The following is a 117115-nucleotide window of genomic DNA, read 5'->3' as shown; positions in this document are numbered from 1 at the left end:
AGCCATCTTGGCATTGATTGTTTTTGATCCAGAACGCAGGCTGACCCCTGTCCCCAAATAAGCACAGGATCGGGGCCGTGCCAGCCACTAGTGAGGGGGTCTCGCCACATCACCATAGGTGGGGCCATTTCAGGGGAAGGATGTCAGTGGCGATCTGCGGCTGAATGACTATTATTATCCAAGGTTAAGAAATTTAGTACAAAGAGCGCATGATTCAATCAGTCGCGGGGAGAGACAAAGGATAAGGAAGCGGCTTCAAGCTGAGTGAGCCAGGTTTTCAGCATTTGATGGGCTCTTGCGATAATCCCCTGACCCTGTGGATTGTAGGGGATTCCTGTAATGTGATTAATATGGAGCACCTCACAAAATTGTTTAAACTTAGCGCTGACATAAGCAGGACCATTATCTGTCAATCTTAACAGGTTTTCCCAGTACAGAAAGAGCCGTGATAAGGTGCGAGATAGCATCCTTAGCAGCTTCCCCTGTATGGGGGGAGGCAAAGACAAAGCCACTGTAGGTGTCTATGGAGACATGAAGATACTTTAGCTTGCCAAATTTTGGGAAGTGTGTGACATCCATTTGTCACAGTTGATTAGGGAGAAGACCACGCATATTTTCTCCCAAATGTGGTACAGGTTGGCTTGTAACGCATGAGGGGCATTCTTTGACTATTTCACGAGCCTGTTCTCGTGAAATTTTACAAAACAAATGGAGATATTGAACATTTAAGTGATGCAACCTATGTAAGTTTCGAGCTTCCTGCACTGATCCCACAATTATGGGGAAGGTGAGCCTTGTAGCAGCATCTACCTGGGCATTGCCTTCTGAGTTTTGAGCTCCTGCACTGATCCCACAGTTGTGGGGAAGGTAAGCCTTGTAGCAGCATCTGCCTGGACATTACCTTCTGAGAGTGATCCTGGTAGGCTTGTGTGCGCCCTAATATGTCCCAAATAGAAGGGCTGTTGTCTTTCTCATATTAGCTTTTGAATTTGTATAAACAAGGGCATAACATTGGAAGTTGTTTTAAGAAAAGGAGAAGTTTCAAGCAACGGAATGGAGTGAGCTACATATGCACTATCAGTATAAATATTTACAGCCTGACTGGAAAACTGTGTAAAGACTTGAAGTATGGCATACAGCTCAACCAACTGGGCCGACTGATAAGATGTTTTAAAAACATGGGAACGGTTGTTTGCCACGAAGGCAGCCATTCCATTGGAGGACCCATCCGTAAACACTGTAACAGCCTTTGGAATGGGGCTATTTTTTGTTTTTTGGAAAAATAAAGGAATAGGATTGGGCAAACTGTAACACGGGGTCATCAGGGAGGTGATTGTCAATGGTTCCCATAAATCCTGACATGCCTATTCCCCAGTCATCAGAAGTTTGAAGAAGGAACTGGGTCTGTTCTTGGGTATATGGCACTACTACAACATCGGGGTCTTTTCCGAAATATTGGTGGGAAAGGAAGCGAGCCTTGATGATTATTGAAGCAACCTGAGACAAATATACTGTAATTACTTTAGATGAGGAAATGGGGAGATGGACCCAGAAAAGAGGTTGACCTTTTTTATTGGGCATGAGGGATTTTTGCCAGAAAACTCCAGTGGGCGTATGTGGTGTGGCTAAAACTACAAAAGTAGGGGGAGAGTGTAAGAAATTTGTGAAACAAACTGTTGGCTAATTACTTGCATTACTTGGTTTAATGCATCTCCCACGGCAGGGGTGAGCTCATGGTGGGAAGAGGGATCTGAGTCTCCTCACAGAATGTCATTGAGGGGTAATAGGACATTATTAGGTATTTTTAAATAGGGCCTGAGCCATTGAATATCTCCTAGAAGTTTTTGGAAATCATTAAGGGTATGGAGGCAATCCAAGCAGAACTGGATGCGGGGCATAAAAACCAAATCCTGTTGTAATTTTAAACCCAAATAGGTAAAGGGGTCTTGTAACTGGACCTTATCAGGAGCAATTTGTAAACCAAGGGCAAGAAAGGCTTTAGAAAGTGCTGTAAAGCAATTTTGTGGGTTTGACTTGTTTTGAGCCGCCAGTAAAATGTCATCCATATAATGTAGAATATAAATGTGCGGCCAGTGTAAACGAATTGGGTCCACTGCCTGTGCTACAAACTTTTGACAAAGGGTGGGGCTATTGGCCATCCCCTGGGGCAAAACTTTCCAACAAAATCTTTGCACTGGTCCTTGGAAATTAACACGGGGGAGACTGAAGGCAAAATAAAGCCGATCACCCGGGTGCAGAGGAATAGTGAAGAAACAGTCTTTGAGATCTATAATTATTTTGTAATAACCATTTGGGATGGCCATGGGGGTTGGGATGCCAGGTTGGAGGGCTCCCATAGGTGCCATGACCTTATTAATGGTGTGCAAATCCTGTGAAAGGCGCCATTTATCAGATTTTTTCTTTATGACAAAAATGGGCATATTCCAGGGAGAACTGGAAGGCTCTAGGTGTCCAGCCATGAGCTGCTCCTGTACAAGCACTGTAGCAGCATTTAGCTTTTCTTGGGTAAGTGGCCACTGATCCACCCAAACAGGAGTTTGAGTGTTCCATGTGATTTTATCTGCATGGGGTACAAGAAGGCCAGTGGTCATTACTAAAAATCCGAATATCCAAGCCCATGTCTATCTGTTTTAGAGGGGGCTGTAATAGGTTGAGTTATGCCCTGTCTCATTTTTCCAAGTCCTGTGCCAGGCACATAATCCATGCGCAGCATTTGTTGTGTGACCACAGCACTAGGGCTGCACAGGATAACTTCCATTTGGGAGAGAATGTCACGTCCCCACAGGTTAACAGGGAGGCCTGGTAATACAAAAGGAGTCACAGTGCCCTGATTGTCTTCCATATCTTTCCAGCGTAATACCCTTGAGCTGACTTGGGGGTTGTCGGACTGGCCTATACCTCGCAAATCGGTGAGAGATGCGGTCAGCGGCCAATGGGCGGGCCAGTGATCTTGAGATATGACTGTGGCATCAACCCCTGTATTCGAAATGCCCTTGAAATCCTTTGTACAGCTTCAGCAACTTCCAAGGAAAAGCCTATTTGCAAACAGGGCTCGGGATAATGTATCCTTCCATGATGAAGGCACAGTATGGCACACTATGATATATAGAGTATGTGGATTTTTCTTTGGTCTTGGGTTGCTGGCTAAAATTGGAGTTTCCATGCAAGAGTGCACATGACCAAGGCTTGGTCATCAATGCAGAGATGATAGAATGGCCTACTGTATTCAAGGAGGTGTCATTCCATGAGAAGAATTAGAAACAGATGGAAGTGAGAGGATATGAAGTGTGAAATTTTTAAATATGCATTCAATTCTCATTTCACTTGTATGCATAAACTATGATGTTCCTCACACATGTCCTCAGCCAGTGTCTATCAAATGTGCAAGTTTGTATCATCAGCTGAGAGAATTGTAGTAACAAAGCTAATACATAGGGAAAGAAGCAAATTAAGAAGAAAGAAGAACACACACATGCTTGGATGCTACATATATTCCTGAATACATTCTGAAAGGCATAATCATATATGGTGAGAAAATTTACTGTATTCTGATGCACTATGACCACAATTAGATTACACAAAAACGTGTTTAAGGGTAAGTGCAGGGATTCACTACTGCCCTTCTCTGGATATACGTAGTTATTTAAAATTCACAAAGCCTGTTTCTCCTTTAGACTACTACAGGCCTGGGAGAGATATTAGGCACAGCCATGAAGAGGCTTTCTGGGTACATATTGGGTTATCAGTGGTGAATGTGACCATTCACCTTCTAGATGAAGGATCATGTGAACAGGTAAAACTGAGTGTGTCTTTTTTTAATTCCAACAGTAATTATTTCTACAATTGACAAATCCATCAAAACAGTCGACTGACCTAACAACTCTTGGCCCCTGTGCACGCAGGTTTACAGAGCTCTGTCCCAGCAATGCCCTAGGGAGGAATGAGAGTCCAAAGCATGTTTTCCAAAGCTATTTTCCCCCATAATGGAGAGTGGCAGGTGCATAGCCTCAGGGCAGGGTGATGCCAGAAGTTTCTGGATGGGACAGAAATGAAGCAATGAAAATATATAAAAGCCAGAGCTCTTCTGATCTCAGGGACATTAAGGCAAGGTTAAACACTGTGACACCATTTGAAATGTCTTTCTTGTGGTTCTAGCTGTGTCCCTGTGTGACCCAGGATTTAGCACGCACTATCTACAGCTTGAGGGCATACAGAAATCCTGGGGCCAGTTATGTCCTACACAGGTATCTAGTCTCACTGCAGGGGGCTGAGATAGCAGAGATAATACAGACCATTCTCTCCCAATATGAGCAGAGACTTCAACCTTTAACTTTATGTTTGGTTCACTTGACATGTTGTTTTCTGTGATTTTGCTCAACCCACTCCTGAATTTTTCATATAGTTCACAGGACGTATCTCCCTGGAAATGTTATAATTCCATGAGGCCAGAGATGGAGACCTGGTACTGGGTGGGTTTTTCCCCCTTTACTTCCTCGAACCAGAATCAGACATGATCCGGTTATTTTTTTTATCCAGGCCAATGGATAAAATAGAGAGAGACTGGTAAGTCCAACACTGAGTTATGTGTCAACTGTGGTTCAGACTGTGACAGAGTGTGTGCTTATCCCTATGTTTGGTTAATTGCACTTGGGAATTCTTAAAAAAGAACATATAGAAAAGTTGAAGGAATGCAAATCAATGAAGGCTATATTTGCTTCTCTTCTTTTGCCTTTCACAAACATCCCTTTCCATTTTCTGTTTGCTCGCCACTCCTGCAGAGAGTGAGAGATGGACATTTTGTACCCACTCTATTGATATCACCTCCTGATCAGCCTCCAAGAGTCTTGAAATGAATATGCAAGGTCTGAACTTAAGACCTGGCAGCCTTGTGTAATGGAAAAAAGAAGTAAACCTGTCAGCTTGCGGCTGACAAGTGCTGTAAGTAACCCAGCAGTGAATAAAATCCCTGTACAAGGGAATTAATTGCAATTGAGCAAAAATGATTAAAAGCAAGAAACATTTCATTCAATGCTCTTAAGTTTCATTCAAATAAGTAAAACTAAGTATGGAATAGTCTTCAGTAGCATATTTTTTAAATTATTTACTTGAGAGGTAGAGTTACAGACAGTGAGAGGGAGAGGTCTTCTGTCTGCTGGTTCACTCTCCAAATAGCCGCAATGGCCAGAGCTTTGTCGATCCAAAGCCAGGAGCCAGGAGATTCTTCTGGGTCTCCCACACTGGTGCAAGGGACCAAGGACTTGGGCCATCTTCTACTGCTTTTCCTGGCCATAGTAGACAGCTGGATGGGAATAGGAGCAGCTAGGACTAAAACTGGTGCCCATATGGGATGCGGCACCACAGGCAGAGGATTAACCTACTACGACACAGTGCCAGCCCCATCAGTAGCATATTTTTTGATTGGTATACATAGTGTATAACAAATGAACCCTGTTTCTAAAAAAAAACTTTTTGAATCACCTGTTTATAAAAAGTAACAAAATTTGACTATTTTTAGGTAAAAAAAATTCAAATTCTCTATGTAAGAATAATACAGAATTGTGTGAAACTTAAGAAAAATGCACTTATCCTAAAATCAAACACTGAATTTTAGAAAATATATAAGCATATTTCATAAATTTAACACATACTGAAATAACAATCTATTAACCTCAACATTTAAAAAGGGATCAATGCACCCAAACAACATATGACTCCATAAATTGATTTAATCCCACATAATCTATTGACAAGTATGTATTTGCTTGACATTCAAATTACGGATAAAATATAGAAATAAAAAAATTTTGTAAGAAGAGGTGCAAAGGTATCCATTGAGTGAAAACAAAACATTCATACTCTTAGGTAAAATTTGAGAGCCATTACTAAATCCCAAGAACTTATAATTTTGGCTAAGCTAAATAGAAAAATGCAGAAAATATTAAAGAATACAGAGTGAAATGATAAAATAGAATTCAGCGCTTGAGAAAACAGTGAATAAAATAATGTGAACATTGTAAATATTCTGACAATTTGACGTTCTGAATGAAATGCTCTTTTTTAAAGCAAATAGATTTGAACAAAATTACTTCTGTGAGTGTTGGTATATTAAGTGGAAAATTACAGAAAGGGCTCATGAAAACAGCTTTTGTGAATAAATTAGAGATGCTTCCAAATGCTAAAATGACTGACAAGTCAGATGGTGTTCAACTATTTCAAAAGGTACTGAAAACAGAGATGTTTGCCACTTGGGTTCCATCCCTAAGTAGAAGTGAAATCCCATGTTGGGACACATCAAGGCTTTGCTGAAGGGCTTGGGAAGGTGAGTGCGATCATGGACACAGTTTGCTTCAGAGGAGTCCAAGGGCCATTTCATGATTTTCTAGAGCCCTTGGAACCTCACTCACACCTCCTCCATGTGCCAGAGCTGAGGCACCACTTAATGGAAGCCTGAGTTTGACCATTATTGCTTCAGGGCATGGCTGTGGTGTTGCTCTTGATTCCATACACTCTCCTTTCTCCTTGATGCTGCCCTTCTCTTTAGGTGGCTGTGGAAGAACTACCAATATGTGCTGGCCTTCCGCTTTGCCATCCAGGAGATCAACAAGGACCCCCAGCTACTCCCCAACCTGATCCTCAGATTCCAACTCTATAATTCTGTTACCAGTGGTCAGTTCACCCTGAGGAGCACTCTGCAGTGACTGACTGGAAAGCATCATCTCATCCCTAACTACACCTGCCAGACACAAGGCAAGACAGTTGCCATCATTGCTGGAACCACGTCAGCATTTTTGGCTGAAATTGGAACAATATTGGAGCTGTACAAAACCCCACAGGTAAATGGGTTGTGAAATCTGGTGAGAAATACTTCCATCTCCCACCAGATCTGTTACATCTGGGACAAGTTCCTGTGGAAGCCAAGTGACATATTCCACTATTAGTTGAAAAAGATTTTGGGGAATTCCTTAAACTGAGAAAGGGAAGGAGCAGTGGAAGCTGAGAGTCTCCACTAAGATACTCTTCTGGGGCCAATGTATCCATCCCCACCTCTTGGGAATATAGATTGTTGAGTATTCACAGGAAATACCCACAACACAGAGATGGCCCAGGATGACTCCATGTTATACATGGATATATGAAGACCTGGGACAGTACTTTCCTTTGGATTCCACGGAACATAACAGTCCCAACAATCATTAAAGAGTGTTTGGAGCTGTGTTGCATGAGATTTCACACCCTTCCAATCCTGACTTCCTCACATTCAGCAGATTCCTTCACAGCACTCCCAGTTCACTTTCCATGCACAACCAAGAGATTAAAATCTTACTGTGTGTTTCATGAACTGAGAAACAATGAGACACACACAGTGTACACCCCTTCACTAGTTTAGTCAACAAATACCCACTATGGTTCTGGTGCTGACTATCCTTGGGAAACTGAGGGGACTGGCACTCAATCAAATCTCCCAATTAGGTGTCAGGAACCCAATTACATAATCCATTCAAGCGACCTCCAAGGGTCTGCATTCACATTCTCTTAAAGGAAACCCACTTCAAACAGGTGGCAATCTATACACATTACCAGCAAACTCAGAGTAGAGTAGCATAGGAGGATTCTAGTCTGAAAAGCAAGTTTAAGAAAACTCAGATGTGACTATAGACTTGTAGTTCAGGCCACAGAAGATTAGAGATGGGACACGGGCACTCCCTTGACTTGCATCCTCTGGTCTGCTTTAACACAAACCAGGAGGAAAAGAAAGCTCGGCATCAGAAGCAATGGGTGGCAGGCCTATTAATGGCTGATCTGTACAGTGATCTGCCCTCAAGGAGACCCAACAGGCCAGTCCATTGCAGTGGCTTTCAATGTGGTAAGCCTGGGCTTCAGCAGAAGTCAGCTAGTGAAGAGCCCTAGCAGTTCGGCCAAGAGTTGGATCACTGGAAATGGACCTGCCCTGGAGTCGAAGGATGCCCAGGTCAGAGCCACAGATCTTATTGGCTCTAAGCTGAAAAGCCCTTCACTCAGCCCAACTTCCAAAGTGACCACTGCAGCTGAGGGGATGGTCAAGTAGGGTCAGCAACATTGCAGGCAGAACTGTAAATTTCTTGTTAGAGATGCCACCTGCCTTTACCTGGCCAGCTCTCCTCCCAGGCCAGCTAAGTAATGAAAGTCAACAGAGTGCCTTCCCCTAGGAGGTTCACACCTCCCTTAGGATATACCCCATGTGAAGAGATAGATAGGTCTGAGCCTCCTAACTTACAAGGCCTAAAGCCCACCAGATTATTATCAAGCCCCTTCTATCAGGTTCTATTGCCTCTCAATCAGAAAACTTAATTGTAGCTTAGACAGCACCTTTCTTAGTTCCTCTAATAATGACTCTGTCCTTTGTTCTAGACCCTGTCTAGCGCACTTGGGCCTCATTCCTTTGTAACCATAACCTCTACTCTACCACCAATGGCTCTACTCCCAACCTGTGTGTACTGATGGTCTTCTTCCCCACTTAATGCTGTATAATTGTTCAAACCTGGTAAATGCCACTCTTAGGATCATTGGTTACTATCCTCAGCCTGTCTTTTATGACCTTGTCTAAATATGATCAGAGTCGGCGAACTTGGAAGGCTTCCATAGCCTTGGAAACTCATGACGGGAGCCTAGGGTGGTTACTGGTGCCATACACTAGAGTGTCAATTTGTCGGGTCAACAACAGGAGTCACTGTGCACTTGCTCCTGATGTGGGATCTCTGTCCTTAATGTGCTGTACATTTTGATTTAATGCTATAACTAGTACTCAAACAGTATGTTTCACTTTGTGTTTCTATGTGGGTGCAAACTGTTGAAATCTTTATACTAAATTGATCTTCTGTACATAAAGAGAATTGAAAATGAATCTTGATGCAAATGGAAGGAGAGAGGGAGCGGGAGAGGGGAGGGTTGCGGGTGGGAGGGAAGTTATGGGAGGGGGAAGCCATTGTAATCCATAAGCTGTACACTGGAAATTTATATTCATTAAATAAAAGTTAAAAAAAAACTCAGAGATGGTAGGTGAGTGTTTTCTTCAAGGCAATTTAGGTTATGACAGCAAAATTAATGAAATTCAAGCTATCAAGAAATCAACACAGTAAAGGGTTGTTTGGCTCACAGGTAACATTAACACCAGTTTCAATGGGGGCTATCTCCAGATGTGACATGTGGTGAAAAGTGGGAAAAACCAATGTCCTGGTCCAAAATCCATGCACTCTTCTTCCCTCAGATGAATATGAAAATACACAGGTATCCTACACATTTTCTTTTATACTATAAATGAGGATATACATTTCTCCTCATAAAAGCAATAGGCATTGAATGTGGATTTCTCTAAGCTCAGGTGATAGCACTTGGCCTCCTCTATCCACAGAAGTCAGATCATGATGGTTTTCTTTCCATTCAGATCACATACGGCCCTTTTGATCCCATGCTAAGTGAGAGAGACAAGTTTCCGTCGCTCTATCAGATGGCCACCGGTGACAACTCTCTGGCCTGTGGAATACTGTCCTTGCTCCTCCATTTTGGCTGGATTTGGGTGGCGATCTTTGTATCTAATGATCTGAAAGGAGAGCAGTTCCTTCAAGATATTTTAGCCGAGATGGTAAAGAAAGGTGTCTGCTTGGCCTACGCAACAAAGCTCCCTGACACTAAGAAAATGTATGAAAAAATTGAAATCTCTTTCCTAGAGGGGATCCAAATTTCATCAGCAAATGTGCATATTCTATATGGTGATGTGAGGAGTCTGTATACCATGGAATTTCTAAGCAAATACTATTTAATCCTGGGGAAGGTGTGGATCATGGCTGCCAAGTGGGAGATTGTTGTGCATGAGACAGACCACATGCTGCACTCTTTTCATGGAGGCTTCTCATTTTCACACCACAAGGGGGAAATCCCTGGCCTCAACAATTTTGTCAAGACAGTGGACCCTTCCCACTACCCAGAAGATTTCTTCCTCGGTCAACTATGGCTTCATGCTCTTCACTGCTTACCTCCTGGGTCACTTTGTGGAACAATTGGAGTCTGCCCCCCAAATGCTTCCTTTGAGTTTTTCCCAGGACACATTGACATGCTGACCATATCTGACTCCAGCTATTTCATCTACAATGCTGTGTATGCAGTGGCCCATGCCCTCCATAAGATGCTTTCAGAGCAAATAGAAAAGGGATCTCCAGGAGATGCAGCTCAACCTAGGATTCTTCCATGGCAGGTAAACATCTCCCAGAACAGGACATGCACTGAACACCTGTTGGCATCCTCAGGTATTTTTATTGCATTACCATATGACCGTCTTTTCATGTTGAGAATGGCATCATCAGGTATGATGGAAAGTGGGCTTTTTCATACCTCACTGTGCTTAGATACATCTGTAATAGTTATCTGTGTTTGGAGGATTTGTTATCTCCTGTTGAACATTTTGAAAAACAATTTCTGCTGTGGAAAATGTTGAAAATATTTAAAAATAGTATACATACTATGAAATGCAGATAAGTCTACAGATAAATAGTTTTGGACATCTGATCACACTGATAACCAATGTCAAAATATAGAACATAGCATTACTAATACCCCAATAGAGCTCTGTATCCCCTACTCAATTTCTTTTTTTACATGTGATAGAGAAGCATATTGTCAATAACATGGCATGACGCAGGGAAACAGTATTAAGATTACATAACCAGTGATCAGAAAACCACACCATTTTATACTCTATATATTAACTAGTACAAATAAGAGAAAAAAAGATATTTTTGTAGGCCTGGCTTATACAATTTACTGTAATGACCTCCAGTTTTAAATGTCAAGATTTCATTTTTCTCATGGATGAGTAATATTCAATATATATATATGTATATCTGACGGGCACTGGGGGGAGATGAGCTCAGAGCTCGGGCACGGGCTGTCCCACAATGGCCTCCTGAGCCTGAACAGACACGCGAGGGCCCTCTCGTGTTGGTTGCAGGACCAGAGTCTGGGCACTCATGTGTCCCTGGGCCTCTCCTAGGTTTCCCCCACCTCCCTTGGGCCGGGACAAGGCGCAGCCCTAGGAAACCTGTGCCACCTTGCGCGTGGAGGCCCCGCCCACGGGCAGCAAGCTCCCTAGGCCCATGGCCACACCCGACGCTGCAGCCTGCCTGGGGAGCCACAGAGATGGGAGGTCTCACTCATGGCCAAGCCAAGACTTGGCAGTGTGCACTCCCAAAGCCTCCGCTGGCAGTTCCCGGGAGGATGGACCTGGCTGCACCTCGGCTGGCTCCCTCCCTCTGCTCGGGCATTGCAAAACACAGACCCACTTCTGTGCCCTGTGTTCCTGGAGGCCGCAGTGTGCTTGGGAGCGGGCGGGCCCCCCTCGGCTTCTGTATGCCATTTGCCCACCAAGCCTGCCAGAGCCCTGGCTCTAGGAGGCTGCCCAGCTGGCGCTGCCAACTGGCCACAGGTGCTAGCTACAGGCAGTGGCCGGCCTCAGGAGCACACCTGCGGGCGTCTGCGAGCCACACAAACATTCTCTGAGGGAAGCTGGAGCGCCCAGCAGCGTACTACTCTGGCTTGCCAGCTCCCTGCATCGTGCATGCGCTGTCCAGGATTCCCTTCCCTAGGGGCTTGTGGGGCGGGGCCGTCCCAGGGGCTGCTGCTGTGACACACCCACTCCTGAGGGGCACTGGGGTGAGATGAGCCCGGAGCTCAGGCACGGGCTGTCCCACCATGGTCTCCTGAGCCTGAGCGCACACACGTGGGCCGTCTCGTGTTGCCTGCAGGACCGGAGTTTGGGCACTCCTGCATTCCTGGGCGCCTCCTAGGTTCCCCCCACCTCCCTTGGGCCAGGACGAGGCGCAGCCCCAGGAAACCTGTGCCACCTTGTGCGTGGAGGCCCCCCACCATGGGCAGCAAGCTCCAGAGGCCCACGGCCGCGCCCAACCCTGCAGCCTGCCTGGATGGCTGGAGGCACAGGGACCGGAGGTCTCACTTGGCAGTGTGCACTCCCAAAGCCTCCGCTGGCAGCTCCCGGGAGGATGGACCTGGCTGTGCCTCGGCTGGCTCCCTCCCTCTGGTTGGGCATCACAAACCCAGACCCACTTCTGTGCCCTGTGTTCTTGGCCCCAACAGCGTGCTTAGGAGTGGGCGCCCCCCCCCCCGGCTTCCATATGCCATTCACCCGCGGTGCCTGCCGGAACCCTGGCTCTAGGAGGCTGCCCAGCCGGCGCTGCCAACTGGCCCCAGGTGCTAGCTAGAGGCAGCGGCCAGCCTCAGGAGCACACCTGCGGGCGTCCCCAAGCCGCACACACATTCTCTGAGGGAAGCTAGAGCCCCTGGCAGCCAGTGTCCTCCTCTGGCTTGCTGGCTCCCCCCTGGCTCCTACATGCGCCATCCAGGAGTCCCTGCCCTAAGGGCTTGCTTGGAGGGCGGGGCCGTTCCTGGGGGCTGCTGCTGAGGCACACCCACTGCTGATGCTCACTGGGGCGGTCCACACGAGATGTGCTCGGAGCTGGGGTACGGGCTGTCCCACCATGGCCTCCTGAGCCTGAGCGCACATGCGTGGGCCCTCTCATGTCACCTGCAGGACCAGAGTCTGGGCACTCCTGCGTTCCTGGGCCCCTCCTAGGTTTCCCCCACCTCCCTTTGGCTGGGATGGGGTGCAGCCCCAGGAAACCTGTGCTACCTTGCGCGTGGAGGCCCCGTCCATGGGCAGCAAGCTCCAGAGGCCCACGGCCACGCCCAACCCTGCAGCCTGCCTGGACGGCTGGAGGCACAGGGACCGGAGGTCTCACTTGGCAGCGCACGCTCCCAAAGCCTCCGCTGGCAGTTCAAGAAGGATGGACCTGGCTGCACCTCGGCTGGCTCCCTCCCTCTGGTTGGGCATCGCAAACCCAGACCCACTTCTGTGCCGTGTGTTCCTGGCCCCAATAGCACACTTGGGAGCAGGCGGGCCCCCCTCAGCTTCCATATGCCCTCGCCCGTGGAGCCTCCCAGACCCTTGGCTCTAGGAGGCTGCCCAGCTGGCGCTACCAGCTGGCCACAGGTGCTAGACAGAGGCAGTGGCCGGCCTCAGGAGCACACCTGTGGGCGTCCGTGAACCGCACAAACATTCTCTGAGGGAAGCTAGAGCCCCCAGCAGCATCCTCCTCTGGCTTGCCGGCTCGCACACGAGCCGTCCAGGATTCCCTGCCCTAGGGGCTTGTGGGGCGTGGCCAACAGGAAAGCCTGTTCCACCTTGGGCATGGAGGCCCTGCCCACGGGCAGACAGTTCGCTAGGCCCACGGCTGGACAGCCTCCTAGAGCCAGGGGTCGGGCAGGCTCCGCAGGCGAATGGCATACGGAAGCAGAGGGGGGCCCGCCTGCTCGCAAGTGCGCTGCGGCCTCCAGGAACACAGAGGACAGAAGTGGGTCTGTGGTTTGCAATGCCCGACCAGAGGGAAGGAGCCAGCTGAGGCGCAGCCAGGTCCATCCTTCTTGAACTGCCAGCGGAGGCTTTGAGAGTGTGTGTTGTGAAGTCCAGGCTTGGCCATGAGACCTCCCATCTCTGTGGCTCCAGCTGTCCAGGCAGGCTGCAGGGTCATGGGGCTGCACCTCATCCTGTCCCAAGGGAGGTAGGGGGAACCTAGGAGGCACCCAGCAATGCATAAGTGCCAAGACTCCAATCATGCAGGCAACATGAGATGGCCCACGCGTGTCTGCTCTGGCTCAGGAAGCCATGGTGGGACAGCCTGTGCCCGAGCTCCAAGCTCATCTCACGTGGACCGCCCCAGTGCCCGTCAGGAGTGGGTGTGTCACAGCAGCAGTCCCCGGGTCGGCCCCGCCCCACAAGCCCCTAGGGCAGGGAATCCTGGATGGCGCATGCACGAGAACCCGAACCCTAACCCGATCCCGAACCCAAACCCTAACCCTAACCCGAACCTGAAACCTAACCTGAACCCTAACCCAAACCCGAACCCGAACCCTAACCCAAACCCTAACCCGAACTCTAACCCGAACCCTAACCTGAACCCTAACCCGAACCCAAAACCTAACCCAAACCCAAAACCTAAACCTAAACCTAACCCTAACCTGATCCCGAACCCAAACCCAAACCTGAACCCTAACCATAACCCTAACCATAACCCCTAACCATAACCCTAACCCTAACCTCTAGCCATAACCATAACCCCAATCATAACCCTAACCCTAACCATAACCATAACCCTAACCTCTAACCCCTAACCCCTAACTCCTAACACTAACCCTCCATGTGCAGCCTCCCTCCCACCTCCTGGTCTTCAGTAACACAAAAGCTGTTTGAACCCCATCGCTTTGGAATTTATGGCCATTAATGATTGTCTCAGTCCTCTCCACAAAGGTTGGGGCTTGGGTAAAAGGTTGGGGTCGGGGCTAAAACTCTGTACCTGGAACCACGGGGTTGGTTCCCCTGGTAACCAGGCAGCCTGGAGCTGTTCAGGAACTTCCAACTACCAGCCATTAGCACACAAAAGACATCACTTCACACATTCTAAAGTCGAGATAACAGCTGAGTGCCAGGAAACTGAGGCACAGGAGGTCAAATGTGCACCTCTTATTTCACAACCCAAAAAATTGAAGAGAGGGGGGCGGAGCCAAGATGGCGGAGAGTGAGGATGTGCGCCGACAGTTTGGGAAAATAAAGTTTCATAAAAGAGGAATTACTGTAGCCTCAGGAAAAGACTCAAGAAAAAAACTGCAGAGGAAACGCTTCCGGATCTAGTGGATGTGAAACAGAGGACCTACAGGGAGCCCACCGCGTGGAAACCCAACCACGGGAGACGAGCCGCAGAATATCACCAGCGCGGGAACGAATGGGAGGTAAGACAAAAATGTCAGAAACCCGAGACATTGGTGGGGAAAGGCAGAGGCCTCTCTCTTCACTCACCAAGCAAAACAAAGAGAAGGTGCCATTTTACATATGTAAAGCGCCGCCAACGAGTACACAAACTCAGTAACTTTGGAACTTTGGTGAAACTTGAGAACACATTGAGAGCTGCATAAACTCTTTGTGTGGTCCCAGGGGTAGATCAAACGAATACTCACAGAGGTCAGATTTCAACTACCCTCAATTCCACTCACCTGTGCGGAATTACTTCCCAACTGAGTCAAAAAAAAAAAAAAAGAGAGAGAGATCCAGCAAGGAGCAAGGGAGAGACCAATCTGGGTGAGTCACTTTTTGCACAGCCTTAAACCTGAAGAATCAAGCAGAGCTCTCTGGCCACACCCATCACAGCCTCTTAGGATCCATCAAAGCAGACAGCCCACTTAGAGGCATAGTATAACGAGAAAAAAACACCACAGCCAAAAAAAAAAAAAACATAAATTATCTCCAACATGCCAAACAACAAACGCAGAAACCGAGGTAACAAGAGCAAGAAAGACACTATGATGCCCCCAAATGAACAAGACAACCCAATGCAAGATTATGAAAATAAAGAGATAGAGGGAATGCAATAAGCAGATCTCAAAAAATTGATAAGAACATTAAGAAGTTCTCAAAAACAAATTCTTGAACTACAGAAATCCTTAATGGACAAGATAGAAAATCTCTCTCGTGAAAATGAAATATTAAGGAGGAATCAAAATGAAATGAAACAACTAGTAGAACAGGAAACTGAGATAGTGACAAAAAACCACAATGAAATGAAGAACTCAACAGATCAAATGACAAACAATTAGAGAGCCTTAAAAACAGAATGGGCAAAGCAGAAGAGAGAATATCAGACTTAGAAGACAGAGAACAGGAAAGGAAACAGGCAAATCAAAGAAAAGAAGAAGAACTCAGAAAACTAAAAAATACTATCAGGAATCTACAGGATACTATTAAAAAACCCAACATTCGGGTTCTAGGAGTTCCTGAAGGCATGGAGAGGGAGAAAGGATTAGAAGGCCTTTTTAGTGAGATACTAGCAGAAAATTTCCCAGGTTTGGAGAAGGACAGAGACATCCTAGTACAGGAAGCTCATAGAACCCCTAATAAACATGACCAAAAGAGATCCTCACCACGACACGTCGTAATCAAACTCAGCACAGTGAAACACAAAGAAAAGATCCCAAAATGTGCAAGAGAGAAATGCCAGATTACTCTCAGAGGATCTCCAATTAGACTCACAGCTGACTTCTCATCAGAAACCCTACAAGCTAGGAGAGAATGGCAAGATATAGCCCAGGTACTAAGAGAGAAAAACTCCCAGCCCAGAATATTATATCCTGCAAAGCTCTCATTTGTGAATGAAGGTGAAATAAAGACCTTTCACAGCAAACAGAAATTGAAAGAATTTGTTGCCACTCATCCTGCCCTGCAAAAGATGCTTAAAGATGTCTTACATACAGAAACACAGAAACACGGTAACCAATATGAAAGAAGGTAAAGGAAGGAAACCTCCCAGCAAAAGATCACAGGAATCTCAAACCATATATTAGAAAAAATCTTTGGCAAATGACAGGGCAAAGTTACTCCTTCTCAATAGTCACATTGAATGTTAATGGCCTGAACTGTCCCGTTAAAAGACACCGATTGGCTGATTGCGTTAAGGAACAAAACCCATCTTTTTGCTGCTTACAAGAAACTCATTTTTCCAACAATGATGCATACAGACTGAAAGTGAAAGGCTGGAAAAGATATACCATGCCAACAGAAATGAAAAGAGAGCGGGCGTAGCCATCTTAATATCGGACAACATAAACTTTACCACAAAAACTGTTAGGAGAGACAAAGAGGGGCACTATTTAATGATTAAGGGATCCATTCAACAGGAAGATATAACAATTATCAATGTATATGCACCTAATTACAGGGCACCAGCTTATTTAAAAGACTTGTTAAGGAACTTAAAGGGAGACTTAGACCCCAATGCAATAGCACTGGGGGACTTCAATACTCCACTCTCAGAGATAGACAGATCAACAGGACAGAAGATCAACAAGGAGACAGCAGATTTAAATGACACTATAGCCCAAATGGATCTAACAGATATCTAAAGAACATTTCATCCTACATCTAAGGACTTTACATTCTTCTCAGCAGTACATGGAACCTTCTCTAGGATTGACCACATACTAGGCCATAAAGCAAGTCTCAGCAAATTCAAAAGAATTAGGATCATACCATGCAGCTTCTCAGACCACAAGGGAATGAAATTGGAAATTAGCAACTCGGGAATCCCTAGAGCACGTTCAAACACATGGAGATTGAACAACATGCTCCTGAATGAACAATGGGTCATAGAAGAAATTAAAAGAGAAATCAAAAATTTTCTGGAAGTAAATGAGGATAACAGCACATCATACCAAAACCTATGGGATACAGCAAAAGCAGTGTTAAGAGGAAAGTTTATATCAATAGGTGCCTACATCAAGAAACTGGAAAGGCACCAAATAGATTAGCTTCCAAGTCATCTCAAGGATCTAGAAAATCAGCAGCAAACAAGACCCAAAGCTAGTAGGAGAAGAGAAATAATTAAAATCAAAGAAGAAATCAACAGGATTGAATAAAAAAAAAACATTACAAAAAATCATCCAAGCGAGGATCTGATTTTTTGAAAAAATAAACAAAATTGACACCGCATTGGCCCAACTAACTAAAAAAAGAATAGACTCAAATCAATATAATCAGAGATGAAAAAGGAAACGTAACAACATTCTCCACAGAAATAAAAAGAATCATCAGAAATTACTACAAGGACTTGTATGCCAGCAAACAGGGAAATCTATCAGAAATGGATAGATTCCTCGACACATACAACCTACCTAAATTGAACCAGGAAGACACAGAAAACCTAAACAGACCAATAACTGACACAGAAATTGAAACAGTAATAAAGCCCCTCCCAACAAAGAAAAGCCCAGGACCAGATGGATTCACTGCGGAATTCTACCAGACATTTAAAGAATTAACTCCAATTCTCCTCAAACTATTCAGAACAATAGAAAAAGAGGGAATCCTCCCAAAGTCTTTCTATGAAGCCAGCATCACCTTAATTCCTAAGCCAGAAAGAGATGCAACATTGAAAGAGAATTACAGACCAATATCCCTGATGAACATAGATGCAAAAATACTCAATAAAATTCTGGCCAATAGAATGCAACATCACATTAGAAAGATTATCCACCCAGATCACCTGGGATTTATCCCTGGTATTCAGGGATGGTTCAACATTCGCAAAACAATCAACGTGATACACCACATTAACAGACTGCAGAAGAAAAACCATATGATTCTCTCAATAGACGCAGAGAAAGCATTTGATAAAATACAACACCCTTTCATGATGAAAACTCTAAGCAAACTGGGTATAAAAGGAACATTCCGCAATACAATCAAAGCAATTTATGAAAAACCTATGGCCAACATCCTATTGAATGGGGAAAAGTTGGAAGCATTTCCACTGAGATCTGGTACCAGACAGGGATGCCCACTCTCACCACTGCTATTCAATATAGTTCTGCAAGTGTTATCCAGAGCTATTAGGCAAGAAAAAAAGACAGAGTTACAGAGAGAGAAAGAGACAGACAGAGAGAGAGGTCTTCCATCTGCTAGTTCACTCCCCAGATGGCTGCAACAGCCGGAATTACACCAATCCGAAGCCAGGAGCTTCCTTCAGGTCTCCCATGTGGGTGCAGCTGCCCAAGGACTTGGGCCATCTTCTACTGCTTTCCCAGGCCACAGCAGAGAGTTGGATCAGAAGTTGAGCAGTCGGGACTAGAACCGGCGCCCATATGGGATGCCAGCACTTCAGGCCAGGGCTTTATCCCGCTGCGCCATAGCACTGCCCCCAGCCCCTGGACATTTTAAAAAAGGTAACCTCATGAGAAGAAAGCTAACAATGATAAACTGATTCATTGTAGCTAGATCACTTATTCTAATATTTTGTTTCCATTCATATCTCTTATCAGTAATAGGTACTTGAGAAAAAATATTCAAACAAAAGAAGAATGTGAATAGAAGGTGTGACCACAATGACTCAATGTTTCATTATGTTGCTTTCTAAAACAGAAGATTTTTAAATAATAGAATCAATTTCCTCAATGATACTTTTCAGAAAGTGATCAATCAAGGGGGCCAGCGCTGTGGCACAGCAGGTTAATCCTCCGCCTGCAGTGCCAGCATCCCATATGGATGCTGGTTCTAAGTCCCAGCTTCTCCTTTTCTGATCTAGCTCTCTGCTATAGCCTGGAAAAGCAGTAGAAGATTGCCCAAGTGCTTGGGCCCCTGCACTCATATGGGAGACCCAAAGATAGAAGAGCTTTCTGTCTGTCTCCCTCTCACAGTCTGTAACTCTACCTCTCAAACAAATAAATACAAGTTTTTTAAAGTAATCAAAATTAGAGAAACAGAGAGGGCAATAGATACTTTCTGGGAACTACGTTTTATGGGAATTATGTTTTGTGGGAATTGACGTTTAGAGATCATAAAGAATTTTTGGAAGTCCAAGCTGAACCTGTAATTACATGGTCACCATGGTTAATCATGACACTAATGTTAATAAAAGGATCTGCAGGGAAGGCATTGGACCTGGTGGTTAAGATGCCCACATCCCATATCAGAGCCCTTGGGTTCAATATCCGGCTCTGGCTCCTTACTCCAACTTCCTCCTAATGTGCACCCTGGGAGATAACAGTGATGGCTCAACTTACTGGGTTCCTGCAATGTACATGGAAGACCTGGATTGAGTTCCTGCCTCCTGGCTTTGGTCCATCCCAGTTCCAGTTGCTGCAGGCATCTGGGGAATAAAACAGAAGATGGGAAACTTCTCTTGTCTTTCTCTATCAAATAAATGATTTTTTCAAAAATTATCTGTGCTTTATTTTGTGTAATAAAATAGAAAATTAATTATTAATGCTCTTAGAACATGTTAGACTTGAAATGCAAATAAATCAAAATGCTCTTCCTACACTGGATTATGAAGCCCATCATGAGTCGATGTACCATATCATGAAGTGCATTCACATAAACTACACTGTCATAACAACAGAAGCAAGTTTTATTGACTCTCTTGAAAATTAAGAAAAATGAATATAATACCTTAGAAAATTATTAATAAATTAGAAACATGTGATACTGACATAAAACACTCCTGGCCAGGCACATAGCAGGTAGAAGCCATCATGTCTCTTTCTCAAAATGATTGTGTGCACTTTGTTCAGCTCACAATCTCTATATGGCAAAGTTCTGCTTCTATTAATTCAAATATAATAACATTTTAAAACATGGTTAAAGTATACGTACTTATAATGGTTTTAGGCAACAAGCAATATTAATTGTTGGCATTAAAAATACCATCATCCTGCTTCCAGCTTTTAAAACTGATTCAAAGGGGCTGGTGCTTTGGTGTAGCAGGGAAAGCCGCCATCTGTAGAGTTGGCATCCCATATGGGTGCCGGTTTGTGTCCTGGATGCTCCTTTCCCAATCTGGATCTCTGCTGTGGCCTGGGAAAGCGGTAGAAGATGGCCCAAGTCCTTGGGCTCCTGTACCCACATGGGAGACCCAGAAGAAGCTCCTGGCTCCTGGCCTCTGTAAGGCCTAGCTTGTGGCCATTGTGGCCATTTTGGGGAGTGAATCAGCAGATGGAAGACCTTTCTCTCTATCTCTCCCTCTCTCTGACTTTAACTCTACCGTCAAATAAATAAAAACAATATCTTTAAAAAAATGATTCAAGGAACCAGCACTGTAGGTAATAGGTAAAGCCCAAATAGGCACTGAGTCAAGTCCCAGCTGCCTCTGCCTCTCTGTAACTCTGCCTTTCAAATAAATAGATAAATAAATTAAAATGATTCAGAAATTTTTCTTGGAACAATATCATCCAAATTTGGAAAAGGTCCTGCTGTGTATGTCTGTATGTATGTGTGCAAATATATAAGTAGATAATTTCTAATACCATCAATGACAATTGAGTCCTACCAAAGGCATCTTATTAACTAACTCATTTAAAAGTGTCAATTATGACAATTCCCTCAATAAAAACCAAGATAAGCTAAGACATATACTTTTTTTTTTTGACAGGCAGAGTTAGACAGTGAGAGACAGAGAGAAAGGTCTTCCTTTCCATTGGCTCATCCCCCCAAATGGCCACTACGGCCGGCACGCTGTGCCAATCTGAAGCCAGGAGCCAGGTGCTTCCTCCTGGTCACCCATGTGGGTGCAGGGCCCAAGCACATGGGCTATCCTCCACTGCCTTCCTGGGCCACAGCAGGGAGCTGGACTGGAAGAGGAGCAACTGGGACAATACTGGCACCCCAACCAAGACTAGAACCCGGAGTACCAGCGCCGCAGGTGGAGGATTAGCCTAGTGAGTAGCGGCACTGGCCTAAGACACATACTTTTAAGATACTGTTGATGGGGCTGGCGCTGTGGTGTAGCAGGTAAAGCTGCTCCACTTCCAATCCAGCTCCCTACTAATGTGCCTGGGAAAGCAGTGGAAGATGGTCCAAGTCCTTGGGCCCCTCACCACGTGGGAGACCAGGATTCTTCCTGGCTTCTGGCTTCAGTTCAGCCTGGCTCTGACCATTGCAGCCATTTGGGAAGAGAACTAGCAGATGGAAGATCTTTTGCTCTCTCTCCCTCCCTCACTCCCTCCCTCCCTCTGTCTCTGGTTTAACTCTGACTTTCAAATAAATAAATCTCTAAAAAGGATACTGTTGGTGAAAAATTAGTAAAAATAAATAGGATTAATGATTTATTTTAAAATGGAAGAAATTAAACATCAAATGACAGAATCCTACAGCATTAAACTGGAAATCTAGAGAAATACGCAATTTACCAGTCAAAATACACATAATAAGCAAAATGAACTCTTAAAATAGAAAGAGGGGCCATGTGCCTGAGAGGGTTAAGCCGCCCACTGCATTCCATGTGGGTGCTGGTTCGGGGCCCGTGGCTCCACTTCCAACCCATATCCCTGCTAACGCCCTGGGAAAGTGGCAGAGGATGGCCCAAGTGCTGGGGTCCCTGCACCCACGTGGGAGACCTGGGAGAAGTCCTGGATCCTGGCTGCAGCCTGGCACAGCCATGGCCACTGTGGCCATTTGGGAAGTGAACCAGTGATGGAAGATCGCTCTCTCTCTGTAACTCTTTCAAAAATTTTTTCTTTGAAAAAAAAAAAAAGAAGAACTAGCATAGAAAAGTTTGGAGCGATGCTTGGAGCCGCCGGCGGGCAGAGCCCCCAGGGCCACAGGGACTCCTGGGTGGGCCCAGCTCAGTGGCCTTCCACAAACTGAACTTTGCTTTTCAAAAGTCAAGGCACAGAAAACAAAAGGCGGCGACTCTCTGCAGGGGACTTCAGGGCGTACTCCCGAAGGCGGACACAGGGGAGGCCTGTCCCTGGCAGGCTGACCAGGCACGGCCCGGCCGGCGCCAGCAGGAGCCGCTCCAGCCGCGCGGCCACCGTCACAGGACTGGCGAGGCTCGTTCGGGCACAAACGAGTTTTACATAGCGACTTTTCCTCGGGGTTTTGCACCCCTAAGGATTTATTTGTTTATTTGAAAGAAAGAGCAACACAGAGAGAGAGAGAGGGAGGGAGAGAGATCTTCCATCCGCTGCTTCACTCCCCAGATGCCCTCAACGGCCAGCGCAGGCCAGGCCGAAGCCAGAACCAGGAGCTACATCCGGGTCTCCCAGGCCGGGGTCAGGGCCCGGGGCCGCATCCGGGTCTCCCAGGCTGAGGCAAGGGCCCGGGAGCTGCATCCGGGTCTCCCAGGCCAGCGTCAGGGTCCAGGAGCCACATCCGGGTCTCCCAGCCCTAAGCCAGCGCCCAGGAGCTACATCCGGGTCTCCCCAGGTCGAGGCCAGAGCCCAGGAGCCGCATCCGAGTCTCCAAGGCCGGGGTCAGGGCCCGGGAGTCGCATCTGGGTCTCCCAGGCCGAGGCAAGGGCCCGGAAGCCGCATCCGGGATTCCCAGCGCGAAGCCAACGCCCAGGAGCTACATCCGGGTCTCCCCAGGTCGAGGCCAGAGCCCAGGAGCCGCATCCGAGTCTCCAAGGCCGGGGTCAGGGCCCGGGAGCCGCATCCGGGTCTCCCAGACTGGGGCCAGCACCGGGCCTGCGCCGGCGCTCAGCAGGGGCGCCAGGGGAGCATCGCGGCGCCTCAGCCCCTCAGACACCACTCATCAGGGACACCACTCGTCAGGGTCGGGGTGGGCACGACGACTCCGCCTGTGAGGAGACCCCAGGACCGGGCCGGCGCCCCAAGGACAGCACAGACCCGCTGCCGCCTCACCTTTACCTCAGGACGTCCGAAGGCCGCGGCGGAGTCTCCCCACAGCGAGAAGACAAAGTGGCCCTCAGCGTCCCCGACCACGCACAGCAGCGGCCCCGCACGCCCCCTGCCGGCCACAGGCGCCGCACAGCACGCTGGGCGCGGCTCGGTCACGGGAAAGTGCGCCCCCTCCCTGCGAGCCCAGACACTCCGTCTGGTGGGATTAGGACATTCACACTGGAACAGACCCGCCATCGCGAGCCTTGATAGGGATGCCAGGGGCCATGGCTGCAGCCTTTGCCGCCCGGGGTCCCTGTGTTGGAAACGTAGTCCCCAAAGCCGTGTGCAGGTGCACAGAGGGGGCGCCTCCTGAGGGCATCGGGGTGGCTCAGGTCGCGAGGCAGAGACCCTCGCTGGGACCCTGGCCCGGGCTGCCTCAGACGCTGCAGAGTCCCCAGACGTCACCCCTGTACCTTGGGCCTCCCAGCCTCCAGAAGTGTGAAAACTAAGTTTCTCTTCTTTATAAATTACCAGCCTCAAGTATGCAGTTACAGCAACAGATCACAGACCAAAACAGAGGGAGATAGCAAGAAGCAGAGTAGATACCAACAGACAAAAGTCGGTTGATTTCCTATGTATCAGCACCAGAGGAAAGGCTGGAATTTGAAATAAACAACAGCACTTACATCCCAACATTGGGGTCCTTAAGAATAAACCCTAACGCTAACCCTAATCCTAACCCCAACCCTAACGTATTTTTTAAAAGATTTATTAATTCAAACACAGGCAGTGAGAGAGAGAGGTCTTCCATCCGCTGGTTCACTCCCCAAATGGCCACAACAGCCAGAGCTGGGCTGATCTGAAGCCAGGAGCCAGGGGCCAAGCATTTGATTCCAATGCTTTCCCAGGCCAGAGCAGAGAGCTGGATCAGAAGTGGAGAAGCTGGGACTCAAACAGGCCAACCCATTGGGATGCTGGCACTGTAGGTGGCAGCTTTACCTGCTATACCACAGCGCTGGCCCCTAAGCCTGATTAGTTGTATACAACTTTGAAATGGACAAGTATCTGTAACAACATTGTTGGAGAAAATAGGTACTCTTAGATACAAGACTGCAGTTTCCAGAGATTTCAAATGAAGGCCAGTATACTTTACAAAAATACAACATTTTTTGTCTTCTATTCTGTTTGCATGGTAGTGACTTTGCTCTTCCTGACTGGTTAGCTCTTCAGCTAACCAGCTGTTGAGGCCATTCGGGAAGTGCACCAGTGAATGGAAGATTTCTGTCTCTCTCTCCCCTGTCTCTCCCTCTAACTCTCCTTTCAGATAAATAAAATCTTTAAAAAAAAGATAATACCAAGAAAGTGTAAAAAAAAAACCAGAATGGGAGAAAATATTTGCAAATCAAGTATTTCATAAAGAGCTAATACTAGAATATATTTTTAGAACCCAACAATAAAGACAATGCCATTTAAAATGGGGCAGAGGACTTACAGACTGTTCTCCAAAAAAGATACACAAAGATGCTCAAGATCACTAGCTCTTAGGAAAAGATAACCACAGCAAGGGGACGTACCTTCAGCCTGGATGTTAAGATGCCACATGGGACACCCGTAACCCCTACGGGTGTCTGGCTTTGAGTCGCAGCTCTGCTCCCAATTCCACCTTCATACTAATGCACATCCCGGGATGGAACACCACTAATGGAAACATAAGATGGTGCAGTCACTGTGGACAATAGTTTGGGAGTTGTATGAAAAGCTAAACAGAATTGCCACAATCTCACTCTGAAACATAGACAAAAGAACTGAAAACCAGCAGAAACTTGTACACAAATGTTCACATCAGCATAATTCTCAAGAACAGAAAGGTGGAAAGAACACAAATGGCCCTCAACAGACACATGGACAAATGAGTCGTGGTGAATGCGTCCCCTGGAATAACATCCACGCAATGGAAAAATCAGGACTGAGGTGCTGACACGCGATGTAGGGTGCAGGAGACATGGGAGACAAGGTGGCCACAAGAGTCACGCACTGCCCAGATCCATCCACACAAAACACCCAGAAATCCAGAGACAGAAAGCTGACTGGGGAGGGGGTCATAGGGAGAGGAGAATGAGGAGTGACTACTTAAGGGTCGGGGTCTCTTTGGGTGATGAAAATGCTTTTGAACCAAGAAGAAGGCTATACAACATTGTGCATGTACTAAAATATCACTGAGCTAAAAAAAATTTATATTATATGAATTTTACCTAAAAAAATCTATAGTCCCCCAGGTTCACTCATCAGGGTAAGTCCTCCTCCCTCAGCGTTCCCTCAGCCTGGCATTCGCGTCCATGCATACCCAGTCCTGCCCAGGGCTGTCCAGCTTGCTCTGGACTCCTGTGTTCCATCTACACTGCACACTCAGCTCCCAAGCCCAGTGGCCAGTTCTTTTTTCTTTTAATATTTATTCACTTATTTATTTGAAAAGCAGGGGCCCCAGGACTTGGGCCATCCCCCACTGCTTTCCCAGGTGCGTTAGCAGGGAGCTGGATTGGAAGTGGAGCAGACGGGACACAAACCAGCACTCTTATGGGATGCTGGTGTCACAGGTGGCAGCTTAACCCACTGAGCCACAACACCAGCACCCAGTGGCCACTTCATATTTAAGATCAAGGTCAGCATCACTCTGAGGCCCTCACAGATGCCCAGTGACCATGAGGCCTCCTTGCAGTTTATAGGGTCTTTGACTCTAGCCCTGCTGTAACCCAGACACTGGCACAGGGTTTCCAAGGGATGTCCCATCCAGGTGAGGGGAAACCAGCACTTCTGGAGCACTGCCATACCCAGATCTTGTTCAAGTGAACTCACAGCTGCTCTGCCAGGTGTGGCTTAGTCACATGTAGACAGGAAGGTGATGGTGCACATTCAGGCTCCAGCCCAGAGCCACATACCCAGGTGCTCAGGGGAAATGAACATATGTTCAGGCCTCACAGGAGAGGTGTCCAGGCTGTGCAGGTGGCCCGGGTCCTATGTGAAGCCACACAGACAGTTACAAATACACCAGCCTGGGGCTGCCCAGAGGCCGGCCCCAGGAGGTAGATTCACGCTGGTATTTTTATACTTGGTTAGAGCTGAGGATGTCTCCACCTCATTTCTGCCCACAGCCCTCCAACTCTCTGGGGCCTCCCTCATCCCCACTGTCCAGGATCTGGCTCCACTAAGACTCACCACAAAACCTAGGGGCTTTGCAGACATGCAGAGCAGGAGGGATGATGACCTGAGCCAGATGGGGCTCTGGCCTCTGGGGGCAGGGGCTGTAAGCAATCCCCGCTCCAGGCCACAGGGAATATGGGAGCACCCAGGAGGCTCATTGCCTGAAAAGAGAGCAGCCTCCACTTTACCCACCTTCAGAACTTCAGAACAGTCTCATCCCAGCCCTCGCCAGGCAGATGACCCGAGTGCCACCTCCAAGGTCAAAGCCAGGTTCTCATGAACTCTGTCTGGGGCACCCAGGAAGGATCAAGTGCCTGGGGTCATCAGGGAGGTGGAGTCACAGGCAAAGGCAGGGGTGCTGTCCTGCACTGAATGGTGTCCTCAAAATTCATACAGTGAAGTCCTCACCCTCAGTACCTGTGAGGGTGACCTCATTCTCATATGGAAATAGGGTCTTTGCAGATGACCAAGCTAAGATGAGGTCATGAGGGTCAGCCTTAACCCACTGCTATTGTGTCCTTAGAAAAAGAGGGAACCAGGAAGATGCCTTGTGAAGCTGTGTCAGCCATCACAGCCATGAAACAAGCTGGTGACCAGGACAGTGCTTGCCCAGCACCTTCAGAGGGATCCCAGCACTGCCAACAGCTGCCCTCCACACTCCCCTGCTGCACAGCTGTGAGATGACAGCTCCGTGGTCTGAGATCCCAGTTTGTGGTACTCAGCAACGGTAGCACTAGGAAAATAACAAGTGCATGCTCCTCCATCCGCCGCTCTCCCAGACCACTTCCTGGAGTGGCCACCTCCCAGGCCACTGTTACTGCAAGGTGGGGACCTGCAGCTCTGACAGCCCAAGAGCACTGGGACAGGGACAGCAGGAAAACCTTTGGGGTGTTGTGCTCCCTGCTTTCTTTGGGAGGCCTGTCTCAGTGTCGTGAGGGGCCGACTTCCCTGGGGCTGGTCACTGAGCCTCCATCCTGCTGTCCCCAGAGCCCAGGAAATCAGGGCCAGCCCCTCCCAGCCATCGGAGCAGCCACAATGCCCCTTACAGTCTTGGCAGGAAAGGTGCCTCAGGAAGGCAGAGAGAAGCAGCTCCACCTTTCAGGGCATCTCACTGATTTCACAGACTCCAGGCTGGCCCACCCAGGGGTGAGGACAGAACAGGCTGGAAGGGCACACCTGTCTTATCAGAGAGGCCAGGTGCAAGGCCAGAAGGGGGAGGGGGAGGGAGGGCGGTTGTCAAGATGCTGAGGGTGGAGGCCCTCCCCACAGGAGCTGGGCAGAGGGGTGAGATGAAACTCCTGCCTCCATCTAGACAGGGCCTCTGACACGGCACAGGTGCCCTCCTCAGGAGACCCAGTGCTGATCAGGGGTCAGCTCCAGAGACCTAAGCCATTTCCATCAACAAAGACAGGATGCAGCTGGCAGTCCGGACTTCATAACTTTCGGGGCTGACCCACAGCCTCCCGAAGAAAGCAGGGAGCACAATGCCCCAAAGGTGCTCCTGCTGTCCCTGTGCCAGGGTATTACCCCTCATTCTGACCAACTGCCACACAGGTATCTCCTAGCTGGAGATCTGAACCCCAGGGTCACAGGAAAGGCCACGGGCCACAGCTGGAACAGGCTCAGAGCTCTGTGTGTTTCCTGGGAGGGCTGTGGGATAGCAACCCCCAGAGCAGCCCAAAACGCAGTACTTGCTTCTGCCCTCTGGCTCTGGGGCAGCCAGCCCAGCGGGGGCCATGCGGGCCCAGGCCTCCTGTGGCCGATACACAGGTGGCTGTGCCTTCCACTCCACACACCCTGCTGGCAGCACCTCCTCTGAGCCTGGGGCCTCTGGGAGGCCTGTGCCAGTGCCTTCCTTCCTCTGCAGGCCCACATATGAACAGAGTGATGGTCTCCCAGTCATTGGACTCAGAGGCTCCTTGTAGCGTGTGGACACTGACCTGGCTTAGCTGCCAGCCTGGTTTGTGGGCCCCTGTCCAGGTCTGGAGCAGAGCACAGGAGAAGGAAAGAGCTCTGGGACACATTCAACCGGGAGCAGGGGCCTCCTGCTCAGCAGGCCCAGCCTCCCTCCCCCTGCAGGAAGCTCTCCGGACAGCCACACCCATAGGCCAACCAGGGCCTGTGCTGGAACATTCTGTCTTCCCTACGAGACCTGAGTCCTTCCAAGTCCCTTACTGCTCCCCTAGCTAGGACCTGATACTCACAGGATCCACAGGCAGAGTACAAACAGTGGCTGGTGCCAAGGACAGAGCAAACCCTACCAGCACATGCAGACACTAGTCATCCCCACCCCAAACCCTACAGTCAGCACAGACACCTGTCAAAGGACTGGGCTAAGGCCAGCAGCCCTGACACTTCTGAGAGGCTACAGAAGGCCCTGCCCCTGAAAGGAGGCTGGTTGCTCAGCGGGACCAAGAGCCTCCACCAGACGCTCCCGGTACCCCACCCCTCCTCACTGCACTGCTCCTGGGAAAGCCAGTCCACAGATGCTCCTGGTACCCCACCCCTCCTCACTGCACTGCTCCTGGGAAAGCCAGTGCACAGCAGGCCAGCCCTGAAGGTCTGAATGAGCCCTGGCAAGTGCCACAGCTCTGTAGAGAAGCCCAGGTTCCTGCAGCTGAGTGACACAGGCCAGAGGCCACTCACAGTCTCACCCTGCTCAACCTTGGCTCGGCTGCCCTGCACTATGGACCAATCCTCAGCTTTAAGCTCCACGTTGCCTTTGTTGGACAAAGTCTTGAAACCTAGGCTTCCCATTAAGAGAGAAAAGGATTTTCTGGAAATACAGTGGACTGATGACTCTGTGTGGCCTGTGGGAGTCCAACAGGCCCTGCACAGGGGGAAATGCAGAGTCCACTCATGGGCCTTGATGCCAGAGAACTACCTCGGGGGACCAGAAGGGACCAAAGGCATGCAGTGGCCATGACAGCAGGATCCCAGGGGCCAGCCAGAGCCCCAAGGGCAGCACAACCCGGAGGCCCTTCTCATAGATGCACTTGTAGGATGACAGGGAGGAGGTAAGAAGGGACAAGGGTGGGCACTGTGGCGTAGCAGGTAAAGCCACCACCTGCAGGGCCAGCATCCCATTTGGACACTCGTTCAATTCCCAGCTGCTCCACTTCTGATCCAGCTCTCTGCTAAGGCCTGGGAAAGCAGCAAAAGTGCTTGGGTCCCTGAACCCGCGTGGGAGACCTAAAAGACGCTCCTGGCTCCTGGCTTCGGATTGGCGCAGCTCCGGCCGTTGTGGCCAACTGGCGAGTGACCCAGTGGATGGAAGAGCGCTCTCTGTGTCTCTGCCTCTGCCTCTCTGTAACTCTGACTTTCAAATAAATAAATAAACCTTTAAGAAAAAAGGGAGGGAGAGGGGAAGAGGAAGGAGGGACAAGACCATCCCCAGTGTTTGCCCCTTGCAACAAGCACTTCTCTGTAGGGAAAAGCAGAACAGAGAAGAGTCATGAAAATAACAATGGGACTAAAGACAGAAGAACAAGAAAGAAATCAGCAAGGGAAAAATGAAGCTAATTTTCTCTGCCCAGTTGAGACAGTGTATAAAATCTAAAGCCACTATAAATATAAATATGCATACATATATAAACACTCAAAGCTCTGAAAAAAGGCTCCCATGCTTGCCCCTAACCCTCCCCAAAGTGTGCATCCTGGGCAGGCCAGACCTCTGAGCCATACCTGCACCCCACACTTGCAGTGGGTCCCAACATAACTGAAAGTTCCCATTATGCACACTGTAGAGGGGCTGGAAGAACACAGCCAGGGTGGGCATGCCCTGATGGAAGCTTCTCTCTACCCTGAGGCCAGAGGGAGGCAGAACCAATGGGGACCCAAGTAGGGGCTACTCCCAAGGGGAATGCTCCCAGGGTTCTCCTTGGCTCCCAGGCCTGGCCCCACCAAGCACCCCTTCTCCCACACCCTCTCCCTATCTGCCCACTGCCTCTTTTGCTCTGTTATGTTCAACCCTGGCCAGTCTTCTCCAGGACCCACTCAGGACAGGGGCCCTGTGCCCCTGGTCACTTGACACCTGCTCATGAGACTTGCTGGCTTACCCCAGGAGGACTCTTGTCTCATTCTCTGAAGCATCCATTAGGGCTGAGAACAGGGGTCTCTGCACCCTAGAACCCAAAACTGCATTTTCATAGAACGTGTGAACACATGAGCAAGCCGGCCAGTTCCCCAGAGACAGGATACTGAGTCACACTTCAGCTGGGCAGGGCCAATCCAATGCCATCTTTGGGACTTGCCACAGAACCACTTCCCCTCTCTTCCCCAGTGATGTGGGAACCCCTCACCACTGGCCCAGGGTAGAGACTTGAAAACCCCACCTAATCCAAGATCAGCCAGTGAGAGGTGGGGAGGAGTAACCCTTGATGCCCGGCTTACCACACATACACACACATGCACACACACACACGAGCACACATACACACACTACCTACCAATCTGGGTGACAGCTTGAACAGAAGGTAGATGAGGCCACTCAGCAGAATAAAGATGGACATAGTAACAAGGGTGCTATCCAGCTGTCCCCAGGGTGAAATCAGGGAACCTGTGGGAAGAAGGGCTCAGGGCTGTGAGCAGCCTCCTTGCCAGGAGCAGCCTCGTTGACAGGATGTTCTCCCCAAACCCCCACAGCGAAAGAGTCCCTGTTACTGCACTGGGCTACAATGGGAAGTTTGTGGCTTGTCTGCTGGGATACCTGGGGTGAGTCCCCAGGCCTCCCTGCCTTCATCTGCCATTCAGCCAGGGGTAATCACTGCTGTGAGCAAGGATCAGTCCAGCCCCCATCCAGGTGACTGAGGTCATGTCTGGCCTCCAGGCAGCCCTGGAGCACACACCCTCTAAACAAAGGACCTCAGGAAACCAAGGGCATCCCCTTCCTCTGTGCACATCTCTGACTTCCAGGTGAAGGGGTCAGTGGGGAGTGGCTGCCCCAGGGAGGGGGTTGGCAGGGTGCGGGGCTAGGGCCAGCAGAGAGGGGGCCTGGACCAGCCTCTGGAGGACAGCACCCACCCCATCTCTGGGAGGGTGGCAGCACACTGGCTGGCTCCACTCACTCGACTGGCCCTCGTTCTCCCCCTCTGCTTCATCCTCCTGCGTGGCCATCTGCACCACAGCCTGGCCTCATAGGCAGAGCCAGGGTCCAAGTCCATGGCTCCAAGGGTGATCCTGGTCACCCCGACAACGTGGCCCTTGTGCTGGGCCCACTGTAGGTGGGAGGCAGTTAGCAGTTGCTGAGGGTGGGGCTAGGCCCACCAGCCCTGGAGGCCAAACACACATGCACACACAGACACACTCAAATGCATTTGTCCACACCTTCACAGATGGACACACTGCATTCCCAGTCTCTCTCTCTCTCACACACACACACACAGCCACACTCACTACACTCACATACTCACACATATATAAGCACAAGACACACTCATACGTACCCACAGAAGCATTCTGTGTGCGTACACGAGTGTACACGTGCACAACCACACTCAGGTGCACACACAGACACAGCCACCCTCACCAGTCACACACTCACGCATATAAGCATAAGACACACTCACACCTACTCATAGAAGCATTCTGTGTGCACATACAAATGTACACATGCACAATCACACTCACAGATACAGGCAAACTCATACTCGTCTCACATACACACATGTAAGGAGCAGAAATTAAACAGCTTCACCATAATATTAACAAGAAATAAGGCTGGTGCCGCGGCTCAACAGGCTAATCCTCTGCCTTGCGGTGCCGGCACACCAGGTTCTAGTCCCGGTCGGGGCACCGGATTCTGTCCCACTTGCCCCTCTTCCAGGCCAGCTCTCTGCTGTGGCCCGGGAGTGCAGTGGAGGATGGCCCAAGTGCTTGGGCCCTGCACCCAATGGGAGACCAGGAGAAGCACCTGGCTCCTGCCATCGGATCAGCGCAGTGTGCCGGCCGCAGCGCGCCAGCCGCGGTGGCCATTGGAGGGTGAACCAACGGCAAAGGAAGACCTTTCTCTCTGTCTCTCCCTCTCACTGTCCACTCTGCCTGTCAAAAAAAAAAAGAAAGAAAGAAATAAGCAAGAGCTAAGCTGACTGCAGATCTGCATGGACTGGATAAGAACCACCCATGGCCAGCACACACCCTCCTCGGGACCTTATCGGCCCCACACTGACCACTAGAAGCATATACAAACTGCAGACAGAAGGAGCCCAGAGAGACTCTGAGCAGACTCTCCTGAGAGCAGCAGAACCCACCACACTCATACCTTCCCTTAAGAGAGTTCTCTCAGCCAGCCCTGCACCTGCCCGACACTGAGGCCTTGAGCTCACCCAACACCAAGGCCTACTTGCCTGTTGCTGAGGCTCTGAGCTCATCTGACATTGAAGCCCTGCTCATTTGAAACCAATACTCTACTCACTCTTCAAGACTTGTGTTCTTTAGCTTGGGGGCACCACCCATACGGAGGCTGTGAGAATCCGCCTTCCATGGCTAAGACACTTTGTGAGGAGTACCAGAGGTACTTTGGGAACCTTGGGTGGTCAGTTTGCCCAGTGTGTTGTGGGAATTAGAGTGTCTGACTTCCCCACTCCATAACAAAATCTTTATTGGAACCAACACAGCCTCAGTGCCGTTACTATGCTCACAACAACTAATAATGTATTTATGTATAAATTTATCATTGAGGCAAGACTCACACTCCCCAAATTACAAAACATTAGTGATGGAAATGAAATAAATACAAAATAAATATAAGGACATATCATGCTAATGTACTAGAAGACTTAAATCTTTAAAGACTGCAATACTACCCAAAGCAATCTATAGAGTCAATGTGATTCATATCACAATCACATGGACCTTGGGGCATGTATCTTAGAACACCTACTCTAATATTCTTATGGAACTTCAAAGAAACATGAATGGCCAAAGCTGAACTGAAAAACAAACACAAATGTAGCAGATTCGTATTTCTCAATTTAAAATCTTAACAAAAAACAATGGTAATTTTAAAAACCCTAAATATGAGATCAAAGTATAAACTGTAAAATGAAACATTCAGATAAATCTGCATAACTTTAGATTTCACATTTCTTGGCTCTGACACCAAAAGCACAAGCAACCAATAGAAAAACCAGACACATTGGATTTTCTCAAAACTAAAAATATTGTCCATCAGAAAACATTACCAAGAAAACTGATAGACAAGAAAAAAAAATTTTTTTTCCTACTACTATTGACTCAGGGGTCAACATAGAACACCTCGTGATGAGATGGGGGTGATTTAGAGAGTCCTGTAGTCCAGTCCAGTTCCAGTACTATCTGCCTGGAGACAGCATCAGATACACAGATTGACAGCTCAGTGATAAAAGACTGTTCCCATTTCTTTTTTTTTTTTTTTTTTTTTTGACAGGCAGAATGGACAGTGAGAGAGAGAGAGAGACAGAGAGAAAGGTCTTCCTTTGCCGTTGGTTCACCCTCTAATGGCCGCCGCGGTAGCGTGCTGCGGCCGGCGCACCGCGCTGATCCGATGGCAGGAGCCAGGTGCTTCTCCTGGTCTCCCATGGGGTGCAGGACCCAAGCACTTGGGCCATCCTCCACTGCACTCCCTGGCCACAGCAGAGAGCTGGCCTGGAAGAGGGGCAACCGGGACAGGATCGGTGCCCCGACCGGGACTAGAACCCGGTGTGCCGGCGCCACAAGGCGGAGGATTAGCCTGTTGAGCCACGGCGCCGGCCATGTTCCCATTTCTGAAGCAAATTGCAAATTGCTATTAATAGGTTCCCAGCTGTGCACTAACTTTCCCATACAGGACCTCTGTTCTCAGAGAGTTGTATTATGAGAGTTAGCAGTAAAACTTGTTCTCAAAGATTTACTTAAGGTGTATTAAGTGGAGGATATCGGTTTTTTTAAGATTTATTTATTTATTTATTTATTTGAAAGTCAGAGTCACACAGAGAGAGAAGAAATGGCAGAGAGAGAAAGGTCTTCCATCGCTGGTTCACTTCCCAATTGGCCACAATGGCCAGAGCTGTGCCGATTTGAAGCCAGGAGCCAGGAGCTTCCTCTGGAACCTCCATGCGGGTGCAGTGGCCTAAGGACTTGTGTCATCCTCTACAATTTCTCAGGCCACAGAAGACAGCTGGATTGCAAGTGAAGCAGCCGGGACTTGAACTGGCATCCATAAGGGATGCTGGCACTGCAGGCAGCAGCTTTACCCGCTATGCCACAGTGCCAGCCCTGGGAGGATATTCTTATGTCTCCTAAGTTATAGCTATGTCTAAGTACTTGCAAAAAATATACCATTCTTGGGTTCTTATGTAAAGTTTAGTAAGTTTCTCAAAAAAAAGAAGTGAAATCAAGTTCGAGATGTAATGACTCTGAACAGCCCTTATTTCTTCTCTTGAGGAGCAGTTTTTTTCCATACAATTTGTTGAACTCTTTATTAGTATAGAGTTAATCTTCTGTATACAAAGTTAATTGAAAGTAGATCTTAGTAAAAAACACTGGGAATAGGCCAGCGCCGTGGCTCAACAGGCTAATCCTCCACCTAGCGGCACTGGCACACTGGCACACTAGTCCTGGTTGGGGTGCTGGATTCTGTCCCGGTTGCCCCTCTTCCAGGCCAGCTCTCTGCTGTGGCCAGGGAGTGCAGTGGAGGATGGCCCAAGTGCTTGGGCCCTGCACCCCATGGGAGACCAGGAGAAGCACCTGGCTCCTGCCATCGGATCAGCACGGTGCACTGGCCGCAGCACACCGGCCATGGCGGCCATTGGAGGGTGAACCAACGGCAAAGGAAGACCTTCCTCTCTGTCTCTCTCTCTCTCACTGTCCACTCTGCCTGTCAAAAAAAAAAAAATACTCGCATCCCACATGGAGTGCATGAGTTCAGTATTAAAAAAAAAAAAACCACTGGGAATAGGAGAGGGAGAAGGAAGAGGGGTGGGAGGGTGGGTACTGTGGGAAGAATCACTATGTTCCTAAAGTTGCATTATTGAAATGTATGAAGTTTGCATTCCTTAAATAAAAGTTTTCTTTGCAGAGGACAAAAAATAGGTTCCCAGGTTAACACATGACTTCTGTTCAACTTTGATGCCAATCAGAGGTTCCCACAACCACCTTCTCTAGTTTGATCATTTGCTACAGTAGCTTACACAACCCAGGAAAACAGCATACTTGCCATTCTTGATTTATTACAGTGTATACCAGAAAGGCTACAAATGAACAACCAATGATGATGTGCATAGGATAAGGTAGACTATGGAACTTTCATAAATTTTCAAGGTTGCCTCCCTTCCAGCACCTCCACATGTTAATGCAGAAACTCTCTGAACCCCACCCTTTTGGACTCTTACTGGGTTTAATTAAGGAGTCAGCATAATTGGATCACTGGATATTGGTGATCAAAGCAATTTTCAGTGCCCCTCTCCCTTCCCAAGAGGTCAGGTGGGGGCACTGAAAATTACAAACCTCAATTCACAGGGTTAGTTCCTTTGGCAACCAGCCATCTTGGGGCTGTCCAGAAGCCACCATACATCAATTTTCCTGTTAACACACAAAACAACCACCACATAAAATAACAGCAAAGTGCCACAAAACCAGGGAAGAGACCAAATACGTATTTGCTGTTGTATTTCACTACAACTCATGTGATGGAAGAAAAAACTTGCATGTTGTATATATGAAAAGGATGTGTTATCCAGAATATTCCTTAGTAAATTTTACAGCTCAACAACAAAAGACAAACAATTCAAAGTATGGTAAAGAACTTGAACATACATTTCAACAGACACAAAAAGATGCTTAATTACACTACTTCATCATGGACATACTGAAAACCAGTGAGAAATCCCTTCACTTACACTAGATTAACTATAATAAAAAGAAAAACAGTAACAAGGATTGGTACGAAGGTAGAGAAATTGAAATCCTTAAACACTGCTTGTGACAATATAAAGAACATAAAATAGTTTGGTATTTCTGTTACTGGAGAAATTGCTGGGTTCTTGTCTTCGCACAAGAAAGAATTCAGGCATGAGACAGAGTAGTGGGAGGTAAAATAGCAAGGTTTCTTAGGGAAGGGACATCCGTAAGGACGGAAGGGCACCTCTCCAGACAGAGCCTGAGAGACTGGAGGGGGGGAAGGAGCGAGGTTACATGTTGAGTGAAGAGATTACACCTGACCAGGCCAGGTGGGTGGCTCAGCAGAGAGGCAGAGAGCTGAGCGCACAGTCCAGTTGAGGCTGGGGGTTTTAAGGAGATGGGTCTTGCTTCCCCACCTCTGCTCCTCTTGGAACAAAGGGCTTTTTGGATATAAATAGAAAAACTTCTCTTGAAGGTCTGAAACAAAGGACTTTATGGATGCAAATGTTATCAGACAGGAGGAAGGGAGCAGGGTGTTTGAGATGCAGATACTGGGCTGAACCTGGGAGACTGTGGGAGACTGTCAGGCAGAAGGAGTGGGGACCTCCACCTGGCAGGTTATCAGGTAGAAGGGGGCAGGGCAGGGCAGGATGCGAATGCCGGGCTGCCCCTGAAACACCATCGGGATGACCTTGAGATGCAGCATATGCTGGACATAGATGTCTTCTCTTTAGGCCTGTTACACACACATAAGCTCATAACTGACTTCCTACCTAACAAGACTAAGGGGAAGAGAGAGAGAGATCTTTAGTCTGTGGCAGAGACCTTTGTCTTTTAATTAAAATTGTTTCTAACTGACATGATTGAAGTTGTGGTAGAAGCCTTCCCAAGGTCAGAAGAAGAAAAGGGGACAAATCTGTCCTGCGAGTAAAATGTGGCTGTGATCTGCCTGCTTATGAATGCTTCAACTGCCCGTGCTACCTGAGGCCGTCCTGTGGAGTTTGGGATTCTGTAGGCCCTCAGACATAGGTAGGATGTTCTTCACAAGCAGGCTGCCCGCTGTGGCTGGAAAGCTTATTTCCAGACCAACTGGCATCTCCCCCACTAATAGCTTCCTAGGGTGCATGTGTGACCTTGTGGCTTTAACTCACACCTTCAGGGTGGTTACAATCTTTCACTCAGAGCTGACAGAGGAAGGGGCTGAGCCCCAGCTCCTGGGGAGAGTCAGACTGGCTCCTGGAGATCCCTGCTATCTTGTGTGATCCTTGCAGTTTTAAACCATACTTTCAAGTTAGTTGCAATCTTCCACCCAGAGCTAGCAGAGGAGGGGGCTAAGCCGCTAAAGGCAAGACAGGCCATCTCCAGGAGGACACCCCCATCTCCATGAGCCCCCTAGCCAATCAACATATAGTTTGTGAAACTCCCGCCCAATGAGCACCCCTACAGAATGACCCAATGGAAAAAAAAGAAAAGAAAAGAAAAGAAGAGAAGAGAAGAGAAGAGAAAAGAAAAGAAAAGAAAAGAAAAGAAAAGAAAAACAGTAATGCAGGAGCCAGTGTTGTGGCTCAGAGGGTTAAGGACCTGGCCTGAAGTGCCTGCATCCCATATGGTCGCCTGTTCAGACCCGGCTGCTCCACTTCTGATCCAGTGCTCTGTTATGGCCTGGGAAAGCAGTAGAAGATGGCCCACATGCTTCGGCCCCTGTATCCGTGCGGGAGACCCAGAAGAGGCTCCTGGCTCCTTGCTTCAGATCGGCACTGCTCTGCCTGTTGTGGCCAACTGGGGAGTGAACCATCAGATGGAAGACCTATCTCTGCCTCTCCTCTCTCTGTGTAACTCTTACTTTCAAATAAATACATACATCTTTTAAAAAAACAGTAATGTCTTAAAAACCTGGGACGTTGCCTCAAAGCCAGTGTCCCACTCTGGCACTGCGCCTGGCCTCTTCTCAGGCCCAACGCTTTTTCTGTTGCTTGCCAATCAAATGAAAGTTTCTTTTCTATAAAATAAAAGTTTCTGCCTCTTTGCTAATTGTTTCGTGGCTTTTTATTTCTATACTAAGCTGAGGGAAAGAACCTGCTCCAGCAACCGCCCTATCTGCTCATGTGTAGCCATTTCAGGTTCTGCGCTCAGTATGTGTGGAAAAACATCAGTAACTATGTGCGCACACACAGCATTGTAGCAATACCTGCGGCAGCCATGTAACATTGGAATAGCCAATCAAATGTACGCGTGTAGCCATATAAGGGAAACAAAGAGGCTAAGATACCCCTCTTTGTCCTGCGCTCAGGCTTTTGGATAAGAAATTCCACCTGGGCCTTACGAATAAATAATAAGACTACTTCCTGTTAAAAGACAGTGATTTCTTATCTCTGTACAGAATCTTCCTACACATCCAGAGGATCACCCCCCACCCCCCAATGCCTATAACAGAAAGCGCTGGGCCAGGATGAAGCCAGAAGCCAGGAGTCAGGAGCTTCTCCTCTGTCTCTGATGTGGGAGCAGAGGCCCAAGCACTTGGGCCATCCTCCGCTGCTTTCCAGGCCCATTAGCAGGGAGCGGGATTGGAAGTGAAGAAGCCAGGACTCGAACCTGTGCCAAGTGTCCCAGGCAGCAGCTTTACCTGCTATGCCACAGAGCCAGCCCCCCATAGCTCTTTTAACAGACATAACTATATAAGTATATAGTGTTTTGAGTTTTAAAACATCTACTTTGAAAATACTTTAACACTGAAAAAAGCAAAGACATTGAAACATGGAAGAGCGACTGCAGCCAGCCACTGCCAACACTCACCTGGCCTGATGCCGGCTGTCCACGCTTTTCTCTTTGTGCCAGGATTTACCCCCCGAAACAGACGCGAATCTGCACAAACAGCTCAACGCGCTGTGCTGGAGCCCGGCGTCAGCATCCACGGGGGACCCTGGGGTTCGGCACTCCGGGAACTCCTCCCTGAGGAGGGAGGGGCTAGTACCTCAGTGTGCTGTGCAGGAGCCCGCCCACACCTCCACGCGGACCCTGGGTTCCCCAGATTCTGGGAACTGTTCCCTGAGGAGGTGGGGTCCTCACACCTCAGAGCGCTGTGGCGGAGCCCGACCTCAGCATCCATGGGGGACCCTGGGTTCCCCAGACCCTGGGAACTGTTCCCTGAGGAAGGAGGGTCCTCACACCTCAGAGTGCTGTGGCGGAGCTCGGCCCACGCCTCCACAGGGACCCTGGGGTCTGCAGACTCTGGGAACTGTATCAGAGGAGGGAGGGTCCTAACACCTCAGAGTGCTGTGAGGAGCCCGACCTCAGCATCCACGGGGGAACCTGGGGTGGGCAGGCCCGGGGAACTGTTCCCTCAGGAAGGAGGGTCCTAGACCTAGGCACACTGTGCTGGAGCCCGCCCATGCCTCCACGGGGACCCCTGGGTGGGCAGGCCCGGGGAACTGTTCCCTCAGGAAGGAGGGTCCTAGACCTAGGCACACTGTGTTGGAGCCCACCCATGCCTCCACGGGGACCCCTGGGTGGGCAGGCCCGGGGAACTGTTCCCTCAGGAAGGAGGGTCCTAGACCTAGGCACACTGTGTTGGAGCCCACCCATTCCTCCACGGGGACCCTGGGGTCCGCAGACTCTGGGAACTGTTCCCTGAGGAGGGAGGGTCCTCATATCTCAGCGTGCTGTGCTGGAGCCCACCCATTCCTCCACAGGGGACCCTGGAGTTCGGCACTCCGGGAACTGTTCCCTGAGGAGGGTGGCTCCTAATACATCAGTGTGCTGTGGCAGAGCCTGGCCTCAGCATCCACGGGGGACCCTGGGTCCGCAGACATGGGAACTATTCCCTGAGGAGGGAGGGTCCTAATACCTCAGCGCACTGTGCCGGAGCCTGGCCCACGCCTCCATGGGGACCCTGGGAATTGGCAGACCTGGGAACTATTTTCTGTGGAGGGAGGGCATTATGGGTAAGTGCAGTCTGGGAGAGGTTCACTTCGGATTAGAGGGCATCATGGGCTGAGAAGGCACCTGCACAACCAGCTTTTACTATGCCCTTATTATCCATTGTACTAGTACTATCATTATTTTAATGTAACCTAAAGTGTAACCACGTTAGCTTGTTAGGCAACCATTAGTAAAAAGAAGCAATGCTAGATGTCTTTGACTTTATAATATGTATTATGTTAGATGTTGAGCTAAGTAATCCAGTAACTATATTAAGTTGATTATTGTACAACCTGCACCACTGCCCATTCCTGGCACTCGCTATCGTACACTCCCCTTCCCTCCATCTGGCCAGATGTGACCCTACCCTGACCCAGGTCCAGGAATGTAAAGTAATTATCTATACCTATAGTGTTCAAAGCTTTAGATAACAACCAGCCACTACCCCAGAGTCAGCAGCTGCGAGGTCGGGACTTATCAGAAGCGTCAACTTGATCTACAGCATCCCCTTAACACTTGCTTGTACATGATAATAAAAACTCTGTAAGAATTAGGCTTGGGGCTTCTCGGGGGGCTTCCTCTCCTGGAGTCACTGAGAGGCCCGAGTTCGAACTCGTAATAAAAATGACCTTGCTTATTAGCTTCAACATCGGTCTCTGGTGGTGTGACTTTCGGGGGACCACGGACTTCGGGCATAACAGGGCGAGGGCATCTGGGCGAGGACAGCGTCACAGGGTGAGGTCATCTCTGTGCAGGGGGCATTGGCAAGGGCATCGCTGGTCAAGGGTCATTTCCGGGCCAGGGCATCTGGGTGAGGGTCATCTCTGGTGGTTGCTTCGCTGGGTAAGGGTCACTTCCAGGCCGGGCATCATGCGTTAGGGTCATTTCTGGCCCAGGGGCATTTTCAGGCAAGGTCATTTTCAGGAAAGGGCATCTGGGTGAGGGTCATGGCTGGAGGGGGCTTCCAGGCAAGGGCATCTTTGGGCAAGGGTCACTTCTGAGGCAGGGTCATCTTCGGGCGAGGTCAATTTTAGGGATGGCATCTGGGTGAGGGGCATTGCTGGACAGGAGCACCCAGGCAGGGGCAAGAGTCACTTCTGGGGCAGGGGTATCATGGGTAAGGGCAGTCTGGGTGAGGTTCACTTTCCACCAGGGGGCATCATGGGCGAGGGCATCTGGGTGAGGAGAGCATCTGTGTGAGGGTCATTGCTGGGCGGGGGCACCTGGGCAAGGGCATCTTGCAGGCAGAGTGGCAGGTGCCTACCTTGGCTGATACTCCTCAGGGGGCACTGAGAGGGATTCTGAGATGGCTCGGGGGCTTCCCGGAGTTTTGTCTGCCAGGAAGACTGAAGAAGGCCCACCTGTCGGCTGTGGTTGGGGTGGGGGAGGGCTGGGAGTAGCCGTGATGCCACTGTGGGGGGGGGGGGGGGCACGTAGACATCCTCCCCAAGTTGGGTGGGCTCAGAAATCCTCATGGGATGGAGGGCATTGCCACCCACACGGAGTCGGGGGGTGCTGGCCCACTCTCGGGTCAGGGGTCATTGGCACCCTAACGGGGTCAAGGAGCACAGGCACTCTCATGGGTCGAGGGGCCCAGGCACCCTCAAGAGGTCGGGGGTGCAGCCTCACAGGATGGGGTCCACAACCATCCGCATGGGTTGTGGGGCCCAGGCATCCTCACAGGTCAGGGACTAGACATCCTGACGGGTGGGGTGGGGGTGCAGCCACAATGACAGGGTCGGAGGTGCTGGCATCCTCACGGGGTCTGGATCCGTAGCCATGCTCACGGTGGTTTGGGAGGGCAAACATCCTCACGGATAGGGGGGCTCAGGCACACTCATGGGGTTGGGCGGTGCAGGAACACTCAGGAGTCAGGGGGCACAGACACCCTCACGGGACGGGGTCCACAACCATCCACACGGGCCGGGGGCGCAGGCACATGCGCGGGGTCCAGGACGCGGGCTACTCACCGGCGACCAGAAGGCCGGGCCCTGCTCAGGCCTGGAGGGAAGCGTGGGAGAGGCTGAGGCCCCGGAGCTGCTCCGAGGAGAAAGGGGGCCGTGGGGGCGCGGGAGGAGGAGCCGCCGGGACCTGGGGGCGCCCGACCGGATCCAGCTGGGCGGGGGCAGCGCGCTTTCGGGATCGGCGTGGGTCCCCGAGGAAGGGCGGGGTGTGAGCGGGGCAGTGTCCGGAGGACGGGAAAGGGGACCCCAGGGGTTTTCTGAAACGAGGACGTCTGGGCACATCTGGGAGGATCAGACGGGGTCGTGACCTGATGCAGTGTCCCCTCCCTGCGCTCCGCGCCCACCTCCTGAGCCCTGGGGTCCGAGGGCCCCGGGTCGGGGGCGCCTGTGGAGAAAGGGGGTCCAGGGCGCAGGCCGGAGAGCGGCCTCTGGGGGCCGCACACTAACTAGAAGTCTGTGCCGGACGCCATGAGAGGGCGCCCAGAAAGCTGCGCGCGCACCCAGGGAAATCGCCCCGCCCCCCAGTGGGCGGTGACAGAGCTGCACGCGCACCTCCCATTTTGACGCCTCGGACCACGCCCCTCTTTGTTTCGTCTTTCTCACTGACCAATGGGCTTGAAGGGTGGCGACCACGCCCCACAGCCCCGCCGAGTTCTGCCCTGAACCTGCGTCTCCTGGCTCAGTCACACACCTGCGCGGTGGCTGCCGGGAGCAATTCGCATTGGTTGCTGGGATCGTGGTGATGTGCCCCTCCCCACGCCCCCTCCCCGCCCCGCGATGTCGGAGGAAACCCGACATAGCAAACTGGCTGCGGCCAAGACAAAGGTACAACGTCGGGGTCGCCCCCCGGCCCAGCCACTGCCCCTCTGACGGCCGGTCCGTGGCCGGGGCTGTGCAGCTCCTCAGACACTCGGGTCGAGCCCCGCGGCCCCCCTGGGCTTCCCCCACCCGGGTCCTCCCAGCCAGCCCCGCCCCCAGCACCCAGCCCCCGCCCTCGCTGGTCGCCCCTGGGTGACTTTGGGCCATTGGCTCCCGGGGCTCCTCGGCCCAGCCTCAGACCTCGCCTCCGGCCTCCCGAAGCCGGACCTCCTTGGGGTCTGTGGGCTCAGTCTCCAAGGACTCGGGTCCCGGCCCTGCCACCTCCCCCTGCGCAGAGTGTGGGGGGGCAGAGTGGGCCATAGTCAGGCCAAATCCCCCTGGGGATGTCATTCCCTCCAGCTCGGGCTCTGATCTTCCGGCCCAGTCCCCTAAGTCCTCACCCCCTTTCTGCTGCCGCCTGCAAGGGGACTGGGGACTTGGGGACCCCTTCCTCAGCTCGGACACTGACAGTGTGAGATGTGCCCCGTTCTCCGGGGAGCTGCAAGTGTGGCCAGTGTTTCAGGGTGACCGCGGGAAAACTGGTTGGTTTTCCCCCAGGGTTCTACTCTCCAGAGACTTCCTTTGGGGGGTGTGCGAGTTCTCAGGCTCACATTCAATTTCCCTGACCCTGGGAGCAGAGGGCCCCACACTCAGGCTCTCTGGAGTGACAGCTGTGTGACCGTCTGTGGAACAGACCTTGGGAGACTAAACTTTACAGCCTGAACCCTCCCCAGGGCAGTTTTTGAAGCTGGGTGAGGGCATTGCCACAGAGGAGCGAGGGAGCAGCTTGGTGAGGCCGCCCCTGGGGCTTGGGGCGCAACCTGTCCTGACGTCATAATGGGCCCTTGGCTGGAATAATGCCTGGGTTCTCCTCTTTCTCCTTGGTTTCCAGGGTTCCTCGCGGTGCCCCTCCAAGTTCTGGGAGGTTCTGATATGCAAGAAGGGACCCAATGTCTTGTTTCCAAACCACACAAAGTACAATTCCTGACCACGTAATGGTTAACCTTCTACCTCTACCTCTGGTTTTGTTCCCAGCAGCTGCTGGTTCTTGGCAGAAGCCCAGAAGGGAGCGTTGGAAGCTGATTTTAAACTCCATCATTCCCTTTTATTGAAGCCATGTCGTCAGTTCTTCAGACATCAACTGAGCGTTCCAGCCCCTTGAAGGGTTGTCGGTGGCATGAAGTCAGTGGTGGACAGGAGAGCGCTTGGGAACACTGCGAAGGAGGATGTGACCACAGGGCTTAGGGCATTCCAGAGAATCAACTGCTCTTCCTTTCCACAGTTAAGAGAGCATCAGCGGAAGAACAGGCCTGGCGGTCCTGCAGGAGGAAAAAAGAAGAAAAACCTTAAAAACGGCAGTAGCCCTGAGACGACCACTTCTCGGGGTTGTCACTCAACCGAGGATGTGAGTCTTGGCTGGCCAGGCTCCTGGGGGCTAGGGGGCTAAGGGGCAATAGGTGGTGGGCAGGTTGGGGATCCAGAAGACAACGGAAGAGGGTGGAAGCGAGTGTTAGATACTGGTCAAGAATTCTGGGTTTGAATGCTCCCTTTCCCTCTGCTAGGGATATGATGTAAGGCAACTTGTTGAAGCTTCCTGGGCCTCTCTTTCCACATCTGTAAACTAGATAGGGCTGGCATTTTACTTACAAAGTTTGAGAGTTTTTGCTGTTCTCATATTAATCCAGAACACAGGGTCTTGTAACATTCATGGTCGCTGGTATTTGCGACTTCCTCATCCCAGGCCTCAGGAAAAGCCAGGTCAGTGAGAGCAGCCCGGCCATCGGGCTGTCCCCTTAGGAAGGCCCAGGCACTGGGATCCGGCCTTGGCTCTGGGTGACCTCAGAAAAGTCACAGCCTCCCCTGGGCTTCCGGTTCAGGCTGTCAGATATTCCTGGATGGGAACAGTGTCTCTAAGTGTTGAGCTGTAGCCTCCCTTGTTCAAGAGAACCCTTAGGCAGAAGTCTGGTTTGAACATGGAGAGTGGGGGTCGTGTCTGGGGGAGGGTCTGAGAGCCGTGCTGGTCAGTGACTGTGCTTCATGGGACTCTGGGGCCTGGGGACTTTTCCCTCTGTCTGGGGAGGCAGCGATGGCCAGTCTGAGAGGATGGCCTGGAGGGCCACGGTGTGGATCTCTGCTCTGCCTCAGCCTCCGTTTCCTGACTCCACCTCCTCCTTCCCCGACGTCCTCACCTCTCTCTGAGCCACGTCTCTGTGTCTTCCCCTGCCCTTGTTTTCCCCTTTTCGCCGCCTCTAGATGCAGGACATACAGAAGGTGCTGGTGTCTGACCTTAACCGTTCCGATGGGGTAGCGCTGCCCCACAGGACACGTGGAAGGGGAGGCAGTGCTGAGGCCCCTCTCTGGCTTGCTGCCTCCCAGGTGTGCATGTCCCTGAGGCTTGTCTCGTTTGGGGGAGCCTCTGCCTCTGGCTTGTTTTAAGTTGCTGCCATTAACCCTCAGCCTGCTTATGTCTGCCTCCTCCCCTGCTTGGCTGATTACATTTTGTCCCTTCCCTCGTGTCTTTTATCATCTTGGGGAGGGTGAGGCACACCTCAAAGATTCGGTAATTTGGGAATAACTTTCAGAGCAGGTCTGTGGCGTTTCGGGCTTTGAGTGCCCAGTGCGGTCAGACCAGGAGAGATTTCAAAAAATACAAACGCTGTTCCATTTTGCCCTCTGGGCAAGTAGACCAGGTGGAAGTGAGTGATTTTTCAACTTGACGAATTCCATTTTGGTTTGAGTGACAAGGTAGAATTAAGAGAAAATGAATTGGCTTTATAATCGCAAGGATGGAGGTTAGCTTTTCAGAGGAACTAACCAGCAAGGATGTGAGGCTACCCAGACAGACCAGTGCTAGGACACTCTGCCTCCCCCTCGTCTCTTTGACAAATCAGATGGGACCCTCAAATGTGTTCACTGGGCCCGTGGATGGCAAAGGCATTGGCTGCACAGTGGTGGAAGTAGAAGAACAAGACAGGAGACACCGTGGGGGTGACAGAGTCCTCTGAGAGGGGCAGGGGAAAGGCGGCAAGAGGCCAGCTGCGTGGCTAGGGGAGGGAGGTGGGTTCCGAATGGACTTGCGGCTGGAGGAGGTGGCATTTGAGGCCAGTGTGAAGATGAAAGGTGGGTAATATTCATCCACGTGGCGAGTGGGGGAAGCAGAGGGAGCGATGAGGTCATAGGCAGCGTCGTGAGGTCATAGGACACCTTTCAGGGCTGCAGGGAGCCTGGGGTCGGGGAGGGGTAGGGCACAGGCATACAGGGCTAGGTAGGCCATAACCTGCAGATGATGTTGGCACTTCCTGTCTAACTGCCCCAGGGCCTTCAGCCAAGCCAGTGTAGCAGGGCTGATCCAGAGATGGGCCTTGGGAAAGGGACAGGTGGCTGGTCAACCATCATGGCTGCTCCCTCCCAGTTAGGTCTGGCCAGGGGCCGCCGTGACTCACTCTACGGCCTCAGAGGAGACACCAAGTGGCATAGTCTGGGCACGGCACAGGCACGGAGAAGTCCTGACAGCTGTGTGTATGGCTTATAGGAGCTCAGTGTACTTGAGCCGTCACCGTGTCTCCCTGGGTTGGCATGAGCAGGAAGCTGGAGTCAGAGCTGGAGCTAGGCATCAGGCTCAGGCACTCTGAAGCCAGGTGCAGGCTTCTCATCTGGCATCCTGACACCTAGGCTATGCTCCCACCTTAAGACTTAAAATTGTGAATTGGTTTTTCACAAAATAATCATGGTACATAGATTCAATTTTTTATTATTTATGTATTTGAAAGCAGAGTTAGAGAAGCAGAGACAGAGAGAGACAGTGAGAGAGAGAGGAAGAGGGAGAGAGAAGTGTTCCATCCACTGGTCCACTCTCCGAATGGCTGCGCCGGCCAGAGCTAGGCTGATCTGAAGCCAGGAGCCTGGAGCTTCCTCCAGGTCTCCCTTGTGGGTGCAGGGGCCAAGGACCTAAGCCACCATCTGCTCCCTTCACAGGCCATAGCAGAGAGCTGGATCGGAAGAGGAGCAGCCGAGACTTGAACTGGTGCCCATATGGGATGCTGGCACTGCAGGTGGTGGCTTTACCTGCTGAACTACAGAGCTGGCCACGGTACCTATATAAAATTGCTCAGAGGAGCTGGTGTTGTGGCACAGGGGGTTCAGCTACTTCCTCTCACAATGGCATCCATGTGAGTGCTTGAGTCCCAGCTGCTCCACTTCTGATCCACTTCCCTGCTAATGTGCCTGAGAAAGCAGCACAAGATAGCCAAGTGCTTGGGCCCCTGCCAGCACATGGGAGATCTGATTGGTGTTTCTGACTTTGGGCTTTGGCTTGACCCGGCCCAGTCTGGGCCATGGTGCCCATTTGAGAAGTGAACCAGTGGATGGAAGATTCTCTCTGAGTTCTCCTCTCTCTCTGTCACTCTGCCTTTCCAATAAATAAGATAAACCTAACAAGTCAAGGAAACTGCTCAGAGAAGTGCTCTCCCCACTCCCCTGTTGTTTCTGTGTCTAAAATGGAGCTCAGTGAGAACTAAGTGTTGTTATGGTATATCTGCATGTGTACCTTCATCTGTGTGTACTATGTAAATGTGTGAAGGTTAAATGTATGAGTGTGCGTGTACCTTTATGAAATATGTTTGTGTATACCCACTTGCATCAAATACTATGCACATGTGTGTGTGTGTGTGTGAGATGTGTACTGTGTTGTGTCCATGTGTGTGGCTCAGGCCTATTCAAATGTGGGCTAGGGTATGTGACATATGTGTGCCTGTGTTTATGTTTGTGGGATTTTGTTGGATGGACAAGGAGATTTCAAATAGCATTTATATGTGTGTGTGATGACAAGGAACTAAACAAATTGTCCTCTTTTTAAAAGATTTATTTATTTATTTATTTATTTATTTATTTGAAAGTCAGAGTTACACAGGGAGAGGAGAGGCAGAGAGAGAGAGAGAGAGAGAGGTCTTCCATCCAATGGCTCATTCCCCAATTGGCCACAAAAGACAGAGCTGTGCCGATCTGAAGCCAGGAGCCAGGAGCTTCCTCCATGACTCCCATGTGGGTGCAGGGGCCCAAGGACTTGGGCCATATTCCACTGCTTTCCCAGGCCATAGCAGAGAGCTGGATTGGAAGTGGAGCAGCCAGGTCTTGAACCAGCACCCATATGGGATGCCAGTGCTTCAGGCCAGGGTGTTAACCCGCTGTGCCACAGCATCAGCCCCACAAACTGTCCATAGAACTTTCCTCCCAGTTGAACACCTCACTCTGGCAGTGTGCTGTCTACACTCTCTGGAGAGCTCAAAGGAAACCCTTTGACTCCCATGTTGAGACCACTACTCTGCCTGTGTTTCTCTGTTACATTCTCTGTAACATTTCTCAGTTACATTCACTGGATTGTGTGGGGGCCATCGTAAGTCCCCAGACCCACCGTTAACTATTTGTTCTGTGTAGAAGCTCTGAGTCTAAAGAGCACTTTAGTATTCATTTCTATCACCACACAGTCTTACTTTCTGATATTTGACCATTTCATCGCTAATGATTCTTTTGAAGTAAAACTTGTCAGCTTATCTTCCTAAAGCTTATTTATGCCTGCCTTTATTTTAAACTCTGTATTCGTTTGCAAAAAAATGCCAGAGGAACCTTCACAAGCTCTGTTTTCTTAGAAAGAGTTGATTACTTGCTTTTGAGGTTTGTCTTCAAATGGTGTTCTCTGATCTTAGTGCCAGATATGTAGTCATTTTTCATGTTTTCCCACCTAGCATTTTCTTTTTATTTATTTTTTTGAAAGAGTTACACAGAAAGAGGAGAGGCAGAGAGAGAGGCAGAGGTCTTCCATCCACTGGTTCACTCCCCAGTTGGCTGCAATGGCTGGAGCTGCATCAATCCAAAGCCAGGAGCCAGGAGCTTATTCTGAGTCTCCCATGTGGGTGCAGGGCCCCAAAGACTTGGACCATCTTCTACTGCTTTCCAAAGCCATAGCAAAGAGCTGGATTGGAAGTGGAGCAGCCTGGACTCAAACCATCACCCATATGGGATGCCAGCACTACTGGCAGCAGCTTTACCTGCTACACCACAATGCCAGCACCCCCACCTAGAATTTTCTAACTTCATAGCATTCTGAAAGAGCAATGACTTTGCAGTCACGGTAGCCCAAGATCAAACCAGGGGCCAAGCCAAATCACCTGGCCTTTACAGTAGTGGCTTTGGCTTTTTGTTTTTGGCTATAGCCTGCGCACTAAGTTATACAGTAGATTACCCACAAACTCCTAATTTTCATTTAAATTTTATGAAGGAAATGTTTTAAAAACAGTTTCTCAGACAACTTATAGTTGAAAGATGTTAATGTATGGTGGAATGAGAAGGCCATGCCAAGATGGCCGCCAGCAAGTGAGCATCAGTTACTCAGGAGTGGCTTCGGAAACCCCCTGGGAAACCACCTGGCAACAGAGCATGACAGGCAACAGGCTGTGATTGGATGGCTTTGGATACTGCCTGGCAACAGGCTGTGATTGGTTAGGGCATAAACCACCCCTTGACCAGATTGGCTTCTTTGGCTATATAAGCAGCTGTAGCAACTGAAATAAACGAGTCTGCGGGCTGCTCGCCTCAGGCCTGCTTTCACCGGACTCCCAGGGTCTGTGTGGTGACTCCACACCTCTTGCCCTCAACACGCTCCTCCTCTCAGAATGAATCCACAGCAACAAATGTAGTTGATTTCCTGCATAAGAATCAGAAAATTGGCTGGCGCCGCGGCTCAATAGGCTACTCCTCCTCCTGCGGCGCCAGCACCCTGGGTTCTAGTCCCGGTCGGGGTGCCAGATTCTGTCCCGGTTGCCCCTCTTCCAGGCCAGCTCTCTGCTGTGGCCCGGGAGTGCAGTAGAGGATGGCCCAAGTCCTTGGGCCCTGCACCCGCATGGGAGACCAGCAGAAGCACCTGGCTCCTGGCTTCAGATCAGCATGGTGCACTGGCTGCAGCACGCCAGCCGCCGCGGCCATTGTGGGGTGAACCAACAGAAAAGGAGGACGTTTCTCTCTGTCTCTCTCTCTCTCACTGTCCAATCTGCCTGACCAAAAAAAAGAAAAAAAATCTGAAAATCTTAATTCTACATTATCCAAAATGGAGAACTTTTTGCTTCAAAAGAACACTAAAGCTACTGACTTTAAAAATATGAGGGGGTCTTCAAAAATTCATAGAAAGTGCATATTTTGAAAAAACTATGCATGGAGTTGAAAGATTTTTGCATCAAAATAAACATCTCTTAATTCCATTTTTTCCACAATTTTTGAAGCCCTCTTGTACACAAACTCTATAAATATTTCTATCAACACTTGATCTCCTACATAACATTCAGTACTTGTTGACATCACAAGAAACAAGATTTGGGTGAGAAGACATTGCTCAAATAACAGAATCTTCAAAAACTTGCAAAGATTTTTCAAATTATATCACTCCAAAGAAGAATAGACATTTAAGCTATTTTGTAATTACAGTCAATACAAACACAAGCTATTCCTTTGGAAGATTATGTGTATCAGTTGACAGTATCAAAACAGCGTCAGCGTAGGCATTTGGTTCAGTGGCAACGCTGCCTCTTGGGACACCTGCATTGCATACCAGAGCCCCTGGGTTGAAGTCTTGTCTCTGCTCCTAATTCCAGCTTCCAGCTAATGCAGACTCTCAGAAGGGATCCAATACTTGGGTGTGGGAGACCTGGATTGAACTTCCAGCTCCTGGCTTTGGCCTGGCCCAAGCCTGTCTGTTGCAGGCACTTGGTGTACGAACCAGTGCATGAGAGTTCTGTCAGTCTCGCTGCCTCTAAAAAAAAAAAAATCTGAAAAACAACATAAAAAACAGAAGCAAAATCAAGAGTTGGAAATGTGAATTGATCAAGAGGACACCTTCCCGACAACTTGATTTGGGTTTCCTGATCTGTGGTTATTCTCTCCATTCTCCCATCCCCACTCAAGCTATGTCAGTGAACACTTCCCCCACTGTGAGACTAATCCATCCTTGATCCCATTGCCTTCTTTTTTTTTTAACCCCCCAAATGGCCGCTACGGCCGGCGTGCTGCACTGATCCAAAGCCAGGAGCCAGGTGCTTCCTCCTGGTCTCCCATGCGGGTGCAGGGCCCAAGGACTTGGGCCATCCTCTACTGCACTCCCGGGCCACAGCAGAGAGCTGGACTGGAAGAGGAGCAACCGGGACAGAATCCGGAGCCCCAACCAGGACTAGAACCCGGCGCCACAGGCAGAGGATTAGCCGAGTGAGCCACGGCGCCGGCCCCATTCCCTTCTTATGCTACGTTTTACCCTATAGTTAATGTTGGGAGCCACTGTGCTGGGTTCCCTGTATAGGCCTTTGTTTAGAAGAACCTTCAACTATATTCCTGTAAGGAGGATTCACTAGAAAATTCCATGTGTACAGCTCACTAATATGGTTAGCGCCTGGCCATCTGGCTTCAGTGCTCTTTCTTGTACCTTGATAAGCACATCTGGTAGCTGTAAGACCTCGCTGTAACTCCCTTTGTCAAGTTGATACTGATTCCTGTGAAATTATTCCTTTGAACTATGTTGTGAGATGACACCTGCTTGCCCTCAACTGTTACAATCCTTGCCTTGTATTATATAAGCTGCCTCCTTCTCCAATAAAGTGAGACCTTGATCAGAATACTGTCTTGGTCTCCCTTCTCGTGTCTGGTTTGTCTCTCCATTCAGGTCTGCCCTCCTCATTTCCTAGTTGATTACCCCGCGGGCTGGGGCAAGTGGCGCCCAAAATGGGGCATGAGGAATGGGAATTGAGCTGAACGTCGCTGGAAAAGCCGGCTGTTTCATTTAGGTCGCCGCCTCATCTCATAAGAGCCACCACAGACAATTCATCTGTGATACAGGCCCAGAGAAGGCAAGTGAAGACCTGCATAGTGGCCACCGCGTCCTGACCCATCCGCGATACAGGCTACGAGGGTAAGTGGAGTGACGAAACTATGGGACAAACACTCACTAAGCAAGAAATGTTTGTAAAAGGGCTAGAAGCCTCACTCAAGGCACGAGAAGCAAGGGTTAAAAAAGGCGAGCCATAAAACAGTTCATTAATGTTATAGGAATAGTCAGTCCTTGGTTCAAAGAAGAAGGAGTCCTGGATGAGCAACATTGGGATTTGCTCGGAAAAGATTTAAATGTGCATTTAAAGAAACAAAGCAAGCCATGACAAAGGCTGTGAAAACTTTATTGCAGATGTAGAGAATAGGGTTAAAGAAACAAACCGTAGAGCAATTTATCAGTGCTGTTGAAAAAATTAGTCCTTGGTTTGCTGAAGAGGGTGTTGTGGATAAGAAACACTGGGAGTAAAAAAATATAGATCAGTGTACACTGGACACCCCCACCCTGCATTTGAATATTTCACTTTAAGTAAATGTAACCTGTTGTGAAATTAATATTACTATGTGAAATGAGGAATTGTGACAAAGTGTCCGGACTACCCATTCTGTTTTTGTATTATGTACTAACTCTACCCTTATTATTGATAGGAATGCTTGGGCAGATTATGCGTGGTTGGCTTTAAAAAAAAATGTAAATCAAAATATGTCACAAATAGTTAAGATTCCACAAACCTGCAAGAATGTAACAATTACAGATAATAAGAGGCTACTATCATTATGGCTAAATGGTTATACCCACCGTGTTCCATCCGCTGAAAAATTTGTTGTCTTATCAAAAAGAGATGTTGCAAATATTTAATGAAACCCAAATCACTAATTTTAGAGTAATGCAAAATGTTAGCACATTTGTTAATTGGACTGTGCACCTCAACATGTCTGTTTAACAAGTATCAATGCCTCAGATCTCCATGCCATGGGATCATCTAGTCAGTTCTCAGGCTGTCTGCAGCAGCTTGAGTTGTTGTATTGGAATGGTACTGTTTTTTATGTCCCTGACATGGGCGCCCAAGAAGCTAATTCCTCCTCAGATATGTTTCAATTTATCCTTAATAGAATGCCTTAAATATTATTGTGTTTGCTGGATGTATACTTGTATGAGAAATTTGTATTGTATTCTTATGATGATGTGTTAAGTACGTCTATACCTCGATGCAATCCTAGGGCCAAATGTAAGGACAGATTTTTGGGATGGAGAGGCTTGTATCTAGGTTCGCCTCTGGTAGACAAGTAACTTTGCTGCCGGATGACCTTCTCCTGCTCCTTGGGAGCCTGGCCAGTTCCCAGGGAGAAGGATAAAGGAATGTTTCTGATAAACAGGTGGGCATGCTTCATGTCTTGGCTCTCTGGCCAAGATCCGAGACGGGACGCACTGCTTGCCTAAAATCTTAGCAATGAGCCACCCTTGTCCTTGGGGGCTTTAAGAGGGAGCCAGAACAAGCCTCTGCTGCTGCTGTTCCATCCCAGGGGAACACGCAGTCAAGCTGAACGTTAAACGTACCCGTGATGATTACTAATGATGTTTAATTCTCAGTATGGATCCTTTTCCAGTGCTGTGTGAAGATTGCCTAGTGATGACCACAGTACTGTAAATTCTACAAAACATAAGTACAATGTAAACATAGATTGATTGGCTATTGTGGCTAAGGTGTTCTGTGACAGTCCCTTTGAGAGATTAACAAAATAGATTAATTTAAAAACAGGACATTCAGGACCTGTCACTCTACTTGGTATGTCATTACAAAAATCAACAAGGAGGGCTATGCCTGATAAATGAGGGTGCTATAAATGTGGGCAGCAGGGACATGTGCGAAAAAATTGTCCAAAAGTTAAAGATCAAAATAAGACTCCTCCTGGGATTTGCCCACGGTGCAAAAGGAAAAGGCATTGGGCCAATAAATGTTACTCCAAAACTGATAAAAAAGGTAATTCATTAAAAAAATAAAGTTCAAAAAACTAAAAACAGTGCTGGCCCCAGGCCCCATCCCAACAAAACGTTCAGAGTTGTTACAATAAAAAGATAAAACAAACAATACAAACACATTTTAATCATATATTCTAGGAGGACTGCCCTTTAACCTATGGGGGCAGGATGTTTTAACACAAAATGGGGGCTTTAATGTGTAGTCCAAATGAAGTTGCTACCACTAATATGCTTCAACAAGGTCATTTGCCAGGTAAGGGTTTAGGCAAACAACAACAAAGCATAACATCTTCAGTTACTTTAACTGTCAATCATGACCGGAAGGGCTTAGGTTTCCCTTAATGGCTGCTGATCAACCTGTGCCCCATACAAAAAAAAATCAAATAAAAATCAAATAATCCCATGTGTGTGGGATTATTACAACAAAAAAAGATAAATGCTGCACAGATATTGGTGGAAGAACAATTAACAGCAGGACATATAGTTTCCCCTAATTCTCCTTGGAATAAATAGTCCTATTTTTGTTATCAGAAAAAAATCTGAAAGATGGCAGTTGCTTCAGGACCTTAGGGCTGTTAATGCTACTGTGGAAATTATGGGGGCTTTACAACCAGGTTCACCATTGCCTACTGCAATTCCAAAGGGCTCTTATATTGCAATAATAGATTTAAAAGATTGTTTTTATACTATACCTTCGCATCCAGAAGATTGTCCCTGATTTGCTTTCAGTGTTCCATTAGTAAATTTTAAAGAACCTATGCAAAGATACCAGTGGAGGGTCTTACCTCAAGGAATGGCTAATAGCCCTACTTTGTGCCAACAATTCATTGATGCTGCTCTTCAAAAAATTCGCAAAATATATAGCAATTTATATATTATACAATATATAATATATATAAATATATATATTATATATATAATATATATAAATAATATTTTAATAGCTGAACCCGAGAAATTTTTGGTAATGCAATGTCTAATGGTAATAAAAAAGCAGTTATCTGGTTTTAGTCTTATCATAGCCCCTGAAAAAATGCAACTTCAACATCCTTATCAATATCTAGGCTTCCAATTGTACCCATGAAAAATACTTTCACAGAAAGTCACCTTACAAGTAAATTCTTTACAGACTTTAAATGATTTTCAAAAAACTTCTAGGGGATATTAATTGGCTTTGTCTACATCTCCACCTCACAACAGGAGACCTAAACCTTTATTCGATATCCTAAAGGGAGATAGTTCCCCTACCTCCCAACGAGTGCTTACTCCCGCAGCATGCCTACCCTGGGAAAAGGTACAACAAGCCTTATCTCAGAGCTTTGTTTCTTACATTGATTATAATCAACCTTTAATTCTTATTATTTTGATTACAGATTATTTACCCACTGCTCTGTTGTGGCAAGAGGCCCCTTTACTTTGGATATATTTACAGGCTACCCCTAAAAAGAATGTTGTACCACATTATAATGCAATAGCTGAAATTATAGCTAAAGGGAGACTAAAATGTAAAAAATATTTAAAATAGAGCTGACATGTATATGTCAACCATATACTAACAAACAGCTAATACAGCTCCTGTCTTTCACTGAAGACTGCCCTCTTGCATTAGCTTCTTTTTCAGGACAAGTTCATAATAACTATCCAGCAGATAAAGTGATACAATTTTTATGACATCATCCCTGTGTATTTCCATGAAATACAAGCTTTCAACCCTTAGAGAATGCTGGCTTGATATTTATAAAGGGTTCCAACACTGGTCAAGCTTCTGTAATTTGTGATGGTCACCGTACAGTTATTAACACCCCTTTTTCATCTCTACAGCTAGTTGAATTAGCTGCTGTTACACTTACATTGCAGTCTACTTTGGATGTAGTGGTTAACATATACACTGATAGCAAATATGTGTTCCTATCGGTGCCTCAATTGGAAACTTGTTCATTCCTTCCTGAATCCTCAGCTTCTTCTCCTTTGTTTTCTTGCATTTGCACTGTCATTCGACAGCGTACCTGCCCTTTCTCTATAGGTCATATTCGAGCACATTCCAATCTCCCTGGACCTTTGGTAGAGGACAGTCGTTTGGCAGATTCTGCTCTCTGCATATATTCTATTGATACAGCAACAAAAGATCATGCTTTACATCATTTAAATGCTCATATGTTACGTTTAAAACATAATATTACTTGAAAACAATCTCAACAAATTGTAAAATCCTATTGTACTTACTCCATCTAGTTACCAGTACCTCACTTTGAAATTAATCCTCATGGCTTATTCCCCAATCAACTATGGCAAATGGATATTACCCACTTCATGCAATTCGGTAAACAAAAATATATACATGTGTCTATTGATACTTGTTCTAAATTTATTTTTGCTCCCTTACATACAGGTAAAGCTACAAGACATGTTATTGCCCATTGCTTACAAGCTTTTGCTTCCCTAGGAACTCCAAAGCAAATTAAAACGGATAATGGACCTACTTATATTTCCGCCTCTTTTAAAACTTTTTGTGTAATTTTTTTATATCTCACGTTACTAACATTCCTTATAATCCTCTGGGTCAAGACATTGTTAAACATACACATAATACTTTAAAACAATATTTTAATAAAATAAAAAAAGGGCAGTTTGGGGTTTCTGCCTTCTAACAAATGGCTCTCACATGCTTTATTCACTTTAAATTTTTTCACATTGGATAAAGATGGTCGTTTTGCAGCTAATCAACACTGGCATCCACAAACAGCTGTGAAAAGAGCAATGGTGAAATGGAGGGATCCTATCACAAATCAATCAAATGGATCTGATCCGGTACTGGTATGGGACACGGGCTCCTAAGGGATGGGTATTTTTATGCAACCACTTTGCTTTTACATCCTGAGCCCCTGATGATTTTCGCAACTGCTCATTGGGCCGTGTGGCCCTGATGCTAACATCTGTATTTCCAAAGACACGACAGCGACGCTCAATACCTGAGAACTGTGATGATAATGTCATCTTAATTGGAGACCTGCTTTTACCATGGCTATATAGCTAGTGGGAGTTCCTGGATTGGCTTATGGAAATAACCATGGACTTCGAAGGCTTGCATGTTTGGTGACTAAAACCATCAATCTTACTGCTACTGCGCTATCCAATATAGCTGAAGAATTGGATCAAGTTCGTTCAGGAGTACTCAAACCGAGCAGCTATCGATTATTTGCTGTTAAAAGATCATATAAGTTGTAAATCTGTACCAGGGGGATGTTGTTTTAACATTACTAACAATGTGCCACATATAGAGTCTGTTACTGATAAACTTAAAAGTAAAATGCAACATATGTTTATTACTAACCCCCTAACATTTGGAGGATTTCAATGGATTCATTGGTTATTAATGCTGGCTGGACCACTACTGCTTTTCCTACTTTGTATGGGATGTTTTCTGTGTGTTCTGCAATTTGTGCTAACCTCGCTACAGTCTGTATGGACTGACATTCATCATTTAAAACTTTGTACCAAATTTCCATTGTAATCAAAAATAATTAATATTTAGCTATACGTTTCATCTCTCGCCTAATGTCAGGCTGGTCTGATGGTAGTGGGTTATCAGAACTTATTAACATTAGTGTCACTAAAGTTGGTATACAACCCCCCACTGCTAAATTTGACTGGCTTTAAAAAAATTAATCATTCTTCAACTGCCCTATCTTAATAAACAAAAAACAACAAGTATTACAGCAAGGTATTCTAGATAATCATGCAGCCATCGATTATCTTCTCTTATTACATCACAAAAAAATGCAATCAAATTAAAAATATGTGTTGTTTTAATCTTACTGATAACTCTCATAGTATTGCTAGTAATATCCAAAAACTCACAAAACTTGCTTCTCACTTTACTCAAGACAAAAAGTCCAAAAGTTTATTCAATTGGCTTACATCTTGACTGCCAAATTTCTCCTGGCTTAAAGAACTGTTTGTGGGGATTGTAATATTCCTCATAAGCCTCCTTACCACCTATCTTGTCGGCAGGTGTTTCGTGTATTTTCTAACTAGGCCTTGGAAGTTCCCCAGAAGATAAGACGGTGGGTAGTCAATGATGGGTAAGATGGGTTGCCGCACGTATCAACCTAAGACAGGGATTCATCGATGACGATGGATTCTGATGATGGGTAAGAATGTGCAGGTGGAACCCACGACCTAAGACAGGCACCATCATTGGCTTCATTATAAAATAAAAACAGCACTGCTCACAAAAACGCAGCAGTATAGCACTGATGACAGGTAACCTCATCTTGCTATATACAAAGAAGGGGGAGATGTTGGGAGCCACTGTGCTGGGTTCCCTGTGTAGGCCTTTGTTTAGAAGAACCTTCAACTATATTCCTGTAAGGAAGTTTCACTAGAAAATTCCATGTGTACAGCTCACTAATATGGTTAGCGCCTGGCCATCTGGCTTCAGTGCTCTTTCTTGTACCTTGATAAGCACATCTGGTAGCTGTAAGACCTCGCTGTAACTCCCTTTGTCAAGTTGATACTGATTCCTGTGAAATTATTCCTTTGAACTGTGTTGTGAGATGACACCTGCTTGCCCTCAACTGTTACAATCCTTGCCTTGTATTATATAAGCTGCCTCCTTCTCCAATAAAGTGAGACCTTGATCAGAATACTGTCTTGGTCTCCCTTCTCGTGTCTGGTTTGTCTCTCCATTCAGGTCTGCCCTCCTCATTTCCTAGTTGATTACCCCGCGGGCTGGGGCAGTTAATCCGGCAGTGAGATCTCAGCTATCTGAAATACGGACCTTAAAACTCAGTTCCAGTTCACTGATGTTTAAATCAGGTTGCTGTATACAGTTTTACACTCTGAAGATACACACAATGATAATTCTCTACTCTATATTTACTATGGTTGTAAGTCCTTAGGGTAACCAAAAAAAAAAAATACAAAAACAAAAACTAGAATATCTGTAAACTTCTAATTAATTATCTAACTTAGCTGCTTATGTAGTACTCAAATGAAAAAAACCAAATACAGCCGGCGCCGTGGCTCAACAGGCTAATCCTCCGCCTTGTGGCGCCAGCACACCGGGTTCTAGTCCCAGTTAGGGCTCCAGATTCTGTCCCGGTTGCCCCTCTTCCAGGCCAGCTCTCTGCTGTGGCCCGGGAAGGCAGTGGAGGATGGCCCAAGTGCTTGGGCCCTGCACCCCATGCGAGACCAGGAGAAGCACCTGGCTCCTGCCATCGGATCAGCGCAATGCGCCGGCCGCAGTGCGCCAGCCGCAGCGGCCATTGGAGGGTGAACCAACGGCAAAGGAAGACCTTTCTCTCTGTTTCTCTCTCTCACTGTCCACTCTGCCTGTCAAAAAAAAAAAAAACACACAAATAAATAATTCTTAAAAAAAAAAAAAACAAAGAAAGAAATTATGGGGGCCAATGTTGTGGCACCTGCCACAGCTGCCACCTGCAGTGCTGGCATCCCACATGGGCACCGGTTCAAGTCTTGGCTGCTCCACTTCCTATCCAGCTCTCTGCTATGGCCTGGGAAGGCAGTAGAGGACGGCCCAGGCCCTTGGGCTCCTGCACCTGCATGAGGAACCCGGAGGAAGCTCCTGGCTCCTGGCTTCGGATCAGCACAGCTCTGGCCGTTGCAGCAATTGGGGAGTGAACCAGTGGATAGAAGACCTTTCTCTCTCTGCCTCTCCTTCTCTCTCTGTGTAACTCTGACTTTCACGTAAATAAATCTTTAAAGAGAGAGATTGAGAGAGAGAGAGAGAGAGAGAGAGAAAAGATGACAACAGTTGTCATGAGAGAAAAGCTAATTAGAAAATAGGCTCTCGGGGCCAGCACTGTGATGTAGCAGGTAAAGCTCCCACCTGCAGTGCCGGCATCCCATATAGGTACCAACTCAAGCCCCGGCTGTTCCACTTCTGATCCAGATCTCTTATGACCTGGGAAAGCAGTGGAGGATGGTCCAAGTGCTTGGGCCCCTGTACCCGCGTGGGAGACCAGGAAGAAGCTCCTGGCTCCTGGCTTCATATCGGCCCAGCTCTGGCCATTGCTGCCAATTGGGGGGTGAGCCATCAGATGAAAGACCTCTCTCTCTCTCTCTCTCTCTCCCTCTCTCCCTCTCTCCCTCCCCCCTCCCCTCTCTCTGTGTAATTCTGCCTTTCAAATAAATAAATAAATCTGTTTTTTTTTTAAAAAGTGGGGGTGGAGGGTGGCCAGTGCTGTGGCACAGCAGGTAAAGCCACCACCTGCAGTGCCAGCATCCCATATGGGTGCCGGTTTGAGTCTCAGATGCTCCACTTCCAATCCAGTTCTCTGTTATGGCCTGGGGAAGCAGTAGAAGATGGCCCAAGTCCTTGGCGCACTTGCGTGGGAGACCCAGAGGAAGCTTCTGGCTCCTGGCTTCAGATGGGCTCAGCTCTGGCCATTGTGGCCATCTGGAGAGTGAACCAGCAGATGGAAAACCCTCCCTCTCTATATATCTCTCCCTCTCCCTCTGCCTCTCTGTAGCTCTGTTTTTCAAATAAATGAATAATTTTAAAAAAAAGAAAACAGGAATATGGGAATTCACATCTATTAAATGGCTAAAATCTTTTTTTCTAGAGATTTATTAGTTTATTTGAAAGAGTTACACAGAGAGAGGAGAGGCAGAAGGAGAGAAAGAGAAAGGCCTTCCATCCGTAGGTTCACTCCCCAGTTAGCCACAATGGCTGTGATATCAGACAAGACCCCTTAAAATTCACACTAAAATGTGGCCCCTTAAAGTTCCATAGAAATGCTAGCCGGGGCGCCTCATGTACTACTAGAATTTGGGGTGCCTTACGATTTCACCACGGGCTTATTACTAAATCCTCGATATTAATAAGCCCAAGAGGGTTCTTGCCTAATATTTAGAGAAGAATTCTAAATACCGGCACAGATAAACGAGGCAGCATGGTACGTTTTAAGCTTTTATTTAGTAAGAAAGATGCATAGGAGAGTGAGAGCTTTATTTAAGAGAGAGAAGCGAATGGGGTTTCATACCGAGCACCAGGAACCAGCCACGTGGATGAGCATCTAGGCCAGGAAGCCTAGAGCACATGGCCCAAAGGCCATGCACCCAGGAGGCGTGGGGCTACAGCAAGCCCCTTCCTAGCAAGATGCCAGGGAAAAAGAGCAGGCTGGGAACACTGTGCCCCAGGCTTTTAACCCACTCCAAAGGGGAGTGGTCAATTAACCTGATTGGCTGGTGGGCACCCCAGTACGGCCAGGTAGGGGAATGAGGCCACACAAGGGCATGGCAAAGGCATCAGATAGGAGCATGAGGTCACACAGGGGCGTGGTCTTCCAGTTCACAAACCCGATCAACTCCAACCTGTATGCCTGCCTACTTCAGCTGGAGCTGTGCCGATCCGAAGCATCTCACCACCTAACAGGGACGTGGTGGGCAGAAGCTACCCCAGGTCAGGGCAGCAGAGTCTGGGAGGAGAACGTGGGTTCCACCTGGGCTCGCTGAGGGTCCTCCTTCTGCCAGAGCCCCGCGGGTGCCCTGCCTTAGAACATTCCCTCTCCCAGAGGCCCCACCCCCGTCGGGAGCCTGACCCAGGAGACTCCATCTCCCAGAGGCCCACGCAGGAGTCGCGTGTCAGAGGACCACATCTCCCAGAACGCCCTGCGGGCTCGCCGCAGACTCCATTTCCCAGAACACCACGGGCGTCCAACCCGCGGAGACTCTGTCTCACTCCCCACCCCTGTGGGAGGTCCCCTCCCTTTCAGATAACTCTGTCTCCCACAGTTCCGTGGGCGCCCCCCTCAGACTCTCTCCTGAGCCCAGCGAGCAACAGCCTCAAAAAACTCCATCTCCCAGAGGTCCCAGCCAGCGTCCCGCGTGGTCAGAGGACCACGTCTCCCAGAATTCCCCGCGAGGTCTCGCCTTAGACTCCATCTCCCAGAGGGCCCCGCGGGCATCCCGCCTCAGACTTTGTTTCCCAGAGCCCCACGGGCGCCCATCCTTCGGAGATTGCGTCTCACGAAGTGCCCTTGGGGGTGCGGGCCTCTCTCAAAGAACCCCGTTTTACAGAGCACTGTGGGAGTCCCTCCTCAGGCCGCTCTCCCACAATCCCGAGGGCTCAGCCCAGCGAGCAACAGCCTCAAAAGACTCCACCTCCCAGAGTTCCCCGCGGGAGTCGCGCGGCAGAGGACCACATCTCCCAGAGTGCCCCGCGGCCGCCCACCGCAAACTGCATTTCCCAGAGAACCGCGGACCTCCGTCCTCCGAGGACTCCGCCTCCCAGAGTCCCGCAGGAGCTCGCCTCACACGCCGTCTCCCGTGGGGCCCCGCGGCGCCCTCCTCAGACGCCGTCTCCCGTGGGGCCCCGCGGGCGCCCGCCTCACACTCCGTCTCCCTGAGTCCCGCGGGCGCCTCCTCAGACGCCGTCTCCCGTGGGGCCCCGCGGCGCCCGCCTCAGACGCCGTCTCCCGTGGGGCCCCGCGGCGCCCTCCTCAGACGCCGTCTCCCGTGGGGCTCGCGGGCGCCCGCCTCACACTCCGTCTCCCTGAGTCCCGCGGGCGCCTCCTCAGACGCCGTCTCCCACAGGACCCACGGGAGTCGCGCGTCAGAGGACTGTCTCCCACGCTAAGGCTGAAGTTGGTCAGACGAAGCGGGTTCGCGCGCCCTCTCGTGGCCGCCGTGACTCCGCGCAGGACGCTCGCATGCCCCATCCTAGCTTTTCCGGGAAATGGAACAAATTCAGGGCCTCCGTGTTGGAAATTCGCGCCGAAGGGGCCGCACTACCCCAGGTCTTGTCTGACAGTCATGACGCAGTAATTACTGTTTGTGATTTATTTGCAAACTATATGGGATGTCATGAATATGAGAGTGTAATTCTTAAAAATCAACTCAAAATACTCCACATGCTGAAAATTGAAATGCAGAAATCTACAAATTCTAGAAAAATGTAGACCGGATTCTATGTGGTCTTGGATTTGGTAAGTTCTAACCACAGTTCGATTCACAAAAAAGTTGTGAACATGGACTTCATAAAATTAAGTTTTCTTCTGTGCAAGGCCCTGTTCAGAGAACAAAGAGGGTGCAGGATGGGAACAAGCACCGACAGAGCAGACACCTGGTGAAGAGTATGCGCTCGGGGCAGGCATTTGGTCAAGTGGTTGAGATGCCCAAGTTCCACATCTGAGCGCTTGGGCTGGATTCTGGGCTCTGGCTCCTGACTCCAGCATCCTGCCAACGCAGATCCTAGGTGGCATCAACTGAAGGCATCAAACTATTTGGTTCCTGGTACCCACGTGAGACACCGGGTTGAGTTCCTGGCTCCCCATCATCTGGGGGCTGTTGCAGAAATTTCTGGAGTTAACTGGCAGGAGGGAGCTCACTCTCTCTCTCATTTCTCTCAAAGATGTGTATATCAGGGGCCAGCACTGTGGTGGAGCAGGTAAAGCCACCGCCTGTCAGGCCAGCATCCCATACAGGTGCAAGTTGGAGTCCAGGCTGATCCACTTCTTAACCAGCTCCTTGCTAATGTGCCTGGGAAAGCAGTGGAAAATGCCCCAAGTCCTTGGGACGCTGCATCCCTGGGGCCTAGTACAGACCATTGCAGCCATTTGGGGAATAAACCAGAAGATGGAGGCTCGCACTCTCTCTGTCTGCCTTCCTAATACTTTTTTAAAAACGGAGTAAATGACAATCTACTTAAATTATTTAGAATATGCGAGCATCAGAGTATGGAATGCAAAGGATGACAAGGAATCTGTGTCTCAGGTGTGTGGAAACACTGACAGCAGGTGGCTGGAGACGCTGCTTGTCTCGCCACTCCGGAGATGAGTGGAATCCACAGACCCCAGGGGAAGAGACTCTCAGGGACCCCATCCTTAGTGGATGTAGGCTCTCAGGGGTCGAGGGGTGGCAGATCCATACAGCAGCCCTGGGCTCAGGGGGTCCCAACCCTCTGCCAGCCTCTGGGGTCCACAGTCCACTGCCTAAGCCTCACTGCCAAGGTTTAGAGGCAACCGTGTACCAATCCTGGCCATCCCAGTGAACCTGAGATTCAGTGTTACTCTGAAGCATCATTTGGGAAATCCAACCTGAAACAGAACTCACCGTGCAGAGCCTTGAGCAGAGTGGACAGATGGCAAGAAGGAAAGTGGGTGCCAGCACACAGGCCAGTGGCCTCCTGTGTGTTAGAAGTTAGGGGGCTGGGGCTGTGCCACAGCGGGTAAAGCCGCTGCCTGCGGTGCCAGCATCCTGCACGGGTGCTGAGTCGAGTCCCAGCTGCTCCACTTCTGATCCCACTCCCTGTTATGGCCTGGGATAGCAGTAGAAGATGGCCCAAGTCCTTGGGCCCCTGCACCCGCGTGGGAGACCCAGAAGAAGCTCCTGGCTCCTGGCTTTGGCCTGACCCAGCTCCAGCCATTGTGGCCATTTGGGGAGTGAACCAGTGGATGGATGACTGATCTCCCTGTGTCTCTGCCTCTAACTCTGTCTTTCAAATAAATAAACCTTTCAAGTAAATAAATAAATCTTTTAAAAAAAAAAAAAGAAGTTAGGAACAACTGGAATTGGGGAAAACTGGAACATCAACGGCACCCAAAAATTGAAGTCCTATGATATAAATCTAAATACACACACACATTTACTCACAGCACCTTGGAGCACGGTTGGGAACAACCAGGCAATGTATAAATAACTACAGATATTCCTTGTGCAGGAGCACAGCAGTCACTACTGCCAAGAGAAAATTTCTTTCTAACTTGACCGGCAGAGTCAGTGGAATCCCAATCAAATTCCCAACAGAAATGCTGACAGACTGTTTATAAAGCTAGAGTAAATGATATGAGACGGAGAAGAGATTGCTGATGCGGCGCACGCCAGGACCCAACCCCTACCCCGGAGCTAAGGTACTGAGCAGACGGTGGGTGACACGGGCAGTGAATCAACCCATGCAGCACAGCCTATTGTGTTCAAGGGAACCAGGACACGTGCGTGGAGAAAGAGGCTGCTCCACAAGAGGCCACTCAGAAATAACCTGAAGAAAATTAACAAAGATGCAAAGTTTACAGCTTACACAAAGTTCACTCGCAATAATCCGGACTCCAACTTTCTAATGCAAAGCGGTGACTTCCAGGAGAAACTTTCCACGGCCTCGGTTTAGAGATGAGCCCTTGGAGAAAGCACCAAAAGCCACTCCGTAAGGAAACAGGGAAGAAAGTGGCCTTTACTAAAATTTAAAATGTCCACCCTGTACATAAATGATTAGATTGTGGAAATACTTGGAAATCACACCTTGAAAAGACCTTGTATGCAAAGTAAGAAACTAATCATTCAACAGGAAGACAATCCAACAGTGCGTAAGATCAGACACCTCGCCAACACATGACAAACACAGAAATTACGGCAGCAACGGTTGTCATGGGGGAAGCTAATTACAGAACAGGGAGAGAGCAGTGCACATCTATTGCAATGGCCAAAATCTTTAAAAATATCCATCAGCCATTGCAATAGGAGCTTTCATTCACTGCTGGTGGGGTGCGCACGGGTGAGCAGTGTTTTGTACTCCAGCGAGTCTCATCATTACCATCCAACAAAGGAGACAGCCACCCAAACAGAAGCCAGCACAGTTAGGTGAGAGGCACGATCCGAGTTCCCCTTCACAGCCGAGTGCACACCTAGAGTGGGCTGCACTGTGCAGCAGAACACCATTCGGAAACACACACGAAGCTGTGTGTCATTATTATTATTATTTCATTTATTTGAGAGGTAGAGTTGCAGTCAGAGGGAGGGAGAGACAGAGAGGCCTTCCATCCACTGGTTCATCCCCTCCCCAGATGGCCGCAATGGCCAGAGCTGCGCCGATCTGAAGCCAGGAGCCAGGAGCTTCTTCCGGTCTCCCACGTGGGTGCAGGGGCCCAAGGACTTGGGCCATCTTCTACTGCTTTCCCAGGCCATAGCAGAGAGCTGGATCGGAAGCGGAGCAGCCAGGACTCGAACCGTCGCCACTATGGGATGCCGGCACTACAGGCAGAGGCTTAGCCCACAACACCACAGCACTGAGCCCACTGGGTCATCCTTAGATCCAGTCTGCAGAAGCTGCACACCGTGTGCGCCCCCACACAAGGCAGGCGCTGCCCGGCGTTCCTGGGGGGCAGGGGTCAAGCCTCACATGAGGCTTCAGCGGTGGATACCTGCCACTCTACATTTGTCAAAACCCAAGGAAACTTACAGTACCAAGAGCAATTCACAACACATCAGACAAAACCAAATCCTTGAGGGGGAGGAAATGTCATTGGATGGAGAACAAGACAAAGGATCTCACAGGACCAGAGCTGAAACCAAGCATCACTGCCAGTGGTGGGCACCAGGCGCTGGCCTAAGAGGTCGCCCGGAAATGAGTGCAATCCACAGGTCAAGGGCAACAGGAACCATGTCCCACAAGGGAACCATGGGTGTCACAGGTGAGGGCAGGAGCCCGGTTTCTACCAGCTGGTGCGGGAAGCCACAAGGGGAGAGGGCAGAGATGCCGGCGGTAACGGGTCAGAGCTGGACACCTCTGTCACCTGCGACTTCTTTTCTGGTGGTTTCAGGGACCGTGGCCAACCTCAGTTACCCAGGGACATTGTGACAAACAACTCCTAAGACTAAAACTGCTGCTGTCCTAGCAGCGTGCTGGAATTTCATGCTGACCGCTCCACCCTGCCAGGGTTCTGCCTCATACCTCGTCCAGCACCGTGCTGGACACACCACACACCGTCAGGGCAAGCAGGAGCCTCTGTCCTCACAGGCACTGTGCGTGTGTGCACGGAACCTTTATTTCACTTAGTCATGGCCCAGGCCAGCGCTGTGGCCTAGCAACTTAAGTCTCCTTGCAGTGCCGGCATCCCACATGGGCGCCAGTTCAAGTCCTGGCTGCTCCACTTCCAATCCAGCTCTGGAAAAGCAGAAGATAGCATAGCTCTGGCCATTGCAGCTATTTGGGGAGGGAACCAGTGGATGGAAGACCTCTCCCTCTCTCTCTCTCTCTCTGTAACTCTGCTTTTCAAATAAATAAACCTTGAAAGTAGTAGTAGTAGTAGGGGCCAGCGCTGTGGCTCACTTGGCTGCAGCGCTGGCATCCCATATGGGCACCGGTTCTAGTCCCAGCTGCTCCTCTTCCAGGCCAGCTCTCTGCTGTGGCCCGGGAAGGCAGTGGAGGATGGCCCAGGTCCTTGGGTCCTGCACCCACATGGGAGACCAGGAGGAAGCACCTGGTTCCTGTCTCCAGATTGGCGTAGCTCCGGCCATAGCGGCCATTAGGGGAGTGAACCAACGGAAGGAAGACCTTTCTCTCTGTCTCTCTGTCTAACTCTACCTGTGAAAAGGAAGGAAGTAAGGGCGGGAGGGAGGGAGGGAGGGAGGGAGGGAGGAAGGGAGGAAGGAAGGAAGGAAGGAAGGAAGGGGGAGGGGGGAGGGAGGGAGTAGCAGTGACGTCACTGACAGCTGCTTAACCTGCAGCCCCCAGCGCCTCACTGCTGCGCTTCCTGGGCGAAGACCCATCCTCTTGCAGGGACCACAGTGCTCGGGGCACTGGCTCTGGCCCCTTCTCTGGGGTTGCAGGTGCACCTGTGCGGGACAGGCTTCAAAGCCACGAGGTCCTGGTTTCAACAGCCGGTGCAGGAAGTATGCCCGAGGAGCAGCACCGCTGTGGGGACGCAGTGACAGGCTCTGGTCACCTCCTCCCTGCACATGGGACTGGAAGGCCAGCCCACCTCCAGCCCCACCCACAGCACCCCTGAGGCTGACGTAGCTCTTCTCACTCCATGCCAATCTCCACGGCTATGTGGGAGACCAGCAGTGCGGTGCAGAGGGACGGCCGGGGCGTGTGCGAGGGCCTCTGGGGTTCCGCTTTCAAACTGTGACACACACGTCAATTGACATCTAAGTATTCAAATGTGCATATATGTGTGAGCGTTTAAGATATAGAATTCTGCCAAGTGTCTCATATTTGATGCTGGTGACAGGATTTTTTGTGGTTCAACATAAAAATACCTTTTATAGCTGACAGCGGGAGACGCGGCCGGCAGCTGGCACAGCTCAGGCGCTGCAGGGCCACGCCCACCTTCCTCTGCAGGAGGGGCAGTGCCAGGGAGGAGTCTCAGGGAGGTGACACACAGGAGCTTGTTCCTCAGATGTCATGGGGCCACAAACATGCCATCCAGGGGCTGGCGCCGTGTGCAGCAGGCCAAGCTGCCGCCAGCATCCCATATGAGCCCCACCCTGGCTGCTCCACGACTGATCCAGCTCCCTGGAATGCACCTGGGAAAGCAGAGGAAGATGGCCCACGTGCTTGGGTCCTGCCACCCATGTGCCAAGCTCCTGGCTTCAGCCTGGTCCAGCCCTGGCCATTGCAACCATCTGGGGAGTGAACCAGTAGGTGGCAGCTCTATCTCTGTGTCTCTCCTACCTTCAAACAAATAAGTAAATCTTTAAAAACATAAAATAAAATTTAAAAAAAAAGAATGTGTCACATAACAGGTGACAGAGGGGGTATCCGGGTCGGGAGTTATCTGGGTATCTGGTCAGGGAAGGCAAGACACCAGCCCCGCCCCCATGACAAGCTCCAACCTGGGGCTGTGTCCCTCGTGCAATTCAATACCGATAAAAGGAACACACAACTGGCACAATTCTCCAGATTTATACTCATCTTCCACCGTCTCGACAGTCATTCTAAGTATCTGTAACAAATCCAGTCAGGATGGAGACAAGGGCTTACCAACTAGGCTGGGGACCAATCAGAGGTACTCGGGGGCAGAGCTGGGGACCGCCCAGGTAACACACCCACTGATGCAGAGCTGGGGAGCAGGTAACACACCACTAATGCAGAGCTGGGGACCGCCTAGGTAACACACCCACTGATGCAGAGCTGAGACCAACCAGGTAACACCCACTAATGCAGAGCTGGGGACCGCCCAGGTAACACACCACTAATGCAGAGCTGGGGACCAGGTAACACACCTCTAATGCAGAGCTGGGGACCAGGTAACACACCACTAATGCAGAGCTGGGGACCAGGTAACACACCACTAATGCAGAGCTGGGGACCAGGTAACACACCACTAATGCAGAGCTGGGGACCAGCCAGGTAACACACCTCTAATGCAGAGCTGGGGACCGCCCAGGTAACACACCACTAATGCAGAGCTGGGGACCAGGGAACACACCACTAATGCGGAGCTGGGGACCGCCCAGGTAACACACCTCTAATGCAGAGCTGGGGACCAGGGAACACACCACTAATGCAGAGCTGGGGACCAGGTAACACACCACTAATGCAGAGCTGGGGACCAGCCAGGGAACACACCACTAATGCAGAGCTGGGGACCAGCCAGGTAACACACCACTAATGCAGAGCTGGGGACCGCCCAGGTAACACACCTCTAATGCAGAGCTGGGGACCAGCCAGGTAACACACCTCTAATGCAGAGCTGGGGACCAGGTAACACACCTCTAATGCAGAGCTGGGGACCAGGTAACACACCTCTAATGCAGAGCTGGGGACCAGGTAACACACCTCTAATGCAGAGCTGGGGACCAGGTAACACACCTCTAATGCAGAGCTGGGGACCAGGTAACACACCTTCTAATGCAGAGCTGGGGACCAGGTAACACACCACTAATGCAGAGCTGGGGACCAGGTAACACACCTCTAATGCAGAGCTGGGGACCAGCCAGGTAACACACCTCTAATGCAGAGCTGGGGACCAGGTAACACACCTCTAATGCAGAGCTGGGGACCGCCCAGGTAACACACCTCTAATGCAGAGCTGGGGACCAGGTAACACACCTCTAATGCAGAGCTGGGGACCAGGTAACACACCTCTAATGCAGAGCTGGGGACCAGCCAGGTAACACACCTCTAATGCAGAGCTGGGGACCAGGTAACACACCTCTAATGCAGAGCTGGGGACCAGGTAACACACCACTAATGCAGAGCTGGGGACCGCCCAGGTAACACAGCTCTAATGCAGAGCTGGGGACCAGGTAACACACCTCTAATGCAGAGCTGGGGACCAGGGAACACACCACTAATGCAGAGCTGGGGACCGCCTAGGTAACACACCCACTGATGCAGAGCTGAGACCGACCAGGTAACACCCACTAATGCAGAGCTGGGGACCGCCCAGGTAACACACCACTAATGCAGAGCTGGGGACCAGGGAACACACCACTAATGCAGAGCTGGGGACCAGCCAGGTAACACACCTCTAATGCAGAGCTGGGGACCAGGGAACACACCTCTAATGCAGAGCTGGGGACCAGGTAACACACCACTAATGCAGAGCTGGGGACCAGCCAGGTAACACACCACTAATGCAGAGCTGGGGACCAGGTAACACACCTCTAATGCAGAGCTGGGGACCAGGTAACACACCTCTAATGCAGAGCTGGGGACCAGCCAGGTAACACACCTCTAATGCAGAGCTGGGGACCAGGGAACACACCTCTAATGCAGAGCTGGGGACCGCCCAGGTAACACACCTCTAATGCAGAGCTGGGGACCAGGTAACACACCTCTAATGCAGAGCTGGGGACCAGGGAACACACCACTAATGCAGAGCTGGGGACCAGGGAACACACCTCTAATGCAGAGCTGGGGACCGCCCAGGTAACACACCACTAATGCAGAGCTTGGGACCAGCCAGGTAACACACCACTAATGCGGAGCTGGGGACCAGCCAGGTAACACACCTCTAATGCAGAGCTGGGGACCAGCCAGGTAACACACCACTAATGCAGAGCTGGGGACCACCTAGGTAACACACCACTAATTCCCCGGGACATCTCAGTAGTTGCTTGCGTGTCGCCATCCGGGAAACAAGGATTGGACTTTTCTCCAACTATCCCAAACATGGACCCTGCCCCTATATCGCTCCTATGCATTCCCAACTAGGCATGTGGGCCCGTGCAGCAAGCTGGCTCCACTCGCCCTGCCCGGGCTGTGTCCAGGGGACATCATCAAGTCACAGGTGCGTCTCCACTCACCGGGTTGGTTCATTTGCTACGTCCACTGCTGGAACTCGATTCTGAGTAATCAAACTCGCTTTGGCAATGCCTGCACCACACACCTGGCCTCACTCCTTCTCCAGGGTTTCCTACCCTGCGATACCTCCACCACATAGATGTGAGGCTGCCGCACACACGGGACCAGGCAGCAGCCTGCTGGGTGAGCCACAGCAAGGGTGCCCCTTCCCAAAAGAGGCCAGGAGCACACACGTCCCTTCTCAGAGGGGCTGCACCACTGCCACTCGCAGCTGGGGAGAAGACGCCCAGGCCGTGTGGACCACTCAGGAGCCCGGCACTGCCAGCGTCCCTCACGAGGTCACATCACAGATGCAGGAGCCAGTGTCACGTCCCCGTCGGGGAGGCCTCCATGGTCGATGCTGGGACCCCTAGCAGAGTGGCAGCTCCAGTCCGGACCCAGCTCCCTGCCGATGGCCTGGGAAGGCAGCGGTGATGGGCCCCTGCCACACGTGGGCGGTCAGGACGGAGCTCCCGGCTCCTGGCTCCTGGTTGTGGCCTGGCCCGGCCCTGGCTGCTGCAGCCATCCGGGGAGTGAGCCAGCAGGTGGATAATCTGCTTTTTTTTTTTTTTCCTGTGACTTTTCCAAATAAATAACTACTTTAAAAATCAAAATAATCTTTTTTTAAATTAGCATTTTACATTGTTCCAACTTAATAGGGATTCGTTTGGGGAATGAGACAGGAAACACTGTGCCCCACTGAGGGTAAAAGTAATAGTGTTTTCAAGTGAGGAAATTCTCCTCAGGCAGTCTTCATGTAGTTCCAGACACGGTGAGGGGAGCAGCATGTGAGCAGCTACACAATCAATGCGAAGAATTCACAGTCACCAACGCGGGCCACACGTCAGTGTGCACGGAGAAACACAAGCAGGTTTCGTGCAAATCCACCCCAGCCTCACCCTGCACCTAACGGACCCGGCAGACCGGCACCTGTGAGTGAGAACTCCGGAGGCTGAGAAATGCTGGCGGGCGGGAGACAAAACGGCTCGGATCTCCCGCGCCCCCCACGGTGAGAACGCCCTCCACGGGCCTCCCAGGAGCGGGCGCGGGGCCCGGACTCACACCCGCTTCCCCTGCTCAGTCTGGGATGCCGCCTCTGCTTCTGCCGACATCACTGTCCCCCCAAACACCGCGGCCCCTCTGGCTCCAAGAGCCCTCTGGGGGTGGCTCTGGCCAGCACAGTTCCTCCCTCCTCTGCCCCCCAGCTTCCTCCACTCCGCGGTCTTCACCGGCCGGCCCAGCACCAGCACCGTCCGCGTCACCACAGGGACGGCTGCGTTTACTGCGGTTGCTTCCGCTGTCGGAGCCAAAGCCACCACTGTAATCCTGGCTTTGGAGGCCGCGGCACCTGGGAGGAGAGGGAGCATTGGTGGGCGTCAGGCGCCTCCTAATCCATGCGATCCTCTTCCCTCAGATGCCACGGCCCCCTCCCGTGCGTAGAGGGTGCAGCCTGGGACCCCCGGGCTCCTGCCGGCCAGAAACCTGCCCGACACCGTGAGTGAGGCCAGGCCCCCGAAGATCGGCACACTGGCGCCCAGGTCGCCCTCCCCCACCTCGACCACAGCACCCGGCACGAGACACAGGACGCAGCATCACTCACTCTCCCTGCACGAGCTGGGGACGGGGCCCCAGCAAGGGCACCGACACTTAAATCAACCACACTGCAGAGCTAATTTGACAAACGCACCCTTTACTGCCTGCCCAGCCGTGCAAAGAGCAAACTCTGCGGGCTCTACCACGGCCCCTCAGGGACCACTTCCAAGGGCTGGGTCCCCAGGCCAGCAGACGGGAGGGGCCAGCCAGGGGGCCAGCTCGGGGGAGCCCTGCGGGAACACAGGGAGGGGGCTTCCTACAGGGCCCCTGGGGCCCCGGGGTCTTGCTGACAGCAGGGAGCAGGGGGTCAGAGGGAAGGGGTCAGGGCGAGGCTCCGCGGCCTCCAAGGGCAGAGGGTCTGGGGGCCTGGCCGGGAGGAGCCCACAGGCACCGCCCTGGGACGCGGCTGCCCCGCCAGGCCAGGCTCAAGTCCACTCTCTCCGGCTCTGGACGCCTTCACTGGGGGCACCTGGCAGAGGCCTCCTTGCTGGGGGAGGGTCAGCAACCAGGCCTCTGCCCCCCAGCCCCTCCCCACCCCAAGGCCCTCTCAGCCAGGAGAGCACCCCTCTGTGTGTGCAGACCCACAGCCTCGCCTCTAGCACTGGCCAGGAGGAAGAGCGAAGAGGTGGGGCAGCTGGCCTCCTGTCCACCTATGGCAGGAGCTGGGCGACTCCCGTCCTCGGGCCAGGCCTCTGCTGCAGGGACAGAGCACCGGGGACCCACCGCTCAGACAAGGGCCCGAGGTACCACAAATCCACATGTCCATCACAGTTTACAGAAACACCTCATCTGCTGGTCCCTTCCCAGCCCCACGGAGGACAGGAGGGACAGCCCCTATCCACCCCCCACCGCACGCACGGGTGCCCCGGTCCAGTGGGGGTGGGGCAGGCAGCAGCCCCCGCTCACTGCTCCCGACAGCCTGGGGAGCAGGCGGGGCAGCATCCCGGGTGAGGCGCGGCCAGGACCAGGGCCACGGGTCAGGAGGAGGCCGGGTACCCATAGTGATTGTGCTCGGCCTCGCCGAGGGTCAGCGTCAGGGACAGGCTGGGCTTCCGCTCCGGCCCCTCTTCCTGGCAGGGCCGCGGAGGCCGGGGCTTGAAGAAGTCTGAGACGTAGCGGACCTGGGAGGAGACAGGGTGGGAATGTGGAGCCGGAAGAGGTTCTGGGTGGGCGGGCCTGGGTCCCGAAGGGGGCTCTCCGGACAAGGCAGCGGGACAGGGCCCAGAGCTCACAGTAAAACCAGCAACCAGCGCCCCCTGCAGGAGGCCGACGAGAACGTCACTCCAGTGGTGCTTGTGGTCGGACACTCGGGTGTAGCCCACGTAGAGCGCAAAGGCCACCAGGAAGAACTGAACCGTGGGCCGCAGCAGCCGTGCCCACTTCCAGCAGAGCCGTGCCTGTACGTACAGCTGGGGCAGGGCAGGAGGTGCATCAGGTCAGCCGGGGTGCCCACCTGTGCACCCCACGCCCACCGGGGCAAGCAGAGCGGCTCTGGGAGCCCCAGGGCCCCCCGCCACGTATAAGCAAGCCCGCTGCACCCCCATCCCTGCTCCCCTCACACACCCAATTGCACAGTGGGGACACCAAGGCCAGGGCAGGGGGCCGTGGTCCAGCCACGGCTCCCCAGGGGACTCACCGCCAGGAAGGCCATGCAGTACATGCCGAAGGAGGAGTGTCCTGAGTAGAAAGACAGCCTGGGGGGGGGGGGGGGGGACAGGGCTCTGAGAGCTGTCACTCACAGCCCCACCCCCCACCCCGGGAGCGCCTGGCTCCTGGCTTTGGCCAGGCCCAGCCTGGCTTTTGTGGGCATTTGGGGAGTGAACCAGCGGATGGACAAGCTCACTCGCTCTCTCTCACTCTCTCTCTCTCTGTGACTCTGCCTTTCAAATATATAATAAAGTAAGCTTTAAAAAAACACAACACCTTCGGTGGTGCTCTGGAAGCTGGTCACAGCCCGAGGACTCTGCACCAGGTCACTGTCCACCGCTCTCGCCAGCCGGCCGTGGCCAGGAAAGAAAGGGCTGTGGTCCAGGGGAAGGTCGAGAGCCAGGGGGGCACACAGCAGGGCGGCGGCCAGATGGTGGCTCCCTCGGGTGTGGGCCACAGGGGATCCTCCAGACTGGAGGCCACTGCCTGGGGGCCTGTGTGTCTCAGACTCCTGTGACACAGCAGAGACCAGCGGCCGCCGCCCAGGGCCCTGCACCAGCCAGCGAGCCCAGTGCAGAACCAGGGCTGTGCCCAAGCTCAGCACAGACAGGAAGGGGAGGCGAAGGGGGCGGGGAAACACTCAGGCGCTGAGTACAGCCCGACCTGCACACGGAGCAATCCAGGAGCCACAGACTACATAACATCAAGCAAGCAGCAATTAAACAAGACACTGGGCGCTGAGGGCACACAGTGAGAGAGGACACAGGCTTTACAGAATCACCGGCAGCAATTACAACAAACCCGCAACTCCCTGCGCGTGCCAGGCCACAGTGAGAGAGGCAGAGCCCTGACAACAACTACAACACTCACCCGCCTGCACAGTCAGGCTGTCCCCGCCCCTGCACTGCAATATTCAAATGCCTGGTTCTCTCGATGCTCCAGGAGGTCGCTCCCTAAAGGCTGGGCGGCTGGGGGCATCCCTGAGAAGACAAACGCTCCGACAAAGCCAGCAAAGACCCAACAGAACCACGAGAACACGAAGAGAAACAGACATCCCGAAAGGAGGCGGCTGGAAATTCTAGATTTCAGGGAAAACAATCAGGCCAGGGCTCGGGGTGGGTCAGCCAGGGAGCCTCAGCCTGACTGTGGGCACAGTGAAGCAGCGCCACTGCGGCCGACACCAGCAGCCACGTCCACGTCCACGCCCACACCCGGACAGGCCGGGGGCACTGCACAGGGACACTGAACAGAGGCTGAGACAGCCCCCGTTCTGGTAGAAGCACTAATCCACACAAACCAGAGCTGAAAGAACTCCAAATGTGGCCACTCGGAGGAAACCACACAGCCCAGCCCCAGAGCCACAGCCCAGACACAGAGCCAGGGCCACACAGCTCGGCCCCACCACAGCCCAGACACAGAGCCACAGCCCAGACACAGAGCCAGGGCCACACAGCCTGGCCCCACCACAGCCCAGACAGGAGCTAGGGCCACACAGCTCGGCCACACCACAGCCCAGACACAGAGCCAGGACCACACAGCTCAGTCCCACCACAGCCCAGACACAGAGCCAGGGCCACACAGCTCGGGCCCACCACAGCCCAGACACAGAGCCACAGCCCAGACACAGAGCCAGGGCCACACAGCTCGGCCCCACCACAGCCCAGACACAGAGCCACAGCCCAGACACAGAGCCAGGGCCACACAGCCCGGCCCCACCACAGCCCAGCCCCAGAGCCACAGCCCAGACACAGAGCCAGGGCCACACAGCCCGGCCCCACCACAGCCCAGCCACAGAGCCAGAGCCCAGACACAGAGCCAGGGCCACACAGCTCAGCCCCACCACAGCCCAGACACAGAGCCACAGCCCAGACACAGAGCCAGGGCCACACAGCTCGGCCCCACCACAGCCCAGACACAGAGCCACAGCCCAGACACAGAGCCAGGGCCACACAGCCCGGCCCCACCACAGCCCAGACAGGAGCTAGGGCCACACAGCTCAGCCACACCACAGCCCAGACACAGAGCCAGGACCACACAGCTCAGTCCCACCACAGCCCAGACACAGAGCCAGGGCCACACAGCTCGGCCCCACCACAGCCCAGACACAGAGCCACAGCCCAGACACAGAGCCAGGGCCACACAGCTCGGCCCCACCACAGCCCAGACACAGAGCCAGGGCCACACAGCTCGGCCACACCACAGCCCAGACACACAGCCAGGGCCACACAGCTCGGCCACACCACAGCCCAGACACACAGCCAGGGCCACACAGCTCAGTCCCACCACAGCCCAGACACAGACCCGGGGCCACACAGCTCGGCCCCACCACAGCCCAGACACACAGCCAGGGCCACACAGCTCGGCCCCACCACAGCCCAGACACAGACCCGGGGCCACACAGCTCGGCCACACCACAGCCCAGACACACAGCCAGGGCCACACAGCTCAGTCCCACCACAGCCCAGACACAGACCCGGGGCCACACAGCTCGGCCCCACCACAGCCCAGACACACAGCCAGGGCCACACAGCTCGGCCCCACCACAGCCCAGACAAGGAGACAGGGCCACATAGCTCGGCCCCACCACAGCCCAGACACACAGCCAGGGCCACACAGCTCGGCCCCACCACAGCCCAGACACACAGCCAGGGCCACACAGCTCGGCCCCACCACAGCCCAGACACAGACCCGGGGCCACACAGCTCGGCCCCACCACAGCCCAGACACAGACCCGGGGCCACACAGCTCGGCCCCACCACAGCCCAGACACAGAGCCAGGGCCACACAGCTCGGCCCCACCACAGCCCAAACACAGAACCGGGGCCACACAGCTCGGCCCCACCACAGCCCAGACACAGACCTGGGGCCACACAGCTCGGCCCCACCACAGTCCAGACACAGAGCCACAGCCCAGACACAGAGCCAGGGCCACATAGCTCGGCCCCACCACAGCCCAGACACACAGCCAGGGCCACACAGCTCAGTCCCACCACAGCCCAGACACAGACCCAGGGCCACATAGCTTGGCCCCACCACAGCCCAGACACACAGCCAGGGCCACACAGCTCAGTCCCACCACAGCCCAGACACAGACCCGGGGCCACACAGCTTAGTCCCACCACAGCCCAGACACAGAGCCACAGCCCAGACACAGACCCGGGGCCACATAGCTCGACCCCACCACAGCCCGGACACAGAGCCAGGGCCACACAGCCCAGCCCCACCACAGCCCAGACAGGAGCTAGGGCCACACAGCTCGGCCACACCACAGCCCAGACACACAGCCAGGGCCACACAGCTCAGTCCCACCACAGCCCAGACAGGAGCTAGGGCCACACAGCTCGGCCACACCACAGCCCAGACACACAGCCAGGGCCACGCAGCTCGGCCCCACCACAGCACAGACACAGACCCGGGGCCACACAGCTCAGTCCCACCACAGCCCAGACACAGAGCCACAGCCCAGACACAGAGCCACAGCCCAGACACACAGCCAGGGCCACACAGCTCGGCCCCACCACAGCCCAGACAAGGAGACAGGACCACACAGCTCGGTCACACCACAGCCCAGACACACAGCCAGGGCCACATAGCTCGACCCCACCACAGCCCGGACACAGAGCCAGGGCCACACAGCCCGGCCCCACCACAGCCCAGACAGGAGCTAGGGCCACACAGCTCGGCCACACCACAGCCCAGACACACAGCCAGGGCCACACAGCTCAGTCCCACCACAGCCCAGACAGGAGCTAGGGCCACACAGCTCGGCCACACCACAGCACAGACACACAGCCAGGGCCACACAGCTCGGCCCCACCACAGCACAGACACAGACCCGGGGCCACACAGCCCAGACACAGACACGGGGCCACACAGCTCGGCCCCACCACAGCCCAGACACACAGCCAGGGCCACACAGCTCGGCCCCACCACAGCCCAGACACACAGCCAGGGCCACACAGCTCAGTCCCACCACAGCCCAGACTCAGAACCACAGCCCAGACACAGAGCCACAGCCCAGACACAGAGCCAGGGCCACACAGCTCGGCCCCACCACAGCCCAGACACACAGCCAGGGCCACACAGCTCAGTCCCACCACAGCCCAGACACAGAGCCAGGGCCACACAGCTCGGCCCCACCACAGCCCAGACACAGAGCCAGGGCCACACAGCTCGGCCCCACCACAGCCCGGACACAGAGCCAGGGCCACACAGCCCGGCCCCACCACAGCCCAGACACACAGCCAGGGCCACACAGCTCAGTCCCACCACAGCCCAGACACAGAGCCAGGGCCACACAGCTCGGCCCCACCACAGCCCAGACACAGACCCGGGGCCACACAGCTCAGTCCCACCACAGCCCAGACACACAGCCACAGCCCAGACACAGAGCCACAGCCCAGACACACAGCCAGGGCCACACAGCTCGGCCCCACCACAGCCCAGACAAGGAGACAGGGCCACACAGCTCGGCCACACCACAGCCCAGACACACAGCCAGGGCCACACAGCTCGGCCCCACCACAGCCCGGACACAGAGCCAGGGCCACACAGCCCGGCCCCACCACAGCCCAGACAGGAGCTAGGGCCACACAGCTCGGCCATACCACAGCCCAGACACAGAGCCAGGGCCACACAGCTCAGTCCCACCACAGCCCAGACACACAGCCAGGGCCACACAGCTCGGCCACACCACAGCCCAGACACACAGCCAGGGCCACACAGCTCAGTCCCACCACAGCCCAGACACAGACCCGGGGCCACACAGCTCGGCCCCACCACAGCCCAGACACAGAGCCAGGGCCACACAGCTCGGCCCCACCACAGACCAGACACACAGCCAGGGCCACACAGGGCTCTGCCCCACCACAGAGACGGGGCCAGGGCCACACAGGGCTCTGCCCCACCACAGAGACGGGGCCGGGGCCACACAGGGCTCAGCCCCACCACAGAGGCGGGGCCGGGGCCACACAGGGCTCAGCCCCACCACAGAGGCAGGGCCGGCAGTATCTGAGAAGCGGACTCTCAGCCACAGGGGACTCTAACTCATAGCCACAGCGTGTTTGTTTTTGTTTTTTCTTTTTAAGAAGTAAATATTTTTGTTTTCATATACTTATTAATTTATTTGAAAGGCAGAATCAGAGAAAGTATCTTCCATCCATGGTTCACTTCCCAGTGGTTGCAACAGTCGAAGCTGGGCTGATCTGAGGCCGGGAGCCAGGAGCTCCATCCGGGTCCCCCACGTGGGTGCAGGGCCCAGGCACCCGGGCCATCCTCCACTGCCTTCCCAGGCCACAGCAGCAGCTGGTCTGGAAGTAGCCACCGGGACTCGAAGTGGCGCCCATATGGGCCGTGATGTTGCGTGTGGCCGCTTAGCTCACTGTGCCAGAGCACCAGCCCCCAGCTGAGCCCAGGAGTCCTCCATCTGGCCACGCTGCCCTCCAGAAACCAAGGTGTCCTCAGCCATGAAAACAGAATGCACAGCTCCCTCCGCCCCACCAGGAACACCACAGTGGCTCCTCGGGCAGGGCATCAGCTCCAAACCACACGTGCCAGCGACGGCAGCCACGGCCTCCTCCCAGACGCCGCTTATACGTTTATTTATTTATTTCAAAGGCAGAGCGACACAGAGACAGATCTTCCATCTGCTGGTTCATTCCCCAAACGGCTGCAACGGCTGCGCCCAGACCAGGCCGGAACCGGGAGCCAGGAACGACACCTGGGTCTCCCACGTCAGTGGAAGAGGTGCAAGCACTCGGGCCGCCTCCCACTGCTTTCCCAGGCCATTAGCAGGGAGCCGGGTCGGAAGAGGAGCAGCCAGGACTCGAACCGGCGCCCACGTGGGGTGCCAGTATCATGGTGGCAGCTTTCCGGGCTGGCCCCCACGTGACCCAGCCAACCCAGAGGTGACCTGTGACGGTACACCACAGGGACAAGACAGGCAGAGCAGACGTTTCGCATAATATTGGAACTCAACTGGTATTCATCTAAAATAGATATTTAAGTATTCATATATTTTTATTTATTTGAAAGGTAGAGGCCGGCGCCGTGGCTCAGTAGGCTAATCCTCCGCCTTGCGGCGCCGGCACACCGGGTTCTAGTCCCACTTGGGGTGCCGGATTCTATCCCGGTTGCCCCTCTTCCAGGCCAGCTCTCTGCTATGGCCTGGGAAGGCAGTGGAGGATGGCCCAAGTGCTTGGGCCCTGCACCCACATGGGAGACCAGGAGAAGCACCTGGCTCCAAGCTTCGGATCAGCGCGAAGCGCCGGCCACAGCAGCCATTGGAGGGTGAACCAACGGCAAAGGAAGACCTTTCTCTCTGTCTCCCTCTACTGTCCACTCTGCCTGTCAAAAAAAAAAAATAATAATAATAATAATAATTATTATTTGAAAGGTAGAGACAGAAAAACATACACAAACCGGGCGCCACTGTGGCCCAGCAGGGTAAGCCGCTGCTGGCAATGCGGGCATCCCATGTTCGAGTTCTGGTTGGAGCCCTGGCGACTTCGCTTCCTGCACAGCTTCCTACTAATGCGACGGCCTGGTAGTGACAGCCCCTGTGCTCGGCCCCTGCACCCACATGGGAGACCCAGATGGAGCTCCTGGCTCCTGGCCTTGGCCTGCCCACAGCTGGCTTTTGCAGCCATCTGGGGAGTGAAGCAGTGGATGGAAGCTCTCTCTGCCTCTCCCTCCGCCTTTCGAATAAATAAATAAATCGGGGGTGGGGGGAGGGGGAGGATTCCAGCAGCAGTGGGACAGCAGCAGTGGGAGTGGACCTGGTGTGTCAGGCCCCCGGGGTCCCCCTGCACCCACCTGGCCTCGGTGACGTTGGCAGGGCTCCCCCTGCACACCTCCTCCACCTGCACGTACACCGAGCAGTTCACCTGGCTCCAGTCAGGGTCGCACACAGCCAGAAAGTTGGGGCGCAGGCGGCCAATCATGTACTTGGCCAGGTCCGTCAGCGACTGGCTCACCGCAGCTCCAAACAGGAAGGTGCCCAGCACCTTGTACACGGCCGCCACATAGTTGTTGAACTCGGAGCGGGAATAGAGACGGTCTGTGTACACCAGGTAGGCCTCCCCCGCCGACACCTGCAACAGCAGCAGCTGGGCCCCGCTGGGCTGCAGGGCCCACACCGGGAGGCACCGCGAACCCGTGACCTCCCTGCCCCTGCTGGGGGCTGGAGATCCTTCCCCATCAGACACCCAGGCCGGGTCTTTGCCCCGCCCCCACCCCACCCAGCCCCGTCTTACGAGCACCACAGTGGCTGTGATGATGACCCCGGCCATGAGCCCGTGGGTGATGGTATCTGGGCGGTAGGGGTACCGGATGGACTCATCTCCACAGTAGAATCCGCGCTTGTACGGAGTGTTCACCAGCGTGAGGACGGCGAAGGGTAGAGAAGCTGGGGCAGGGAGAGAGGCGAGGGAGGCTGGGGGCTCCCTCCCCCACGCACCTACCCCTGCTCTGCAGGGTCCTGCAGCTAGGAGCTTTCCTGGTGGGAACTGGAGCCAGCACCCTGGACACACGCGGCTCCTCCCAGGGCCACCAGCCCCCCTTTCTGCTCCTGGACAAACAGTGCCACCCAGCCCTCTGTACGGGACCCCAGCACCGCCCTCCTGCCTCGGCTCTACCTGCCCACCGACCCCCAGGCACCACTATCCAGGACAGACTTCACAATCACTTGTGGGACACGGCCTGGATTCCCCCCATCCTCCCATGACCACCAAGGGCCTGTGGTGCTCAGGGCAGAGTCCCCGGGGCCTGCTCGAGGCCTGGGCAGAGCAGGTGTTTAATGGGTTCCAGAGCTGGCCACGGAGTCAGAAACACACCCAGGCGGGGACACGGCTGTGAGGACCTCACACCTGCACCTGGTCCCCAAGTGACCTTCCAGGAGCCGGCCACACGGTCCCTGGTGGCAGGGCACTCAGCGTCCAGGGACCACAAGCAGCACTGTTAGGAACGGCACGGCCACCAGCACCAGGGTCCCCAGCCCTGCTGGGCCAGGGGTGGCTGGGATACTGCAGGCAGCAGCAGAGGACCTGGGCAGGGGCAGCTCCCAACCCCATGCATTAGGAAGTCAGGAAAACCCCAGGTCAATTCCAAGAAGGCACAGCCTGCAGGGAGCCCTTTGCCCCAGGGGGCGGCCAGGGCGGTGACAAATGTAGGAGGGTGTGGGCCTTGAATACAGAGGGGACAGGAGAGGGGCGGGGCTTCCACACACACACAGACATGTGCACACAGACATGTGCACACGAGCACACAACCTGGAGCAGGACAGCCCAGGGCTGGGCAGAAGTTGAGGCTGAGGCACCCCATCACACGACCCTCAACAGCACAGCCAGAGTGGCCAGGGTCACAAGGATGGACCCCAGGCCCTCGGCACCAGATGTGGGGGGCCGCCCGTCTTCCTTTGGAACCCAGAGCCCAGCCTGGTCGGCTCCACCCCACTTCCGCGTGCACTGTCCACTGCCCCACAGGCCGCAGGTCAGGGAGGTACGAGCTCCCAGGCTGGCCCGGCTGCAGGGTGGAGAGGGTTAATTATTTACCCCATTTCAGCCCGGCGGGCAGAGATGCCCAGAGTTTAGATAAATGACGCAGGTGCTCCGGACACCGTGGCCAGGGCCGGGGGGAATTCCTGCTGCCCCTAGGCCACTCCCAGAGGGGCGTCCTCCGAGACAGGGAGGGGGGGGCCAGGTCTCCGCGACTCCCCCGCCCCCCGCCCGCCCGGCGCAGAGGCGGGCACAGGCCGAGGGGCGGGCGCCGAGAACCGGGACCCTGGGGCAGAGATTCGGTACCTCGGCTGCTAGCCCAGGACAAGTCTGAGTCTTTGTCCAGAGGACCCCGGGGCGGGGCGCGCAGCAGACAGGGGGCTTAGGAAGCCCCCTCCCCCACCCGACCAGGGAACCGGCCCGACAGGTTCGTCCCCGTCCGCCCCGGGGGCCCGACTTTCCAGAGCCCGCGGGGAGGGCGCGGCTGGACCTGCCCAGCCCGCGCAGGGATCGAGTCCCGGCCAGCGCACAGGGTCCGAGCGCGCCGGGAGCGCCGACCCCCCGGCGCCCGCGCCCCCTTCCCGGGGCCCGCCCGCGCCCGGTCGCCGCCCGCGTGAGTCACCGCCCGCCCGGCGCAGGGCCAGGGGGAGGCGCGGCCCCTGCGCGGCCACTTCCTGCCGCGACGAGCCGGGGTACGCGCCGGGCCCCGGGTCCTGGATCTCGGCGACCTCGGGCCGCGCCAGAGCGTCGGAGGGAACAGCTGGACCCGCGCAGGGGCGCGTGGCGCGGGGCGCCGAGTCCCCGCCGCCGGAGCCGCCCCGGCCCGAGCTGCGCGTCCGCCGCCGGGGGTCCCCAAGCCCTTACCGACCAGCACGCACAGCACGTCCAACAGCACGAAGACCCAGCTCCGCCGCATCTCGCCCGCCGGGCGCCCCGCGCCCCCGACGCCCGTCCCAGCGCGACCCGTCGCGGCTCGGCGCCGGTCACATGGCCGCCGAGCCCGCCCCGTGCGGGCAGGGCTGGACGGGGGCGCGGCGCGGCGGGGCGGGGCGCCGAGGGCGGCGCGCGCGCGCGCGCAGGGGGTCCCCGGACGGACGCGGGTGGGAGAGGTCTGGGGTCGCGGCGGGACCCAGCCCGGAGCCCAGGGGAAGGAGTGACGCCGCCGACCCCGGCCGGACCGGCCGCTGCCAAGCGCCCGCGGGGCGCCCCCTTGCACTGATCAAGGTTTCAACCCCGCGCTGGGGCGGCAGCGAGAGCGCTCGGAGCAAGCCAGCCCGGGACCAGCCCCGCGCCTGTGACCCTAGTCTGGTTTTTTTATTTATTTTTAAAAATGTATTTATTTTGAAGAGAAAGTTCTCCATCCTCTGGGCCACTCCCCGGATGGCCGCAACGGCCGGAGCTGGACCGGGCCGAAGCTCAGAGCCTCCCGCGTGGGTGCGGGGCCCGAGCGCGCGGGCGTCCTCCGCCGCCTCCCGGGCAGTCCGCGGGAAGCTGCGTCGGAAGTAGAGCGGTGGGACTCCTGGGGACTCATGGGGGTCCTGGGGAGCCAGGAGCCTCGCGCCTGGGGGCCGGGGCCACCCCAGCCGGGGGAACTGAAGTCCGTAGCACCCACGGCCCCAGCGCCGGACGCTCTGCGGCAACTACCCGCCATCCTAGAGAGCTGTCGCCGACGGCCCCGGGCCCGGCTACCGAGGGAGCAGCGTCTGGGGCGGGGGGAGTCCCCGGGACCTCGCGGGGCTGAGCCCGCGCCCCCCACACGCGCCGGCCAGGCCGCCGCCGATGTTCCGCGTGGGCGCGTGCGTGCCTTCCTTCATTCGTTCATGCATACAGAGCACAGGCCGTCGGGGTTGTGGGAAAAGTCCGGTAAGGCATGTGCGGGGGTGCGGGGTCCCGGCCCCTTCAGGGCCGACTCGGGGCTACGCTGGGGTTCCGGGGACCGCGGTTCTTTGTCGAGCACCTGCTGCGTGCGGGGCGGGGGAGGGGGGCGCGAGCCGGAGCGGAAGCTTCAGGGGCCCCTCCCGCTCCTCCCTCCCGTAGGGATTTGGGTCAGTCCTTAAAATCCTTGGGCAGGGTCAGGATTAGACCGCGGCGAAGATTGGGGTCAGACCCCGGGTCACCTCCCACATCTGTTAGCTGGGTGGCCACTCTACACCAACGCGCCCAGGAGGGGGCAGGGCCCCGGCTTCCCTACCTCCAGATGGCAAATTTGGAAAAGGGACCGGTGGTGAGGTCCCCGAGCACACACTGGGTCCTCCAGAGACAGGGCCCGCAGCAGCTCTGCCGCCGGGGGGCCCCCACCGACCTCATAAGGGACCCCCAGGAAGACCGACGGCCTTGCCCAGTACAGCAGGCGCCACCCAAGGAGACTGTCACCATCTTCATTCACTTCCTAACCCTGCCTTGGCTGCCACCCCCCCCCCAGCCTGCTCCTCCCCCCTGGGGCCAAGGCATCAAACGCTGGTGGTGGGCAGGAAAGCCTCATGGGTGGGTGGTGGGGAAAGCCAGGCCTCTACCCACAACCCCATTGGGGTTGCCGGGAGGATTCCGTGGTTTGGGAAACACTCGGGAAGCACGAGAGGGAGACGCAGGCAGCACCAGGGCAGGTGCCCGGCGGACCTGTGAAAGGCACCACTTCCTGCGTGCGCAGCTTTCCAAGTTCGAATCCAGCGCCCGTGAACTTGGAACCCCCAACCTCACACTGCTAGCTGGGACTTTTATTTATTTATTTATTTATCTGAAAACTCAGAGCAGCAGAGAAAAACCTTCCACCTGCTGGGTCACTGGCAAATGGCTCCGACAGCCAGGGCTGGGCCGGGCGGAGGCCTGGAACCAGGAGCTCACCTAGGTGGCAGCACCCTGACACGGATGCCGGCCCCGCAAGCAGGGGCTTAGCCCCTGTGCCACAACACCGGCCCCAGCCAACCTTGGGCACACACAGCTTCTGGCACCAGGGGTAAGGGAACCCTGTAGGTTTCAGCTCCGAGCATCCGGCATCCTAGCGACCTCTCAGTCCTGGCTGAGGTCAGCCCCGCCCCTCAACTCCAAACACGCCCCAGGCTGTTGTCTAGTTTCCCAGAACAGGAACCAGCGACTCCTGGAAGAGCTGGGACTGCCCGCAGGGCCAAGGGACTTCCCCTGGGGGTCCACTGTGTGCCCCCAATGCAGGGGGGTTCCACCAGCTTCTCCTGGCCAGGGGCCGAACTGTTGACAGCCTCGCCAGGCAGAGACCCACGCATTTCCTGGGTGCTAACTGCTAACTATGGGGCCACCTTTCAAAATCTTCCTGCACAAGCCATGGGCGCCCACAGCAAAAGCCTCCAGTCTGGGCCAGGTGGGCACACAGGCGCCCTCTGCTGGATGCGCCCCTTCCTACACCTGCAGGAGGTCTCCGTTCCTCCCGGAGACAGGGACAGAATATCCTTGTGACTGAAGACGACTTCAAAAGCTCTCAAAGGGGCCAGTGAGCTAACTGGACACCTGCGGCGCCAGCATCCCGCCTGGGCACCAATTCCAGTCCTGGCTGCTCCGCTTCCATCCAGCTCCCTGCTGTTGGCCTGGGAAAGCAGCCAAAGGGGCCAGTGCTGTGGCTCACTTGGTTAATCCTCTGCCTGCAGCGCTGGCATCCCATATGGGCACCGAGTTCTAGTCCCAGCTGCTCCTCTTCCAGGCCAGCTCTCTGCTGTGGCCCGGGAGGGCAGTGGAGGATGGCCCAAGTGCTTGGGCCCCTGTACCCACATGGGAGACCAGAAAGAAGCACCTGGCTCCTGGCTTCGGATCGGCGCAGTTCTGGCCGTGGCGGCCATTTGGGGGATGAACCAACGGAAGGAAGACCTTTCTCTCTGTCTCTCTCTCGCTATTAACTGTCAAATTAAAAAAAAAAAAAAAAGTAAGCAGAAGATGGCCACAGTGCTGTGTCCCCTGCACCCACGTGGGAGACCCGGGTGGAGCTTTTGACTCCAGACTTTGGCCTAGGCCAGCCCCAGCCACTGTGGCCATCTGGGGAGTGAACCCATGGATGGAAGCACTCTAATTCTTTCAAATAATCTTTTTTTTTAAAGTTGATGAAAATGGAATTAGAAGATAATGTGAGTTTTTCCTGAAGTGTTTGGAGTCTCTGATACTGCACAGGAGATGCTCATCCTAACATTTTCATAGAACTGCTGTTCCTATTTACTTATCTATAAATTAAAAAATCAGTAACATATCCATTTGAAGGCAGTCAGCCCTTCCACTGTCTGGTTCACACCCCGAATGTCCACAACAGCTCGGGCCAGGCCTGGGCATAAGTCAGGATCAGGAACTCGATCCCCATCTCCCCCGTGGGTGGCAGGGACCCATGTACCTAATAGCAAGAAGCTGCCATTAGGAGCAGAGCTGGGACTTGAACCCAGGCACTGTGCTGTGGGACGCAGGTGTCCCAGGCAGTGCCTTAACCGCTGCATGAACCTGACGACCCTGCAACCCAGGCAAAAGGCCCCACAGGGTCCAGCCTCAGCGAGCCCAGACAGCCCAGTGGGACGGGCAGACCACACCCGGGAGCAGCAGCTGGCCCAGGGCCATGGGCTCTGAGCAACCTGCTCTCTTCCCGGCTCCCACTGCCACAGAAGTCGCGCCGAGAAGCCCCCTCCCTCACCCAGGCCCCACTCTGCCCAGACGTCCTGGTTTGGCTGGGGCATAGCAAAGCTTTTCCTACGGCCATCCAAGAGCGGAGGACGGCGTGTTCCACGTGGCTCCCACAGAGCCGAGACCAGCGGCCAGTGGCCAGCGGCGGCACCGCCCGGACCCAGGTCTGGGCTGCAAGTGGACACAGTGCAGCTGGCAGGAGCTCGGCGCCACCTTCCGACACCAAAGGCAGAGGTGAGCACCAGATCCTGGCAGCCACAGGCCAGGAGTGAGGGTCTCCCCTCTGGCAGCTCAGCAGGCCCTCTGCGCTCCACCTGCAAGAGCAGGAAGCAGACACCCCGAGGTTCCCGGCGGTCTCCTCCCCCGCCCAGTCTCCCCAAACCCTGCTCTGCCCTGCCCAACCCCCGCCCCTTGGTCTGAAGGAAGAGGCCTGTCCGTCTCCCCCCGCCCCGCCCCCTCGGAGCCTGTCCTGGGCTGCAGCCCAGCAGCAGAGGCCCCTCGCCTGGCCGGCTGACAGAACAGTCCCAGGGACAGCTTTTATCTGAGGGATGTGCTGGACACACACACAGCTCAGCGCCGTCACCGAGGGGCAGGCGGCAGGAGCCGGTGGTGGTGCCCCTGCCCAACCCCCAATCTTGGCCCTGAAGCCGCTGGCTGACCCACAGCCTAACTCTGCCCCCTGCCTCCTCTCAAGTAGATGGGCAAGGTCTGTGACAGCCAGGCCCGTGGGGTCGCTGGGCGGCCTGGCCGGGCATCGGCACAACCCAGACCGGCCCGGAAGACAAGTGTTACAGAGACCTAAAGTGACCATCCCCGGGGCCGGCGTGGCGGCGTTGCCTGCGATGGCGGCACCCCGTGAGAGCACCCGCTTCCGACCCAGCTCCCTGCTGACGCGTGGGACGGCTCAAGTGCTCGGGCCCCTGCACCCATGCGGAGGCCGGGTCCAGCCGCTGCCACTGCAGCCACGTGAGTAACGCAGCGGACAGAAGGCAGACGGTCTCTGTCTCTCCCGCTCCGGTCACTCTACCTTCATAATCAGTAACAATCGTAACATAAAGGATGGACGACATGGCAGGAGGCGGCATGGGACCCACAGAGACCTGCACACAGCCGTTCTCGAGCGGCCCAGGATGCACTGTCCACGCCCATGTCCGTGTACTGCAACGTGCGTTAGCAAGGAACACTGACAGCTGACCGTCCCCAGCAGGGCCCACAAAGCAGCACTGCCACTGAGACCCTCCCCGGCAGCCAGCTGCTGCAGGAGCCGCCAGGCGGGAGACGAGGCCAGCACTGCTCACGCCAGCAACTCGCGGCGCAGCCACGCCGGCCACACGAGCCGGAACCAAGCTCCTCGGCAGGCCCAGAGGAGCCTGTACCACACGGACGCAACGGAGACTCGTCTCCTCCCGGGGGTGAGCACACTGGGGCGTCCCTAGAGAGAAATGAAGACAATGGGGAACCTGAAGGGAGAGCCAGGGTGGGGACCGAGACCTTCCACCGCTGGCTCTTTTCAAATGGCCACAACCACCAGGGCGGGGCCGGGCTGGAGCCAGGAGCAGGTGCAGGGGCCCCCGTCCTCCAGCCTTTCCAGGCTGCAGGCAGAGCAGGGGGGACTCCTCCATGGGATGCCGGCACTGCACCACAGGGCCAGCCCAGTGCCTACTACCTAAATGCATGTGACGTCAAAATGCACATCACAGCAAGGACAAGGGGTGGCCGGGAGCAGCGCACCCTGACGCTGACCTGCAGGCACAGGGGCAGCCCAGGACCTACATGCAGCCCGCCCTGCCCGTCTCTGGGGACAGCCGTGCGGTGCCGTTCAGGGACAGCGACTCGTCAGGGTGCCCAAGACAGCCCAGCACAGCTTCCCGAGAACCTCTGCCCCACCCTGGCTCCTGGTACCACCAGCTCCCCCGCAACGAGACCTGGACCCTGGAAGCTCTCGCTCCCACCCACTGGGCTGCAGGTGGACCCTGATCTCGGCTTCCATCCCACCACCCCCAGCTGCAGCACCACACAGGCCTGCAGGGGCTCCCACCCGAGCAGCATCCTCCACACCACTGCCCCACGCCCTCCACCTCCACCCCCAGCCCAGGGCCCTTCCTGCCAGCCTGAGGCCCAGCAAACTCCAGCTGACCCGTCGTCGCCCCCAGGAGGCTGGCCAACCGCCCCTCCACCAGCAGAGACCCTCTCTGCATCCCACGTCCGCCTTCCCTGGCATGTGGTGGAAGCCGCCCTGGCCACTCCACCCCCTCAGCTCCCTGCTGGAGCCTGTGCCTGCTCGCACCCAGGGAGGCCCCCACGGAGACCCCGAGCCCACCAAGGCAGCCCTGGGCGTCAAACCAAGTTTAATAAATAAAACAGCAATGGGGAGTCAAGGCAGTTTCACTTCACAGTGTGGTCCTTGGTGGGGAGAAGGGGCAGCTGCCCGACTCCACTCCTGGGGACACTGGGGGATCTGCCCCAGACCCCACTCCTGGGGACACTGGGGAGGGGCTGCCCCAGACCCCACTCCTGGGGACACTGGAGGGGCTGCCCCAGACCCCACTCCTGGGGACACAGGGGAGGGGCTGCCCCAGACCCCACTCCTGGGGACACAGGGGAGGGGCTGCCCCAGACCCCACTCCTGGGGACACAGGGGAGGGGCTGCCCCAGACCCCACTCCTGGGGACACAGGGGAGGGGCTGCCCCAGACCCCACTCCTGGGGACACAGGGGAGGGGCTGCCCCACTCCAACTGTAAACAGAAACTTGAACAGAACGAGAGGCTGGGGAAGAGAAGGGCCCGGAGCCCACGCAGCTGCAGGGTCGGGGAGGGTCTGGGGTCCAGCCCTCAGTGGTGCTCGCAGGGCGCCCGGGGGTGGGGGTGGGGTGTCAGCCACCTGTCTCCTTGCTGAGGACCCCTCAGTGACAGGGACGTAAAGTGCAGCTTTTCCTGAAGTGGGGATGGCGGGCGGACGCGAGGTACGTGGCTCCGTGCCCCCCGGGATTTGGCACTGAGTAGCAGCTGCCCACCAGCCCCCAGGCTGGGCAGCCCCACAGCCCAGCCAGGCGTGGGGAGACGGAGCCGACCGGTGCTGAGGGCGCCCGGGGGGAGGCTGCTGGTGCGGGCGGCGCGTCCTGCCCGGTCTCCCCTCGTCTCTGCTGGCTGGAGAGAGCAGGCGGCCAGCTCTGTCCAGGCCCCAAGGGCCAGGCCCCCTGTGCCCAGCTTCGCGGTAGATCCTGGCAGGGTGGTGCCAGGCACTGACGTGGCCCCGGGTCCAGGTGTGTGCAGGGGCGAGGGCCTGGCCACCACACCCAGGCCCGACTTGTCCTTGAGTAGAGAAGGCGCGGGGCGAGGCCCGAGGCAGGGTCGGGAAGACTGACAGAAGTCCATCCGGGCCTCACGCACCCGCCTGCAGCCAGGGATCAACAGGTCATCACGTTACAGCTGCAGGGAGAGAGCGAGAGCACCCAGGGGTCAGCCCAACCCCACGCAGCTCTGCCCGGGGGCCCTTCCCTGCCTCCCCTGAGAATGGCTTCTATGTTTCTGCTGCGACGGGTTGCCAAAGCAGCGAGGTCTAGGGCGTGGGCGGCAGAGGCGGCATGAGCCTGGCACCAGCCCACCTGTAACTGGGTGTGGACCCTACAGATGCGTTACCGACCCAGAAACAATCAAATTCAAAGCAGAGAATAACACCAAAGACATAACCTAGCGGTCGAGCCTGCACCCTCCCAGGGCGTTACCGACCCAGAAACAATCAAATTCAAAGCAGAGAATAACACCAAAGACATAACCTAGCGGTCGAGCCTGCACCCTCCCAGGGCCCTGGGGCAAATGCCAGTGGCCCCCTCGGTTCGGGGTATGGCTGGGGACACGTCAGCTGGGGTGCGGGGAGCCCAGGCAGGGGTGGCACTCACTGTGACAGGGGCTCCGAGTGCAGCCCAGGGGCCGGGCAAGCCGGGTGGCCAGCCAGGAAGGGGTTTACATCTCCAATGCCGATGAGTCCAAACTCAGTGACCGACAAGGCCACCTGCGCAGGGGCCACAGCTTCTCCAGGGCCTCCATTCAGGTCAACACGGCTGGAGATGAGGGGCAGCTGCTCGGGCAGCGCAAAGTCCACAGCCAGTCTCGGGCTGGCACCTGGCTCTGGGGCAGCTGCGGCCTCAGGGTACGCGGCCAGGGCTGGGGGCCGTCGGGGCAGGGGCACAGCGGGGGGCTCATCCAACGGCTGCAATGGACAGGGCCCCGGCTCCGAGGACGGGAGGCCGTCGGAGCCCTCTGCGGGCTCTCCAAGGCCACCAGCTGTGCCGTCCCCACTCAGCGGCTCTGTAGAGGGTGAACACAGGTGAGGACAGGGGCCCCAGGACCCCAGACCCCAAAAGCCCTGCTGAGGGTCCAGAGGAAAGGCCCAGGACGCTCCTCTCTCACAATTCTGGCTGCACTTCCGGTTGCAACCTGAACCAGTTCCTGGCAACACCTGGACTCTCCCAACTCCTTCCACCCACACACAGCAGAGCCCGGCCCACACCCCAGCCCTGGAGGTGGGCAGCAGCCGAGGTCCCGACTGCACCTTCCCAACCAGCACAGAGCGAGATGGAATCAGACACCCGAGGCCTGGCTGGGCACACAGAGAATCCCAGGAGGCTTCGGCTGCAGCACACGGCACAGGCCGCGGTGCGACCACAGGCCCAGGAGGATGTGCAGGGGAGCCCCTACTCGTGGGGTGGGGCCACCGGTTCCCCTGCAGCACGCCCGGACCACAGGCGTGGCTGTCGGGGTGACACCCCTAACGGGGCACGTGTGGCATCAACGCCCACTACTCACTGGTGACTAGGCCCTGCAGGATGCCGGGGACAGGGGTTCCAGACAGGCTGTGGCCCCACAGGGACGCACTCACAGCCCCGACACAGGCTGTGGCCCCACAGGGACACACTCACAGCCCCTACCTGTGCGTGCACTCCTGAAGGGGTCATGCTCCGAACGCAGGCGCCCAGGGCCCTCGGGGTCACTGCCATCCAGGTCTTGGTCTGCGTCCCTGTGGGGAGAAGGCACCTTGAGGAGGGGAGACGGCAGGCAAAGCAGATGCCCCCTGCCCTAGGATGGGACACCCGGCCCCACCAGACCCCAACCCCCGGAGGAACATCCATCCCCACCAGGCCCCAGCCCCAGGGGCCCACGCCCTCCCCCCACCCCGGCTGCAATGCACGCACGTGGTTCCAGACGGGACGTACTTCCTCCGGCCCAGCCGCGTCTGCTGGGCGAAGTCGTCGTAGCGCTGGGACCTCTTCCACAGGTAGTAGTACTCCACACACTCGCCCACCGACCGTGTGCGCACCTGTGGGGTCGGCCACCCGCCACACGCACCGCTCAGGCCGCCACCCCCGGCACCTCCCACCTCCAGACCCCCGCCTTCCCCACCATGCCAGCAGCACAACCCCAGGGGCCACAGTGTCCCTGCTGCTCCAGGCCTGGGGGGCAATTCAGACCCATAGAGCCCCTGCCTTCCCGCTGGACGGGGCAGCCACCCAACCTTCTCAGTGACAGTCCTCACGACTGCACCCCAGACGTGACCGGAGGGCACAGTGGGGTTTCTGAGACCCAAATTCAAACTCCTGTGTACGAGGGGCACGGAAACACCGAAAAAGCCCGGGGCGTTCAGAACGGACACAGCAGCCCCACCTGACACGCCAGACGCACACTGGGGCACTGCCCGGCCGTGGGCGGGTCTCCACGGCTCTCACCCCCGCGAGCCCACGGCCGGTACCAAGCCTGTTCTGGCAGAACACGTCCCAGCCACGCTCCAGACACACACAGGTGTGCCAGCTGTCTGGGACGCCCGTCAGAGGCAGCCCGGCTGGGAGCTGCAGCCAGGTCCTGCCCGTGTGGCACGTCCCCACGCAGCACGGCGTCCCGCGTACTCCATCCAAGAACCCCGAAGGGCACACAGCCACACAGCACCGCACTGAGCCAGGTCTGCCAGCCCCCAGGGAGTCAGCGCCACGGGATGGGGGAAGTGGTCGGGCAGACATGCACAGCTGCCGGCCAGAGGGGCCAAAGCAAGGCAGGCGTCACCGAGAAGCCCCAGGGCTCGCACAACCGCAGGACATGTGAAAGACCCACAGAGGCCCCACATCCAGGGAAAGAGAGGACCCAGGCTTAGGGAAGAAGTTGGGGACCCAGGCTTAGGGAGGAGAGGACCCAGGCTTAGGGAGGAGGGGACCCAGGCTTAGGGAGGAGGGGACCCAGGCTTAGGGAAGGAAGTTGGGGACCCAGGCTTGGGCAGGGTAGAGGTCCCAGCACCCTTGGGTGAGACAACCAAGAAGCCGTGAGACCCCAGCGCACCAGGCTAAAGGGTTTCCAGGCCACACAGTGCAGTGGGGTCTGTGTGGCACCAGGAGGACACAGCCCCTGTGAGCATGAGGGGAAGAGGCAGGCACGAAGAGATTCATCCTCCTGAAAGATCTTTCCCAAATGAAGCTCTGCTCATGGGCCCAGCAAGGCCAGCAGAGGAAGCTCTGGTGACACTGACACCCGGGCAGCGCCAAGAGGCAGGCCTGGGGTTGGCTTTGTGCTGTGAGCCCCCGCCCCTGGCTGAGGGCCAGGGAAAGGGTGCCCAGGCCAGTGGGAGGGGGCGGCACCCTCACCTTGTTGGCTTGGATCAGGTGGAAGTTCTTCCCGTGGACGCGGAAGCCGTGCTCGAAGTTCCTGCACTCCTCTTCACTCCAGGCGCACAGCCCATCTGCACATGGGGCTGGCGGTTAGTGGGGGGCGGGGGCCGTGGAGGGGGCTCCCAGACCACGGCAGGAGCCGGGCGGTCAGCAGGGGGACACAGAGGGGGCGCCTGGGCCGTAGCAGGAGCCAGGCAGTCAGCAGGGGCAGGTACAGAGGGGGTGCCTGGGCCGTGGCAGGAGCCAGGCGGTCAGCAGGGGGACACAGAGAGGGCACCCAGGCCATGGCAGGAGCTGGGTGGTCAGCAGGAGGACACAGAAGGGGCGCCCGGGCTGTGGCAGGAGCCAGGCAGTCAGCAGGGGCAGGTACAGAGGGGGCGCCAGGGCCATGGCAGGAGCCGGGCGGTCAGCAAGGGGACACAGAGGGGGCACCAGGGCCGTGGCAGGAGCCGGGCGGTCAGCAGGGGGACACAGAGGTGGCGCCCGGGTTGTGGCAGGAGCCAGGCAGTCAGCAGGGGCAGGTACAGAGGGGGCGCCAGGGCCGTGGCAGGAGCCGGGCGGTCAGCAGGGGGACACAGAGGTGGCGCCCGGGTTGTGGCAGGAGCCAGGCAGTCAGCAGGGGCAGGTACAGAGGGGGCGCCAGGGCCATGGCAGGAGCCAGGCGGTCAGCAAGGGGACACAGAGGGGGTACCAGGGCCGTGGCAGGAGCCGGGCGGTCAGCAGGGAGACACAGAGGGGGCGCCCGGGCCGTGGCAGGAGCCAGGCAGTCAGCAGGGGCAGGTACAGAGGGGGCGCCAGGGCCATGGCAGGAGCCGGGCGGTCAGCAAGGGGACACAGAGGGGGCACCAGGGCCGTGGCAGGAGCCGGGCGGTCAGCAGGGAGACACAGAGGGGGCGCCCGGGCCATGGCAGGAGCCGGGCAGTCAGCATGGGGACATAGAGGTGGCGCCCAGGCCGTGGCTCACCTCGGATCACTTTCACGTTGAACCGCAGGCGGCGCAGAGCCTCCTCCACGTTGAAACTGCATTTCACCAGCTCGTACAGCGCCTGGGGGAGGCCATGCCTGTGTGCCACCTGCTCACCCAGGGGTCAGCAGCAACGGGTGTCTACACCACCATCCTGGGAGTGCTGTCAGGGTGTCTACCCTGCTATCCTGGGAGTGCTGTCTATACCACCAGCCTGGGAGTGCTGTCAGGGTGTCTACAGTCACCCTGGGAGTGCTGTCTACACTGCCATCCCGGGAGTGCTGTCAGGGTGTCTACACCGCCATCCTGGGAGTGGTGTCAGATGTCTACACCACTACCATCTCCATGGCAGGTGGTTTAACTTGAACTCAGGCCCACGCTGGCCTGCACCAGGCGTGACCCCCGGCTCCGCCCCGGCCCGTGGTCGCAAGCCCCTACCTGCTCGCTGTCTCTCACGGTCTCTCCCTCGGGCAGCTGGGCCCCGGCCGTCTCCTGCCACCTCCGCTTCACGGCCCTGTACAGGAACTCCTCCACCTCCCTCTCGGGCAGGACGCTGGGGTCCCAGAGCAGCTGGTCCTCGTTCTCATAGACTGCGCGGGAAGAAGGCACCACCCACCCCTCAAGCAGGAGCCGGCTCTCACCTGCTCCGCCCCTGCGCTCCAGGCTCCCGACCGCACGCTCTGCCTGGCCAGCTCCGGGCTCCCAGAAGCAGGCCAGGACACCGTCAGGCCCAGGATGGCCAGCGGGTCCAAAGCGACTTCCTTGATCTGGGGAGGGGGACTTGCGAACCAGGACTTTGGGGCTTCTCCACTGGCCTGGATGGGAGGTGGGCTCCACAGTGCAGGCACGAGAGCTCCCAGAGGACAGCCCCACGGCGACCATGGCCACCTACCCACGGGGTCCCAGGAGCCACAACAGTGAGCACCGCCCACATGCACCTGTCAGACTCCCTGCCCACTGCGGTGGGGGTGGAGGAGTGAGGAAGGGGTGCGAGAGAGTGGATTCTGCACATCACCTCCCTGTGCAGGGTGGGGGGCCCACGGAGGGGAGGGGAGGAACAGGACAGGCAAGGCAGGAGGCAGAGCACAGGGCCAGGCCCAGGGGCAACCAGCAGACGGAAGGCCTCTGTCACTCGCTCTCTCACTCGCTGTCACTCTGCCTTTCAAAGAAATGAATCTTAGGAGAAAGACCCGAGTGTGTGCTGCTCACAGAAGACAGACAGACCAGCCCGCGAGCCACGGAGTCGGCGCCCGCACGGCCACGGTGGTGAGCGGCCCTGGTGTGCACGCTCCTGCCAGCGGCTTCACATTACACAGACCAGAGATGGCCACAGGCACCCACCAACGGGCGATGACCAGCCCCCTCCCAGGGGCCAGAGGGGCGAGTGGCCGCCAGGGTGAAGTGAGAACACGGTCGATGGGAACGGCAGTTAACCTCGCCCACCTGGGTCCACAGGAAACTCAAGAAACCACCACCCACACACTCTCTTCAAAACCCACGGGACTTTTACCAAAACACCCTGAACGCTGCACTACACACCCTGCACACTGCACTATGCACACTGCACTCTGTACTATGCACACTGCACACTGCCCCTGCACTATGCACACTGCCCCTACATACTCCACACTGCCCCTGCACACTGCACTATGCACACTGCACTCTGTACTATGCACACTGCACACTGCCCCTGCACTATGCACACTGCCCCTGCACACTCCACACTGCCCCTGCACACTGCACTATGCACACTGCACTCTGTACTATGCACACTGCACACTGCCCCTGCACGCTGCACTCTGCACACTGCCCCTGCACGCTGCACTCTGCACACTGCCCCTGCACTCTGCCCCTGCACACTGCACTCTGCACACTGCACTCTGCCCCTGCACACTGCACTCTGCACACTGCACTCTGCACACTGCCCCTGCACACTGCACTCTGCACACTGCCCCTGCACACTGCCCCTGCACACTGCCCCTGCACACTGCCTCTGCACACTGCCCCTGCACGCTGCACTCTGCACACTGCCCCTGCACGCTGCCCCTGCACTCTGCACTCTGCACACTGCCCCTGCACACTGCCCCTGCACACTGCCCCTGCACACTGCCTCTGCACACTGCCCCTGCACGCTGCACTCTGCACACTGCCCCTGCACTCTGCCCCTGCACACTCCACACTGCACACTGCACACTGCCCCTGCACGCTGCCCCTGCACACTGCCCCTGCACGCTGCACTCTGCACACTGCCCCTGCACGCTGCCCCTGCACGCTGCACTCTGCACACTGCCCCTGCACACTCCACACTGCACACTGCACACTGCCCCTGCACACTGCACTCTGCACACTGCCCCTGCACGCTGCACTCTGCACACTGCCCCTGCACACTGCACTCTGCACACTGCCCCTGCACGCTGCACTCTGCACACTGCCCCTGCACACTGCCCCTGCACGCTGCACTCTGCACGCTGCACTCTGCACTCTGCACACTGCCCCTGCACTCTGCACACTGCCCCTGCACACTGCCCCTGCACGCTGCACTCTGCACACTGCACACTGCACTCTGCACACTGCCCCTGCACACTGCCCCTGCACACTGCCCCTGCACACTGCACTCTGCACACTGCCCCTGCACACTGCCCCTGCACACTGCCCCTGCACACTGCACTCTGCACACTGCCCCTGCACACTGCCCCTGCACACTGCCCCTGCACACTGCCCCTGCACGCTGCACTCTGCACACTGCCCCTGCACTCTGCCCCTGCACACTGCCCCTGCACACTGCCCCTGCACACTGCACTCTGCACACTGCCCCTGCACTCTGCACACTCCACACTGCCCCTGCACGCTGCACTCTGCACACTGCCCCTGCACTCTGCACACTCCACACTGCACTCTGCACTCTGCACACTGCCCCTGCACGCTGCACTCTGCACACTCCACACTGCCCCTGCACGCTGCACTCTGCACACTGCCCCTGCACTCTGCACACTCCACACTGCACTCTGCACTCTGCACACTGCCCCTGCACGCTGCACTCTGCACACTCCACACTGCCCCTGCACACTACACTCTACACTCTGTACACTGCACACTGCCCCTGCACACTGTATTCTGTACTATGCACACTGCCCCACACATTGCACACTGCACACTGCCCCTGCTCTCTGCACTCTGCCTCCTGTACACTGCCTATCTCAGCTCAGAGCACTCAAGCCACACCCACAAGACAGGAGGGAGAGCCAGAAAACACCAGTGTTTGGAAATTAAGCAGAAAACAGTCTAAAAAGATACCCTGGAACCTAAAATATGACAAAGCAAACAAAAATAAAGTGAACACCAGTCACACTGCTCCAACAACAGGGAAACCAGCATTAATTCTTTATAAAGAGCAATAAAACTGACAGACAGGGAGGGGGTGGGGAAGGGAGGGGGAGGGGAGAGGAGGGGGAGGGGACGGTGCCAACAGAGGTGGCTTCAGATGAAGGTGATCAACTCCTCAGAACCGACCTCCTAGCACAACAAACTCTTAGCAGGTCCCGTGTGTGTCCACGAAACAAATCCACAGAAACCGCCACACAAACAAGAGAACCGACCCAGGCCCAGAGCGCCACCTGTGCAGACTCGCTCCCAGGAGCCTCGCAGTAATCAGACCGCGGGCCAGCGCCCACACGAAGCAGCGTGACCCTCGGCCAGTCAACACACACTCCAACCAAGACGGACAGAGCAGACCCCCTGCCGAGGAGGGCGGCCAGTCTTCCACTGAGCTGTTAAACACGGCTGGGAGCGCCACACCCGGGCACCGTCTGCCCCCAAACCACCACAAGACTCAGAGCAGGGAGAGTCAAAAACCTGTTAGCATCAGTGCAGCCGCCGCCAGGCCGACCTTAAACACCCAGTCGGAGGCCCCGAGACGCCCGCAGACCGGCCGCAAAGCTGCACAACAGGGCAGTGCAGGGCCGAGCCAGGCACCGACACCGGGGAGGCCCCGCCCGGGGTGAGCTGGGGAGGGCGGCCCTGCCCGGCCACCTCACACTGAGACTGGATTAAATGGGATCAGAGCCTAAGTACAGACAGGAAACAAAGCTTCCAGGAGGAACCAGTATCTCCCAGCGACTCCCAGCCGTCAGCCAAGCACCAAGTGCACGCGTGCACCTGTGACCCACCGTGGGCAGAAGCCACCCCACCATCAGCCAACAGCAGAACAAAAAAGCGAGTAGGGAGCCTATGCAGCCACACTCGACTGAGAGGAACCGACAGGTGCAACCCAGAGAGCTGGGGCCAGCACTCGGCCCCAGGGCACTGGAGGGGTGAGCAGCACAGAAGGGTCCCGGGGACAGACTCGAAGGCAGGTTCCACACGGGGGCAGCACACGCACCCCTGTGGGGGCAGGAAGGCGCCGTCCCTGGCCCTGGGTCTCCCGGCTCAGCTGTGCTTTCCTGGTTTACCCGCACCGTGGGACACTGCTGAGCGACAGACGGCTCCATTCACCGGTGCCACGGCCCAGGCTCCCCACCCCTGCTCCCAGCTGCACAGTCGTCTGCAAGGAGCGCCCTGAGCAGCAGTGCTGACCAGGCTCCCGGGGCGCACCCAGGGGCGCGAGCAGCCTGAGCAGGGCCCCAGAGTGACGACCGGGGAAGGCTTCTCGGGGAGCGTGTGGGACAGCGTGGGGAGGGTGCGCACGGCACTGGTGAGGACGGGGACAGGACCACAGGCCTCAGATCAGGGACACGGCTCTGATGGGCGTCTCCTTCCTGCTGCCACCTCAGTCTCAGCCCATGGCGGGCAGTGGGCACCGAGGGCAGGCCCCAGACTCCCAGCAGGCCTGTGGCTGGCAGCCACTCCGCGGGAGTGGGCTTCGCACCCCTGCTTCCCCTTGGGTCCTACTCACTCTTCTCGCCATGCCGGTTCAAGTGCAGACTGCTGAGGTCAGCTTGGAACTGAGGCCCCACCATGATCTCCTGCAAAGACCACAAGGGGCAGGGCCTGAGGAAGCGTCCAGACAGGCCGGCTGCCCACCACCCAGCTGCTGTGTGAAGACCGAGGCCCGGCTCTGAGCGAGAGACCGAGTGTCAGACAGGACGCCAGGGCCGGGCCCTGAGGTACGGGGAGGGCCATACCAGGAAGGGGCTGCCAGGGTCACGGCCCAGGGCCAGGGCAGGGGACGGCAGGGCCACGCACCTTCTTACACTTGTTGGCCGGGAGCGCATCCTCAGTGTCGGAAGAGGCAGAGGAGCCAGGCTCTTTGTCGTCATCAGCCAGGAACCGGGCTTTGGGAAGCGGGGTGGATTAGGCTCACGTGTGGCACTGGGCAGCGTGCCCCAGCAGGGGTGGGGAACCCCAGGGTCCCACTGCCTGCAGCCTGCCATCCTATGCTTTAGGCGCCGACCCCCACGCCATGACCCCAGGCACGTGACGAGCTGGGGACCCCGAAGCAGCCACACAGAGGCAGGCGGCCCCAGGGACAACACAGCCCCTCCCAGGGGAGCCCCCGGCTCTGGGCTCCAAAGGGGACAACACACCCCCTCCTGAGCTCGGGGCCAGGGCCGCCCAGCACCCTGGCCGGGCAGGAGGCATCCACACAGCCCTCGTGGATGTCGGGGCCAGCTGACGGGGAGGAAGGCGAGACACGTACATCCACTCTGGCCGGGGAAAAGGTCAGAGGCCTCGTGGGAGGTCACAGATGGGGTGAGGTCGTCGGCAAAGGACTGCGTCTCTTCCTCCTCTTCCCCGGAAAGCAGATCCTGCGCTATCTGCTCCTGTGGACGAGAGCAGAGCGCACCGTGCAGTTTGCCGCGGCGGGCTCCAACACTGACGGGCACACGGGACGACCGCCCTCCCTCCCAGAGGCCACGGCACAGAGAGGACGCGGAGGCACCGCAGGCCAGCCGAGCGCACGCTGTGGGTAACGTGTGTCGGGCACTCAGGCTCCAACAGAAGGATCCCGGGCTGCGGGCACCACATTGGTGCTCCAGCCCAGCCCCTGGCCTCCACTCACCCACATGCTGGCTCCTGCCTTCTGCAGGGGCTGGTCCAGGGGGACCCTCACTCACCTTGTCCAGGGTCATGTCCGGGAGGTTGGGGGCCACGTCGCCACCCTCGCTCTCCTGCTCTGAGATGGGGTCGGAGGCCTCATAGCCGTAGAGTGCGAGCAGCTCGTCCAGCGGCATGTCGCTGCTCTGGGGGGAGGGGAGGGAGGCCGTCAGGGGCTGCTCTGGGGGTGCTGGCGCCCTCCCTCTTGGCTCAGCTGGCGCGGCCTCCACAAGCAGGACCACTTGCTGCAGAGCTCACTGGGCAGCCCTGTGTCCAGTCCTCAGTGCAGGAGAGCCCCACAGGACCCTGAGCCTACAGGTCAGCAGCCAGGGCAGGCAGCACCCATCTCACAGACTGTGGGGGACGAGTCAGCATCTGGCCACCTCCTACCACAACTCAGACGTCCATTAACCACAGGGAAAAGAACAGACCTGAGAAGAGCATTTGGCAAAATCCAGCACCCACTGCTGATCAAAGAAAAACCCTCAGTGGAGCGAGTTAACAGGACGCTCCACCAGTCGTGGGAAGCCGTCAGCCTGCCAGGGCCGGTGCCAAGAAGCCCGAGCAAGAGCATCACGGCCCAGATCAAATGCCAACGCCATGCACGGAGACAGGACACCACCCCACTCCCCGGGGAGAACAGGCACAGCCGTCTCCAGTGCTGCCCGCACCCCTCTGCACCCCTGCCCCGAGTGACCCTCTCTCAACTCCCCTGCCTGCCCGTGCCCCTCTGGCCCCGAGAGTCGTCGGCTCCCAGCTCCCCGGAAAGCCCCTGCGTTTCTCAGAGGGCAGCACCTGGCGCCTCCTGCCAGGTTCCTCCCGCAGGGGTTCAAGCTGCCATGGACCACAGCCCAAATCCCAGCCCTCCCTCAAGGCTGCCGTTCACACGCCTGTGCTAGTCCCTGGCTGGGGAGCTAACGCAGTGGTCCAGCTCCCGTGAGGGAGACCCTGGGAGGCGGCGCCCCGTCCACAAGTGCGCCATCTGCAGAGGGGGTGAGAGGCAGCGCCCTGCACCCAGGGGAGCAGGCGCTCGGGCACAGGCTGACCCTGTCACCATCCCCACGGGCTGATACACCAAGGATCAAATGGGTGACTTCACTAAGCCCCACCCTGGGCAGACACTGGATGGGCACACCCACATCAAAAGGACACAGCACTGCCCGGCCCCTGCCTGCGGCCGCACCTACAACATGAACCCAGGCTGCCCCCTCCAAGGGAACCACAGTCAGCCAGGGCTCCCGAGCTGACACAAACCTGATGCGTTCTCAACACTGTGTCCCGTTCTGGAGCTCGAGTCCCAGCTGCTCACTTGTAACCCAGCTCCTGCCGACGCTCCTGGGAGGGAACCTGTCCCCCTGAACCCACGTGGGAGACCCAGATGGAGCTCCAGGCTCCTGCTTTCAGGCTGGCCCTACCCTGGCCGATGCGGCCACGTGGAGAGGGACTCCGGGGATACGAGATCTCTGTCTCTGTAACTGCTTTCCAAATACACACAAACGCTCGCTGAGGAAGGCACTGCCTGCCCCCACGCCTGCGTGTGGACAGGGCCTCAGGTTCAGTGAGGTCTCCAGCCCCTGCAGAGGACCGGCTGCCCTATAACGGGAGCCAGTGCGGCCCCTGCCTAGGTCAGCACAGCCAGGCTTCCAGAAACCCACTCTGCACCTGGGAGGTAGGCCAGTCTGCGGGGGTCTGTGACAGAGGCCCTGGCCCAGCACCTGCAATGCAGTTTTCTGATTGTGCACCACGAGACCCGGGTGCCGTGAGCCAGCGCCCGGCAGAGGCTCGGTGCAGGACTTGGGGAGGTCACAGCTGGGGAAGTCGCTCTCCACATGTAAGAATAGACCCTAACAGAATGACACAGGAGGGTCCCGGACGTGGCCTCAGGGCGAGTGCTCTGGACGAAGCCACCACGTGCTGCACTTGCGCACAGCACCCGGAACACCACAATTATCTGACAGGCCTGTGCCTCGGCCACAGGACACCTCATAACCTCGCCCTGGAAGGCAGCAGCAGGGCTCTGCTGTCTGCTTCTGCAATCCCAGAGATTTGGGACAACGTAAAATCACAGTCTTAAAGAGTTTTTTGTTTTGAAAAACAGAGTAATGTTTTCATTTTGCTGGACTGCTCTTCTGTGGGTGTGGTCAACAGCCTGGGCATCCCTGGAGACCACGCATGGGATCCTGGTCCCCCAAGTTCTGTGTCAGGGGCTAACAGGTCAGGGGGAGACTTGGCCCAGCTGTGGCAGCTGGAGGTGGGCCCAGCTATCCCACCTCCTCAGAAGGGTCAGTTACAAGCCAGGGCCGGCCAGTGAGGCGGCCTTCCTGTAACACAATGCTGATGAACACGACACATACTTGGTATATAATTAATGGTGATGAACCATATTAAGTATTTTTAAAAATCTCAGTTCTAACTTTGAATAGAGAGCAACGGCTCAGCCACGTCAGCGAAGCCCTGTAAGACCCTCGGCACGTGCCTAGGAGCATCAGGGAGGCCGTGAGCAGGGCTGGTGTAGACACACCAAGTCAGCGTCATGCTGGTCGGGAGTCCAGGAGGGCAGGGGCAGGACCAGCCCCTGAACCAGCACAGCATCTGCAGGTGCTGCTCGTGGGGGGGGATCTGAGCCACAGCAGCTCCGCCCGGGGGAGACACAGACCGCCCACCTGCCCGCCCAGGAGTACCTGGGAGACCGAGTCCTTCTCTGGATCCTCCCCGCACTTGTCCGGGCACCTGGAAGCCTCAGCACACCCGTCCCGGACGCTGTAGTTCTGCGACAGGATCTCAGCGAGGTTGAACTGATGGTCTGCAGAGCCCATGGACACCACTGTGAAGGAGACCCCAGCCCAGGTGAGGACTGTGCTGAGGCCCAGACGTCTGCCCTGCTGCCCGGGACAAAGCCCAGGCACAGAGGTCACTAGGGAGGTCCCCTCCCTCGGGACACCCACGGGCTTGCCTGGCCAGGCACACACCAGACCTGGGGACAGCGCTGTGTCTTCCTGAGAGCGAGCGAGTGGACCAGGAAGAGAGCAGAAGGGGTAGGAGGACAGAGGCGGCCGCTGCACGACCTCGGGCTGCACACACGGCTCGGACGTGGGTAATGCCGGACGGCTGCCTGCGTCACAGAGGACGGGGCCACACAGGCAGAACGCGAGGGAGTCCACAAAAGCCCTCCCTTCGCTCCGTCCACAGGCCCAGCACTGCTGCCTGAAGAAGCTGTGCCAGGGCCACGCCGTGGCGCCATGGATGAAGCTGCCACCTGCTGGCATCCCATGTTCACGTCCCGGCTGCTCCACTTCTGACCCAGCTCCCTGCTCACGGCCTGCGAGAGCAGCAGAGGATGGTCCAAGTGCTCAGGCCCCTGACCCATGTGGGAGCCCCAGATGAGGGTCCTGGCTCCAGCCTGGCCCAGCCCTGGCCGTTGCAGCCATTTGGGGAGTGAACCAGCCTCTGTAACTCTGCCTTTCGAATGTAGAGTAAATAAATCTTAAAAAAAAAAAAAGCAGCTATGGCCGGCGCCACGGCTCACTAGGCTAATCCTCCGCCTTGCGGCGCCGGCACACCGGGTTCTAGTCCCGGTCGGGGCACCGGATTCTGTCCTGGTTGCCCCTCTTCCAGGCCAGCTTTCTGCTGTGGCCCGGGAGGGCAGTGGAGGATGGCCCAAGTGCTTGGGTCCTGCACCCCATGGGAGACCAGGAGAAGCACCTGGCTCCTGCCATCGGATCAGCGCGGTGCGCCGGCCGCAGCGCACCAACCGCGGCGGCCATTGGCGTGTGAACCAACGGCAAAAGGAAGACCTTTCTCTCTGTCTCTCTCTCTCACTGTCCACTCTGCCTGTCAAAAAAAAAAAAAAAAAAAAAGCAGCTGTGTCACAGGCATGGCCCGTGGATGGTGGCTGTCACCAGACTCGAGGTTTCCCCACTGGTCACTGCTAAAACAAAGAGAATCCACAATGGGGGCAGAGAAGCATGAGGCTGGGGGTCTGGGGTAGGGGCCCTGGAGGGCAGCCACACATCCATGCATGGTCCATGCCAAGGACCCCACCCATGGGTGCTCAGTCAAGGTGGCCCTTGAGGACCACATCCTCAAAGGAGGTGTCACCCACAGGGACAGAGAGGACACAACTTCCTTTGGAATCAGCCCCATGACGGCAGCAAGAGCTCCAGGCGGGGACAGAAGCCCCCCATCCAGCACCAGCTCCTTGTGGGTCCACAGCAGTGGCCAGCTCAAAGTTGGAAGCTTGATTCCAACCCGCAGCAGCAGCTCAGGGGAGGGGCAGGACACGGGTATGTGGCCTACCAGGCACCCGCCACACCTCCTTCCTGGCAGGCCGGGGGGCCCCAGCAAACAGACCAAGAACAGCCTTGGGCCAGGCATACACCACAGTCCAGGCAGGAACACAGGTCCTCTACTGGGCTCTGAGATTGTCGGGGCTGCCCACTGCTGAACAGCGACAGGGTCCTAACTCTCAGCCACACTGGCCCATCTGCCCAGGCCGGGGCAGCCACCCCAGACTCAGAGCCAGCACCCCGGCTGGTGGCTCATCCAGGAATGAGGATTCTGCCTCCAGCCTGCACAAAGGCCCGGACGGCCTGAGCGGGAGGAGAGCGGGGCAGGGAGGTACCTGCTGCGGTCTGCAAGCCGGGCTCCCTGGGGCACAGGCTGCGGGCGAGGCAGGAGGCCAGGCCAGGGCTCTGCCTCCCCAGCGAGGAGGCCTGCGGAGGGAGAGAGGCAGCGTTAGCTCAGCCAGCCCACAGCCCCTGCTGGAACTCCTGCGAGGCCTCAACCATGGACAGGGTGGGCACCTACGGCCATCACCACAACACAGCCATGGACAGGACAGGCGCCCACGGCCACCACCACACACAACCTCACACCATGGACAGTCACGGGTGCCCACGGCCACCACCACACACAACCTCACACCATGGACAGTCACGGGCGCCCACAGCTACCACCACACACAACCTCACACCATGGATGTCACAGGCGCCTTCGGCCACCACCACACACAACCTCACACCATGGACAGTCATGGGTGCCTATGGCCACCACCACACACAACCTCACATCATGGACAGTCACGGGCACCCACAGCTATCACCACACACAACCTCACACCATGGACAGTCACGGGCGCCCACAGCTATCACCACACACAACCTCACACCATGGACAGTCATGGGCGCCCACAGCTATCACCACACACAACCTCACACCATGGACAGTCACGGGCACCCACGGCCACCACCACACACAACCTCACACCATGGACAGTCATGGGCGCCCACAGCTACCACCACACACAACCTCACACCATGGATGTCACAGGCGCCTTCGGCCACCACCACACACAACCTCACACCATGGACAGTCATGGGTGCCTATGGCCACCACCACACACAACCTCACACCATGGACAGTCACGGGCACCCACAGCTATCACCATACACAACCTCACACCATGGACAGTCACGGGCGCCCACAGCTATCACCACACACAACCTCACACCATGGACAGTCACGGGCGCCCACAGCTATCACCACACACAACCTCACACCATGGACAGTCATGGGCGCCCACAGCTATCACCACACACAACCTCACACCATGGACAGTCACGGGCGCCCACGGCCACAACCTCACACCATGGACAGTCACAGGCACCCAAAACCACCACCACACACAACCTCACACCACGGACAGTCATGGGCGCCCACAGCTATCACCACACACAACCTCACACCATGGACAATCACGGGCGCCTACAGCCACCACCACACACAACCTCACACCATGGACAGTCACGGGCGCCCACAGCTACCACCACACACAACCTCACACCATGGACAGGAAAGGCGCCTACAGCTACCACCACACACAACCTCACACCATGGACAGTCACAGGCACCCACGGCCACAACCTCACACCATGGACAGTCATGGGCACCCACGGCCACCACCACACACAACCTCAGCCATGACATGATGAAAATGTCAGCTGCACCCCTCTGCTCAACATGGCATTGGGAGTCCCAGTGGACACAAGAAACCAAAAAAAAGGAACTCATACTGTTAAGAAGCAGAACTGTCTCTTTCACTCGTAACACGATTTTGTAAATTAAAAAAAACAAAACAATTACAAATGTGCCAGCGGTATCCACAGGGCAGGCGCTCGGCGCAGTGGCTGGGAAGCTGCCTGGGACTGCCGCACCTCACGGGCAGTGCCTGGATTTGAGTCTCAGGGACACTCCCAATCCCAGCCTCCTGCTAATGCAGACAGGGGCGGCGGGGGGGGGCAGCAGTGGCAGCTTAAGTAGTTCAGTCCCCGACCGCCACGCGGGATCCTGGGCTCCTGACCTCAGCCATGCCCAGTCCCAGCTGCTGAAGGTGCGAGGGGAGTGGAATGAAGGAAACAGCCGACAGTAGCATCCAAGAGAACACCACAGTGAGTGTCCACCAGGCCAGCGGTTACGGCGCCAGGTCCTGTCCAGAGAACCTGCCTGACTCCCAACTCACACACACACCCTGCAAGGCAGCTGTGATGGCTCCAGTAACTGAGCTCCTGCAGTCACATGGGAGACCTGCAGTGAACCCCCGGCCCCCAGCATCCATGGGGGAGACCTGGAGTGAGCCCCAGCCCCCAGCCTCAGCATCCATGGAGAGACGAGACATGGGCTAAGCCCCGACCCCCAGCCCCAGCATCCATGGGGGAGACCTGGGCTGAGCCCCGACCCCCAGCCCCAGCATCCATCAGCGAGACCTGGGTTGAGCCCCCAGCCTCAGCATCCACGGGGGAGACCTGGGCTGAGCCCCAGCCTCAGCATCCATGGGGGAGACTTGAGCTGAGCCCCGACCCCCAGCCCCAGCATCCATCAGCGAGACCTGGGTTGAGCCCCCAGCCTCAGCATCCATGGGGGAGACTTGAGCTGAGCCCCCAGCCTCAGCATCCATGGGGGAGACCTGGGCTGAGCCCCGGCCCCCAGCCTCAGCATCCATGGGGGAGACTTGAGCTGAGCCCCCGGCCCCCAGCCTCAGCATCCATGGGGGAGACTTGAGCTGAGCCCCCGGCCCCCAGCCCAGCTGCCATGGGCACTGCAGGCATCTGGAGAGTGAACCAGTGGATGGGTGCTCGCTCTCTGCCTCTGTCTCCCCCACCCCATCTCTACCTCTCAAGGATGTTTTCTCAAAAACTTATTTAAGATGTGGGAAATGCATATTCCTTAACACAGCACTGAAAGAAAGTAAAGATGTAAATAAAGCAGCACGCTGGCTTCCCGGCAGCCTCAGCCGGCTTAGGCAGAGTCTAAGGAGCAGAGGGCAATGCAAGGGACTCAGAACGACCAAAACAATGCAGAAATGAAACAAGAAAACCAGTCACCAACACGGGCACAAGGGGGGCCTACAGATCTGTGGAACAGAACCAAGAGCTCACAGATCAGCGCACACATTCACAGCCAAACAAATTTTGACACGGGGGGGGGGGGGGGGCAACATGAGGTGCTGGGGCATCCACATGTAAATGTACCCTATGCAAAAATCAACTCAAATGCATCAATGGTCTTAAATACAAGACCTAAAACCACAGAACTCTTAGGAAAAAAACACAAGAGTAAATGTTTGTGACCTTGCATTTGGCACAGGTTTCTGAGAGAAGCACAAGCAACACAGAGAGAAGAAACAAACTGTGCTCATCCAGGCCGAACACCTGTGGCCCAACAACTCCCTCGAGAAAGGGCAAGTGGTCCTGGGGCAGGCAGGAGCATCCACAGACCCCTGGGAGCTTGGCCCAGAGCACACCAAGAACTGTGCCTCTCCATTCCAGCAAGATGGGTGTTCCAGCTTTAACACAGGCAGGGGCACAAGATGCCACTTGAGACACCTGCCACCCACAGCAGGTCCGGCTCGCTTCTGACTCCAGCTTCCTGCTATGGGTGGAGCAGGTGAGGCCAGCCACATGGGAGACGCCTACGGAGCTCTAGCCTGGACCAGTTAGGGGATGGGGACTCTCTTCTCTGTCTCTCTGCCTTTCAAACTAATTTAAAATTTTTTTTTAAAATTTTAAAGATTAATTCTATTTATTTGAAAGAGTTACAGAGAGAGGTAGAGACAAGAGGGAGAGTCTTCCATCTGCTGGTTCACTCCCCAGATGGCCTCAATGGCTGGAGCTGCCAATCCAAAGCCAGGAGCCTCCTCCGGGTCTCCCACATGAGTGAGGAGCCCAAGGCCCCAGGCAATCCTCTACTGCTTTCCCAGGCCATAGTAGAGAGCTGGATCGGAACAGGAGCAGCCGGGATTAGAACCGGCACCCATATGGGATGCCGGCGCTTCAGGCCAGGGCTTTAACCCGCTGTGCCACAGTTTAAATAAATAAAATAGTGAAAGGATGTTCAACCACAAAGAAAGGGCCAAGCAGCCTAGGAACAGATCCTCTACACTGTATCCGGGAAGACACCACTTCACAGCCCTGCACAGGCGCAACAATGTGGGCGAGGACCTCAGGCGCTGCTGCCGCTGGGAGGAAAACCCGACCTGCACTTGGAACCCAGCTCGGTAGTCTCCAGCAAAGTTAAGCAGTGTTACCTTCCACCCAGCAATTTCTCTCCCAGGGGAGACACGAGGTTAGGGCGAGTACACTCACTCCAGCTCAGAGACCATTCCCAACAGCACATGGAAGCAGCCCTGACGCCCACCAACAGCCGACAGCTGAAGACAGCTGAAGACGGATTACCGCTCAGCCATAAAAAGCAACAGGGCACCGGCTCGGAGGAGCTGAGAACACCCCTGCCTGGGGCGGCGCCAGACGCCAGGTTCCTTTTGTGTCAAATGCCTACAACGAGCCAATCTAGAGGTGGGGCTGGGAACAACCTGGGGTTCAGGGAGTGACCGCTAAGGAGCATGAGGTTTCTTTTGGGGTGGAGGATGTTCTAAAACTAATTGTGGTAGCAGTTGTACAACTCTGAAAATATCAGAAACCACTGAATGACACACACTAAAACGGGTGAACTTGGGGCCAGCATTGTGGCATAGTGGGTTAAGCTGTTCCTGCAACGCCAGCACCAAATCCCAGCTGCTCCCCCCCCCCTTTTTTTTCAAGATCTATTTATTTATTTGACAGGCAGAGTTACAGAGAGGCAGAGGCAGAGAGAGAGGTCTTCCATCTGCTGGTTCACTCCCAAATGGCTGCAATGGCTGGAGCTGGGACAATCAATACAAAGCCAGGAGCCAGGAGCTTCTTCCAGGTCTCCCACGCGAGTGCAGGGGCCCAAGGATTTGGGCCATCTTCTACTGCTTCCCCAGGCCACAGCAGAGAACCGGATTGGAAGTGGAGCAGTCAGGACTGGAACCGGCACCCATTTGGGATGCCGGCACTGCAGGCGGCAGCTTCAACCACAGCACCAGCGCCTGCTCCACTTCTGATCCAATTCCCTGCTCATAGCCTGGGAAAAGCAGCAAAAGATGACCCAAGTGTTTCAGCCCCTGCACCCACACTGGAGACCCAGAAGAAACTCCTGGCCCCATTGCAGCCATCTGGGAAGTGAACCAGCAGATGGAAGCTCTCTCTCTCCCTCTCGCCATGTAACACTTTCATATAAATAAATAAACTTTGGGGGAAAAAATGGGAGAGGTGGGGCTGGCCTGTGGCACCACTGGTTAGGCTTACTCTGCTTGTGACACTGGTATCTCGTGTCTGGAACGCCAGATCCAGTCCCGGCTGCTCCACTTCCAACCCAGCTCCCTGCTATGGCCTGGGAAGGCAGTGGGAGAGGGCCCAAGTGCTGGGGCCCCTGCACCCACGTGGGAGACCCGGGCAGACCTCCTGGATTCTGACTTCGCCCTGACCTGGCTGCGGCAGTCATGTGGGAATGAAGAGAACTCTTTATAACGCTGCCTTCCAAATAAACAAATCTTTTAAGAAAGAATGGGCGAACTCAATGTTGAATAAATTACATCTCATTAAAGCCACTGCTCAAAAACCTTGATTAGAATATTTAATAAAATTAAGTTTAAAAATTTGGAAAAGGGGGCACTCAGCCTAACAGCTAAGGTGCTTGGGCCGGCGCTGTGGCATAGTGGGTTAAGCTGCCACCTGCAGTGCCGGCATCCATATGGGTGCCAGTTGGAGTCCGGCTGCTCCACTTCCAGTCCGGCTCTCTGCTATGGCCTGGGAAAGCAGTACAAGATGGCCCAAGTCCTGCAGCCGCGTCGGAGACCCAAAGAAAGCTCCTGGCTCCTGGCTTTGGACTGGTGCAGTTCCAGCCATTGCATCAATTGGGGAGTGAACCAGCAGATGGAATATGTTTCTCCTTCCCCGCCCCTTTCTCTGTGTAACTCTTTCAAATAAATAAATCTTATAATAATAATAATAAAGTGTTTGCGCCCCACAGGAGTGCCTGGGTCTGACCCCAGCTCCCTGCTACCACAGACCCTGCGGGCAGCAGTGACGGCTCCCGGCCCCGGGCCCCGGCTTCCCTCATGGAAAATCCACACCGAGCCCGAGGAGCAGGTTCCCACCAGCCTCATCCCCACGTTCACTTCCAGGTACCCCAAGGCCCTCAATACCCCAAGAGACTTCGTGCACTTCCCTCCCCCCTCCTGCCCCACCACCTCCTTGCCACCAGTGCAGGCCTGCTCTGCCCAGGGGGCCACGAGGGCCCTGTGCCCATGCACTCACAGCACCATGGGTGCAGGCCTGCTCTGCCCAGGGGGCTATGAGGGCCCTGTGTCCATGCACTCACAGCACTGTGGGTGCAGGCCTGCTCTGCCCAGGGGGCCGCGAGGGCCCTGTGTCCATGCACTCACAGCACCGTGGGTGCAGGCCTGCTCTGCCCAGGGGGCTATGAGGGTCCTGTGTCCATGCACTCACAACACTGCGGGTGCAGGCTTGCTCTGCCCAGGGGGCCGCGAGGGCCCTGTGTCCATGAACTCACAGCACTGCGGTTCTTCCACCAGCCTAGAGGGTCCACACAAAGCCAGCGTTCTGCTCTGATGTAGAGCAAGGAGGAAGACCAGAGACTGGCCAAAGGAACTCTGAGTAACAAAAGGAAGGCACAGGGGCCCCGGCCCCCATCAGGGTCTGGTGGGGCAGGAGGGGCAGCCCCAGGCTGACTGAATCGGGACAGGAGGGCAGTGTCCGCCACCTCCTCACCAGCCTCAAGCCAACCCGAACGCACAGGTGGCAGATCCTGTCCCCAAGACCCCCACAGCCAGGCCTAGCACTCGCCTCCTGCAGTGACAAGGCCCCCCCACCTTGGTGGACTCAGCAGGTTGTCCTCGGTGGACTGGGGCTGCAGCTGCAGTGGGACGAATGCTACCCGACCTCCGGGGCTAGGTCTTGTTTGTGCTAAAGATTTATTTGCTTTACTTGAAAGGCATTCAAGACAGAAAAATAATCCTTCCATCCCCTGGTTCACTCCCCAGATGGCAGCAAAGCCAGGATCCCAGAGCTCCATCCGGGTCTCCCACACGGGTGCCGGGGCCCAAGCACTTAGTCATCTTCCACTGCTTTCCCAGGCCATAGCAGGGAGCTGGATCAGAAGTGGAGCAGCCGGACTCAAACCAGCACCCGTATGGGACGTGGCATCACAGGCAGCGGCTTTACCCAGTATGCCACAGCGCCAGTCCTCCCTGGCTAGGTCTTCAGACAGACAGAATTCCACCCCCATCTGGATCTCGGGGCAGTCTCAGGTAGACCAGCCGCCACACTAGGAGGAAGCCCACCATCCGGCAGCGCGTCACGGGTAAGGACACCTGGAGGTCGCCAGCGAGCACAGCACGGGAGGGGCCCTGAGCAGGGCTGCCAGGCAGAGGACAGACGACGCTGAGGCCAGCAGAGGTGACCAGGACACTCCACGCTTCCAGGGAGTCCACACAAACCCCTAGAGCACTTGCTGCTGCCTAGGACTGACCGCCGCCTCCCTCCTCCTGTGGCCAGGGGAGGCGGCTGGCCCGAGACTGCGGCAGGCCTCAGCTGTCTCCGGCCACGCCAGGTGGGGCAGGTGACCAACAACGGCCTGGCTGGGCACTGAGGTGAGGACAGCGTGGGGGAGGGTGTCAAAGGGCGCACAGCAGGCTGACCAGGGTCGGCTCCAGCAGGGCCAGGAGGGCGGCGAAGCACCCCAGGCAGTGGTCAGGCATCCTGCAGAGCTGGAGAGCAGACAGCCTGAACCCTAACCCAGGGACACCACACCCACGGAGGGAACGCCCACACCCACACCCACACCCACACCCGAAGAGGGAATGCCCACACCCACAGAGGGAACACTCACACCCGTGGAGGGTTTTACACAGGAGGACAAGGGGTGTGTGTGGGATTTTTGCATTTTTACTATTTCAGAGAGTTGGGGGGAGAGAGATCCCCCATCTGCTGGTTCACTCCCCATGCACCAGTGGGGGCTGGGAGCTCCACCCAGGTCTCCCACAGGAGACAGGGACCAAGCTCCTCAGCCATCACCTGCTGCCTCTGGGGCCTGCAGCCAAGCTGGGATCCCAGGCGCTCCAACACGGGACACCAACACCCACCCCTATCTAAGTTTTAAGATGTCAATCCATGGGGCCTGCTGTTGTAGCATAGCAGGTAAAGCCGCCTTTGACTGTTACCCCACGTGGGCACCTGTTGAGTCCCGGCTGCTCCACTCCCAACCCTGCTCCCTGCTGTGGCCTGGGAAAGCAGTGGATGGCCCAAGTGCTTGGGCCCCTGCACCCTGCTCAGGGCTCCTGGCTTCGGCCTGGCCCAGCTTCAGCCATTGAGGCCATCTGGGAAGTGAACCAGCAGATGGAAGATCTCTCTCTCTGTAACTTTCAATTTTTTTAAAACATGCATTTATTTATTTATTTGAGAACCAGTTACAGACTGGGAGGGGAGAGGTCTTCCACCCACTGGTTCACTCCCCAAATGGCCACAACAGCCAGACCTGGGCCAATCCAAAGCCAAGAGACAGAAGCTTCTTCCAGGTCTCCCACGTGAGTGCAGGGCCCAAGCCCGGGGCCATCTTCTGCTTTCTCTGGCATATTAGCAGGGAGCTGGATCAAACATGGAGCAGCCAGGACTTGAACAGTGTCCACATGGGAGGCCTCGCCCACTAAGCCCCAGCAGGCCGCACTTTCAACCTTAAAAATCTCTCGTCTAGTACCTGTGCGCCAAGTCTGAGTGTTCCTCCTGTGCCGTGATTTCGAGACAACTCAACTGTCAGGTGGCAAATACAAACCAAACCCTAATCAGGTATTTTTCTGGGTTAAACACAGCTGCACCTCAAGTTCTCAAGGGTCAGGTGCGGGGTATGGTTTACCGAGGCCCTCAGCCCTGGAAAGAGAAGTGGACGTTCCCGTCACTGACCAGGCACTGAGGTTCTGCAACCTGCTGTGATGCCAGCCCAGAGCGGAAAACCTCAGGGGCACTGCCTCCCTGCACCCCGGCCCACCGGCCACCCCAAGCGCTCAGTGCCTCCCTGCACCCCGGCCCACCAGCTGGCCCCAGCGGCAATGCCTCCCTGCATCCCGGCCCACCAGCTGGCCCCAGCGGCACTGCCTCCCTGTGCCCTGGCCCTCCGGCCGCCCCCAGCGCTCAGTGCCTCCCTGCGCCCCGGCCCACCGGCCGCCCCCAGCGCTCAGTGCCTCCCTGCGCCCCGGCCCACCAGCCGCCCCCAGCGCTCAGTGCCTCCCTGCGCCCCGGCCCACCGGCCACCCCCAGCGGCACTGCCTCCCTGCGCCCCGGCCCACCGGCCACCCCCAGCGCTCAGTGCCTCCCTGCGCCCCGGCCCACCGGCCACCCCCAGCGCTCAGTGCCTCCCTGCGCCCCGGCCCACCGGCCACCCCCAGCGGCACTGCCTCCCTGCGCCCCGGCCCACCGGCCGCCCCCAGCGCTCAGTGCCTCCCTGCACCCAGGCCCACCGGCCGCCCCCAGCGGCACTGCCTGACTGCGCCCCCCGGCCCACCGGCCACCCCCAGCGCTCAGTGCCTTCCTGCGCCCCCAGCCCACCGGCCACCCCCAGCGTTCAGTGACTCCCTAGCCCCGGCCCACTGGCTGCCCCCAGCGGCACTGCCTCCCTGCGCCCCGGCCCACCGGCCGCCCCCAGCACTCAGTGCCTCCCTGCGCCCCGGCCCACCGGCCGCCCCCAGGGGCACCGCCACCCCCAGCGCTCAGTGCCTCCCTGCGCACCCCAGCCCACCCGCTGGCCCCAGCGCTCAGTGCCTCCCTGCGCCCCGGCCCACCCGCTGTCCCCAGCGGCACTGCCTCCCTGCGCGCCCCAGCCCACCCGCTGGCCCTAGCGCTCAGTGACTCCCTGCGCCCCGGCCCACCGGCCACCCCCAGCGCTCAGTGCCTCCCTTCGCCCCCAGCCCACTGGCCCCAGCGCTCAGTGCCTCCCTGCACCCCGGCCCACCCGCTGTCCCCAGCGCTCAGTGACTCCCTGCGCCCCAGCCCACCGGCTGGCCCCAACGCTCAGCGCCTCCCTGCGCCCCCGGCCCGCTGGCCCCAGCGCACAGTGACTCCATGCGCCCCCAGCCCAGCCGCTGCCCCCAGCGGCACTGCCTCCCTGCGCCCCAGGCCCACCGGCCGCCCCCAGCGCTCAGTGACTCCTGTTCCCCCAGACCTCTGCACGGAACTCGCCCAGCACAGACGCCCAGCAGCGGCCAGCACAGGGCAGGAGCCACAGGCTGGCCGCGGGGTCTGACCTGGACCTCGGCTGGGCCTCGTGCGCGACCCACACGCCCCCCACTCCCCGGAGTCCACGCCCACGTGACCCCACCGCTCCTAGGGGACGTCAGCAGCCCAGGGAAGGACTCAAGAGACCCAGGCACCAGGCGGGGGCCGGGCTGGACAGCAGGGCCCACCGCGCCCACCCGGAGCCGGAGACCACGCACGGGCCCGGCCTGCTCCAACTTCGCCAAGTGCGCAGCGCGGGCGGCCGCGCCCCCGGGGACGCCACACTCGCGCGGGCCGCCCCGCGCCCCGGACGGCGTCTCCCCGGCCCGCACCCGCGCCCCCGACCCGCCTGGCCGCTCCCACTCCAGTCCCCGAAGCCAAACTTGTCCTCGAGGCTGCGGGACGTGCCACGGAGCTACTCCCGCGTCAGTCCCAGACCCCACAAACCCCGCGGCCGCACCCGAGACCCCGACCCCGTCACGGAGGGCGCTCGGACTGACGGCCGCCGCAACTTCCCGCCCGCGCGCCCACCGGCCCCACCGCGGCCCGAGCCCCGCCCTCCCTGCGCCCCCTCCCAGCCCGCGCCAGCGCGCATGCGCACCGCGCGCCGCGATGTGGCAGCCGGGGGGAGGGGGCCGGGGCCGGGGGCGGCCGCCGACCGAGCCCTGCGCCCCTCAGGCCCCCGGCGGGCGAGGCGCCCCGGGCGCGCCCTCAGAGCTCCAGGGCGGGCGCCTCGGTCCGCGGGGCGGCGACCGGGCCAGCCGCGGCGGCGGGGGCGCGAGCGCGCGGGGGCGGGGGGCCGGCTCCCCCGGCCCGCTCACTCACCTCCGCCATGGCCGTGTGTGCGCGGGAGGCGGCAGCCGCGCCGGGATCCCCGGATGCGGCGCCGCGCGCTCATTGGCTGTGGCGCCGGGAGGGCGGGGCCGAGGTGGGCCGGGCCGGCGCGTAGTAGGTGCGCGGGCGCGTGGCGCGCGGCGGGTCGGGAGGCCGAAGCCCTGGGCCGCAGCGGGCTTGCGGGCGCCGGCCGTGGGCGGGGTCTCCGCCGCACCCGGGCCTCGCCGGCGGGAGCGCGGACGCCTGAGGAGCGCCTGCGTGGAGGGCGGGGGGCGCCGTGGCCGGAGCCGGCGCGGGCGTCCGGGCCGCGTGGTTCTGGAACCTTCTGCACTGGGGACCGTGTGCGGGTTGCAGCCGAAAGACCAAAAAAATCCAGCGGCCGCTGCGGCTTCGGGAGGATAGGCCCAGTCTGTGTACGCACGCGGGCGTCGCCCGCCTCTGGCCCTACATTGAGGAGGCAGTTGCGGGCGCACGGTTGTCTTAGGGGTGCGGGGCTTCTCAAGTCAGCACTGGGCCTTGGTGAGCAGGAGGGGGTCCCGCGCTCCCGTCCCTGTCCCGCAGGAGCTGCTGAGCCGGGTGCGGGCAGCAGGGCCCCGAGCCCCAGGCGGGACCAGGGACGGCACCCGCAGGCCCCGCCGGACCCGCACGGTGCTGGTGGACAGGCCTGGCCCTACTGCGTCCGCTCAGCCCTCTGAGAGGACAGTCCACCCTGCGGTCGCCGGGAGCCACTGCTCCTCGGTTTGGCCTCT

The 117115-nt window shown here is 55.3% G+C and overlaps 2 protein-coding genes across 7 annotated transcripts; both read right to left on the bottom strand.

Annotated features, from left to right (window-relative positions):
- Nucleotides 1-44115: 44115 nt before the first annotated feature.
- PLPP2 (phospholipid phosphatase 2) lies at nucleotides 44116-83594 on the bottom strand. 3 transcript variants are annotated; one of them, XM_062178345.1, is made up of 7 exons: nucleotides 83485-83594; nucleotides 81382-81533; nucleotides 80942-81219; nucleotides 74118-74175; nucleotides 73714-73890; nucleotides 73478-73602; nucleotides 44116-44338 (listed from the first exon to the last, which is right to left on the bottom strand). In XM_062178345.1, the coding sequence occupies exons 1-7, from the start codon at nucleotides 83534-83536 to the stop codon at nucleotides 44302-44304; spliced, it is 879 nt and encodes a 292-aa protein (XP_062034329.1). In that variant the 5' UTR covers nucleotides 83537-83594; the 3' UTR covers nucleotides 44116-44301. The 3 variants fall into 3 exon arrangements, with proteins under 3 accessions (XP_062034329.1, XP_062034328.1, XP_062034330.1); XM_062178344.1 differs by lacking the exon at nucleotides 44116-44338 and adding an exon at nucleotides 70527-72236; XM_062178346.1 differs by lacking the exon at nucleotides 44116-44338 and having other exon boundaries at nucleotides 72562-73602.
- A 6763-nt stretch (nucleotides 83595-90357) lies between these two features.
- MIER2 (MIER family member 2) lies at nucleotides 90358-116379 on the bottom strand. Of its 4 annotated transcripts, none has more exons than XM_062178265.1 (14): nucleotides 116358-116379; nucleotides 105512-105602; nucleotides 103572-103714; nucleotides 100911-101036; nucleotides 100493-100616; nucleotides 100039-100127; nucleotides 99749-99818; nucleotides 95296-95447; nucleotides 94858-94939; nucleotides 93870-93964; nucleotides 92457-92560; nucleotides 92172-92260; nucleotides 91143-91551; nucleotides 90358-90672 (listed from the first exon to the last, which is right to left on the bottom strand). In XM_062178265.1, exons 1-14 carry the CDS (start codon nucleotides 116364-116366, stop codon nucleotides 90651-90653), a joined length of 1605 nt encoding a protein of 534 aa, XP_062034249.1. In that variant the 5' UTR covers nucleotides 116367-116379; the 3' UTR covers nucleotides 90358-90650. The 4 variants fall into 4 exon arrangements, with proteins under 4 accessions (XP_062034249.1, XP_062034248.1, XP_062034251.1 ...); XM_062178264.1 differs by having other exon boundaries at nucleotides 90360-90672; nucleotides 92436-92560; XM_062178267.1 differs by lacking the exon at nucleotides 116358-116379 and adding an exon at nucleotides 114022-114095 and having other exon boundaries at nucleotides 90360-90672; nucleotides 92436-92560.
- Nucleotides 116380-117115: the final 736 nt, after the last annotated feature.

Source organism: Lepus europaeus, chromosome 20 (assembly GCF_033115175.1).
Source record: "Lepus europaeus isolate LE1 chromosome 20, mLepTim1.pri, whole genome shotgun sequence".
Classification (NCBI taxonomy): Eukaryota; Metazoa; Chordata; class Mammalia; order Lagomorpha; family Leporidae; genus Lepus; species Lepus europaeus.
The sequence above is the reverse complement of the archived record's forward strand: the minus strand, read 5'-3'. Positions and strand labels throughout refer to the sequence as shown.

Bases quoted from the DNA above. Each gene is read 5' to 3' on its own strand.
- PLPP2 (XM_062178344.1), bottom strand. From the start codon at position 83,536: ATGCGGCGGAGCTGGGTCTTCGTGCTGTTGGACGTGCTGTGCGTGCTG. The intron at 81,534-83,484 runs GTAAGGGCTTGG...TCCCTGCCCCAG, and splicing joins CGTGCTGTGCGTGCTGGTCG to CTTCTCTACCCTTCGCCGTC. The intron at 81,220-81,381 runs GTAAGACGGGGC...CTGCTGTTGCAG, and splicing joins TCACAGCCACTGTGGTGCTC to GTGTCGGCGGGGGAGGCCTA.
- MIER2 (XM_062178264.1), bottom strand. The intron at 92,261-92,435 runs GTGCGTGCATTG...TTCTCCCCACAG, and splicing joins TACGTCCCGTCTGGAACCAC to GGACGCAGACCAAGACCTGG. The intron at 91,552-92,171 runs GTAGGGGCTGTG...CACCCTCTACAG, and splicing joins CTTCAGGAGTGCACGCACAG to AGCCGCTGAGTGGGGACGGC.